Consider the following 144,179-nt stretch of genomic DNA (forward strand, 5'->3'; position numbering starts at 1 on the left):
CAGTATCGATTGTATTGTACTCTAGTCAAAGAAACTAATCCTTTGGCTGATGGCAAAGGGAAGTGGAATGGTCTGATTATTTTCCTTTGAAATTCAGAAGGCACACAGTCAAGTTTAAACTTAGCCAGCTAAAAATAAAATAATAGGAAAAGGTGTTGTCAGCTAACTCAACAAAAATAGAATGTTTTCATTACTTCAAAAATAATGAAAATATATTTGAGTAAAGAACACATCAGCACTCTGTTTCCAACACTATTTTGGAAACAGATCATAGAATGATAATGTAAGGAGAAAGGAAAATGTAAGAAACAAAGACTGAACAATGATTTCGAATCACTCAGCATGAGGAGCATGAACCTCAGAAACTCACTCCCTACTTTGTGAATATGTATTGTTAACCACGGAAACGTTTACCAGAGACTGTTTGTCATTAAGGGTATCATCAAAAATTTAAAGTGTGTGCTTATGTATGGACTATACACATATATTAAAATATCATGTGTATATTTCAATATGTCTGCATAAAAATACAATGCATTCATCTTTGTGTATGTACAAACAGCTGTGTGTATGTATGCTTTAGATAGTTTCATCCCAATGAAATGAAACAGCATATGGAAAAAATTGCTAATTTATAAGATTTTAAAAACAATAGATTTTCAAAAAATCAGGTGTTCTAATATAAGGTAATACTTTGATTTATTCGATGGTGATATATTATAAAATATTTTATAAATAGCTTTCAATTATGACTACAGGGAGAATTGCTGCTAATAGTTTCCTTGGACTTTGTATGTGAAAGGAACTCTAAAGAACAACTGGAAAGAAAAATGCCTTGTATTTCCTGTTCTGTGGCTCAGTGCTATTGAACTTTAACACGCTTCTTTGGAAAATAATGAGATTATTCTTTTCATCGTTCAATATAATGGAAATTACATGATATCAAAATTAAGGCTAATGATTCATTAACACTTTGAATAAATTGTCAATTTACCTGAATTTCAATGCCAATTTTTAAAAGATGATAATTCATAGCTTTTAAAAATCAAATTTATTGAAAAATATCGTTCTTGAGTTTTCACAGCTGCGAAGCATCTATTGTGATCAGAACTAAATATTCGACAATTAAACAGAACATTTATTCAATTACTTGACAATTAAGACCAGTGCGACATTTCTTTTCATGTGATTTATTTTTCAGAATAGAAGTATGTTGATGACTGGAAAAAATTGGCAAATAAGCAGACCGGATGGGAGTGATGTTGCAAACTGCAATCCTAGTTTCGAAGGAGATGAAGGCAAGTGACATGAATTGGAGACCCCGCTAGACAACTTCATAAAATCTTGACTCAAAAATAAAAGTACAAGTTAGGTTCAGTAGCAAGTATTCTCTTAGCCTATTCAACGTACTGTATTGATCTCTGGTCCATCAGGAAGCTTCCCAAACAACCATTGGAAGGTAACATTCATGGCTTCAAATATTATTAGGAAGTTAACAAGTTTAGTTAGAATTCTACATTGAAGTAAACTCATTGATCTCTTAATTTTCTTGTGGATATACTTGAAAGTATTTTCAAAAAGCATTGTGAATTACTCATTTAAATTGCTATGCATCATTCATTAAAGAAAGAGATTTATTAATAGCTTGGCCCTTAGCAAGACACTTGATGATATGCATACAGTGTGCTTCTTCTGTTTGAGGGATTAAGGATCCTACACAGGATATTAATGTGGTAATATAGGCTTTAGGTCTCTAACAACATCCCTGTCACACAGCTGAAACAACTACCATGCCTCAGCAGCCTAGCTATATTTTAGTCTCTTGAAGGACTGTTCAGCCTCGTGTATTTACACTTGAAGTCCTTCTGCTTAATGCTTCATGTGATTTACCTTCTCATCTTCCAGGCTTGCGCCACTCACTACTGACAATGTGTCTACATTCACCTGATTTACTTTCTTAAAATGTTATTTGGGAAAGATTATTTTTTTACTACAAACCAAATATATTAATAGTAGAATGCTATTTTTAAACTCCTTTGCCATTTGAACAAATATGCTTCCCTTTTATGAAGATTAAAAATTAAACAAAATCTCTACTGGGCATTTTTCTGGGACAGCTTTTTCTTTCACACACAAAATAAACAACACATGTGAATAGACTTTACTTTTATCTGTTTTTAACAGTGACTGGAAAATTGTTACATTGAAAATTGAATAAAGTTAAGTAAGCTTCATTCAGGATTAAGGGATTAGAAATGAAAATTACAAATGTATCTCACTGGCTAAGAATAGGGTTAATACTTTCATGCAAGTATCAGAGAAGTTGGCATACTTTAAAAATGAGAGTAAAATTTTCTCTATCCACATTTTTTTGCAAGATGACTATTAATTTTGATGTATCATATGGAGCTATTATCTCTGGATAGTAGCTACTCTGAGATTGGATCTTAGGTAAAGTTGAGGTGCAAGTCTGGAGAAGTTGTTCAATAGTTATGAGCACCTGTTGTTCTTTCAAAGATGTGAGTTTAGTTTCCAGTACTCAGGAGAGGTATATCACAAATGTTTATGACTCTAGCTCAGGGGTTATGGAATATGTGAATACATAAAAACACACGTCCAAAAATAACAATAAGTCATTTGTAAAAAAATATCAGGAAAAAAGAAATACATACAGATGAAATGCTTTTTCTAAAACAAGAACTGGAATATTAAGAAAGATTCAGAGGAAATTTTTTTTATTGAATGGGTCAAGATGTGGAAAAGGTAACCATTTTAGTTAGGGTTTATATTCTTGAAATTAAACACAATGATCAAAAAGCAAGTTCGGGAGGAAGAGGTTTCTGATTATTTATTTACTTTTATTGAGCGATACATTTTTCACTGTTCCCCTACCCTTTTACCCTCTCCCATGACTCCCACATTCCCAATTCACTCAGGTGAACTTGTTTTTTTCTCCTTTCTATATAGATTCATGTATGTTTCTCTTAGGGTCCCCTTTGTTGTCTACATTGTCTGGGGTTGTGGACTGTAGGTTGGATTTTCTTTGCTTTATGTCTAGAAGCCACTTATGAGTCAGGGCATATTATATTTTCTGTCTGTGTCTGAGTTATAGCCCTCAATATGTTTTTTTCTAGAACCATCCACTTGCCTGCAAATTTTAAGGTGTCATTAGTTTTTACCACTGTGTAGTACTCCATTGTGCAAATGTACCACATTTTCTCTATCCATTCTCTGGTTAAGGGGCACCTAGGTTGTTTTCAGGTTCTGGCTATTACTAATAATGCTGCTATGAACATAGTTGAGCACATGTCCTTGAGGAAGAATTTTATTTGTCTTACACTTTCATGTAACTTTTCAACATTGACAGAATAGGAATTCAAACAGGGTAGAAATCTGGAGGCAGGAGCTGTAGCAGAGGTCATGGAGAAGTGTTGCTTACTGGTTTGTTCCTAATGGCTTGCTCAGTGTGCTTTCTTATAGAACGAGGACCACCAGCCCAGGGATGGTCACATATGCAAGGGGTTGGACCTTCCCCAATCAATTCCTTATGTGTACTCTCAGGAAACATGTCCCAGAAGATTTTCCCTCAGTGATGCTGGTATTCACTTAATTACTATTAATTTCTCAGCTTCAGCCAAGCAGCATCAAGTATCCCAGAAAAGCAAAGGGTTCAATTAGTAATTCTGTTATCTGTCTTGTTGCTTACAACTGATTCTTCAGCTCTAGCTAACAAGAACCACAGAATCTTAATTTGTCAAAATGACATATGGCCTTAATGAGTCTTTAAACTTCCTTATGGAGCATGTGCCACCACCACCCGGCTGGTCATGATGCCTTTAATCCCAGCACTCAGGAGGCAGAGGCAGGCAGATCTCCGTGAGTTCAAGATCAGCCTGTCTACAAGAGCTAGTTCCAGGACATAAACCAAAAACTACTACAAAGAAACCCTGTCTCAAAAATAAATAAAAAAAAAAAAGAAAACCTTTCTTATGAAACTCCTATGGACCTATGGAATAACTCTCAAAGTGTTGAATACTCAATGGCTTTTCTTGTATGAAATTCCAAGGTCCTTCTATAACCCCTCCCCCCAATGCATGGACAAGTCTGTTACATCAATATCCCCACTCCTTTTACCAACTTGTTTTTGTGGGAGATTTTATTGCTGCAATGAAACGCCATAACCAAAAAGCAAGTTCTAAGGAAAGGGTTTATTTGACTTACATTTCTACATACATAGCTATACGTAGCTCATCACTGAAGGTTTTCAGGATAGTAGCATGATAGGGCACGAACCTGGAGGCTGAGGTTGATACAGAGGCCATGGGGTGCTGCTTACAAGTTTGTTCCTAATGGCTTTCTCAGCCTGCTTTCTCACAGAGCCCAGTGATGGCTCTACCCACAATGGGTAGGGCCCTCCCCCATCAATCACTAATTAAGAAAATGTTTTACAGGCTTGCCTACCGCCTTATCTTGTGGAAGCATTTTCTTTTTTATTTTAAGCTTGTATTGATTCCTTGTGGCTTTCACATCATGCCCTCACTTCTGCTTCTGCCATTGAAACCTCCTCCTCCAAAACAAAACAAAATTCAAAAGTAACAACAACAACAAAACCAAAAGCAAAACAGCCAACAAAAATCTCAGCATGGAAGCTGTTGTGGTCCAGTAGTCAAAAAGTATACATCTTAGTCCATACATCTTTACTTACAAGTGTTTACTGCAATGATTCATCGGTCTGTTTCAAGACCTCTGCCCTCTGCTACTCTGCGCATACTGGGCCCTGTGGTCCTCTTTTAAGGAGATAATGTAGCTTTGGATCTGCAGGTCTGGCCCCTTCACATACGCCAGCACTTCACTGGTGAGGAGGATGTTGAGGTTGGTTAACTTAAAGCCTTGATTCTGCTCACCCATTGCAGCAGACAGCAAGAAGCATGGACAATACCCCCGATCTCATGCCCTTGGATCCAATTCACCCTTACTCACACCATCGGGACCAGCTCTACTGGTTCACCCAGGTGAGGTGCTGGGCTCACTCTTCTAATTGCTGCATGATCAGCTCCTTCGTTTCTCATGCCCCTGAGGCTGGTTCTCTGGCCTGGGCAGACAGAAAGGGGTGTGGTGATAAGAACATATTTCCTTCACCCATGTCACCAACTCATATGAAGGAGAGGGCAGAGGCTACTTTTCTGCTCTAATGTCTTCTCTTCAAAAATAGATTAACCACAACAGAAGTTATATGTTTAATGTTAGAATATTTTAAATGCTAGTGATATATTGTTAGAAGTCAAATTCAATGTGCCTATGAGGTTTAATATCAGTCACATTGTTAGAGAATTATGACAATTATACTACATATGATTTTTTCTATATCCTTTTGTATACACAATTTTCCTCCTTTATCCAAAAATATTTTCAGGAAGGGAAGGTCCATTACTTAACCAATAGTGGACATATTACTACTCTGATAAATATGAACAAGTAGAAATGCTGAAGATTTGCCTTCCGATACTCAAATAATTTGTAGCAAAATGTACCCCTTATACAAACCTTAACACAGCTGAAAATACTTTCTTAGTGAGAAGATAAAAAAATACCCATCAGGGCATGTTACTCCTTCACAAAGCATATCCATACTCAAACTCAAATTTACTGTTCTTTTAAAGTTGACAAATTACTGTTAGTAGATACTGTCAAGTTGAAAGAAGAGCCTCTCATCATTCTCTTGGTGTAAGAAACATCTCTTCATTGAGGAGTGAGTGTCATTATTACTCAACCTGATACAAGAGTTAATGGAGGGCTTTCCTGACCAACAGTACTCAATCTGTTGCATTCATTGAACCCAAGATAAGTTGACACAACCTTGGTTACACAAATATATGAAACATGTCTGCAAAAATATATTTTCCAATGACATGTCTTTCTTTTGGGGTGCCCTGTAGCGCCTTGCTAGAAGGAGTTTTGCCTTGTCTTATTGTGCCTTGTTTTCTCCTGTTTGGTTGTCATCTGCTAGAAGCCTATTTTTTAGAAAGAGAAAATGAATAGGGAGTGGATTAGGTATGTGGGAGGTGGTGGCCAGAGCTGGGAGGAGTGGAGGGAAGGGAAACTGTAATCAGGCTGTATTATATGAGAGAAGAATCTATTCTCAATAAAAATATTCTAAAATAATTCTTTGGTAAACAAGTTTCAAAATATAATAATGATGGGATCAAAATTGCATACTAATGAAATAGATATGCTTCCTTCCTCTTATATTAGGGATTAAATTATGGTTAAATTTTGATGCTTCAGGAGGTAGAACATTTTCAGTGTTTAACAGAATTTATCAATATCTTGATTTCATAACTGTCTAAAAAGATAGATACATAGTACATAATGGCATTCTGTTGTTGATAGAAGTTTCTGTCCTGCCTGATCCTGCAGCCATTCAGTCCCAAAGAAATACAGAGATGGTCTACATTAATTATAAACTGTTTGGCCTATTAGCTCAGGATTCTTATTAACTCTTACATCCTACATTAACTCATAATTCTTATCTGTATTAGCCATGTGTCTTGGTACCTTTTATTAGTGAGACAGTTTCATCTTGCTTCCTCTGTAGCTGGATTACAACTGCGGACTGAGTCTTTCCTCTTCCCAGAATTCTCCTGTTCTGCTTTCCCCACTTATACTTCCTGCCTGTTTGCCCTGCTTATACTTCCTGCCTGGCTACTGGCCAATCAGCATTTTATTAAAGCAACACAACTGACAAAACTTTACAGGATACAAGACGATTGTCCAACAGCATTATGCTTAATGCCATTTCAGAAATTCTTAGAAATCTTGAATTAATTTCAAGCAAACAATTAGTGAATGACTTTTATGAAACTTAAGTCAGCAACTTAAACTACAATTTGTAAAATTCACACAGTATAACACAACATACATCAAAAGCATAATAATTTGATAATTGCATGCTAATGAATGATGGTAAGAAAGTATTATTCTTTATTTTCCTTAATTATACCATTATCTTTCTATAAGATCAGAGAGGTTTGTATATATAATAAAAACCCTGCAATTCATAACATACATGGGTTTTAGTTCTGAACTCAAGACAATTTTGGCAAGCCTCACTGGCATTGTGTTAACTGAACTGGGCACAAAGGGAAATGTGTCCATGTTGCATGTTTAAAACAAAGGATGGCGAGTTGCCTCAATATCCAGACCCTAAGCCCCAGAGTATGTCACATGGCTTTCCCCCTGCCAATTAGGCTCTGTCCCAAACAAAAATAACAGGAATGACAATCACTGGTCATGAATATTTCTTAATATCAATGAATTTAATTCACAAGCACAGCACACACACACACAACACACAAACATGGCCAACAGAATGAATACAACAACAGGATTCATCTTTCTACTGCATACACAAAACACATCTCAAATTCAAAGACAGATACTACCACAAAGAAAAAAGTGAAAAGAGGATTTCCAATCAAATGGACCTAAAAAGCAAGCTCATAAAGCTATGTTAATATCTAACAAAATAGACTTCAAACTAAAGTTAATCAAAAGAGATAGAGAAGGACATTTCATATTCATCAAAGGAAAAATCTATCAAGATGAAATATCAGTTCTGAATATCTATGCCCAAATACAAGGGTACCCAAATTTGTAAAAGAATATTACTAAAGCTTAGTCACACACCAAATCCCACATATTAATAGTGGGAAACTTCAACACCCCACTCTCACCAGTGGACAGGTCTTCCAGACAGAAATTGAAACGGAAATAAGGGAACAGTTGTTATGACTCGAGTGAACCTAACAGATATCTACAGAACATTCTACCCAAACACAGAAGAATATACCTTCTTCTCAGCACTTCATGTAACTGTCTCTAAAATTGATCACATACTTGTTCACAAAGCAAATCTCAACACATACAAAAAAATTTGGCATAGCTCCCTGGATTATTGGGTGGATTATCAGATCAACATAGCATAAAGTTGGAGTCCAACTATAATATAAACTACAGAAAACCTACAAAGTCATGGAAACTAAACAACGCTCAACTGAGTTACTAATGAGTCAAGGAAGAAATAAAGAAAGACATTAAGGGCTGGAGATATAGCTCAGTGGTTAAGAGCATTGCCTGCTCTTAACCAAAGGTCCTGAGTTCAATTCCCAGCAACCACATGGTGGCTCACAACCATCTGTAATGAGGTCTGGTGCCCTCTTCTGGCCTGCAGACATATGCACAGACAGAATATCGTATACATAATAAATATAATAATAATAATAAAAAAAGAAAGACATTAATAATTTCCTAGAATTCTATGAAAATGAAAGCACAACATATCCAAACTTTGGGACACTATGAAAACAGTGCTTGAGGGAAGTTCATAGCACTAACTGTTGCATAAAGAACAAGGAGAAATCTCATATGAGGGATGTACAGCACATGTAAAAATACTAGAACAGAAAGAAGTAAACACATTCAAGAGAAGAAGATGACAAGGATTCAACTGAGACCCAAAGTCAATAAAATAGTAAGAAACAAATCAATACAAAGAAACAATGAAACAAAGAGTGGGTTCTTTCAGAAAATCCACAAAATAGACAAAACCTTTTCCAAATTTACTAAAAGGCAGAGAAAGAATATCCAAAGTAACAAAACCAGGGGAAAAAAGAGGGACGTAGCAACAGACACTAAGAAAATCCAGATAATCATTGAAGGTCATACTTCAAAAACCTGTACTCTACAAAGTTGGAAAATCTAAAAGAAATGTACAGATTTTTTGATAGGTACCACATACCAAAATCAAATGAAGACCAGATAAATAATTTAAATAGACTTATAACCTACAAGGAAATAGAAGCAATCATTAAAAGACTCTTGAAGACAAAAAGCACAGGGTCAGATGATTTCAGCATAGAATTGCACCAGGCTTTCAAAGAAAAATTAATACCAATACTCCTCATGTTCCTCCATACAACAGAGTCAGAAGGAAAGTTGAAATTTTTTTAATGAAGCTACAGTTACCATGATACCAAAACCACACAAAGACTCAACAAAGAGCGAAAATTACAGACCAATTTCCTCATGAAATTTGGTTAAAAATACTCAATAATATACTGGCAAACTGAATTTAAGAACATATCAAAAAGATGATCCACCATGATCAAGTAGGCTTCAACCCAGAGATATAGGTATTTCAACATAGGAAAATCTGTCAACGTAACCCACCACATAAATGAACTGAAAAAAAAATGCATGGTTAAATCATTAAATGCTGCACAGCCTTTGCCAAAACACAACATCCCTTCTTGATAGAAAGCTTGCAGAGATAATGGATGCCAGGAGCATACCTAAACATAATAAAAATCAAATTACAGCAAGACGACAGCTAAAATCAAATTAAAGGAAGAGAAAGTAAAAGCAAGTCCACTAAAACTGGGAACAAAACAAGGCTGTTCACTCTCTCCACATCTGTTCAATATAGATAGTACTCAAAGTTCTACTAGGAAAATTCTACAACTTGATAAAACCCTTCATCCTGTCCCTTACTATTTGGCAGTCATTAGGGAATCAATTCCTCATTCTGGGTTGCCTTACCAATTCTTAATGTGAGGGAGCTTAGTCCTACATCAATTTGATATGCCATGCTTCTTTCTGACACCCCTTGGAGAGGCTATCCCTTTCTGAACAGAAACAGAGAAGTGGATGGGGTTGATGGAGGGGTGGAAATGAGTGGAGAGGAGAAACGAGAAACTAAAGTCTGAATGTAAAATAAATGAATAAATTTAATTAGGGAAAGAAAATTATGACTTGATTGACATACGACAATGAAATAGGATAAGAGATTCCAGAAAAAAAGTCAGATTCAGTGTTAAAGCCCTCAAGAAGTCCCAGAAAAGACCACCAGTCATGTATGCAATCATTAAGAGCATTTTATGAATAAAAAATATGCCAACAATTTGGGGTGACACATGTTGACAGGTGGAGATGCTTGCAGGCCCCCTTTTAAACTGGGTTAGGGGAATCCCAGGGAGGAAAGATTAGTCAGGGAGCTGATTGGTGGGGGAAGACTAGTCTGGAGACTTTTTGGTGTGTGGCTCTATGTTAAATGTGTTTTAAATGTTAAATTTATTTTTGCTTACTTAACATTCACAAGTTGTTTTAGTTGTCTCCCAATATTTGCAACCTTAACATTGAGTAAAACACCTCCATATGGGATGGTATGTGAGTAGTAGAGGAGCTGCATGAATAGAATATTATTTACATGAGTGTGTGAGTGTCTTTGTATATTTATATAAAAGGGACTCATTTTAACTTATGTAATAGCTACTAGATAGAACTACAGTGTTTGATGGTTGGAATGGGAAAAAAATGTGGTATCTGTCTACTCCATGAAAAAGGTTGACTCAACACTCACAATCCAGTGCTGAAAACGTAGAAGACTCTTAGAAAATTCATAGCATTTGAGTCCATATTTGAAACCAAAGACACTGGTATCTGGTAATAACAGAAGACTACACTATCAACACTAGATACACTGTGCTCAGACCTGGTACCTGAGGCACCTATTGGGATGACCTGCACATGTTCATGATGGTTTTTCTCCTCTCATACACATACCCAGGTATACGTCTCCAGGTGATTCAACACCATCTATCACACAACAAAAGCTGAACTTGTTGCAACTTCATGTTATACTTCATACACAAGTGGTATTTTGGTTGTGTTACAATTTTTTTCTGAATTCTTTTGGCTATTTCTTGTTAGTACATCATAAGCAATTTAAAAACAACATTGATGAGGAGTCAGAATTCCTAACAAGAATATGATGTGACTTCTGCTAGGTAGACAAGAACAAGTATCTGTTCACACCAGATAGATCACTGATAGTAGACCAAAGAAATCATTGCAACCAAGCCTGCCTTAGTGAATAAATGAGTTGATGAGAGTGACTTAAAAAAGCAGAGGAAAGGAGTTGCCCATAGACACATGCTACACCTTAAAATGCAACCAGACTCCCCTCTAACAATAGCTGTTGTTTATATTACTTTGCAGAAGAGTATGTTGGGACGCTGTAAATCTCATGAGCTAGATGAATCTTTTAAGTTTTATTTTCTTGTATTAGACTACTTCCTCTACCTTCTAAGAAAGAATGCTTCAATTAAGAGGAAATAGCTCCACAAAGGCTTTCTTATTTGTATGTTCCTTGTAAAGAATTCTTTATAGTTTCTTTAACTTTTTCCTGAAATTTAAATACATATAGGAAAAATTTACATACCGTAATAGTAGATTTTGCTAAGAAGTATATTCAGAATCTAGGTCCATAAATTGAATTGTTTTCAGCCCAGTCTCTCATCTACCTTCACATAATATTCATTAAAGAATTATTTTATCCTCGTTTCTAAGGCTGTGTATTAGTGTATTATTCAGTCTGCTTTGAACAAGATATAAACAGAAGTTTAGAGTGAATTCCTTATTTTGCCAGATTATATTATCTCAACATATAATTTCTGCCATTAAATATCTGTTAATGGGCACTTGTATATATTCAGTCTCATTGTTCATTAAACTGTGTATAATATATCATGATGGGCCTATAGCTACAAATCATTGTCTAGTAAATAGTTAAGGCTTTTCTTTTCTATAGGTATATCATATTTGTACATTTGTCTCATATGTATGCATCTCTGTGTGTGTCTACTACAAATAGAAACTCTGAACACATCTTATTTATCATTATTATTAGTGATCATGATTTGCCCTGTGCATTTATGGAGATCAGAGGAAAAATTTGGCCACAGTTTCTCCCATGTAGACGTCTGTGCCCTCTTTCTATCAAGTGGATCCATAAATCAAATTCAGGTGTTGATCGCTAGACAAGCAGCCTTGCTAGCTAACCATCCCTTGGGCCCATATGTAGTTAATTATTTTAAATGAGTATCTAAATTTAATTTCTTTAAAAATTTTGATTCCATAGATAAATCCCAAATTATGCTTACCTTATTTTGAGGGAAGAAAAATAGCTGGTTTTTTGTCCATATAAATGTAACAAAAATATTACTAACTAGTACATATTAGCTCCATTTTACGCTTTGGAAAGCAATTTGTCTACAGTTAGAACTCAGAGCAAACCAAAAAGAAACAATATGCTCAATAAGATTCACTTCGTAGAATCTAGGAAACAGTAATGGGCAAACACGTGATCTTCATTGTGCAGAAGGAAGATTCCACATGTATATGTACAAGATAGGTAGATAGATAGATAGATAGATAGATAGATAGATAGATAGATGATAGATAGATAGATAGATAGATAGATAGATAGATAGATAGATAGATAGATAGATAGATAGATAGGTAGGTAGGTAGGTAGGTAGATAGATAGATAGATAGATAGATAGATAGATAGATAGATAGATAGATAGACAGACAGACAGACACATAACCTGGACTAACAAAGAATGTGCTGTTCTGTTTGCACAGAACATAGCACTTTGTCTCACAGCAATGTTTTTCCACTATCAAAATGTCCTGGCATCCTGTACCTGGGAGTCTTGGGAGTTTCCCTTTTAGGGTGGTCGCAGGGAAAGTTATCCAACTGTGACAAAATGCCTGGGGAAAAGAATTAAGATTATTTTTGGCTGAGGATTTCAAGAAGGTCAGTCTAGGTTTGCTTGGTTCTGCTGTTTCTGCTTTGTAGCGAGGAACAGCATCTTGGAGGGTAAAGGAGGGTTGGGTGGGGCAAAGCCATTCTCATGGCAATAGATAGCAGAAAGTGCAAAAAGGGAAAGGCCAAGATGTGGTTCTGAAGAGTATCTTTCCCATGACCTACATCATTCTGAGTTTGACCTCATCATTAAAAAAAAAAAAAACAAAAACAAAAAATCTTTTTTGATGGTACTGGAGATTAGACCCAGGACCGCATACTGAGAGGCAGGGGCTCTGTCACTAAGCCATATGCCCAGCCTTCATTCCAATCCCCACATCAGGATCTCTCACCTGTCTTTCATACTACCAGCTGGTGTCGAAGTCCACAACACTTAAGATTTCAACGACCTTTAAGATATAAATCATAACGCAAAAGACTCTTCCACCTGTTCATCACAGAACAAGTAGCTGTGGTTCTGGCAGTGTGAATTTAAGGTTCTCAACTATATCTCTCATCTCAAAACTACATGGGCCACTTCCTGCTCTTTGACAGATTCCTCTGTACTTAAATATTCAAAGGTGGAATTTTTTTCTTTCTTGCTGTACCGTGGCCAAGAGTTTTTACATAAGAATTAAACACAGTGTAAATTACTTAATAAAATTCTGGAAAAGAATAATTTTTTAAGAAAGGAAATACTGAGAAATCTTCAAGCAAGTGTGATGCATGGACTGTACATAGCACCGGTAGATAGATGTCTGGATATGTTGAGCTAGCAGACACTCATTACATATCCTCCTTATTGTAAAGAACAATTGATCTAATGTCGGTATACTCACCTTATTTTCATCTTGTATCTGATGATCTGCCTCCCTATTTTGGGGAGCAGTGAGACCCAAGATCCTGAATTTCTTGTAATCCCCTGATCTGAGTGCCTACAGCTGCTCTGAGCACGAGACCTTCAGGAGTTCCTGATGGCAGGAGAGTGGTTTCTGGTGGGTTTGGCTGGGGCGTGGCTATCTCTATATAATCTGCCCCTGAACACAATAAAGAGGGCATTCGTGGGGAATTCAAGGATGACCCGTGTTGCTGTCTCTCTGTCTGTGTGTGTCTGTGTATCTTAACCTCCAGCACCCTTGCCCGAAGCTCGCGAACTTGGTTCTAGCGCACAGAGCGCAGACCGGGGCCGCGATGCGCGGAACCTATGACTTCAAGACTTCTCCATTCCCCTTTATGACTCCAAGAAGAACACAGAGTACAGGGTACAGCTGATATCCCTAACAAAGGAATGTGAGTTCACTTTAGAAGTGCTTCAAAGTGACTTTCCTAAGTTTGGGCTTAAACAGGGAAAGGAAATTATTATTTTTCCATCCGACATAAGGAAAGAAGTTTGAAATTTTGGTAAAAGGTAAAGAGGATGATAATGCAGTCCTAGTTCTTCACAATTAAGAGAAAGCTGCCCAAAGCTGGAGTGATGAGATGTGAGGTCTCGAGAGCAGGATTTTCCCATTCAGTACTAAAGCATAGCCTCCTTGGTAACGTGGTGTACATCAACACACAGTCGGTCTCACTAGTACTGCCCCTCTGACATTTGAAAATTGATCCCCAGAACAAGTCCACCTTATCTGGGGGTGGCTCTTACTCAGATTCATTACAACTACAAGAAAAGTGGCCTAGCTAAACAATGAATAGAGCTTATCTAAAAGACTAAAAAAGAAGACGTTAGTCATCAGGAAAAATTTTACTGCATTGTTTAAGCCTTACACATATTTACATATTTTTTAGTTTTGTTTTTTTCATTTGTTCAATCCTCTACTTTTGTAATCATGATTGAGGAGGATTTGGTACATACTGGACATGTGTTCTGCCAAACAGCAGACCCAGCCCTAAAATACTGTTTTCAAAATGACTTCACAGAGGTATGACTTTTTACCTTTCCAAATGTCATATGTATCAGGGCCAAATGAGAATCTTTTATCTTTTTAACTCAACTGATATTGAGCCAATTAAAGTTTCTACTCTTCACTAAAACAAAAATAATTTGTAAAATTATTTTCAGAATGTACTGCTTAAAATTAAATTTATCTCTGTGGCTAACTTAAACAATTGTGCTTATAAAACCCCACTCTGTTAAAGTATGGAAAACTGCCAAAGAGGAAAAAATATTATATATTGAAAATGTAGATCACATGAGGAAAAAAATACCCCACAAATATTTGATGTTTTGTTCCTTTAAAACATCAAAATTAAAAATCTAGTGAACTTCAAAATTTATGTTTTAGGCTTACAAATTTTCTCCATAGGATTTGTTGGCTATTCAAAAAACACACATCATTTCATTACAGATAATTAAGCCAGACTATGAACACACAATTACAAAGACTGGGAAAGCTGTCTAGATATCCGTTCTGCTCCAAAGTCAATTTGTCTCTGCTTTTACAGCATGCCAGGAAAAAATTGCATTACTTCTAGGATTAATGTAAAACATCAACCTGAATTGAGCAGCTTCATTCTCAAATCCCTTCAACTTATATTAATCTAAAGCATTCAGAACACTGGCATGGTGCTAAAACTCCTGGGATGAAAAATAAATGAAATCTATATAATTCCTGATATTGAGAACAGACTAAACTCTGAGAAAAAATTCCTACTTTTTCAGATAAGCATTGAAAAGAACTCTCAAAATGCCATCACTTTGACTGGTTCCGTCTAACCTTTATTTGAAGTACAATTTGTACATATGATAGAATTTGTACATAGAACAGCAAAATAAATTCTTATGGACATTTTTATTCATCTATGTTATTCTGTTATATTAATTTTAATTCATTGGGATATTGCTTTCATATCCGAACATTGACAAACAATGTATAATGAAGCCTTCATCCAATCCCTTTCATAAGATCCTCCAACTCACTTCATCTCTATTTTAACAGAGATTGCCAATTCAATTGTGATTGAGCTTCATTATTATTCTATAATATATTCTTAATATAATCCCCATTAGTAAAAATAAAAAAACTATCCATCTTTCTCCCATACTTAGGAATACATCTCAAACAAATGTAACAACACAATTCTTCACAGACCATGAAATAACAATGCTCAACTTCATATGGAAAAACAAAAACCCCAAGATAGACAAAAAAAAATCCTGTCTAATGAAGGAACTTTTGTAGGCATCACCATCCCTGACATTAAGCTCTATTAAAACAGCTTGGTATTGGCTTAAAAACAAATAGGTTGAACAATGGAATCAAATTGAAGACCCAGATATTAAACCTATAGACACCTGATTTTTGACCAAGAAACTAAAATCATACAATGGAAAAAAAGAAAGAATATTTAACAAATGGTTCTGGCATGACTGTATGTAAACATGTAGAAGAATGAAAATAGATCCATATCTATTCCTATGTACAAAATTCAAGTCTAAATGGATTTAAGACTCCAATATAAATTCAACCATACTGAACCTGACAAAAGAGGAAATTGGGCACATGAGACCACTTCCTAAATATATCACCAGTAACACAGATACTGAGAGCAACAATAAATGAATGGGACCTGCTAAAACTGAGAAGCTTCTGTAAAGCAAAGGACATAGTCAATAAAATAAAAAGGCAGCATACTTAATGGGAAAAGTATAGTGGACTGATCTCTAAAATATATAAAGAACTCAAGACAGTAGACAATAAAATTCCAAATAACCCAATTAAAAACTGGGGTACAAAATTAAACAGAATTCTCAACAGAAGAATTTCAAATGGATGAAAGACACTTAAGGAAATGTTCAACATCCTTAGCCATGAGGGAAATGCAAATCAAACAAGTCTGAGATACCATCTTACAAAAGTCAGAATGGCTAAAATCAAAAACACCAATGATAAGTTATGCTGGAGAAGATGTGAAGTAAGGGAAACACTCCTCCGTTGCTGGTGGGAATGCAAACTTGTACAACCATTTTTGGAAGTCACTATGGCAGTTTCTTAGAAAAATGGGACTCATTGTTAATATTCTAATTCCTTTTACTCTTCTATTGGACCTTGGGAGCTCATTCCAGTGCTCCATTGTGGGTTTCTGCCTCTATTTCCATCTGTTATTGGACAAAGGTTCTATGGTGATATTTAAGATAACCATCAGTCTGACTACAAAGGAAGGCCAGTTTGGACATCCCCTCCACTATTGCTTAGGGTCTTAGCTGAGGTCATCCTTATGGATTCCCGAAAAATTTTCTAGAGCCAGGTTCCTTGCTAATCCCATAATAGCTCCCTCATTCAAGATATCTCTTTCTGTTTTCTGTTGAATTCTGATCCACTGTTATTTGAATTGGGAAGACATATAACAATCATATATATATATATATATATACTGAAATTTAAAACATTATATTATCTATGAACTATATTACTATATGCTTTAAATATTAATCTGGCAAAACATATTCAGCAGGTTTCCTTGAAAAAAGTAAGAGAAAACAAAACCGTTGGTTGGCAGAGGCTGCTTATTTGTTTCCCAGCTACACAGACCCAAAACAATCACACAGAAACTACGTTAATTAGAATAGTATGGTCCAATAGCTTAAGCATGTTTCTTGCTAGGTCTTATATCTTAAATCAAACCATCTCTACTAATCTGTGTATCAAGGCTGTGACTTGCCAGGTAACATTCTGGCATCTGTCTCTTTCAGCAGCCTCACGGTATCTCTTTGACTCCACCTTCTTTCTTCCAGCATTCAGGTTTAGTTTCCCCAGCCAAGATTTATTCTACCCTGCCACAGGCCAAAGTGGCTTCTTTATTTATTAACCAATAAAAGTAACACATATACAGAAGAACTTCCCACACCAACTTTTTTCCATTTTCCAGTATATATATGTGTGTGTGTGTGTGTGTGTGTGTGTGTGTGTGTGTGTGTGTGTGTATCCATAGAGATGTTTTGTCTCAATCCACTTTCAATTAAGACTCAGTAATGAATACAATTTATCAGTGTTCTACAGGATTCTTACTGGCCTTTCTTGCATGCAAATTGATTACTAATAATCTGTTTTCAGACAGGGAGTTATTTTTCACACTATCTCTGAAGGAAAATAGATATCCTTTATGTGATTTTTTAACTTTGATGTTTTACCTGCATGATTCAGTAAGATTCCTATTTAATTATGAATATATAAGTATATGGTATATAAGTATAATTTATGTGTGAGATTATATCATATATGAGTACATATTCAGACTCATTGTATGCACTATGTATAATACTAACAGACTATAAATTAAATATAATTCATAAAATAAAAACAGACATATAAATTAATCCTGCATGTCTTAGAAATATTTTTCTTTCTTTGTAAATCATTAGAATTAATATACACAGGTATCAAGTAAAATTAAGTTTATACCTTTGTTCATAATACTTTATATAACTAAATTACTAAAAACATTTTTTAGAACATTAAAATGAATGAAAGCTGTTTTCTTTGCATATGGAGGTAAAGGGTATTTACTTTTATGATTTTTTTCTTCAGTATGCAGCTCTTCTTTTAATTGAAATAAATTCTCTTCTCATGCAATGTATGCTGATTGTAGTTTCCCCTCCTTCTACCACTCCCAGTTCCCCCTCACCTCCTCTTCCCTCTGGATTCACTCCCTTTTGTACCTCATTAGAAAAGGCTCCTAAGAGATAGCAAAAAACATGACAAAATAAAACATAAGATGAAGCAATATCTATCATATCAAAAGTTGGACAAGGACAACCCAACAGGAGGAAAATGGCCCAAGAAGAGTCACAAGAGACCCAATATCACAGTCAAGAGACCCACAAAAGCTCTAAGATAATAGCTATAATGTATGCAGAACAATTGGTGCAGATTTGTGAAGGTCCTGTGTTTGCTACTTCAGCCTCTGTGAGCTCATATATCTTGCTTAGTTGATTCAGAGGACCTTGTTTCCTCATGTCCTCCATCGCCTATGGCACTTATACTTTTTTCATTCCCTTCTTCTTAAGGATTAGCTGGGTTCTTGTATTCTGTTAATGTAGTTCCTCTTGAAATTTCTTAATTTTTTCATTTCCAGAATTCTGTCAGTTTGGGGTTTCTTTATTTTATTTCCAATTTAAAGTCCTGAACAGTTTTATTTTTGTGTTTTCCAGGATTTCTTGTAGCGATTTATTAATTTCTTCTTTAAGGACCTCTATCATATTTATAAAGGCTTTTTTGAGATCTTTTTCTTGTGCTTCATCATATTGGAATATTCCGGGCCTGTTGTTGTATGATACCTGTGATTTCCTGGAGACGTGTTGACTTAGCTGTTTTTCGTTATGTTTTTATGCTGGTTTCTTGGCACTTTAGTTTTGGATGGTTTTCAGAATAGGTGTTGATTTCTGGATATTTTTTTCTTATTGTTGGATGAGTACTTTGTTCCTTCATTTCTCTTTCTGCTATTTCCTTGGCCCATTCAGCTGGTGTGTTCCCAGGGAGGCTTGCTGGTGTTGCAGGTTGGGATACTGGAATGAGTAAGGGAAAGAAAGGTTGGAGAAGGTGTTTGTGATCTTTTGGGGATGGGATCAGAGGGGAAAGGGAGAGTACAGCAGGTTTTCTGCTACAGAGGTATTGATGAAACTTGGGGTACTGGATCTCATGAGTAAGAAAGGTGTGGGTCTCCTTCAGCCTTCTTGTTGCCCTTGGAAAATCAGTCCTGGTGTTAGCAGGGGGTGCCGGCTGGAGCTGGAGTCTGCGACAAAGCAACAAGTAGTGGGATAAACATTAGAAGAAGACGATTGTGACATCAACAGAAGATGGGAACAGGGGTATAGAGAAAGCTGGCATCAGTGTTCAGCTACAAGCTGTGGATGAGACTGGAGGATTGGGTCTAGGGCAACAGAGAGAGGGAGAGAAGAAGGTCTGTGAGCAGCCTACTTGATTTTCTGGTCAGTAGACAGGGTGCTTTCTAGAGTTGGGGGCTAGGAGCAGTGAGAGTTTGGGAGGTATAGTAAGAGAGGATGGTTTGTGGGATCCCCTGGAGAACTTGGCAGAGAAAAAGGAAGGCTAAAGCTGCTTTCTGCTGCAGTGCTAGGAACAAAAGTAGGGGAACCTTAATTTTATTTTTAATGGAGCTTTACAAAATAGTGTAAAGAAATCATTGTTACTGACTGTCATCAATTTACAAGTAATTTCTTTACTAATTGTCAATTAATAAGATGGAATTTTAAGGTATACTGTTCATTTTTACATAAGCATAATGTCACAAGTGTGTTACCAAGTTCCTTCACCACAAAATGCAGTTATTTGTTTTCTTTAAACAATCTAAACTGTATTGTTGATAGTTGAAAAAATTAGAAATATCAGTATGAATAATTCAGGTTCTTGAACATATGGGTATTGGTTAATCTAAAGATGTTGAGGAGAGAGCAGGCCCTTTGTTCCATCCCACCTGAGTAGCTTACACCGGAAATAATCACACAAAAACTATATTCATTTAAACACTGCCTGGCCCATCATCTCTAGCCTTATTGGCTAACTCTCACATATTAGTTTAACCCATTTCCATTAATGTGTATCACCACTTGACTGTGACATTTTGGCATGAGTCTAACCAGCATCCGTCTCGGGCAGGAGAATCATAGTGTCTGCCTGACTAAGCTCTTCTTCCCAGAATTCAGTTCTATTTCCCTGCCTCCTAAGCTGCTGCCCTATCAAAAGGCCAAGGCAGTTTCTTTATTCAGCCAATGAAAGCAACACAAATACAGAAAGACCTCCTACACCATAAAGATATGGTGCTCATAGAAATGTGTTCCGATGTTTTATTAAGTGGAAACCATAATATTTAAAGGTTATCTGTATTTTTTCCTGAAGAAAAGGAACACCACTATGTACTTAAATTTGACTTTTAAGATACTTTCATATCATTAAGAGTGTAGTCAGTTTCCATTCTCTTTTGTCACTTGCAATTAAACTGTTAAACCATTCAGAAACATTCAGCAGCCTCCCTACTTATCTTTGTTATCATTGTGAGAAATGATTTCAAATAGAAAATAAACTAGAAATCACTGGAATCATTAATCTTTAGATCTTATTGTGTTAAAATTACCTTGTATTATTACATATACATATGTAATTTCAGAGTATGGTGATGAGCACCAAAAATATGCTGTCAACTACCTATTAAGTAATAGTATAGAAAGAGATCTACCCAGTCCTCCAGCAGTATTTTAAGTGCTTGGTACACTGTCAATTTCTGAGTCGGTGTGATAGTTTCATATTTGTTTCTGTGATATATCCTGACAAAAAGCAACTTAGAGAAGGAAATAGTTTATTAATCTTACAATTGCAGGTTATACTTCATGGTTTAGGGGAAGTCAAACACATACACTCAAGTGGTAGTCATATGAAATCATAGTCAAGAGCAGAAGCAAATGGATCTAGGCTGCTTGCTTGCTTCTCCTATCTAGTTTTCTTGTATCTTGTATAATTGAGGATCCCTGCTAGGGGTTGGTGCTGCCCACAGGGGCTAGATCCTTTAACAGACAATCCCATGGAAATGCTCACAGACAATTTGGTCTCGAAAACTGCTCAACTGCTACTCTTTTTCCAGGTGATTTTAGGTTAAGGCAAGTTGACATTTTAAATTAACCGTAACAGTGGGTGACACACGATTTGAATTCAAATGTTTGGAATTTAAATCCATGTCATCATTCAAACTATTTCTCATAAACTCAATGCTGTTCACCATTTGCACTGACCCAATGTCTGTATTTTATTAAGTGATGCTTCAAAGAGATTATGTCTTTTTTGATAACAACAGAAAAAAAAAACAAAACACTAAAGCAGTGTTTACAAATCTCAGAAAACAGAGAGAACTGATGACCCTTGTGATGATTCTACTCATCTTCTTTAAAATTCTTCTAGGCATATTTAATACATTGTAGAAAAATAAGAGTTAACATCATCTATTTGTAGTATGTCAAATTCAGTATGAGTTGCATATGTCCTAATCCATGAATTATGTCAACGAATAAATAAGTCAATGAGGGGAATTCAGTATTAAGCATAAATTATTAAAAGTAAAGGAAGAAATAAGAAAAATGGAAAAAAGAAATGAAGGAAAGAAGAAAGAGAGCGAGAGAGAGAGAGAAGAAAGTCAGAGCACAGTTATTTACTTTTAGTTGTATGTTTGTGTATGTATGCTTGGTGTGTATGTGTGTGTGTTCATCTGTGAATTAGTAGATACATAAGCCCATGTGAGCAAGCACAAGGAGGCCTGAAGTTGACCTTGAGTACCTTGTTTGTTTCTTTGTTTATAAGACAGGGTCTCTACATAGCCCTGGTCATCCTGGAATTCAGTATGTAGACCAGGCTAGTCTCAAACTCACAGAAATATACCTGCCTATAACTCAGAGAGCTGGTATTAAAAGTGTGTGCCAACACTCCTGGCTTGGTGCCCTTTTTGATAGTTCTTCACTCTACTTTTTGCAGTATAGTGTGTTACTAAATTCAGGACCTGCCAATCTAGGTAGGCTAGCTAGCTAGTTTACCCCAGGGATTCACTGTATGTACCTTCCAAGCACTGGAATTACTAGTGGCTACCACACAAACTTAGTTTTGGATGTGGATTATGGATATCAAAACGCTGATCCTCACTTACAGAGCAAGCACTTTACTCACTGAGCCAACATCCCAGACCCACAACTTATTTTATAAAGTTAGCATAACTTAGAGAAAAAGAACATAAAATTGATGTTTAGGAAGTAGGAAGATATTGGAAGAACAGGGCTAGGGAAAATGATCAAAATACATTGTATGAATTTTTCAATAAAAAAAAATAACTACAATAAAGACCTTACCCCAACCAAATACAACTCTATATCCTGTGTCTGATGTGTATCAACTTTACTGCTTTCTTGCATTTTGGCTGTCATTTTGTCACATGAGTTTAAGCCACATCCTCACAGCCCAATTTTCTATTTCTGAGAAGTAAGTGGAATCAACATTTCCCAAAATATGTCCTCCATAATTCTCATTTAGGGATGCTAATTTTGTACAAAAACATTTCTTTGGTCAGTGGTTTAGAATATGATGCTAAAATACTGTTAAACAAGACTGTTTTATTGAAAGACTCTCAAGAGACTGTTAACAAGATAAAGAATTTTAAACCTTTCAGAAACTGATAACAACACACAATGTCCTTTTGAAAATAAAATTTCCTATGTTTTCCTTTTCACTGACTCCCAACTAGTTAGTGAAAGCGATGCTTTGGTAACATACACTGTGGGGTTTAAACCAGGAAAAGTCTTACTTTCATTCTTGCCCCATGTATTGTATTATTGACTCTTTCTGAGGAGGAATAAAGAAATATTTGTTCACTATACATAGGGCACTGAAGACTGTTCCAAGAGGCTATTCCACTCTAGTATAGTTTAGTAAACCAATGCATTTATTGGTGTTACTTACAAGAACATGGATGATTCCAAGACTGTGCATCTTGGAAGTGTCCACCACAGCAGGTCAACAAGGAGGCTGTACCCCTGAAGCTTCCTGCCCAGTTAGCAGCCAGACACTTCAGAGAGTTCCCTCCCTAGCAATTGCTTGGCGATTTCCTAACCTTTAGAAGTAACCTTGTGAATCTTGCCACTTTCTGAGCTTTTTGATCCTTGCGAGATTCACGAACATCCTGACACATGAGCTTCTCTTTCCTTTCCTGGCAAGATTATTTCTATTCATTTAAAAAAATTAGCTATTAAAATCTTATATTTTGAAAAAATAAAGATAACCAATACAGAAGAACTTGATATCATTATGTATGTATTAATGTCTTAAATTAAATTTAACCACTAAACTCTTCTCATCATTCTTGTTGGTTGTATCATTAGTTATGAATAAATCACACAGTCATAGTGTAGAGATTTATGCTTCTGAACCAATTTCTCTTTAAAATTCACAAACTGTTTTGGTCCATTCCAGTAAAGTATTACCTAGGGAAGTACTCCATCCCATCTTCTATACACTGAGAGAATGACAACAAGCACACACAGGTTATAAGGTCACTTCCAAGCTCTATCATTCACTAGTTTTATCCTTAAGCGATAAGTTTACATATATCAGCTTGTCTTGTGTTGGTGTGTGAATGAGATCCCTTTCATGTAAGTGATGTGACAAAGGGCACACTGTATTTCAGATGGACAACTCAGACAACTCTGAGAGCATTGGCTTTCTCAATAACCTCATAATTATTTGTAGTTTGTTTTAACGACCATCCTGGCATTCTTTGCCTGGTTTGTGCTATACTGTTGAGTCACACAAAAACACATGGTAGAGATTTTGGGTTTTATCATATTTTAACAAAATGACATCATTTATAACACATATCAGAAGTATATCTAAATGCAAGTAATCTTCATCAGATAATAACTATAAACACTGTATTGGGTCACTAAGTGGTTTGCAAGGTTTTTTTTAGAGTATTCTCTCCTGGGCAAGGAACCTAGTTGAATTCAGGGTAGAGTGCTATCACAGAACATAAAACAATTCTCTACCTGGGCAATAGAGATATTTTTGTAAAACATCATCCCATAATAAATTCTATATATGATTAAATTTAGATGTGAGAACTGATCTGGGTCTCTGAATTAACCATGAAACTTTAGGAAAGATGTATGGTTTTCAAGTGGTACAGGTAGTGATCCAGAAATCTTGGCATCATATTACATCATTTATTTCCTATTTGTTCAGCTAGTTTTGAAAAATGGTTCTAATTCCTTATATGCACTAATTTGTTAGTGCTTGTCTGAAACATTCAAATTTTCAAAATTTTGTCATTCATCCCAGAAAAAAAGACATTTCAGATTGTTGTGTTTTAAAAATGACAGTTTCAGAGCAAACTGACAATTTTGTTTCCCTAAAATACTACTTGAATTATCATCATTTCCATCCATACATATTTTGAAGATTAATAGGTGGTAGGTTTTGCAAGATGCCAAAAATGGGAAAACTCCTTAGTCTAGATAGGATGCATAACTATTGCAATCTATTGCCTCCTCGGTTTTCTGTTAATTGCCATTGGTTTCTAAGTATTTTTCATTTAAAATGGTTACCCTTTTTCTTTCATGTCAAGTGTAAGTGGTTAGTATTGCTCCATTCTGAATATTCTAGAATTTATGGCATATTGTTTAAAACTTTTTGTTGCTGTTCTTGGTAACCAGTGTAGATGAATTTTTTTCAGTCATTTATAAGGATTATAATTTTATGAGAAGGCATGCCCTTTATATATAAAAAAACGATTCCTTATGTATAACTAATTCCAAAGACTAATTATGAGATCTACATAACTGAGAGCAGTCAGAATAATTATAGAATATTAAAATTTAGCAGAACATACTCTTAAAGTTAGTTTCATGGAATCTGTTCTTAATAAGTTAAGGGTTTGTGGCAAGCTTTGACTTTACACAGACACACTGAATTCTTTTACTTTCCCATTATTGGGGGAAAAAAGAATGCATGAAAGTATTTCAGATACTATTTGAAAAAAAAAACATTTTCTTTCTGTGTATGTGTATTTTGCCTGCATGAATGTATGTGCCCTGTGTGATTACTTTTGACTAGGAATGTGAGAGGTGGGAATGTGATCCATGAGACTTTGAATTCTGGAAAGTTGTAAACCTCCATGTATCTAGTGTGAATGGATTCCCATTAACTTATAATAGCAATAAGTAATGTAACTTGCTAAGCCATCTCTCCAGCCCAATCCTTTTAAAATACTCTGGGCATGCCTCTACTGGCCCTGGGAACTTGCTTCCTTATGGAAGAGAACTGTGTGGAAGGGATTTGGTGGAATGTTTGTTTCATTGTTACCATGTGGGATTTCTATTAAGTTGCTGAAATGTGTTGCTTGCCATCTCTGGCCTATCAGATTGGATAGGTATTTCTACCCTCATAACACTCTCCTCTACAATGGAAGTCAGGCGCCATTGTCCTTGAAATGTAGAAGAGATTTTGTTATACTAGGTTTCTTGCTTTGCTTCACAGGCATCATTTTGGTACTAAAAGGATAACAGTTATGAACGGATTACACCCTTCTTAGGCAGGAGAATCCTGCCTGGGATAACAGTCTCTGTAGTTACAAATTCTTCAATAATCTGTCAGAAACGGGCTGTGCTGTGTAGCTCTGCTCATTTCTATATCTCATTTTGGATTGATGTACACGCACTTTTATATCCTTCAGTTCGATATAACATTTGGCCTTTCATGTTCTCAGTTTAAGCTCCAGGGAATTCAAAGATATTTCAAAGTGTAATTATGCCAATCTGCATATAAAAGGCTATATGTCCTACAGAGGGTTTTATGAAAAAGCAAATGCTTTCAAAGAAGAAAATTAGAAGTAATTCCCACAACTGAAAGTCGCCAAAGTTAATGCATATTTCATTTGACGAGAACACTTTATATTTTTAAGCCAATATATTAATCCAGAAAATGGTGGGGATTGTGTGTGTGTGTGTGTGTGTGTGTTGTGTGTGAGTGACGTGATGAGGAATAAAGTAGAAGTGGAAATTGAAGAGCAAAGCAAAGAAATAGCAAGTGCACGCTATATATGTTGTTTGGAAAAATAGCCACATGGCACCAGAAAAGTCAATACTTATATTACTGTAACAGACAATGAGTTTCTCAATTATCTATTGTATTAGCTATCTATTGTTGCTAAACAAGACTCCCAGGAAGAAAGCAGTGTAAACCTCCCGTATTTATCTCACAGTTTGTGTGGTTTGGAATTAGTGCGGCTCAGTTAGTGCTGGGCTGAACTCTCTCGGGAGATTTTCGGTCACGCTGTCTGCTGGGGAGCAGTCTTATCTGAGTGCTGAAGTTGAGAATCGACTTCTGAGATCAGTCATGTGGTTGTTTGCTTGCCTCCATCTTTCGTCAACTGAGCCTCTCCACGCAGCTGCATCCACAGCATTTCTGCAAACAGCACAAGAGACAGCAAACAGTATATATACAAGAGCCTCTCAAAGGGGAAACCAAAGAAGCTGTTCTATCTTGATGTCACAGGGATGTCTCTTGCCTCCTCCCACTGTGATTTCTCAAAGCTGGCTTGTTATAGCCCACCTCCCTTCAAGAGATAGGTTTGAATAACAGAGGCTGTCTCCCTTCATGTTTCTGTTCTTGCAAAGTCATTGTTTAGCCTTTTTTTAAATAAAAAAATGCAAACGACCTTTTAAGAAGGAAATCCTAGAATGATTTTAAACTGAACAAACATATTTTTTTTAAAACAAACTCTTTAAGTATATTTTTTCAAGCATATTGCTCTTCAAATTTAACTTTTTGATTTCAGAATGCTTCTATCACTTAAAATGATGAAAAAGCGGTATGACTTTTAAAGTGTTTCTTTTTATCTTTTAAGGGAGAATTAGCATTTAAGAAACCTCAGAACACAACTGTGTGATTCTAAAGCTAACAAAGTACTTAGCAGAGAAGTTGAGCAGCATATGGTTATCCTAGTCCCAAACAGTAAACTGTGTCTGCATGTGCCAATTCTTAATTACCAGCTCATTAACACGCAGGTGTCAATTGCTGGTGGCAAAGGCAATACCCACATGGCCTAGTTTCTGTCGTGCACAGTGTAATTAAATTGACCTCCAGTGCTGAAGCTTGCTAGATTCCTATTACTATTTAGACACTAATCTCTGGTCCTAATCAAATTAGAACAATATGGCAAATAAATCAATATAAAAAGGAAAATATGTCATTTTGTGCTATTTTTAAAATGAAATTTCATATGGAAATATACCTTAAAAAGAATTGTCTAAATAAGCACTGATGCTAGATATAACAAGCAACAAATAACAATGTGCATTGCACATACTGAATGTTGATTAGATCAATCTACATTTGATAAGAGTACAGTTGTTGCAAAACAAAGAGAAAATAATTATTTGTAGATGTGACCTTCAGGTAAATGAGTTGTGTGTGCTATGGTTTTCATTGTTGATACGTAATGAAAAATGCATTGTTTAGTTTTACATTTTCATGATTGATTCAAATGTTATTCCATCTCAAACATCAACATTTCGCAATAAAGCCATACCAAACGTAAATGCTATACCAACAGGTATTTTACAACTAAGGTTTCAAAGCTATGATGGGTAGGATTATCTTCTGATGGTCTTACATGGGTACCACAAGGGTTTGCTCACTATGTAGTAATTTGTTTTCAAGCTCTGGTTAAAGAAAACAGGAGAAGTAAATTTTTAGACTAACCTTTCTTCCTCTTAAAATTTTCCTAATGGAAAAAATTTAAAAACAAAAGCACAAGGAACAATAAAAGAAATGTAGAACGGCACCTATTATATTTGGGGGATTTTAATCACAGTTAGGTGTGCTCGCTGACATAACAATATTGGCATGACTTAATTCTTATAACAGGGTAGGAAGATAATATAAGATTTGTTCCTGAGAAAATCTCAGAGGCTCAGAAACTAATGGAGAAAATTAGCTGAGGGTTGAGAGTGAAACTGAACCAAAAGCAGGATAAAAAAAAAATGCCATCAGAAGTCATTAGACCTCCCATATGCCCTCATCTACCAGCACAGGTAGGCGATCAAGTGTTCACTATATTTGGAAGAAGAGCTTATCCTTTTGGAGGGTAACAGAAGCAGTGCCTAGATTGGAAGACAGCAGGCAGATGTCTGATCATCATACTAGAAGTCTGGATATTCAGTCTCCCAGGTTTCCTTCCCAATTAACTTTCAGAGCCCCAGTCCTAGGGTTATGCCTCAAAGCAAAAGATCTGAAAAAAATTTCTCTTGAACATTGAACTTACTTAAGGAAAATATACCTAAACACAGTAATGTGAACTTTTTAATTAAACTATTCTGCTAAAGGACTTGACAAAAGATTTAGAAAATAAGCATGCAATAAAAAGAACCAATGTTGTCAAACACAAAACAGACTTTAAAAACAGGTAAAAACAAACAACCAAACAACAGAAGTTAGTAGAGAAAGTTCAATGTCTAAGTAGTAAAGGGTCTGTGATAAAAGAAAGTAAGCAAATATGATGCAATAATAACTCAAGAAATTTTCAAAATCTTAAAGGGTTCCTTTGTAAGTTGAAAGAATTTATGAGGTGCCTTCAGCACAGATTAAAATAGATACACATTCAATTCCATGGTGTTATGAGCTTTTAGAACTTGATAATAGATTATTCCATGCATTTACAAAGGAGGTAGGGAACCTTCGGAAAGAGTTGTTTAATGAAAATATTCTACTTAGGAAGACAACATATTGACCCCTCTCAAACACTCTAAGAATGGAGCGTTGAGCAGGACAGGTAGCTCTGGATCTCAGAAAGCATGAGGATTGGTTGTTGAGGTCATCATAATGAGTCTGTCTTTATAGCATTGGATTCCAGCGGTTCTTCTGATTCTCAGAGCTTGTATTCTAGTTACCATTATCTGTCAACATGACACAGTCTAGAGAAGAGACTCTCAACTGAGGTATTACCTACATCAGATGGGACCATGAGCAGGTCTTTGGGAGATGGTCTTGATTGCCCATTATAGGAGGCACAATTCCTAAGCAGGCATTCCTGGGTTATAAAAGGAAGCTAGCTAAGCATTGGTGTGTGAGACCTCAAGTAGCATTTTCCCATATGTTTGGCTTTTGATTTTGTTTTTGTTCCTGCTCTGACTTCTCTCAACGTTGAACTGTGACCTGGAAGTGTAAACAAAACCAACCCTTTTCTCTTTATTTTGTTTTCGATCAGGGTAATTTGTTAGTAATAGAAATAAAACTAGGAAAGTAACAAAATTCCACATGCAAGGCCCTCCATAACCTATGTGTCTATAAATGTCAATCATATGAATGCATAAACCACTCTGAAGTAACATTACAGGCAAGGTGGTATGTGGAAAACGGTTATTCATCTTCTCAAACATCTTTTCCTAAGACATGACTGAGTTTGTGTGTGAGGGGTTACACCTGTGCACACACTGATGACTTAACCCTGTGGATTATGCATATTTACTCCGTGATTAACCTACATCCCTAGCCGTTCAGCCAGATATTCTAATACAGTTGTCTTCCTTGACTCAGACTCTTGCATCTCAAATAATTAGCCTATCATGCAGCTAGAATCTGGACTTGATTTCTATAAAAATAAGCATCTGGACTTCAATATAATGACAGTGAACAGTTTGGTTTTGGAGTCGGCCACAATTCTAAAATATCAGATAATGGATATCATTACAGAATTCTTCTCAATAACTTAAAAGATCGAGATATTATTGAGAGCGATATTGACATTTACTTCATTTCTCAAAATAGACAAAGTTGGTGTGTGTGTGTGTGTTAACAGTTGTGAGCAGATATACATGCACATTTGTGAATGTAGATGATATAAATCAACATGACTCCTTTTATATCACTTTTCAAATTGTTTTTGAGATAAAGTCTCTCACTGAATCTGTAACTTCTAGATTCAGCTAGATTAGCTGGCAAGTAAACCCTAGGGATTGTTCTAACATTTCTTTCTCAGTATTGGAGTTGCAGGTATGCACCAACTCTCCTTTCTTAGGGCTGGTGATCAAACATAGGTCTTCAAATTTGTGACACAAGCACCTATAGACTGAGACTGACGTAATAAAGGTGAGCTCTTGAGAAGAAAAAAAAAAATGAAATGAATGGAATTTGTGCCCTGGCACTGCTGAAGCATGCATGATCAGCTCGTATATGGTGATTCTATTGAGCTTGTCCATATTGGGTTTCATGGTCTAAATTGGTAAGAACGACTGACCAGGTCTCTTCCACAGGAGGGCAGCTGATCTCATTACAGTGATATTGGCTAAACTACTGGCACATATGTCTCTCAATTTTTGTTGTTTTCAATACCAAAGAACACCTACAAAATGCATGTTTTTAAAGAGCATGTCTCTACATGTTCTTCTTCCCCTTGGTCATGCACTTTTTTTTTTTTTTTTGACAGGGTTTCTCTGTGGTTTTGGAGCCTGTTCTGGAACTAGCTTTTGTAGACCAGGCTGGTCTCAAACTCACAGAGATCCGCCTGCCTCTGCCTCCCAAGTGCTGGAATTAAAGGCGTGCACCACCACCACCTGGCCAAAATGTGCAGCCCAGGCTGGCCTCGAACTCATGATCCTCCTGCCTCTAGAAATCTCAGTTTATTCTCAAGTTATAAACTCATGTCAAAGTTTCAAAGATCTTATTGTGGTGTTACAGTTAAGCTTCTTGATAACTGGCAAAGTCAAGAGGGCATCCAACAGTATTGTGTCATTGTTTACCTACTCTTGATATCTAGTGACCTAGCCAGAGAGTTTGGTATTTTGTTTGCTTTTGTTCGTGGTTTTGTTTTTTCTCTACTATTAGGTGGGGATATGCATAGTTGTTCCTTCTTGCTCCAGAATAGGAACCACTGTCTTCCTCATCTGAGTTTCAGGGGGACTGTTTTGCTGTGCTTCTGAATGCAACCACGGTGACACTTTGTATGGAGTTTTGTGTCCTCTTTTATGTTGTGAGGGTATATGACTGATATCATTTTACTTTCTTGTGTCTCTATCCAGCAGCAGGTATTGTGGTATCTACCTCCAAATTGCAAGGAAGCTCCTTAAATACAGGCTGTAAACAACTCAGAATAGCTTCAGGAAGTTCCTAAAACTGAAAGGTTCAAAGAGTCCCTCTTTCCCTATGATTGCATAAGCCCTAGAGACTGCTGAAAGTCATTCTCTGGTGAGCTGAGCTTCTTTAAATAAGCAGATACATCCCCACTTCCTCTATCCCCCATCCCTTCACACTCTCACTCTCCAGGCCCAGAAATGCCTGGAAGAAACAGAGACCAATGGAACTGACTGCACACTGACTATATTTTTTGAGTTGCCTGCAGTCTGTGCAGTACACTCCAGGTTTCCAACTTTCATGAGCTATTACCCATGCTGATATGTTCTTTGGTTCCTTTGGTGATTTAGATATTTTGGTAACTCCTCCCCATATTCCATAAATGACCCCAACCAAAAATATTCATTTACCAAGTTAGACGTGGTGTTGTGTAAGTACTGGTGTTGTAACGTATTTGCATGTTACCAAGTATAGTTGCTCTTGGTGTTTCAAGAAGGAGCAGAAGCAGAATGGAAAATTTGCTTGGTACAGGTTGAAAATTCAGTACAAAGAGAATGGGCTAGATTAAAAGTGAAATTTATAGTCATATGAGTTGATCAACATTCATCTCGTCTTTTTATCCGTAACATTAGGATGCGAAAAATGACAAGGCCCTGATCTGTGCTAAAATATTGTTGTTGGGAAGGACTCCCTTAAAAAGAAAACATAGAAATGGTATCAATATCTACTAAAGACATAGAAATGAGGTATAATGAGCATATATTGAGAACTATGAAAAATTGGTAACCTTAAAATTTTTAATGAAAGTATTACAACTGTTATCTTTTATATTTACTAACTTTTTTATATTAATTATATGTGATATTTGGTTTCCTCTGTGTTGTTTTCTGGCCAGGTATGCTTTCTTCTATCTTGATTTCTAGAGATTAAAAATATTTGAAATTGACATACTGTATATTCAAAGCCGTTCCCGAGCAAATATGATCCATGAAAAATGATAGCTGACACTAAAATTTAAATAATAACCACCAATTGTTACACAAAGCATTTTCAGAATTTAGGCTAACTATCATTTGCTCCCAGGACACCTATGAAATTATTTTATATTATTTTTATATTTTCTTTTTCTGGTCTTTCTAAGTTACTTCTTGAGTAGCTACTCAAGAAAAAGAGAAGATTAGAAATCATTTTTCAAACAAGATTATGTTCTTATAGACACATTTTCACTTCTTTCATGGTATCTCATTAAAAACAAGCCCATTTAACTTCAAGAAATCAAACCCTCATCTTCTGTTCTGTCCTGCCCATCATCAGGTAAATGATCATCTACCAGTGAGACACTGGAAGATACTGGGATCCTTAAATTTGTTTACATGCTTCCCCCTTTTCCCTATTTTCATTAGTCTGGTCTGAAAGAAAAGTAGGTTACAATGTTACACTAACTACAAAGTCACAATGACTTTATAATAGGCCAGTGTTTATATGTTATTAAAGCAAAATTCAATGGTGATTAGGTATTTTCAGTATTTGCTTCCCTTATTACTATCTCATGTGATAATACAACATACTCTTCTCTACAGAAGAGTTTTTGGAAATTGTTTCTTTAGGGGGCATGACAAAGTGAATCAGTGGGTACAGTACTTGCTGCACAGACATAAGGACCTCAGTGTGAGTCCTCGGGACCCACGAAGAAGTCAACACAACACATCAGGTCTTAATTGCAGCACTAGTAGGAGGAGGTAAACAAAGAAGGGAAGATCCTAGGAGCTGGTGGACGAGCTATGTTGACCTTAAACATCTACACATGTGCCTTCACACAGAAATATTCACACACACACCAAGATAACAAGAACGTATACTACACACAAATGCCCCAAAGTTGTTTCATACTATATATATATATATATATCCCTGTGTTTGACACCTAAAATTTAAAAACCTCTTAATGTCCCTGGAACGTTTGACACTACAACATTATTTTTTTCCTGAAACTCACTTCCATAGTAAGAGCAATACCTGGACTCAACAGCACAATTTTGAACGTTATCAAATGATTTTATCAAGTACAGAATGTTTCGTGTCTCTCCATGATCCAGTGTTTCATGTATTCTCTTCACTACAATTGCAAGCATATTGTAATTTAGAATCACTGAATGCCTTTGAAGTGAGTATTATCTGCCCTTTTTTTCATTGAGATGTTGGGAACTTGGCCATGAGCATCCGTCTTACTCGACAGTAGACCACACTTTCAACTCTGTACCCAGTTTTGTGAGTTTACAAACCCATGTCAAACAGACAATGAAAACAATGTGAGGACCTATGAAAATATCCTGATGAGATCATATTATATTACATTACATTTTAAAATACAATGTGTGTCTTCTCTGTCTTCTCTTTAAAAATGTTTTACTGATTTATACCATATCTTTTAATGATTTTTTTATTTGAACTAAAATCACCCAATCAATATCTATTTTCATTAACTTAACGTTTTTGATTCTCTCCTTCTCTTTCTCTGTCTTTCTGTCTCTGTCTTTGTATCTCTGTCTCATTCACTTTCTTTCTCCCATACACCTGCACACACACCACAACTTTTGGATTTAAACTGACTTGATATGTTGTAATGTCTGTTATCTACCTATGGCTCTTGTAAATCATTTTATAAATGATGGTAGTTTTCAAATAACATCAAAAGAAAACATCAGTATTGGAGTTATTTCATGGTGCTGAAGACCCTAAGCCAGCTTAGTGATAATGAAAGTTATTAAATATCTTGGTAACTTGATATTCTAAACACTAACTTTGTGCTTGCTAAAATCCTCCTCTATCACAAGCCCCCCCCCCCCCCCCACACACACACCAAAATACACATTTTAAGAGAAGCTGATTGCTGGAAAAATTTAAAATTTACTATTTATTGCATTATTAACTAAATTTTAAAAAAACAGAGGCAAGAAATATTTCACTGGTATGGAAAGGTGGCTCAGAGGTTAAGAATTCTTGCTATTTAAATTTGGTAAAAATGTAATGTAAAATGGTAAAATCGCAACTGCCTGTAACTACAGTTCCATGGGATCTGAGGCCCTCTTGTGACCTTCTCAGGCACCTGAAAATACGTGGCATACACTCACACTTGTGCATACACATGAATAAAATAAGAAGCAATCTGTAAAAATGAGAGAAATGCCACTCGTTTTGGAATGAAGCCCTCATTTTAGAATGAAGCTTATTTTCTGACTACTGTAATCCCCCAAGCATATACCTGTGTCTGTTTTCGTCCTGTCTTCCATGGTCAAAGAACAGTTACTTACAATAAGGGAAGGGAAAGGAAAAAAATGGGAGATTTCTGATAAGGTAGCTGCCATGTTAAGGTAGTGTCTTTGTCTCTAGAGATGCTAGTTGAAGAATTTTCCAATAATCATCAAAGGAAAATAAAGGGGCAAAATATCACATAGTTATCATCATTCACATGATGGTTTCACTTAAATTTCTACATGATATTTAAAAATCCTTTTAAAATGAAAATGCTCCTTTGGAAGCATCAATTTGATTACTGATGAATATGGACTGCACTCTTTTAAGTGAAAATATAAAAGAATTTACTAAATTAAAAAGAATAAGAGAATTTTAGAAATTATTTAAATATCAAAGGACAAAAACAAGAAATCCGCCTCTTATCAGGCTAAGGACTGTCCCCATGCAGAGGTCTGTAATTAGGACTATTGAACAGTCTAATTTAATTGAGCAGATATCAAAGACCGTGTTTAGTAATTTTAAAAGTGAATAAAAGACATGCAAAGATGATAATCATATGCAAGAAAGATCCAATAAATGTGCAGTGTTCCCAAGAAAAATCCAGAAATGCCATAGGCATCGCAGGAGTAGGCCTGATACACTCAGATGTCTACATGTTTCAGGTGTAGGAATAAATCATTATTTGAGAGTTGTTGAGAGAGCTGAAGAACCTGGCCCTCAAGTGGATGGTTGGTATGCGTTCTGCTGGTAAGTGGACAGGCAGAGCTGGTGAGCGGATACCCAAAGAATTCTAGACTCACCTTGAGGTTTTGAAATTATCCTTGCTTAACTACAACTCTATTAACTTCATTAAGCTAGGGTGTTTTCCATCGGCTAATTGCATCCTACGGTGTTTAAAATCAAACATAGTGATCAGATGTTTAAAATAATAATAATAAAGCATGGTAACAATAACAAGCTACCTACAGGTTAGCATTGTACTATGTATTTCTAATAAAGGAGCCTACTTAATTATGAGAAAAAAATCCTATCGTTAATAATACTTATCCAGAATGTACAAAGAGTGGAGATACTCTAAGATGTGAAACAACTTTTCAAAGTATCTCCTCTCACTTCCTACTGTATCAAACAGTTTAAATTTGAAAAGAGATCATATGGTTCAGTGTGTGGCAAACATCTGGGGAAATGATTCATAGCAAGAATGGTATCTCACACGATGCCTTGTTTTCACACACACACACACATCTGGAAAGTTTCAAAATGAACCATTGACTGCCTCACAATGAGTTATAATACTGTTCTAGTTATATTTTCTTGCTGTAATTAATTTTCTTTATATCTTATCATATTACTATTTATATGAAATTAATCTCAGGACACACTGTTTATTTTTATCAGAAAATTTTCATCATTTCATCATTCTACATGTTCTTGTAATTTGTTTGGTTCTTAAGCAAATTAGAATTTTCCTAAGAGAAAAATGTAATAATAGAAACGTAAGCATTGTGATGGCCAGAGCAAGGTCAGTAAATAATACATTTTACATATAAAATATATTTTGACTTAAACAGAAAATTAATCATGAATGTAGAGGTGAGAAGGGACATAGGCAAACCATAATTATTACTTATCATCTTTCATGGAGAATCATCATTCCAATTAAATCTTTCAATGGTACAAGAGTTGAAAGCAAAAATAACCAAAACAAAAAACAAAAACTCCTAACCCTATACTTGCTGGCTGATAAAATAAATCTTTGATATTTATTGCAGGTTTAACTAAAAAAATTCAATTACATAAATCATACTTGAGTTTAGGATGTACATTGATTTTAACCTTTAGCTCTTTGGGAGTTAAGTTTTTATAGTAAATTTACGTTAATCTAATATTATATAAAATGCACCTTTACTGTGATTCACACTTTTGTGTCTGAAAATGATACAGATATAATGTTTTTCTTGTGTTTCCATGAACTTTATGATGTAATGGGTTACTCAAATTTTAAATACAGTCTTTGTTTTATTGCTTGCAGACACCCATATTTATATACAATTTATATGTTAATCTTTGTGAACACAATAATATTTCAGAAGTTTTAAGTTAAAATAATCCAGTACTAATTAGAAAAAAAAATGTAGACTTAAATAACATTGGGGTTAATACTGAGATTCATGTTGAATTGAATGCCTACTCTCAGTGTGTAAATATGACAAAATTCTTCAAAGTCTAACATATGCTGTTTCAAGGGAGACACGATTTTGAGCAGATGTCCCTTAGACCTTTGATATTGAGTCTAAAATTACTAAGTCAGCATCAGTCGTTTTCAGATAGGGTTGCAGTTTTCCGCTGATGGTTTTATTCAAAGCTCCCAATGACGTCAGTGGAAGATCCATGCATGGAAAGATGGCGTGATATGTATCCTAGTTTTATTTATTTTGGATGTATACAGCAGTATAAAATAATATATTACATTTACACGCATTTTACTTATGTATGGTTATAGCATTCACAGTAACAACACTGCAGTTAAGACTGAAACTCATCTGTTATAATACCCTGTTTTCACTCACAGATAATTGTCTTGAATTCGTTCGTTGAGCTGAAGCTCCCTGCCATTCAGCTCAAGGACGTGCGGATGTTTAGGAAGTGAGAGTTCTGTACTCCATAAATTTTTAAGTTGCATGTGAAAATGTAATGTTTTCTGCATTCAGAATGCAGCATTTTCACATCCCTCAAAAACATCTGGAAAGAAAAACTTCAAACTAAGCATCTGACGAGCGTTCAAGAAATAATCTTTTTTTCTAATTTTACAAATACTTAAAAAACAGTGATTAGAAATACATGCATGCACACTAAAAGTATTAGAATCAAAGTCATATTATTGCCTGCTATACTCTGGCGGCACACAGCTACCAGCATTCTGACAGAATGCTAAAATCTAAAACCTAAGCCAAGTGTTAGCAGAAAAATTTTTCTACTGAACAGTTTCACAGATTACTGTATAAGGGTTTTGTCTGACTTCTCAGAGGGCTATTTCTTGAAGTACTAACAATATACAAAATAACTTTACTACTTCAGGATGTAAAAAATATTGAATTTAGCAATTTCCTGGTTTTTCTTGTTTAAAAAGGGAACATAAAAAGGATGCTAATGCAAAGCCTTTACCACTACAAAATTAGACTGGGAAAAAAATTAAGGACACAGAAAGATAAAGTATGAAAAAATATATGATTCCAGCAATTCATCGAGTATACCAATATTAAAGTATTGTGAGTTCTATGGGTATTTATTCCACACATAGATATATGAGGGAAAAACTAAACACAGTGACAAAAACAATGTCAGTATCTTTCAATACCATAAAGACCATATTTATCTTGGCAAATATTCATCACATTCAGTTTGATGAACTGAACGCCATACACAACTTCACAAGATTCTACAGTAATATCAGTGCCTACTTGTGACAGCTTGTGTCAAAAACTGTAAGGGATATGTTTCTTCCCCCAAGGAAAAGTAAATGGACTTCAATATTTCAAAGCATCTGAGGACAAGTTATAGCAAAACTAAGAAACAAAAGAGAATGGATAATGAAAATATTTATAGCTCCTACGTAATTTCTAACACACAATATTCGATAAAGGCATTGCATTTCATGTTTTCCTAAAATGAAATATATATTATCTAAAAAGGGTGACACGTGTATTTAACTAACATTGCTATATCTCTGAATTAATTATGATGCAATATTTATATACTTGAATTGAGGTGATTTTACAACATTATGCTCACAGATTAAAATTATAATCCTACATGTGGATGAAATATTCCTAAAAAATTGTCATTTGACATACCATTGAAACCATACGACACTCTTTCCACAGGAAAATTATTGTTTTACTGCTCTATAACTAAGGAGACTAAAGAGTAAGGTCCATTTTGTAATTGGAAGTGTCTTATGGATGGAACACTGTCTAATAATATTATTTCCCTTGAACATGTGCACAATAATGTCAGAGTCAATGTTAAAATGATCAGACTAAATGGAAAAGCTAGCTAACTCTCCTTCGTGGGTTTGGAGCTGCTTCTAGGATTTCATTACTTTCTTGTTTCACTGTCATTGAAACATAATATTTTAGACAATTTTCTGTTATTATGTCCCCATTGTAGCTTCTGATTTATTCTGCATGTAATGATAGATAAATGATACAAGCATTTAATATTGAATGCTTAAATAATTTGGTTCTTAAAATTATGTATGTTTTGGTAGAATGATGACACAATTTAAAGAGTACAATGCATGTTACTCTAGAGAGTTGTTCTAATATATAAAAATAGCTAACAATGACTATATGTCAGAAAAGGATGTTTGAGAAATATTGAATATGATATAAAAGAGTTTAAAAAACATTTTAATTCAAATGAATTAGTACAACCATTATATGTGAAGTGAGCATAAAATGATGTATGTGGATCTTAACTCATGATTGCAAATTGAAGCAAAAATGGTTTTAATTAATGCTAAGTGATTCATCGAGAAAGTGATTCTCTTGATTTAAAAGCAATTAGAAAAACTAAACTTTCCCTCGGTTAAATTATATATAACATTTTCTTACTGATATAGTCTATCATGTAGCATGCCTTGCTTTTGAGTAAAGACTGCTATTGCACCCAGTGAGTGTGTCTGCTTTTGTATCACACATGAACAACTGGTTTCCTTTTTAAATGGTCCCCAGAGAGAGGAATATGTTTACATTATGTTGCTATGAGCTAATTGGCATTGTTACAAATTATCATGTATTTTGACATCATCAAAAGAATGATACTGGATGTCACTCTAAACAAATATCTGAAAGGCCGATGACGGCATGAATGTATTTTAATGATAAATCTTAATTAAAAGTTAATTTTAAATCATATAAAATTAGATGGAACTCATTTGTTAATTGATTTTAGTCTATTCCTTATCATTGTGCAACTCAAATTACCAGTGAGTATAGAACCATATGGAAACAAAACTTAACATTTTAAAATGTGCCTATAATTTGGGCTGAGGAAATATCTTGATATCCTTCTTGCGTCTTTTTAGAAGGTACTTAAATACCTTCCATGGTTTACTTAGATGAGTCTCTCACACTCTGATTCTTCTCCCTCCCCTGTTTCAATAAACAACAGACAACAGCAGAAAAAATATGTGAACTAAAGGAAAATACATCTTTCTGAATTTAATAATTAACCTTGTTGACATGAAGGTAAAAGACAAAATTAACTTTTCAAGGCTGGCCAACAAAGAATATTCTTGTTAATAAAACACTGACTACATTTAAGCTTTAAATTGTCACACATAATATTGAAACAGCAATGTGTCATGTTTCTATCTCCAAATTTATTTAACTTTTTTAAATTTAGAGAGTTTTTTTATATTTTATTGTTAATACGTACCAGCTCTGATATTTATATTTATATACCTCTATATATCCATATATAGAGTTATAGATTTTTATTCATGTTTACTTAAGAGTCACAAAACTATGTAAAACTATGTAAAATAAAATTCTATGTGAATTATATGATGAGAACGTCTTAAAATAGTAATCTTCAGTTACATATTTTACACCACAAAATGTACAGACACCCAGATTTTTCCTAACAACAAATACAAGAGAATTTATAGTTTGTTTATAAAAGCCTTAAATTATGCTAAATCGAAAGCCATGGAAATAGAATCAGAATCATGTAGACTGCGTGATGTTTGGAAACTACATCTTCTGTGCTCGCCTGACAGTGTTAACAGCTACATCTTTGGCATTGAAAAGTCACAATGAGTTCTTGACAAAATTTTGCAACTGAAAACTTCACTTTCTTTTAAAGAAAGAAAAATGCAGGGCTGAGTAAGGTATGAAAATTAGGACAAACTACTGATATTTTTTTCTCACAGCTAATCTTAGGGACCCTGAATTACCTTTTATTTTATCTTATGGTGAGGGCTGTATGAACTCATTTAAAAACCAACTAATTTGTACCACATCTTAGGAAAATTATATAATATAATATATATTTTATATTTATTTAGAAGCTTTGAAATAGTACAGTAAACACTTTGCAACACGGTGTATAAACTACAGAATGTCTTTGATATTTTGTGGGTCTTTAGAATACAACATTTTTAATACCCCACAGATGAAAAGAACATAGTCACATCTCTCTTGTAAAGTTGGGATAGTTTGGGGGAACACGTGGTCACACAAAAATAATATAAAACAGTCAAGTTTAAAACAGTGATATTGCATCTGTAATGCACAAATCTCTTTATCTTGATGACTGGCTTCTCATGGTGATATAAACATCTAAAGGGCTCAGTGACATTTGGAGAGAGAAGGATAGATAGTGCTGTAAACAGGCACACACTGATCGGAGAGGCAACGCCGGTTGCCTATGGAGTTTCTACAGTCTGCACATTTCAACTCATTTCTCAGGCCTGCTGAGAGCAATTAGGTCCTACACGTGGCCACGATGACTCCGCTGGAAAGCTAACACTCAGCTACACACAACTAACGGGATGGCCAAGATAATGAAGTTGAAAAGTTGATGCTTTTGTTGGTCGACTCTGTGCAAATCATACTGCTTCGGGTAAAGCTGCAGAATTGACTAGCATATCCTTTTCCGTGCTGTGAAAAAGAAAGAAAAATACTCTAAGAAAAGGTGGTTGATGTTTGGAGTTCAGAACTGCACAATACCGCATATGAAATCATACAAGAGGAAACTCGGGGTTAACCCCGTGCTTGACCCAGGACGTGCCAACCGCTGCCACAGCATTCAGTTGCTTGGCATGGTGAAATTTACAGTTTTGACATTTTAGAAATCCACTGTGGACGGGAGCTACATGTTTAACAGAGAAATCACAAATTTTACAAAGATTTAGTTTTGATTATCTGTGGAACAATTCCTGCTTCACTGTTTGTGTATATATAATCAGAGGTTAGAAAAAATAAAATAAGTGTATAAACATTATGTTGCTAGAACTAATCATTTAAAAAAAACTATGAATAATTTTATGAATAGATTTACTTTGATGAACTTTAAAATTATGCATATTTTAATCCAAAAGTGTAGGAAAATATTTATGGTGTTCAAAACTTCAAAGATGACTCATAAGCTGTAGTTTTATTTTGTCTTATTTTTAACACTACATAAAAGCTCTCTGGATATAATTATCTAAAATCCTTTCGTGGTATATGATTTTGAATCTACTTTGTCCTTAATAAGAGTCAGTTTTTCTCATAAGAATGCTAATAGAAAAGTGAGGTAACATATATTATCTCATATTTCAAGTCCTGTAAAATATGGGTTAAAAAGAACAGTACCAAGATTTAGTTGTAAAGATTTATGTATTTTACTTAGTAGTAATGTTAAAAGATATTTATTCTCCTTCCTAAGTAACTGTCAGATACTTGACCTTGAAAGAAAATGAACAGAAATTATGTATGTATATATATACATATATATGCATGTATCATTAGAAACTAAGGATTATATTTATAATGTAATGGAATTATTTTAGTCTGTTGAAACTCTTTTCTTTTAAACATAGTTTGCTATGTCTATCACTTTAGTTCTTCTCTGATATTTCTACTTTCAAGAAGATGGTCTATTTTCCAGTTCCTTTGCCCTGATTCTTATGCACAGCCTTCCACAAAAACTTAGTTTCTGATCAGTAAAGCCGTTTGCACCTTGTCAACAGTCAACACACATGCCAGCTGGAACTGTAAATACCAGACGCTCCTGTGGACAGAAATTAGATCTAAAGTGAAGAGAAAAGTACATACTGCACAGTGACAAATCTGTAAGTTGCCAAAAACTTTTCTTTTTTAATATGAGGATACAGTGATTTCCTATATCTCATGATACAATGTAGGGCCTGTAACACTGGACCACAACGTGGTTATTATTACATGGGTGGTCATGTCATAAAGAGTGTTCCGCAAGCAAATAGAAATAAATGGCTCTTTACATCTGATAAATTTCAATCCCATTTTCTAGTTTTCTTGATGTAAAAATCCTATTTTGTGATACATGGGAATGTAAGTTATTATAATATGGCTTCTTTATAACAATCAGAACTGAAAATTGTTTAGCAGCTTAGACTTGTACAGCTGAGAAATTCAGTCCTCACAGTGAATTTGAGAAAATCACTACAGTGATAAGAAATCACTGTTTCCCCCCGGACATATTATCCAGAACTCTGACAAAAACTTTTACTTTTCCACCTATACCAGAAAAATATTCAGACTTCAGAACTGTTATTAAATTTCTCAGAATAAGATAGAATGATTCCCACTGCAGTTCTTTCTCTCTTTCTCTCTCTCTCCCTGCCTCCTTCCCTCCATCCTACCCTTGCAAGAATTTTTATTCCTGAAGTTTAAAGACAAAAGGAACTCAATAACTCAGTGGTACTGTTAATCTCAATATTCAAAAGAATCATTTTAAGAAAAAAATTAGTGCAGAAGTGAGAGCATTCAGTTCTCACATTAATACATATCTATATAATAGATATCTCTTTGATTAGTATGATATCATTTATTATTAAGATAAAATATCACTGGTAAGAAAGTGAAATAGATAATCTATGTTCAAAATATGAGATAAATACATTGTGCATATGGTCCACAGTTATAGATAGGATTAGCAAACACAATTTTGAAACTGTAAATAATAAACTAAGCTTTATAGATAGGTTTGGATAGTGTCTTTGAGTTGTTAACACATTCTTTATAATTGAAATCATCTCTGTTTCAGCTGTTCTCTGTATATTTTCCTTTTTATTATTTTTAACTTCTCTTACACACTCGTTGATTGAAATATCCAAATCTTCAAAGGACGATCATATTGGGGAAGGTCAAGAAGAAATTCTGTTGATGGTTTTTGAAGATATAGCCACATTCAGTTCATTTAGGAGATGAGCTTAACCTTGAATGATCATCGTTTAAGGACAATTGCATTGGTGAAGTGCTAATAAGATGGTATTTTAAGAAAATCAATGGCATTCCATATCCAGTGCTAGTGACAATGGCCATACCGGTGGTGAAAGTGTTACAACTATCTTTGTGGGTGAAATTTTAGGGTAGTAAAAAATCATCATATACGTTAATGTCCTTAGCTTTCTGGTGTCTTTTGTAAGTACACAAAGTGATCAAAACTTCCTTGGAGAATTTCTGCTCTAGCTTTTCACTTCTCAGAAGCATTTAAAAAATTATCCATCAATATGTGCATTGAATCAGTTGCCTGACATTGGATAAACGCATTCCTTGCACTGTGATCAAAGGTATTAAGGAACTGCTGGTGCTTCTTTTATAAGCTTTAGCTGCATTTTTATTTTTCTTAGTGACTCATAGAAATGGTAAATTTTTCACACTTATCTTGACATCTAAAGTAGAGATGAAAAAGCATTCCAGAGAATATATATTCAAGTATCTACTGTTACGATTTAGCAAGTAGTTTTTAATGAGATGTACATGAGTTTGTATTTTTCTTTATGTTCTATAGCCCTATTTCCTTTTGTGGTTTGCAAACCCTAATTTTAAATTATGGAAAAATTAAAGAATTTAGATTAATTAAGGTTTAATTTATTAAACCGATTAAGAAATGCTTTAAGAAGAACGACGTCACATGCATGCTATTATGTAATTGTAAAACTATCATGACCAATAGAGTACTTGGGCTGTATAGTTGCCCAAGAGAAAATAAGAATGTTTTATATGAAAGCGATGGTTTATAAGTCAAATGCTCACATTTCAACATTTGTATAGCTAAAAACACAAATGAATCTTATGCCTTATCACAATACAAACTAAAGTACCTTTAAGAAACAAATTATACTATCATAGTTGTGAAGCAGTCTAATCTTTCTGTAGCTAAAAGAGAAAAGGCAACCTTGAAATATCTCCAATGAGTGAGACCCCATTGCACTAAAAATTTTCTAGAAGCTGAGATCAGTTGCCTACTCAGAGCTCACTGAAATGTTTAATGAGCCTCACAGTCAGGACACTTTTCACACATGAAGGGAATCTAGCCTGTGAGAGTCTGAGCCCATTACCCCCTGTGGGAGTCTCAAACACCTGCCCTCTGTTCTCTCTGTAAAAGCATATCATAAACTTAAAGACAGTTTAAAGGTAATTTTCCATTAGAGATTTGAACAGTTGAATAATCAGATCCTTTAACTTTCTTGTCTTATTTTTTGAACTACTTATGAGGAATCTCTTTTATAATTTTTCTAAAGACGTCTTTCCCTGTGTTTAACCCTATGTCGGAAAATGAGGATCAGTGGCGTTCAGATACTAATGGAGGGTAACTACCTAATTTCTCTTGTGAATTCCCATCTACACACATTCGTATTTTACATTTTACATATTTGTATTGCGATTACCACATAGTAGAATACAAATCAATAAGTTGCATGTGTGTGTATCTGTGTGTGACAACTAAATGGGTTTAAGGTCTATTTTTTTAAAAACAGGCTTTTCTTAATATAATGTATTATTTTTGTAACCATTGGTAACATTTCTAGTGAGAATGAAGTTGAGCTTACATTTCATTTGTAATGTCAATTTGATCCCCTTTCAAGGTATGCTTTGTCCGTTTATCAAGTCCTATGACCTTTATTGTAGCCTGACAGCAATAAATGACCATGCAGTATATGGAAAACAGGTGTTTCTTTTAATTAATATCACATATATTTAAAGTCTCCATATTTTGGAAAGAAAATTCTTTGAAATGAACCCCTGAAGAATTCCTCTAGAATGTGATTGTAAGAAATATGCGGAGAATTCAAGTGTTCAGCTTAAGTTGACTATTTTATGTGCATACCACTTAAAGCATCGTTTGCACTCAATATTTGTTAAATTAACATACAAATCCATGGATACTTTGAAAGATATGCAAACTAAACTATAGTTCCATGAAGCAGAAGTATACAATAATGAAAGTGTATAAAGGATCATTTCTGAGAGAAGAAAACCCATGCTAGCCTCTGTTCCTTCCAAACTCTACCTAGAACAAGCCTACACTGCCAAGGTGCTCTCAGGTCTGCCATCATAAATACTATATATAATTTAAAGAAGGGATTAAATGGAGCCTGGGCCTCATTTACTCACCTAACAGGATATGATCAGAAGAGGAATTTCTCTTACGATCAATAAGATAGCTTCCAATTCAGGTCATCTCAGTGGACACAAGGGTAGTCCACCTGCAGAGAGCTTTGTGTTCCAAACTTCATTTTTACATGGAATTCATGATAACTCTTTAAGAACCATATGATTTCATGTCTTTCAAAACCAAGATTAATTCAGTCTCACATGGTACAAAAATAAAGCAGTGTTTAAAAATTGGGTAACTTCATTTACCTCTAGGTCTAATTCATTATCTATGAATTGCTTTCCTAAGTAAGGTAAGGATCAACAACAATTGAAGTATCACCTTGGAAAATTATGCGATGAAAATAATTAGATTAGTAAATTCAAAATTCATTACATTACTACCGAGCATATTTTTGAAAAAGGCAGTCAATACACAACACCATAATCTGTGTGTTTATTGATGGCTACTTAATGTACTTGATGATTTTGATCCCCCTAATATAATTTGATTGAAACCATAGTAAAGAGTTAGTAAACTAATAACATTTGGGCGAGCTCAGAGCATATTTGAGATTATAGAAATTCTGGAAGCTGAACACAAGAGAATACACTAGAAATATCACTAAATAGAACAAGTTAAACACTAGTATTTAATATTCCTAAACAGGGTTGCCAGATAACCCACAGGGAACCCAGTAAGATATCCTGCACAGTATTTAGGTGTCACATATTTATCTGGCTTATTCAAGTCTAGCAATCTATATTTCAGGGCATCTGCTTAATTATGACCTAGATATCATTAGTAACCATAAAAGCTAGAAACTAACTTTGTACAGCTAGTTTATTTGAGAAACTTTCTACATGACTAGAGAAAACAATTTTGAGGTAGCATGTAACAAAAACAGGAAAAAAATGAATTCAATTATCCAGAATTGAAGTTCATATTCAATAACTGGTAATTATCACAAATGAATATATGTATAAAATTTTGTCACAGAAATTATTTTGTGTAATATTAAAATAATATATTATTGTTAATAAATAATTATTGTTTAATCTTTCCCCTGAATTTTTGAATGATTTGTGGTTTTGTGACGTAGTTAATAAATGTTCTCTCTTTTGCATAAGAAACATCGTTTTTTCACTTTTTCTAAAATCTATATCAAAATACAAACGTTGAGTTATAGTTATATCTTATATTCAGCAAGATATATTCTTATGTTCCTTTGATTCAATATTTTAAATAATAAAATACTTGAAAACTATATACTGGGAATCAAACAGCTTTAAAAGTTTTAAGATGTTAATTGCTGGAATAATGTTCTATCATGATTATTAAATATTAAAGTTAATTTTAGTTATAATCTAAGTAGATATCATGTTTAGACCTTAAGTCATCATTTTAGTTCTATAACCTTAAAGTATACATTCTGTTCAAGTTTATTTTAATATGTGAAAATACTACATTTACAGAAAATTAAAAAGTTGTACTATGTACTTAGTGTCAGTGAAAGCCAAAAATATCAAATATAAGTTCAAAATTTAAATAATTAAACATTCTTACTTCTGTAAATAGATGCTGGTTAAATGTATTGATACTGTATATTTGCATATAAAATATCTTTATTTTTAACAAATTTGGCAGGGGTAAAATTCAACAATCTTCTTATAAATTGGGGTTTTTAAATTATTAGACAATATAAACAACCAACCAAGAACATCCATTCGTTGCTTTTTGTCGTAAAACTCAAAAAAAAAAAAAAAAGGAGAAGGAGAAGGGAAAGGGGAAGAAAGGGGAAGAAGAGGAAGAGGAAGAGGAAGAACAAGAACAAGAAGAACAAGAAGAAGAAGAAGAACAAGAACAAGAACAAGAAAGAGATGTGAACCAGGATGTGATAAGATTCCTCACATAAGGTGGAAGAGATCAAACAGTTAGCAAAATGTTTGAGACATTAGCAAGAAAATCCAAATTTGATTCCTGACATTCTTATGAAAACGTAGAACACAGCGGCACACACAAAGACAGGCAAATCTGAAACTTATTGACCATCCAGTCTAGTCAAACACATGGAATCGAGGTCCACTGAGAGTTTCTCTCAATAAAAGAAACCAACAAATGCAATGTATAGCAAGAGAGGAAGACATCTGATCTCAACATCACTGTATCCACATGTGCACACCACTGCAACAATGTAACACATACACACACACACACCCATGCACGCACGTGCACAACTCTGGACTTTGAAAGATGATTTTATTAGAATTTAAGATCCCCAAGAGAAAGTAATTTGCCTCAACCAATTTCTCTGTAGTGACCATCTACCTCTGTTTTTAACCCCCAATTCCTTGTGCCTCCATTTTACTCACATTTGAGTTTGGTTCATACTTCTTAATAGTAATGTGTGCATGAAATATCCTGGTGACAATCAAAAAATAAGGATATTGAGAAATTAGCATTTAAATGAGGGGAAGCAGGTGTAAGGAGGCAAAGAACTGTCTCAGAAAAAAAGAAATCTATGAGCAAGTACAAGTAGGGCCAGAATAAATATATGAAATTTTGGATAACTGGAAGACTATGAAATACAAGCAAAAATTTCAGAAGCAGAAATTTTGCAGTATTTTGTTGTTTTTACCTTTTTGCTTGTTTAGCACTGGGATGCCACTATAATTATTTAGCCATGTCAGAGAAGTTGTCTAAACAATTTCTTCAAAGAGTGAAACTTTCTCCTTTGAGGATACTTCACTGTTGAATTGCAGATCAATTCTACAACCCTTGTGGCTGTCTGCTTGCTTAAAATAAAACTCTAGACATGGGTACATGGAATCTTTTTTAAAACATCTATAGACTATTGGGCAAATAGATCTTACAGATTGTTTAAAGACAATATTCTTGTGCATCAGAATCTGCAAGGCATTATGGGAAAAAGGTATATGTCTGTCTGGAAAGGTTATAGTTCACATAAAATGTAAGTTGTGTCTTGCTTCGTGGGCAGGAAAGAGCCCTAACCTTGCATAGTAGGGAGAATACATACATATATATATATATATATATATATATATATATATATGTATGTATATACTTGTATATATATGGAGGCACTAATCGCGCATAGTATAATACAATGGATGAGAAAACAAGATCTTCAGTGTAATGGTGTATCAAGATGATGAGGATCATTAATAAGCATAAAGCAGAAACTATCATGCCTTAACTATAAAAAGACTAAACGCTGGTGACATATGAATAGAATTGTCATTATAACATATCATCTCCTTAAAGTGTTTCATGAAGACCTTAGAACAAAACATTAGAAAAAAATGGTTAAATTAGAGGAAAAATTACAATGCTTCTCCTTGATTCCAGTGAGTTAGACAGAAATGTCTAGGCTTGAAGAAAACAGAAAGGGGTCCACCGCTGTCTCAGATTCCAGCAGAGGACTAGGATTATAGTTAACATATTTGGAAATAGCTTGCCTTCCATTACTCTGATTTTCAAAAAGCAATAAAATATCCTACAGGGAAAAGGTCTGTGCAGCTGTCTTGAGGCCAGTTCACCTCTAAGGACAATTGCAGAAGTTGGGGTTGGAGGTGGGGTGAGGTGAGATTTCAAAAGACGGATTCTGCCCGGCTGTCTATGTATCACATACCGGAGATAATGTCAGTTGCAAAGAAAAGTTAGGAATCCACAGAAGACGACTGGATATGTTTTACCTAAAATTTTTAACTAAGGAAAAAGAAAAAGGCAGATGATAATCACAAACTAATATCAAATTTACTTTATAACTGAGATCAAATCTTCTTTTCTCATAGAATATTGCTTCTGGGCTTATTCTTTTACAGGGAGACACAAGTCAGTCTTGTTATGCAAAGTCTGACTCTGTAATTCACAGGGTTATTGGCATTGTAAAGACTATGTTCTCTAAAGCATTTCATCCGAATAGGCCAGGAGATTGTCAGTAACCTCTGATCAAGTATCTCTTATGTGAAAATAACCACATATCATAGTGTACTAGTATTTATGTACATTCTATTCTCTCATATTGACACAGAGGGAGCAAAAAAAAAGCAATAACAAAAAAGCCCTTGGATATAATTTGTCCCTTTCAGTAACATACTTTCCCTATGTGCCCCTAAGAAGTTATCTTGTTCCTTTCCTCCTTCCTTCCTTTTCCCTCCATCTCTCCAACCTTGGCAGTACTCGGGTGGAAATTCGTGCTTTATGCCTGCTAGTCAGTTATTGTCCCATTGTCCTTCCACCTCTCTTTTCAGTTTTCTAATCAAAATTGACCTCATAAGTAAATTATATATTATTGCTGTTTATCATGAAACCATCATCCTCAGCCATGCATTTTCAGGACCAGAGAAACGATCGATGCGGGGGGGGGGGGGACTATTTCCTACATTTGCTACATTGAGCCAGTCTCTCCGTTTTCTATGTAAAGTTTCATTAGCACTTCCTTCATTTTCATTTCCCACTGGAGCCTTTGTTTTTCAGTCCTTAAAAGTCACAACACACAGCCACGTCAGTCAGAATCCGAGCAGGAAAATAAAGCACACTGCCTGTAGCAAAGCCCTCAGAACTGTGTTCTTTCATATGCCTAGGATTCAAATGTGAATTGCTTAAAAACATTTGGACTACAGATGAATGGTCCCCAAGAAAAAGCAACGTTCTCCTTCGGCTTCTAGAAAGCAACTGGAAATTTACTACAAGAAGTGATTCTTATTTAATATTTTTTAATGTAGGGACAGTAAGAATATCTATGTATGATGATATCTTTACATTAATTTGCATTAAATGAAATGCATAAAAATATACTAAAATCATAACAGACCCTTAGTTGCTGCTCCCTCTTTCTGCTGGTATTATTTGAAAGAGCTTTAATTTAACCAAAATATAGCCTTCTGGAATCTAGCCAAAACAAATTTATACTGTGCATCTAAATTTAGGTTATAGATTCATCATACTAAAACTTTTACTTTAAAATATCTTATTTTTTTCAAGCATTTGCTCTTCAGTTTCATATTTTGCTCACACAATTCCCACCAGCATTCCTCTGCTCCATCAGAAATTTTAAATGGATGGTACACAGTTACTGAACTGCATAAGACAATTATTTGCATTGTAATATAAGAATCATTCTGGAAGATCACCAAATATGTCTTATTCTGATAAAGTAACCACATTTTCTTGTGTTGATACGATGAGAACGTTAAAGTAACGTTCAAAATCCATGAACTTCATTCATGAAGAGGGAAAATGCTTAAATGCATTTAGTGCATTGACAGAACTCACAAGCTAAATAAGTACAAAAAAGGCAAACATGTCTTAACATTTTTCACTTTTTATATCATTTAAAACAGCATTATTAAATTCAGGAAGTAGATAATTACAAAAAAAATAAAATTTGGTTTTGAACAGGAGATGTAAGATGATGTAAGAAGATTCTGGAGGAGAAATTGGGCATGGGCATGAATCTTAGTATTTTGGTCTTTTGTTTATTCTGTGTTCAGGAAAAATAGTGATATCCATGTAGAGAGACAGAAAGATTGAAAGGTAGATGACAGATTAGATAGATAGACAGACAGACAGATAGATAGATAAAGGTTTATTTCTCTGGGGTGTTAGAATTATTTGTGAAATAAATTCACATATATCTGTAAAACTGAGGTTAGAGTGTAGAAGACAAAACCCACAGAGAATCATAAAGTAGTGAAAATATTCACACAAAGTCAAATGAAAATCCATTGCATAGTAAAATCTACACAGTGCTGTGGGGTATTTCAAATAGGCTTTTACCAACATTTGATAATTCGGTTTGATTTAGAAAGACTATGGAGCAAAATTCTGATACCACGTTGATTGAAAAAAATCAGGTGTAATCAATAATTTAGTGAAGGGATAGGTATAAGAATACCCTTTGGCTTTTATGCGTTCAGTCCCTGACCTAAGTACACACACACACATTTCTCCTACATCTCACAAAAATGTGTGAGTTTCTATTCTGAGAGCGGTGTGTGTTCTCTGAAGTTTCGGAGCACCTGTGTCTCTCACTTGGAAGTACTGATACTATTAGGTGTAACAATATCCTGTCAATAGCCATAACTTACACTAATGGTCAAACACAACTGTCAAAATATAGCGCAGATAAATCATATTAGACATGGATTTGTTTAATTCTTTCCTTTAATTTTTTTGGCTGGAAAGAATATAAATCCTTTACTTTCTACAATCAGTAAACCTAACATGTTACACTCTCTACGAAAGAAAAATTCTCATTTCAAAATGAGGATTCTGTGTCACTGTTTGTTTTACATAATCAAGTGTCTTCCCTCAGTATAAATACACAAGCTGAGTAAAATAGAAAGACAATGAAAATTTCAAAAGTTGTAGACTCTGCGCCATAACTAACATCATCATAAAATGAATGAAGATTAATCTCTGCTGCATATTAGACATTTGGTTCTGTAAGATCTTAATGGATAAAGGGGTAAAATGGGAATACTGTACTTTTAACACATGTGCTCTGCGAAAGAATACATTAAATGCAGATACAAAATAGTGATTTATTGTGGAGAGAACACGTGGTCTCTGATTTTTCTCTCAGAGTGAAAGAGGGCATAATTAGCTCTATTTAAGCTCTGAATTTCAATTTTTTCCGTACTCAGACTGATGTCATTGTTTCCATTTTAACTGAATATATGATATATGGTTTCCTTGACACGTAATGAGTGCTTCCTTAGACCAGGCACTGTGCTTTAATATGTTAAATAATTTAATTTCCACAATGAGCTCCTAAGGCATGTTTTATAGATAGGAAAGGGTTACAGCAAGACAAAAAAGTTTTGTAGATAACATAGTTACTGGCTAGGTCAGCCTTAATTTGTCTTTCTGTATAATAGATCTTCAACTTGCCATGACACCTCTGACACAAGGAAATGCATTAAGAACACCCTTGAGAAACCACCCTAGGCTGTGAGAACAAATATCATAAAAATGAATTCTGCGAGGAGAATATGAAAAGTCACACATTCTAATACAGTGTCAAGTTATAACATAAGCATGAGGGATAAAATTGACGAAAACTGGTCAAAGTAGCCACTCGGCAAGTGGCAAGACTATACAGTATTTCTCGGGTTTTATAAGTTTTCAGATTGACTGCTTAAAGCACTATTAGCTGTAAGGTTTATTTTTAATAGGAAGGATGGGTGTTTGCATGAGACATGTGGAGAACAGATGTGAGGACCACACCATACTTCTTCACTGTCTAGAATGACTGAACAAGGGGCAGGTGGTCTCTCTGACCACCCTGACATATTGGGTAGGAATAGCTCATCTTCCTGAAAAAGGAATGAGTTCAGCTACGCTGGATAGTGAGTTATAAAACACACCTGTGTCCACTTCTAATTTCAGCCAGATTTTTGATTCCATTTTTAGCTTTCATCTAGAGAGTCCTCCAGAATATTATAGTTTATTTACTGAGCATATTAGTTGAATTTTAAATGAAGTTTTTGATCTTTCTATTTGCGCATATATCTGTGGTCGGTTTTGAGATGTAATTCTTCTGAATCCCAGAAAGGCTAGAGGACATTGATGTGGTTTTATACCAACCAAAATAAAGTACAAAACCTCTAAGATATTTCAGCATTCAAACTACATTTTTTAAAAAACCACGCCATGGTGTTCTCGACAATAATTTGCAAAGAACACCTTGAAGCACTAGCCAGTGCTCTTGCTCTGTCTCTGTCTCCCTCTGTCCTCCTGCGTTTTATTGTATTTTTTTTATAATTTTACACAATCAAGAGGTTCTCTAATAATATATAATTATAATAAATAATAGTATTAGTGATAGTCCTTTGAAATTAGAAAGTAAATGTAATATTTTCACATTAGCTTAAATAAAATTTAAAGTTAAGGTTAAAGGAATGTGTTTTTTTAATCTATCTGGATTTTCATTTAAAGAAATTATAATATTCCATATTATATACTTTCAGTAATAATTATCAAAATAAAATTTTGATATTATTGAAATAAAAATTGAAATGCTCAAAGATCACATTTATAACCTCTTACACAATTTTAATTGTGAGAGGAAAAAATTAAATTATTCAAAGTCAGGCTATTTTCTACAAATAATTCAGCAAGGTAATCCTGAATTTAGAAAATCCTTAGTAAATTCATTAATACCATCACCCAATTCCTTAGCTTAATTCAAGTCACAAAGAATTGGAGTTTATTTTAACCAATCAACAAAACATTTCATTTTGTCTGCTATTGAGCTACCTTTTTGCTAATATGAAATTACGAAAACATATTGTAATTATGTAGTGTCACACAATCAAAATGCTCATATTCAATTCTAAAATTATTTACTGTAGCCTGAATTTCACAAGCTTTAGCCCACAGGTTGCATTGAAGAGCAGTGACCCCTTGTAAAAACCTTTGAACTCGGTGGCTTCATTACATCATTATTTTCTTGCAAAGTGGGCACTCTCTATTGTTAAATCCAGTCTTCATGTTCACTAATATTAACTCTTATTTGATGATTTTTGTCTTTCATTGCATACTTTTAAGACACATGGTTGACTCAAGTTTCTGCATTCCAAGGTTAAAGCAACCATTTAATCTATGCTCTAAAATATAAAACTCAGATATAATGACTATATGTGGCATTACTCATCAGCTCACTTTCCACATAGTAAGAAAAGCATGACCACTAGGAGACTTGAGACAAGCACGTGTGTAATGCGATCATGACAATTAACAAAACGCTCTCTTTCTAGTTAATCGCGGACTATTTTACAGATCATTAAGGCTGATCTTCTTTTCTTAAAATTCAGTGGAGGATAACATAGCATCAAACATAGAAAATTCTCCATATTAAGAAAAATAAATTAACTCAATAATGAGATACCCCAACATAGTATATGTTAAATTTCTATTCACTTGCTAGCAACTTATATACTATGACACGTTAAGTGGTCTGGGGAACTTTTTAATCTATGCAATCCACTTATTCAATGCATGCATAGAATAGTTGGTGCATGTATGCTTGTTTGAATTCTAGGCAACTCCAAAAAGGTTTTCTTTAAATTATAGTGATTTTGCTTCTTTTTCTTGATGTCTTATTTTCTATCATAAATCTGCCTATGAGGTAGAAGACTGAAATCTCAAGAAACTCAATTTCTTTTTCTTTTCTTTAAAATTCTAAAGAAAGAAAGTCTAAGAAGTCAACTACAGTGACACAGAAAAACAAGGGAAATGAAATGCAGTTTTCTCAAAGCTTCTCCTTTGGAAAGCTGAACCTTTTTCTTCCTTGCTGGACTCAGCTAGAGAGTAACAGTTTGTGAGAAAAAGCAATATCAAGGGCCTAGAAAGTGAAATTCTGTCAAATCACAGATGGCATCTGCATATGTCTGGAGTTTGTAGGCTTAGCGTGTGAGCTGTTTCTCCCTCCCTCGGGAGCAAACACCAGTGTGCTGGCCAGGGCATTTCCACCAGTTCTACTTTAACGTTTCAAGAGGCTAAATGCTTTCTTTTCTTCTCTATCCTCTTGAAGACGGAGGAACTGATTACTGTCTTCTATCTGTAGATTTAGGATGTCCTTGCTCCTCTTTTCTTCTCAATCTGCCCCTCATCAATTTTTTTTTAAAAAAATACTGTTTAGATGTGTTGATTTTTATCATGTTCATCTACTAATTGTAAATTTCCATTAAACATTATCAAAAATTGTGATAATTCTCCACTGGGGTTTCAAAGAGATATAAAGTTCTAGCATCTCGATTTTACATTTTTTTTATTATAATCTGGCATTTAAGTTGACAAGCTCAACTGTCTGTTTCCATAAAATCTATTAAATCAACAGCATATTATATTTAGTCAATCAAAAAGACACAAAGATAAGACGGAAGCATTTCTGACAGACTAAACACAAAGATGGCTACAATATGCTATATATTTTTAAAAAAATCTGCTCCCTAAATTGTTCTTTTCTATATGCATTAGTAGATAATACAGCTTGCTGATGATTTTCCAATACTTTCAGAACAATAACTTGCTAAAAAATTTTAGTAGAATTTTACATCATTTCATTTATTCCAATAATAGAAGCTCTAAATTACAAATAGAATAATCATTAGTACGGATGGAAATAATTCTAAACAAGGTGTGGCAATGACTTGGAGGGCCTTGGAATACTTCCAGTGTTTTGGAACCTGGACATAATGCAGAGAGATGTTTGGGACACTGATTACATAGAAGAAGAGTCCTCATCTTGAGAAAATTTAAATTAGGTATTTATATGAATTTTCAGGGTTTTTATGTACAGAACACGTCACTAAAAATCTTAAAATGTTTCCTATCTTTAAAACCAAATTACTTGTAAGTATAAATAATGTTTATGTGACTAATGGAAATTTGACCAACAATAGTAATGAACAAATATTTTCAAGGTTAGAGTATATAAAGCATCTATAAATGTATATTTATAGAATTAAGCAGTACCAAATATTCAGTTGAAATATATTTCTTAATCTTGTTTTTGAATTAAAAGAAAACTATCTCTTTTGAAACTCATGGTTAAATATGAATTAAATAAGATGACTTATACATGTATTTTTAAATGTTTGAATGAAAATAAAGTTATATTGGATTTTGGGTGAAACAAATTCAGTCAAAACTTGAGGCAACAATATTCAGTATAAAATTTCTCTATCATTTCAGATGACTGAACATATATTAATTTAACAATAGGAGTCAATTACTATTATATAATCTATTTCATAACCATTGGTCTTCCAAGAAAGACTGAAGTAAACAAATAGGTAAATACTTATGTTCATTTTAAACACAAAAATCTGATGCATAATTTATATAAACTTACATGTAATCAATCTCAAAATTCCACCAATATAGTGGTTAAGATTGCCTTACCATTTTCTATACAAATTTTCTAGGCTTCAGATGTACAGCAGCTGACAGATTATCATACTAACTCTCAGATGTATGGACTGTCTCCCCAAACCTTCCTGTGAAGCACTTTAAAGTTCTAAGTCAACCAAGTCTATTTCATCAAGACGCCTCTGCCATATTTACTCAGTTTGCTAATGTCACAGTTGATTCATGGCCTTGTGATATGTTGCACTTCAAAAAGCAACCTACTGCATCCTTAATTAGAGAGGAGAGAGGAATCAGGGTGCTATGACCATTTATTCCTACACCAAAATTTAAAATAGAAACTGTATCTGTAATTGATCTCACTCATTATACATTACTTATTTACATTGATGTTTTTGCACGTAACCAACCTTAAAACCTATTTGAATATCATGTTTATAGGTTGATTTTTTTTACAAGTAAGGATTTATTTGGTTTTTGAGTTAGAGGCCAACTTGAGCTATACTTCTAGACCCTGTGTAAAAACAAGTAAACAAAACATTTTCATAGATTCTATCTTAGCAGCTGTCCCGATGACACAGGCCCATGATTCCAACATGAGATTGCTGAGTTGGGATGACCATGAGTTAGACACCTGCCTCAGCTATATAGTAATATCTCATCAATATTGTTTTGTACAATATAGTAGTATCTAATTTTCATTGCAAACATAGCCATTGGCATATACATAAAACTTAAAAATTATTACTGATAAACTGAAGTCAACTTTTCAGTGTGTAAAAGCATGAAATAATCAAGTACTCAACATAAGACTTGGGACAGTATAGTGTATGATTGAGGGAAATATCAATATTTAAAGGAGAAAATGCTATGCTAACTACATTTTTTCTAGCAGTGAAAATTAACATGCTTGTTGCAATACTTAGCACCGAAAAGAGCAATGCAATTTGCCTACAGTGTCATAGTTAATTTGCTGTTACTCTTGAGCTTTATGCACTGTTGCTTTAAAAAGAAAAAGGCTAATCTTAAACATCGAATGGATAAACTAAAATTGATTGCATCACCTTGTTTACTAACAAGTAACTTGTCCTATCAGTGGCAGAAGACGAGAGGGGAGCTGATCAAATGAATTCCATTGTCAAGCATGACCACAGCTCTACCTGTGATAATTTTTGGAAACAACTAAAAACTAAATTCAAGCCAGGCGATGGTGGCACACACCTTTAATCCCAGTACTTGGGAGGCAGAGGCAGGCGGATCTCTGAGAGTTCGAGGCCAGCCTGGTCTACAAGAGCTAGTTCCGGGACGGGCACCAAAGCTACAGAGAAATCCTGTCTCGAAAAACCAAAAAAAAAAAAAAAGCAAACTAAATTCAATAAAGTACAATACTGCTGTTGAGGGGATGTTGGTGTACAGTACTTCCAGGTGAGGGTATAAATATGGGTGTACCCATGTAACCTAATGATAAAGATAGAATATAGAAACGTATTGATAATTCCTTGTTGATCTCAATTACTTAAAGCTATAATTGATCATTTTGACTGGCACTCCATTGTAGAGACACCGAAACTTAATCACAATTACAGTCTGCAAAATCTCTTCAAGTATTTTAAGGGGGTGTCTCTGAAAAAAAAAAGCATACAGTAAGAAGAACATTGCTATGTAACACATGGTATCTGTGTTAAATATCAAGTTATGGGTTGACTCTAGACTCAGAGCTAAAACTCCAATTATAAATACAAGCTTTTCTGGTCCACAAGTTGTTTCTATCCATGTCCTTTAAAAATTAATAGCGTGCTGAGATTTGATGCTTTCAGACCTCTAGATTCTCTCCACGTGGAATGATCTAGATTATTCTTTGCAGTAACTAGGACGACCTAGGGAGCCTCAAACTTCAAGTACTTTTTATTCTCTATATAGCGCCAGCAAAGATGAGACTGGCTTTAGCTTTTATTCCTCAGTATTTGTGTATGTAGTATTTTTATAATACTAGAGGCTTTACCCATTATGTAGTTTTGCAAATTTTAGGCAGCTTTCCACCCTGAGCACCATACCCCACCCTCTTTTAATTTATTTTTTGAGACAGTGTCTCTCTAACTCCCCCAGGCAGTATTTGAGCCCTCTCTAGAGACCATATTGGCAACTGAACCTCCTGCCTCAGAATACCGAATAGTAAATTATTGTTCTATCTACTGGGCCTAGTTTTATAATTTTTTAGTCTTAAACAACCAATAACAACAGTCTTACACTATTTTCAAGCTACATTATCTAAATAATTTTAACTCCACACAAAGAAGGAGTTTATGAGACACACTCAGCCAAGAAGAGTCTAGGACACTGAGTATTGAATATTGTTTAATGATAATTATAGGCAAATCAATTTGCATATTCCAGGATTATCTACAAGATATTTATAACTTAAATTATTCATATGTTGATTCAGAAATCCTCAGTAAGATGAAGCAGGAAAAATAATTCCATATGTAGGCGTTCCTTTTCATTGAATAATTCTACTTAGGTTTTAATTGATTATCTTCTTTTGTTAGAATCTTATGATGGACAAATGCTTAAATGGGTTTACTTCCAATGTGCAAAACAAGAAAGAGGGTGGAAATGATCTGTAATATAAAATGAGGTATACAAAAATGTTAATATGCTAAAAATGAAAGTGTGCAGGATATAAATTTTCCTTGGTTACACATAGTCTCACAGCAAATGGAATATTATGTAAAATAACAGCTAACTTTATCTGTTCCCTTCTCTTCACATGCATTCTTGAATAACATTTTAACTAATCCTGTATATTTGCTCAAAGACATAATTATAAATGACTTCAGTAAATAGTATTCATACAGGAGTTAAACAAAGAGATGGCTAAATCTAGAAGAAGGCATGTACTTACTAGCTTCATAGAAAAGTGAAAGATGAAGAATCACATGTAAGATACTCAAAAACAAGAAGTTGGAGGAACACTTCACAGACAAGGTACGAAGTGGTTGTAATTAAAACGCTAAGGTCAAGAGTCATGAATCACAATTTCAGTTGCTTAAAATTTAATATGTTACAAGAACAAATCAAAATAAGTTTAAATTTTGAAAATGTTGAAAGATAAGAACAAATCAAAAGAAATTTAAGTTCTAAAAAAGATGAATGGTAAATCATAATTTAAACACCATTATCTCAAATAAGTTCAAATTTTACTGTCCTCTAAAATCCCTACATATGTTATCTAAATACAGGACTAAACTAACATTTTAAGTTGTGAAAGCAGATGTTTGCTTTAAAAGTGCAGAAATCATGCTTATGCCAAGATATGTGAACGAATGAATGATGATAGTATTATGTAAACCCACATACTTAATAAATATCCGCTCTTCACTGTTCATAAGTGATTTAAAATATACTATGCATTGCTCGGTAGGTCTGGAAGTGTCAAGAGAGTAATTGTGTCGGGAGAAAAAATATAGGACAGCAGCAAATTTTAGCAACATTTGCAAATGCTTGGAAACACATTATTTTTAATAATGATCACACAAGTTTCTTCTCAGCATATGATGGCTTGGGTAAATCATTTATAAGATTATCAAACTCAGGTCAATTGATTTGACAGCCATATTTAAATGGCACTTTAAAAATTACAGGGTTATGAATAAGGCAAGAACAGTGACTAAAGGAACTGTAAGAGTTCTTTAGCAAAGGGAGTAGGGCTTTCTTGGATGGAGATTAGTTTGCCATCAGTCAGTGTGAAGATGTGCAGTGATAAGAGGTTAGCTATGGAGACACACAACGCCAAGGTAAGAAACCCCAGCACTGGCAGATGAGCACACACAGGAAATGAAACACTGGGTATCACTGTTGCCTCTCTGAAGAGTTTTCATAACTTCTAACCCTATTAGTTAAGATACACCAGAAGAAAGAACTTAAAGAGCAGCGTACCAACCAGTTGTCTCATATCCCTAGGGCTATAGGGAGGACCCAGGCAGCTGCTGTCTTCAGTTAAGCGCAATGATGATGGAAACTGGGAATACATGAAAGGCTTACACATATAGGAACTAACGGGATTAGGTGAACAGCAGATTCTAACAGTAGAAAAAAAAAAAACAGGGCTGAGCTGTGCTACTGATTATTTGTTATCATTAATTTCCTGGAGAAGTAAGTAAGCTATTTGTTTACAGGAGATTTCTTCATAATCCTGGAGTCACAGAAGTTAATAGAAAAACAGCTCCACTGGAGTGAGAACTGGGATTTGTCAAAAATGGATGAAGTGAAAATCTAAGTAAATTGGGTTCATGGATCTGGGAGTGAGGAAAGAAGAACAAGAGATCAACCACAAAGCTCTCAGAAATATTTGATTAATAAGTAACCGAGCTTGGAGGAAAACTGAGCATTCAAAGAAATTACTTTGCTAAAAAAAAAATCATAATAATCACAAAATCATTTACTGATGGCTGTAACTATATGACAGAATTTTTTTTAAAATGCTTAAATAAAAATACTGTAGATTTAACAAATCTGCTATACTATGGTGTTACTGCAATGGACATATCCCAAAAATACCACCGCACGGAGTTATATAAATATTCTAGCAATGAGTGTCAGTAAGAAAGTCATTTTGTCTTGAATTCTGTATATGCTCTCAACACACTATTGAGTTCAGCAAATTATGAAAACTCACAGAAGGCACCCTGAGATAATGAAGACATTGGGAGAGATGTTACTAAACAAAGCATGTTCCTCACTTCCCATCAGCTCGAGGCTGGAAGTGCTCAGAAGCCGATGCCCAAAAAAGAGCTGTTAACCAACTTTGGATTCACTAAGAAGAGATCTAGGTAGACTATCAGCAACAATTTAGGTGCAATGTTTTAAATTTTTTATCTTTTCATTGTGTTCTATGTGAGCAGCAAAATTTTGAAAGAATGCACAAGCTGATAGAAAGCAGTGGGACAAGTGATCTTTTCCTGCACAAGCATTAGTCTAGATGCTTCTAACATGAAGGCCCGATGGACTACGACATGTTTCAGCAAGTGGTTCCCTCTAAACTGATGAGTCTAGAAAACTCCCTGGGCTTAAGAAGTTTTCAGGAACGTTACATCAGCGATGTTTAATTACTTCATTTAATATGTTGAACGTGTCAAAAAATTCCATATCACAAATACAGGATGAATGATTACTACACACTGGAGAGAAAGAGGACATAAATGAACATATCTTAAAGAAAAAAAATAAAATCATCAGAAAATGTTCTTTGTGTATCCTCACACTTTATTTTTTCTGCACTGCTTCTGCTTTCTAGTTTAGACCACACTGATTTACTGCCAAAAACATTTTAACATTAACATATAATCAGGAGTGACTCCAAATTTATCTCAGTATTGTTTTGTTTATTCAGGTTTTGGACAATTATATAAGTAACACATTTTCTAATCAACTGCCTTTCCTCAAGCTATTTTTTGAGGGAGGGAGGGAGGGAGAGAGAGAGAGAGAGAGAGAGAGAAAGAGAGAGAGAGAAAGAGAGAGAGAAAGGGGGAGGGAGAAAGAGAGAGTGTGCATGTGCAAGCATGAATGGGTATGATCTGTGGGGTGCAGGTCTTGGTACTTGTGTAGGCCAATGCAATTTGTCATTGTGTCTCCCTCAATCCCTTCTCTACCTTCTCTTATGAGACAGTGTCTCTCACTGAACCTGAAACACACCAATTCCCCTAGATTAGCTGGCCACACAGGGGCATAGCTGTACCAGCCTTACCACTACCAGGGTTACTTCCATGCCTGCATTTGATTAGAGTTCTGACAACCTGGACTCTGGCTGTCCTGCTTACAAGGCAAGCACTTTATACGTTGATCCATCTCCTCATCGCTGTGGTTAAATTATTTCTGTTTCTTATCTTCTGAGACTAGCCAGATTGTTTCAAGTAATGCATCGTGTCATTTCAAGGATGAAATTGCTTTAAATAAAATGCCTATAATAAAAACACACACCCTAAGAATCCTATGACAAAAATGCAATGTCATTGCTAATCTCCAGAGAATGTCTTTTTCCCATTTTAAATTGGCTTCTAAATTGCTGAAAGCAATTATTAACTTCAGTTAAAAGTTAAATTTGTGTTTTAGGATTTCTATTAATCCAATAAAATGTAAGGTGAAGCTAAACTAAAGTGAAAAGGTTCAGGTAAATCGAGGTAATCTATCTGTTTCCAACATACACAGTTTTGCTGTGAGCATGAAATCCTCAGCTCTGTAATATAAGTAGGAAAACACAGGTCGGGCAGTGTTTATGACTACGCAAGTATTGATAGATGGTATCAACATGATATCACTTGTTGTAAGTTCCAGTTGAGTAAACAGATAATGTTGAACCGTTTGGACGTTTTTCTATGTGTTAATAAAAAATATGTGACTCGTTTAGATTGCCATGTCATTTTCATTGTATGCAAACACCTCGTATCTTTTTCTTTAGTATAGCTTAAAAAACACTATCAGAGGTATAGTACTCAGAAGGGATCAGCATAGACAAGGATCTAATTTGTATTTTTTAATCTCATTTGCCCTTTGTTCATCATTATTATATAAATTACAGTGGTTACCTCAGTAGGCATTTTTTGGAAACTTTAAAAAATTACTAAATATATAGCTACTTTCCTAAACAACAAATGTATATTACACTATTATAAAACTAAATGCATAGTTAACAAAAGTAAAACAGCAATATCAATAATTATTTAAACATTCTGTAAGCAAGTAATTGGAGTGAATTTTTAGGGTTTTTAATCGTATGATGGATGAGGTTTTTAATTTAGAATATGAGAATGTTTCCATTCCTGATGATAAATGAGGTATAAAAACCTCTCAGCCTATGACGGAGAATGGTCAGGAACAACCGGAGTGTATAGTGTGTACTATTGGACTAACATTAAAATTGACTATGTCTCTTAAGTCTCTATCAAGATATAACTTTAAGGGTGATTGTCTGAATCTAACATGACATAAGTCACTAAAATATTGTTATTTTTGAAAAGGAGAAACTCAGACATGCTCAAAATTCCAGGGTAAATTAAGTACATGATAAATAAAAACGGCCTTTTTTTCCTATTTATTCTCTACTTAGGTCTCACTTCATTCCAAACATTGAGTATTTGGAACAATATTAGTTGGAAAAAATCTATAGTGAAAAATATAGAGTATAATTTGAGACTAATTTGCTTCAACAGACATGTTTAATAAATATAGGACCAAATCTGACTTTACAAGGTACAATAATAGATTTTTTATTTGATTATGCTAACACAAATACGTATGAAATAAATGGCTCCTGGATTTAAGCTTCTAAATGAGAATATTAGATTCGTACAAAATAGAAAATTTTGCAATTAAATATGATTACTATGATCATTATTAAAATCAAAAATCAGTTAAGAAAATTCTTTTTTTAGTTATAGCAAGTTCCAGGTTTAAATAGAACATTGCCAAACATTGTACTCACAAAATTATAAAAAAGAGACTTGCTTTTCCATTTTCTGTGGATTGTCTTAATCTGACAATATGTCCTTAAAGGAAATATTAGTATTCATTAAAAGTATACACTTTTAATTCCTTAGAATCACATATCTTTTAATTTTCCCTTTTAAAATTGCTAATAATGGTTTTCTCTAAAACATATTCTTAAAGTTACAAAAAACAAGGTGGCATTATTCATATTATTTTGGAAACATTTTATTTTTAAGAACAGTTTCAAATCTATAACTCATTTTAAGAAGACCTCATCATGGTCCGATTTATAAAATTTGACTTTTGCTTTCTTTGAAAAAGCGAGAATGTATGACTATGTCTAATTTTGGATCTTGGACTCCCAATAATTTTTGTATTTATGTTGTATATAAATAAAATTAAGGCTAATCAATTATCAGTGTTTCAAAAAAGGCATAATTAACAAACTTTGTGATACTAAAGTGGTGTATCCTCTGGAGTTACAGTCTTTCCTTGAAATTTAAGAACCTGAACACAATCTTTCACTTTAAAAAAGATCACTATTATCATCACTATTTATGAATCTGATGAGGACCTCAGTGGAACACTTGCCTGCTCTTATTGTCAAACATTAGAAACCATGGCATCAATAGATATATTATGTGATTTTTGCATTACACACTCTTAATATATACATATATATGTTATATATTATGCATACTCAGTTTGTTTTATTTTCTTTAAGTTTTTAAAATCTTTCTTATTTTACCAGCTTCAACAGAAATAATACATCTCCAATATTTCTCAATCTTTATTCAGTTTTATGATCCAATGAATATTTTCTTGATACTTGAAGATGAAAAAATATATCAAATGCAATAGAATTTTCAATACCAGGTAGATTTCTATTTTAGATTGAGTTGCCATGGATTTTTTTTTACCTCAATCGAGTATTACTTATGTGGTTTAGCCGGAATTGAATTATAAATAGTATTTATCCTTTAGCAGAAAGGAGACGATGTTATGGAGCAGATATTAAATGGAATAGTTGCATTACTGAGGTCTTCAAAGGAAAGCTATCATAGAAACCCCAAGCATTTTCACTGTCATATGACTGTATAGGATAATCCACAATACATTTCTATATTGAACTAAGGGTCATAATGTCTGTTGTCTCAACGCTACAAGATTACTGGTCACTCTGTCACACAGTATCTCCAACTCTGATTACGGACCTGAGTCCTCACCAGCAAACCTCCTAATCTCTAGTGAAAGCTCAGTATGAAGTCTACACACCAACACTATGCTCTAAATTTGTTCTAATACGTTTAACTTCATTGTGATAAACCACAGTTAGCTGATGATACCAGCCAATATCATCAGGAAACAGGAGACGAGGCCAGGAGTCATAACTCAGGGATAGAGTGCTTGTCTGATATACACAAGTCTCTGAGTTCAATACCCAGAATGCCTTACATCCCCCCCTCCCCGCGAAAGGACCCTGACTTTGATTGGACCTTCAAATTACACAGAAATCAAGTAAACAAGGGTTCACGCTCTAGGGAAATATAGAACATCTGAAAATATTTTTTCATAAAAACCAAGCCTGTGTCTTTTAAATATAGCCCTAACATCAGAGCCCACCTTCTTGCTAACTGTATCAGTTTTCCATCCTCAAGTACTGCTTAAAACTAAAAACAATTTTCATCATCGTTTCTAAGAACTCACACTCTTTTCAGCAATAAGAATGTGGCCCTTTACTTCTTAAGAGGAGCTACTTTGATGTAAACTTTCGTGTGATACTTACTCAAATATGGTGGTTTGTAAGGCGCTCGTGTACTAGACAGCAATCCATCCAGTTCCTTCCTCTCCAGGGTGCCATGCAGGGCCTTCTCTTTGCCGAAGGTGGAGAAGGACCGCTCTGCTCCAGGCTGGGCTTCGGGAGGTTCAAAGACCTCGGTATCTGGAACTGAGTCCATGCCGGGGACATGCAGGTTGCTGCGGTAATCTGCAGCCTGACGTCCATCCGAAGGGACAAATGAAGGCATCCAGCATCGGTCGGAGTGGCCCAGCGCTTTACATTCCTCGGTGCAGTTAGAGAAGAGATCCATACCTGGAAGAAGAGAAAACCGTAGAGAGAAAAGGGGAAGAGACAAGAAACTCCAGATGTAGTCACCGTGGGCAAGCCATACGGTGGGGAAAAGTCTAGACGTAATGTAGTGATAGGTAGAAACATTTTACTAAGTAAATTTTCTCTTAATCTGATGGAAACAAAAAAATTAATATCATTTCCCCTGTCATTTAAAACAGGATAAATGATCGGCAAACGTAAAAGGTCTGACTCTATGGCAAAAAAAGTTGCAGAGACAATTTTTAAACTCTGAATCCTGGTGAAAGAAAAAAACAATGCTGCCAACTTTTTAAAAGTTGAGGAAAAGAGTGAACAGACAAAGCGTATTTGAAAACTCTCTCATGGACTGAAAATAGAGAGAAACCCAAGCTACCTGGGCTTCTCAATCTACATCCTCTAACAAAGCATCATCTGATGTTCTTACAAACACAGAAAGGGTATGCCAAGCTCTGACCACAGTTAGACAACAGACTTTAGATTTTAAATGGAAAGAAAAATTCAGCAGTAACTCAGCCCAAATTCACAAATGGCCAATGGCCCGAATTCTGTCCTTTTTGTATAGCAAATAGTAAGGTTCTTACTTTCTTGGGAAATGAGTTCCTAGAGGTATCTGTCATTGGAACTCGGGCAGTCCATATGCCTATACACTGCTTATATTTACCCCCTTGCACAAACCAAAAACAAATGACTATAATTAGGGCAGTCACAGTAACCAAAAGGACTGGAAAACTGCTACAGATAATATTGACATATTCCTTAGTGCTCATCTGTACTGTAAATGTTTGTCCCAGTCAACACAAACTTACATGTACCCAGATTGAAAATGATACTACAAATTTTATCACATTCATTAAACTAACAAGACTATTAAATGTTACCTGGTTGAGACCAAGAAAGTCCATCTAGTTTTTAATCATGTACAAGAATTTGTGGGTATTGTATATGCACATATATGTATATGTGTAATGTGTGTGTATGTCTCTCCAGATGTGTGCAGATGTGCAAGTAACTATTTGTATATGCACATCATTTCTCAGCTGTTACCCACTGTCTTTTGTTTGTTGTCTTTTGAGATGGAGTCTGTCACTGATCTGGACTTTGCCAAGTAAGCTGTGCCATCTGGTCAGTGAGCACCGAGGTTCTGTCTGTCTACACTTCCCCAGCAGTGGGATGGCAAGTGCATGCTTCCAGACCCAAACCAGCTATGTGTACTTGGGTACTTTATCTTTAGTCTCCAGGCTTCAAAGGCAAGCGCTTGGCTGACTCATTTATCTCAATAGTCCAAGAATTTTTGATACCTATGGTATTTATCTATTTTTTTGTTTATTGAGCTATATATTTTTCTCTGCTCCTCTCCCTCCTTGGCCTCTCCCCTTCTAGCCTCTCCCATGAATTATTATAGGTTGGCCTCAAGCAGGTTGTGAGAATTGAACTCAGGGCCTCTGGAGGAGCAGCCAGTGCTCTTGATTTCTGAGTCATACCTCCAGCCCCATTGTTTGTATCATTTGTTCTAATTTTTGAAACAGGGATTTGCTATACAGCCCAAGCTGATCTAGAAATAGTTAAGTAGCCTAGGGTAGCTTGAAATTCTTAATTTTCATGCCTTAGACACCCAAATACAGTCAACTGTCACCATGCCCACTCAACCTGATACTCACTTGGTATAGAGCACAACACAGCAAAGAATGTAAAGAAAGATATCACGCCAATGCTTTTCCAAACATGCTAGTACATTTACTGAATGTTTTAAATACTAGTGAATCTAGTGTTTCAAATTTATATCTATTTTCTTGTGTGTGTGTGTGTGTGTGTGTATGTGTGTGTGTGTACACATACTATATGGCACATGTGGGGGGGGGGTCAGGTCAGGTCGCAACTTGCATGGGTGGTTTCTCTCCTTCCACTATGTGGTTATTAGGAATGAAATTCAGTCCATCGGGTTAAGTTTCAAGGACCTTTCCCCATTGAACCATATGGTAAGCACAATTTTGATTAATTTCAAATAACCAAAGCATAATTAATTTATATCATAAAGTCTTTTAAATATATGAAAAGATGAATTTTAAAACTAACATAGAATATTTATTTAATGAGTACACTTGACTCTTAATTGCCCAAATATCTAGAAGTCTCCATTTCTCAAAGGCAAATGTAATGCTTTAACTGATGTTCTATTACACACTGATTTAAATGAAAATGTTTATAGAAAAAAACATTTCAAAATAATAAAACTTGTAGAATTTCTGCAACTTTTTGAGCTAATGGGCATTAACTATAAAAAAAAGTTACCTTTTGAGGAAACGACGCCAAGGTAATTACTGTCTGTTAATCCCACTAAATAGCGACTTCATTTTAAACAAACCTACGCATGATGCTAAGCCATCCTTCGCTGTAACATTCTATGGATAACTGCCATGGACGAGCCTGAAGGTGAATTACTAGGGAGTAATCTCCAGAGAGATTAAATACTGAAACCAGAACTACAAAATGTGACTGGAAACAGAATGGAAATCCTAGAGATGTTTCACTACAATCTAGACACATCTGCGAGAAGACAGGCGCGCTAAAAGAGAAAGAGAACATTCCTGATGAGCATGTATTCATACGGTATACAGGCAACATCCCTGGCATGAGACTTGTATTTGTATCCAATGGTGGTTAACTTTTATCTGTTTTATTTAGTGATGGGAGAAAGAAGGCTCCTGTATATCATATAAATCACATTTAAGAAAAAAATGATTATGCATAATTATTTTAAAAATAAATCTGAGATACTAAATTTGAAGAATTATGGATCTTAAGTCCAAATTATTAGTGTAGAATTGTTATATTCCATCATGAAAAGCTAAATACTAATGAAAGGTTTCCCAGTTTGTAATTTTTTCTTCATATGATTGATGCATATCATTTTAAATGGGGGAAATTACGATCAAACATATGAAAATCCAGCCATTCACAACTTTTAAGTATTTATGTACAAGTATTTATCATAATTCAGATTACTGTGATCTCATTAATAAACCAATATGCCAGAGTTAAGATAGCTCTTGATGTTATAAATTATTTTATATTTAGTTATATATTTAATTGTATGTATTTTTCATCTTGCAAACTGGCAATTTTTCCTATAACTCCTAATTAATTTTTTCTATATAATAATGCTATGAATAAGAAGTATTCGTAGCCTGTTGCTAACAAAAATTAAAGATCGTTGAAAGTTTGGTACAAAACAGTCTCATTTGACAACAGAGAAATTTGGTAAGCAATGTTTTAAAAAGGTTATGAAGCTATAGAGTGAGACCTTCTTGGCAATATTATATATCATTGTATATAACTGGAATAGAAGGTGAAGTGTCTGGAAAAGGGCCTGAGTATTTCCCCAGTTTTATCAATAAAACAAGTGGATATATTTCTTATGATGAAAAATCAGTTACAGAAATGAAAATGAAAACCACAGCATAATCAATAAACTTCAAATAAGAAACAGAGAAATTAATAGAAAATAGACTTTTTTTCATTTGTCATTTAGAGAAATAGTTGGAGAATTAAATGAATGTATCCCATTAAGCATCCTCACGCAGGGGAGCAGCGAGATGACTAACAATGTTCTTTTATCATTCATCATTAGTCACATTGACTGTGTAACTTTAATTACCAAATACATAGAAGAGTCTTTAACTCTTTGTGAAAACATGACCACGTACCAGACAAGATGACAATTCCATTACCTGTGATGCAACTCAGAGCATCCACCTTGTTCTCACTACTTCTTACGGCTCCAATTGAAGGTTCAAGATTTAATAAGTTCAACATAATATTCTCTTTTTGAATGCATTTATGATTAAGCTTATGTCATGTATGGAGTTGTGAAAAACATAGGACAATTTTTTAAAATATTTTATGACATCTACAAAGTGTCTTAAGATATGTAATTTTACTTGCAGTTCTTATTTCCAGTCATTTCTTGCTGGTCCTCAGGAATAAGTTATTCTGCAATTATGACAGCCGATATAAGAAACTGACTGTATTACAAAGATAGACTCAGATAAATTTAATATACATGAATCTATATTTTAGAAAATAGCTGTTGACAGTTCTGTTGAGAAATGCTATTATGAAGAAAATTAGAAGTGTATCCAAATTGTGTTATTATTCTGATAATAATATAAGACAATTCTTCTTTCTAATCAAACCTTCAGAGTGTGTGTTAAAAACAAATTTAAAGCAAACAAACTAATTTTTGAGAACATTTCTAGCCACCCTTCAAAGTATCCAAAAGTACTTCATATTAACAACACTTATGAGGTAGATGTAATTTTTAAGACTATTTCAGGGTGAGATAGCTATCATCACTCATTAACATATAAAACACACATCAAAATCCTATCCCTTCCTATCAGCTCTCAAACAACTTGTAGTGTTCTCCATTATTTCTCAATATGTTCTCTTCTCCATTTTCTCAGTTGTAAGCATCCTCAGTTTATCAGATTGTAGCTCATAGCTCACCAGAAGCCAAAGCAAGCTTTAGCAAACAGCTGGAGTGAATCCCCTGTATTTATCAGTCAAGGCTTTTGTTATCACTACCTGAAATCTTAGTAGCATTAAGAAAATGATATTCATAGTTCGCAAAAAATAAGAATTCTCTTGCAAAAGTTGTAGCTATTCAATGGTTTAATGTAATACATGACATATATTTTTTACTTACTATCTTGAAAAAAACGACAATTCTAGTTATTTTATTTTTAAATTTATATCCAACAGTTTACCATGCATGATGAATAAATGTCTTAAATGCCTTTAACAAAATATTGTAAGGCAAATCTGGCAAGTTTTAGTTGTTGTAAGTAATGACATTATCTGAAATTCTCCCTTTTAGCATACCTCTTGAAAGGGAAAGGCAATAAAATAAATTCACAACCTGTCATATTTTCTTAGCATAGACATTTAATGAAGACCTGTTTCTTACAACTAAGTACATCTATGTAAATATACTTCAGTGAGTTTTAAAATCATAAAGCTAGGATGCTATATCCTTATCCTAAGATAGAAAAATAAATCTTTTAAAATACTGACTTACTAAAGAAGCTTGAAAATATGCTTTATTAAATTAGTTTTCGGTTCTTGGACTGTAGTTAATCAGTTTTCCCTTTGTGATGGCTTATTCAAGCTTTTACCACATCTCCCTGGACCCCTGCCATATCTAGCGGATACATCAATATTGTAGTGGGAAAAAAAAGCAGAAAGCACCTTGACAAGGCTATAAAAAGCAAACCGATATGGAGCAGTGGTCAAACCCAGGAATTTTGTGCACGGAGCCAGGTGCAGTGGCCAACTGAGAAAGCTTATGTGACTCTCTGCAGCTGTCTTCTTGTCGGCAGCCTTTCTGTGAAGAAGGCGTGAGGCTGCTGTAAGCTTAGAGAGCACAAGAGCAGGAAGGAGAAAAATAAAGAACAAGACAGGAAACAACTCGAGAAAGAATAGATAGATGTACTGTGCAAAAAATAAGAATAAAGTAAGGTTAACCTAGAAAAATTGAGGAAGTAAAGCAAAAGATGAGCAATCTGAGCAGGTGAAACAGTAAGCTACATTGTGCACTGGCAAGAGGCACAATCTAAAAGAGAGAATTCAGAGATTTTAATTTTTCCACACTTGCTCTGATCTTATTGCATTTTCTCCTAACAAGTTTAGTGAGATTTGCTTAATTACCTCATTTTGCACATTTAAAAGTTCAACCTAAGTTGTCTTTAACCAAAAAAAATAAATCAATTTTTTTGGGGAGCAAACTTCACTTTTGAAATATTCTTGCTACCTGCTGAAAGGTTCATTACACAAAACAGCAGTATGAACTGAAAAACGTCACTTAGTAAAAGGCATTTTAATTTTATGCATTCAGATTTTAACACTAAAAACACTCAGAATCCTTCTTACTACGAAATGAAGCCTATGACAACTGATCAATTACACACTAAGGTGCAATTACTTCTCCCTGTAAGTGCTTTCTTACAACTGCAAAACAGCAATTATTGTGCCCAGTATATTGCGTCTACCCTGGGACCACTGAGCTGCAGAAGTGGAGTGGTAATTCTATAACCCTTTTACACATTTAACAACTTAGCTATGGGGGCAAAAAGTTCAGCACTTTGATAAAAACTAGAAACTGCTTTGCCTATTTAAACTGTATTGCAAAACACATTTTTTTTTTCTTTTCCTCCTTTTGCATTTTAATGGTCCTTAAAAGGATCTGGAATTCCAAGTTCTTTGGAAGAATCATTAACAAAATGGCAACACTGTTTGTGTGAAATAAAATAGCTTCCAGGAAGACATGGTAACAGGAATATTTAACAAATTTAGTCTTCCTTGAGAAGGTTTCTCCACTCCTCTCACTTTGCATTGGTTATTAGGTTCATTGTGTACCTCAAAGTGACTAGACTAAAATGCTCACAGAGACTGGGTAGCTACTTAAAGAAAAAGAAAGAAAAATACAAAAGGGAGTGGGTGGGTAAGAAAAAAAAATGCATGCAAAGTAACATGTAGCAGAATTCTCTTTCTTGTGTCAAACGTTTTATTGTAAAAAGACTGGGGTTAAATTGGAAACTCGGGGAAAATAGAAATGAATAGTTCTAAATGTACAGTTTTTAAATGATAACAATAAATCATATACCACGTATAGGGCAAAAATGAAAGGGACTTTGTACTCACATATAAACTGCTGGCAAGGTCTGGTTTGTTGTCAGAATCCCAGACACTAAATAGATGCTCTGTTCACTTAGCGTGAAGGCCCGCAAGGGGCAGGGACCTCCGGGGATTCTTGGCAGTTCTCAAGTCTCATTAGGTCTGCATATTAATGACTTGCAGCAATATAAAGAGACCCTTGAGCAGTCTTTTTTTCCTTTTCCTCCTGCCTGGGTTTCCCAAGACTAAGCAGCCATAGACAGAGCCCACATTAGCCAACCGAGTGTCTTGTAGCAGCCACTGCTGCCAGGTCCTGCGGGGTGTGCATTGCCCTTTGACACACTGCCTCAGCCCCATTCCCAGGGATACCGAGTGTTTTAAGGAATGAGTACTCTCTAGGACTAATATTACCTTGAAAACAAGGAACTCCATCACTTTATAGCATAAACCGAGGTCAAGGATCAAGAGAGCTAAGTGTCACCGAGAGGTAGCTCAGTGATGGATATTTTTCAGATGTTTCAAGAAGTTCCCGGGCTTTCCACTTCCCCATGTGCCAAATAAACACAGAATTAGGAAGAAAGAGAACAGAAAATATCTTTCATGGGTGAAATTCAAATGGAAGTAGAGGAAGGCAAACAATTTTAGGAAATTGCGTTTGTGTCAAAGTAGACACTTTAGTTCCTATGAGTTCTTTTAGTATTAATAATTGCTATTAGACTATCTTGCACATCCTTAAAGGTCAAACTCATATAGAGAATCAAGAAGTAAAATTCAATTTAAAAGTTACATTATATTAAGCTCCCACCTGTGGCCTTTAGTTACCACAAAGGTTAACCTACCTAGACAAATGCTGGAGTTCAAAATTTAATACTTGTCAAAATACAAAGAGATTGAAGATGCTTCAACATTTCTAATTACCAAATGTCTATTACTAATGTTCTGAATCTCAGGGACTCAGGGTTGTAAACTAGATTTTCAACCTATTTGTGACTCTTAAATATCATCATTTCTCAGGGGATATTTGGTATGTAAAATGTATTTCTCTGGAAGGCATGGGGTTTGAATTCTAGTGCCCAGCCATGTATTTATTTTCTCTTGCCCTTTTGGCATTCAATGAGCTAACTTGTCTCAGTTCCCTCCTTCATAAATAAGCCTAATTATACCCTAACTGTTTGAAGACAAGGAACTAGACAAGGGAGAGATATGTGGATACCTCCATGTGACTGAAATCCATTAAAGGACATTGCAGAAAGCAGGAATTCTTCATAGTCATAAGGAATTCCAACCCTCAACACTCCAAAGTGAAGTTACACGCTCCACAATTTTCTTCTGAGCATACAATGACCAAGAGAAGACAGACCATTAGCTAAGCTATTATCTCTTGGAAATCTATTTAAATAAACAGCTACACAATGGGCATTCAGATCAGATTCCTGTTTGGTCACACTTACCAGCTGACTGGCCACGATTGGTGACGTCATGATCACTGTCTCCCTGTTCACTGTCTCCATGGCCACTGTCTTTAGAGCTTACTATGTCAGCTTCCTGGAATGCAGAACTAGGAACACAAAAAGGAGAATGTTAGAATTAAAAAAAAAAAGAAGAAGAAGAAGAAATGTAAAGAAACACAGAAAACATTCTTCTGCCACCACATGGTCACAGATGTGTGCTGCAGACTCTTGAAATTCTTTTTTTTTTTTTTTTTATGTACCTCTAGTTCCACATGAACCTCATTTTTTTCCACTTAAAATCTTGGAGCCTTCACAGTCAACTGGGACATCCAACATGTGACGTTTGGACGTTATTCTATGACTGGAGCTAAGTACATGCCTATGACACATTCATAATATATATGTGGAAATGTCATGGAAATTGGTAAATATTTTATAGTTTTCTATAAACAAAAAACATTTTATAGCCCACAGTATACAGATAAATAAATTATATACAGTGTTTATGCTTTGCTCTAGCTTAAAGCATTTATGCATTGTGTCTTTTAATATGAAACAACACACCTACTTCTTACTTTTACTAGGTAGGAAATTGTTCACACACCAAGCTGAGGCTTTCAAAGAGTTCATACCTGTTAACTCGGCGAGGTCTGTCAACTAGATAGCTGAGCTCTGCTCGCTGGTGTTTATTCTAGGAAAGAAAATAAATAAATAAAGAGCAGTAAAATTCAGGGGGGTGTGATGGTCATTTTGCTTTTGAGAATGAGAACTATATTGGGTTTAAGCACTGGTATATATTTTAATGAATGTGCAGGCCTTCAGTAGAGCACAGCCTGGTGATTGCTGAGTAGGAGCAGGAGAAATGTGTAGAGACATTTGAATCTAGATTTTTTTTTTAAATTCAGGTGTAAAGGCTTCAAAAAAGAAAACTCGCTGGCCCACAGTGAATGCATCTTACTATAAAGGAAGAAAGCAAACAACCTCATAGCTAGGGTTAATATACTGTTGTGTCTACCGCAGAAGAACCCTAATTGAATTCTGTGTCTTGTCCTTCCAAAGGCTACAGAGTGTTTAAGTGCATACTGATGGACACAAGAAAAACAGCACGCTCAATAATCAAAAGTTTGGATAATTTCTCGAATTATTTTGTTGTTTATTTTGAAGAGGTACTTAGGATACAAATGAGCTGTACAAATATTCGTGAAAGTCAACGAGTTATATCTGAGACTCAAAATAAGGAGATGCCAAGAAAGACTGTCATAATCCTGCCCCCACTTTCCCCTCATGAAGCCCCCTGCAAGCCTCACACAGCCCACACACCTCAGTTCAACTTTGCTTTACATGGTTCTCCCCACTCCCCACCCTCAACTTAGCCACTATGTCTCTACCTTTTAAAAAGGAATTGGAATTGACAAGCCAAATTCTTTGATGAAGAAAGCCAACAGTGAGCATTTCCTCAAGAACACAGTGGCAAGGAGGTAATTATTGCTGAAACCATATATTTAAGACAATTGTTCAAGCTTTCAGTTGGTTTACTCTTACAGGGTTTGGTGCCAAAGGAACTTCATTCAAATTCACACTGTGTGGGCATTCGGCTTCAAGAGCTTGTATTAAAGCTGTCCAGAGCAGAACTGAAGGTTTTTTTCCCCCCACAGAGAAGTAACTGGTCACTAACACATGCAATCCAATTTAGGTAATCATATAAAGTTAAACAATCTATAGTTCACTTGTACAAGCGACTGAAAGCAGCGATAAACAAACCAAAATTGAACCAACTTTATTAATGCCTGGGACAGATGCAAAGAGAAAAAGACTTTTGTCAGTGATAGAAAGCCCCTCCCCCACCCTACTTTTTCTCTTCAAGCTTTTTCTTCTTATGTCACCCAGGTTTCAAAGAAGGCAGGAACCTAAATAGGCGAGAAGGAGGAGGAAGCTAAGAGGTGTCAAAGAAGCAAAGGGGGAGGGAATGAAAATAAAAGCAAAGGGGTGGAGCTCAGTCAGGAACAACACGGAAGTTAGGTTACACTTCACGAGGTGAGAAAAGGTGACCCCCATATCCTCGCCTTCCCACAGCCATACAAACCAGCTAACACCCTAAAAATACACAGTGCACAAGAAGAGATACAGGGCCGGGCTAGAGGAGGCTTTCTGATGGAGGAGATGAGAGATGGTGGTTCTTTCGCTTCAGCCTTACCTCGTTGGACAAAATGCTTCCGTTGGAAATGATGTCTGGTTGTTGGTCGCTGTACCCGGTGACGATGGCTCCGCAGGGGTTGTGCTCAGCATCTGTACTCCGGGAAGGGCTGCAGGGCTTCAGGAACATCAGGTCGGTTTTGGCAGACTCCGGGGTGAGGCAGACCTGATAGCAATAGTTCTGGTTGTGGTGATGGGAACCGAAGCTCCCGGACTCCTCCACCGGCACCTGGGCCGGGTTGCTGGGAACATTGGCGCTCTGCACCAACATGATATCTGACTTGCTGAGTTTCTTCTTGCGCGCCCTGGCTTGGCGGCCGCAGCAGGTGGAACCCCCACTGCCACAGCAGCAGCAGCAGAGGCAGCAATCACTCGCTAGACAGGTGTAGATGTTGAGTTTTTTCTCCTTTTGACAGCGCACAGCCAACACGATCATGGCCAGCAGGAAAATGAAGGACACTGAGCCCAGGGCTATGATGAGGATCAGTGTGAGGTCCAGTGAAGTTTCCCCGCCACCAGAGCGGCTGGTGCGCTGGTGCTCCCCGGGCCCTCCGCCTCCGCCCCCACCCCCGCCCTGGGGCTCCACGGCTCCGTCCACCAGCTGAACAACCAGGGTGGCTGTGGAGGACAGGGGTGGTTGCCCATGGTCGCGCACCTCAATCACCAGCTCGTAAGGCCGCTGGGGGTCGCGCTTGACTGGGACCCTGCGCGCAGTGCGGAGCTCTCCGGTGCGCCAGTCCAGGCGGAATAGGTTCATTTCATTGCCCCGCACAATGCTATAGGTGAGCCTAGCGTTCTCGCCGTCGTCTGCATCCACTGCGGCCACGCGAGTAAGCAGGTAACCCGGCTCAGCAGAGCGGGGCAGCACCTCGCGGGCTGGAGTCCCGTTGCGCCCCGGGAGGGGTGCCACGATGGCGGGGGCGTTGTCGTTCTGATCTACAATCAGGATGTTGACTGTGGCGTTGCCTGCCAGCGCCTGGGGGCTGCCGGCGTCCCGGGCTTCCACTTGAAAGCTGAAGTCCTTGATCTGTTCGTAGTCGAAAGATCTCAGGGCGTATAAGTAGCCGTTGTCTGAGTTGATGGACACATAGGTGAAGACGCTCATGCCCTGGATCTGGCACTCGAGGATAGAATAGGTTAATTTGGCATTGGCCCCTTCGTCGCGGTCCGTGGCGCTCACCGCGTAAATGTAGGCACCCGGCACGTTGTTTTCTGTCACATACACGTCGTAGACCGGCTGGCTGAAGCGCGGAGCATTATCGTTCACATCCGACACTTGAACCTGTATCGACTTACTGGTGGAGAGTGCAGGTTCGCCCCGGTCGCGGGCCACGACTGTCAGGGTGTAGGAGTCCCCAGCCTCTCGGTCCAATGGGGCTTCGGTGACGATAGTGTAGTAATTCTTGAAGGAAGACTTGAGGCGGAACGGCACGTCTCCCAGCAGCTCGCACTGCACCTGCCCATTCTCCTCTGAGTCCCGATCGGTCACGCTGAATAGAGCCACTACTGTGCCAGGAGCCGCACCCTCGCTCACCGCCTCTTTCACCGTGCTGAAGCTGATCTCTGGTGCGTTGTCGTTGGCATCCAGCACTCTGACCAGCACCTTGCAGTGTGCAGGCACAGCGTTGGGACCCAAGTCCTTGGCTTGGACATACACCTGGTACACTGGGCTCTCTTCATAGTCCAGCTCGCCGCTCACCTCTAGCCGGCCGGTGCGAGGCGACAGTCCGAAGAGCTCTCGAGCCCTGGGAGAAATGTGACTGCTAAATGAGTACACGACCTCGCCATTCTGGCCTTCATCAGGGTCGGTGGCATTGAGCTGGATCACTAGGGTGCCAGGGGGTGAATTCTCTGGTAGGGAAACAGTGTAGACGGGTTGGTCGAATGCGGGCACATTGTCGTTGGAGTCGAGCACTCGGATGGTGAGCAAGGCCGTGCCAGTGCGCTGCTGTTGGGGGGGCAGGCCGACTCCCCCACCGCCTCCCCCTCCTTCTCCTCCTCCTCCCCCTCCTCCCCCGTCCACCGCGGTCAGCACGTAGCGGTGCACCGCTTGCTGTTCTCGGTCCAGTGGCTTCTCCAGCACCAGCTCGGCGAATCGGTTGCCATCTCCCTGGGTCTGCACGTCTAGCGAGAAGTAACTATTCGGGGTTATCTCATAGTCTCGCAATGAGTTGGTCCCCACGTCTGGGTCGAAGGCGCTCTCCAAGGGAAAGCGGGTGCCTGGCGTGGCGCTCTCTGAGATCTCCACTGTCAGGTCCGGCTCCGGGAAGGAGGGAGGGTTGTCATTGATGTCCAGCACTTCGATCTCCACTCGGAACAGCTCCAGCGGATTCTCCAGGAAGACCTCCAGGTGCAGGACACAAGAGGGACTCTGCTTGCAGATCTGCTCGCGGTCGATCTTTTCGTTTACGTACAGAACCCCGGTCTCCAGATTGAGGTCCAAGTAAGGGGTCCGTGAGTTGGCCACAGTCTGAAACCTGCGAGCTGAAAGTTTTGTAATGTCCAAGCCCAGATCTTCAGCGATATTCCCCACGAAAGTGCCATGTTCCTGCTCCTCCTGCACTGTGTAATGAAGCTGGGAAAAGACTCCGTCCACCATCCAGAGCAAGGCAAAGAATAACAGCACAATCATCTCCAAAAGGAAAGGAAGCCGCTCCCCCGTAGCCAGTCAGCCACCCGATTACTTCCCTAACCACCAAAAAATAATAATCTCAAACATATAAATTAAATAGTATGCTACGGGGGGGGGGGCTTTTGTGGCTGTCTTAAAATTGTTATTCCTTTCACTACATGTTAGAGCTTCCCCAAATCCAGCCTCATTCTTCAGTCTTAACGCAGGAAGGGTGACAGATGTCCCCTCTGCTCAGATGTAATCTTCCCACTGACCAATTAATAAAATAACGAGAATGCAATAGTCAGCCTCCTTTATTCCGACAGTCTTGGCGCAACGCGGCGCTGGCAAATCCCAAAGAGGAAATTTCGATATTTCAAGACTGTCCTAGGTCTGTCTTCTTTCTGATAGGAGGAGAACGTGGAGGAGGAAGAAGATGAGGAGGAAGATGAAGAGGAAGAGAAGGAAGAGGAGATGCTGCCGGCACCGCTGAGCATGCCTCTTGATGTCAATGGCTTGCAAACGCGAGCGGACTTAAAGACAGCGAGAGAATTTTGTGCCGGAGAAACACCGAGCCGTTCTGCAGCATAAAACTTTCATTCTCTTCCTTTCTCCGGATGGACGATCTTCTTGACATTTCCTCCCCTCCTCGGCTCTATTTGCAAGTCTTGACTTTCATAGTCTTGTCTGTGTCCTCAATCCAACCGTCTCTTGCTTTACTGTAAACACAGCGAGCTGTTTCTTTTCTGCTGTTTCCTTCCCGAGCCTTTCCCCTCTAAACTGCCTCTTTTCCTTTCAGTCCATCCTGCCTCCTGCTCCAGCCTTAAAGCCTGTGTTCGCGGCTGGCAGTTTCTGAGCTCCGAGCGCTCCGCTTCTCTGTTTTTGCGCAGCGCCCTCATTCTGCCAACCAATCGCAGAGGAGCACCACCCACTGAGCGACTACTCATTGGCAAGAGTGGCCGTCAAGTAGACACGTCACGCGGCAGCCAGGAGGGGCGGGGCAGAACTCTCGCCTTGGCTGCCCGAGTGAGTGTGAGTGTGAGAGCGAGAACAGCCCGCAGGTCCCGAGGCGCTTGCTGGGGACTCTGCCGCGGAAAGTTCCCAGTCCCCAGCCGCAGGTAATGGGCAGGGAATAAGAGAGGTTCCCCTGTTTGCATCAGCAAATACGAAAACATGATAGCAACAGTCGCGGTAGCCTCTCCAAGGAGCGGGGTTTCCAGTGACGCTAACATTCCTTTTCCTTTAAGGTGTTTTCCCTGCTGCTGGTCGTGGAAAGAAATCAACAAGAAGGGGGGAAAGTTGCCTTGGGGCCATAGTCATCAGGGTTTGCCTAATGAAGGGACTCTGGCTGAGAGGCGCGCGGACAATTTAAATGCGGACATAAAATGGCATGTGTCAATCAGAGCAGGAGGCTCGGTAGGGGGTGTGTGGGGAGGGTAGAAGAGGCTGAAATGGGAGGGCGGAGGTGAATTCCCCCGTAAAGCGGAGGGATTCAAACCATGGGACGTGGGGTGACAGCTTCTGTAGACGGGTAGATGGTTGGACTTCTGCCCACCTAAAGTCTAACCACAAAATGCTTACCTAGTAGGTTAACTCGTTTGAGGACATTGTTTCGAACTGTGAAGACCCTAGTCAAGGACTGGGGGCTTGGTGGTAGTTTTTACATAGGAGCCCGCCATCGTCAGCCCCTGGTATATATAAAGCACCAGTTCCAGCACCACCCATTGCTGCGAGGCGCTTGCAATATCCCTGCGCCTCGCCTGGCCTCGCGCCAGGCAGCGGTGGCGAGCGCGGGCTTTTATTTTATTTGTCTGATTTTATTTTATTTTTTTAAAATTTCTCTTACAGTCGGCAATCCATCCCTATCTCCACTAGTAGAGGGGGTGGGGAGGGTCCATGTCCAGTCTGGGTACAGCTCTCTGGAGAATGACCGTGGGGTGGACGCTAGGGCGGGAGGGGCGGTGAGCCGCACGGTGCACACGAACAGGGGCATCGAGTGTGCACCGCTGCGGGAATCCACAGACATGTTTCACAATCCTGGTGCTGGCCTTGGTCCGTGGTGACCTCAAGCTCAGCTCGGTGCGATTCCCTGGGGAGCAGCCCCAGGATTCTGAGCGACACGCTTGACTAGCCGCGGGTGCCCACTCGCGAGGTGCATCCACACACCCAGTTCTCGTGAAGTTATAAGGCGGCGCAAACGAACTCTCGGTTGCTGGGTGCGCGACAGTGCATTTAATGCCCATTCTCCAAGGATAAATGTGGAAGTGTCCGTTTTAATACTAATCAACGGGCTTTCACACGGAATAGGTTGTTTATTTTCCCGGTCTGGCCCCTTAAGCCAAAAACTGGACCCTGGAGGCTTTCTGGTAATGAACGACCCAAGAGTAATGCCACTGGAACCTGAGGGAAGGTTTCTTGTCCACCCCCTAAGGTACTTTTACAGTGCCTTCGGGCAAGGAAATAGGAGGTGCGCGTCCCCACGCGTGACTGACACCGAGGCATGCTTGGAGCAGTCCTGAGAGTTCGTGTTTAACGGCCGGTTTCCCTAGTCCTAGCGGCTCTTGCTGAGAGATGGGTCTACCTTTAAGCGGGTAGCTGGAAAAGGAGCCACCAAACATGGCTAAGCCTTTTCCAGCTGCAGTGAATTGACCATCCGCCAAACCCAAGCTCAAACCGCTGCAGTTTAAAATGATTTTAGCGTCACATCTGCGGCGGAGAACGGAGCGGCAGAGCAGAAAAAGGACCTGTGGATCAATGAAAAGGGGCTCGTAGTGTATCCGAATATTAATACACTGTGGCCATCTGTGCTTCCCGCCCCTCCTCCCTCCTTCAGATCTACAGCGTTAAAATGTAATTTTTCTAGCTCCCCAAGCTGACTCATCAGAAACCTACAGCCCTGTAATAATAAGAAGATAAAATAAAACACGATGGCAAATGTTTTAATATGTTTATTGGTACTTGCGGAACACTTGTGTGTGTGCATGTTTACGTGTGAGAGGCGTGCTGCGGAATGACGGTGCAGAAGCAAATGTGCCCGGGGAGAGGGCTTACCTCTCAGGTAGGAGCTTGAAGTTTGAGCTGACTTAGGGCGTTTGCAGAAAGCCAGCGATCTTCCCGAGGTGGGGATGAGAACGTGGAGAGATGGCCAGATTTCCCTGTAAATAATCAGTGCATCCACTATAACACTTGAGCTGCTTTTTTTTTTCTTTTTCTTTTGGTGGCAGCTATGTGTCTGAATGGAGATCTTCTCCAGAAACGTGGGTTACAGGCGTCTCCTAGCGGCGAAAGCGGCATAATGCAAGCTAGATAATTGTGTTGGTGGAGCCCGCCCTAGGAAGGGCTTGCCTGTTGGGGGCTCTGCTGGATTTCGCAGGTCACAGAGGCTGGAGTCCAAGTCAGCAATGCAAAGCCAGGCTCCTCCACAGGTCTGGCCTTGCTGGCTTTTAGTCTCTGAGGCGCCAACACCTGGACCAAAGGGGTGACAATAGAATCTTCGTAGTCAAATAAAAACGATCCAGGCCCTCTGCTTTCCCTGAGAAAACTCAATCCAAGGAAGATTGCAAGAGCAGTTTGTTCGCATCCAACATGTGCAGGTGGGCATTGTAGAAAAGTCTTTAAAAGATAGCGATCCTGTGGTTTTGAACTCAAAACAGTACTTAAAATTGTCCTTTCGAAGCTGCCTTTTGAGCCTAACAGGTATGCTTTCTGTCTTAGTAGTAAGTAAGCAGATACCTCGCCCCTCTACCTCTCATAATCTTTCCCCCTACCCTAGTTTGTCTCAGTATTTAGTGAAGTCACAGCTATAGACACAGCAGTCGGGGAGAGGAGGTGGCTTCTTTGAAGTACGGAGCTGTTAAGTGTACTTTGTCCCTGAACTCTGCTTTACCGACATACTGTGGGAGAAGCAAATGTGTGCATGTAATCTTGCAATCTTCCCCTCTTGGCCTCTGCACCCAAGCAGCGCCTGCTCTCTGTGCCACAGCAAACTGCATGCCAGGACTAGACGGAGTGTTTAAATAATCATTTGGAAAGAGAATATAAAAATCTGTTTTCATGAAATTCTTGGTTTATTTATGAATGGGATAATGCATTACATATATAATTTCTGCCTAAAAGAGGGCACCAAGAGCGTAATAACTCAATAATAGGATTGCCTTTTTTCTCTTCTACCTCTTGCTGGAGAGGGCAGGAGAGACAGGTCTGTTAACTAGCTTTTAGATAAATGAGTGTTTGCTGTGATTTAATGTGACTCCAAAGCAATCGGTTTTAAAATTCTTTTATTACTTCAATGTGCTCAGAACTTTGAGGGAAAAATCTGAAGTTTTGTCATTTTGTAAGATTTGGAAGGAATAGTTTTAAATGCATCAATAAGGATGGTTTCAAATGCTAAGTAACACCAGGACTGAGCTGGATGCTTCCCTGCATGTGCCACTCCTAAGGCCAACCCAGAGGATAAATGCAAGGGCCTGGCACGGTTGCACATTGTAGAGATATCCAAGAAATAGGTTCTTATGCACTTGCTTTACACAACTTAAGGGGAGGGCCAAGCAAGTCTTCAGAGCTCAGCTCACAAACACAATACTACCTCCATTTTCTTGTAGCAAAGGATGGGTGTGTATCAGAGTTTTGGGAAAGATGTTTACTGTATTTTACTAGACTTATTTGAGTGACTAGTAACTGTGGAAGGCTTTGAATGCAACAGAAAACTAATCAGTTAGTCCTAATTCTTCAGACTAGGAATGCCAGATATTCCTCTAAGTTCTACTCTCCTGATAAAGCAGAAGTGTACGTCTATACTTTGTTTAACCTAGTAAATATTGGTTGGCTTCACACTGCAGCATCTTTCCATTCATCCAATAGGGCCAGTATTTTGTTAAACGCTAAACAGTGAATTAAAAGCACTGGATGGGCCGAAGCAGGCCTCTAATGTAAAATGACAAATGCACTTAAGCAATACATGAGCAAGAAAATGATTTATGGATTTTTACAATGGTCTGAGCAAATGAAAGCAACATGAATTATACATCCTAATGCTCCAGATATCATTTTCTAATAATACCTTTTCAGTTCAGATACTACACCCTCTTTACTATAAGAGAAATTGATCAGGGGTATTTTTAAATTAGGCAATAGCTTTTGATGGTGGTGCCAAATATATAGAGGTGTATAATTTCCCTTGGTTTGGGGATGGGGAGTAAGGAACACCAAACAAGCATTTTTTTTCAGGTCCTTACACATTGTTTTTAGAACAGCCTTTTTAACACGTATACTGTCCCACCATCTTCTCAAGGCAAGGCAACAGCTCTGACTTAGAATTGCCACCTGACCCTTTTCTGAAAAATCAGAATCACTCACCCCTTTCCCTCATTGTACTGAATATCAAAGAGTCTGATTTCTAAATGTCTCTTGGCCTCTCTGTGTTTTTTTTATCCTATATTTTTTATGCTAGAAAATTGTATTTGGAGACTCATGTAAATTAATGAAATGTTCATACAGCTTAGCCCCCCCCCGTGTGTGTGTGTGTGTGTGTGTGTGTGTGTGTCTTGGGGGAACTCTATGAAGAAAACACATTTCATGAAGTGCCTCAAATTCCCTTAAGAATCAGATAAACTTTTACATGGTACTAGCATTTTGAGAATGTTTAGTGACATCGGAGTTGTGATGAGAATTAGCTGCAGCACTTTCATTAAGCCGTTTGTAACTTTAGAGTGTGTCTTTCTTGGTGCTGTATATTGTCAGTGAAATAACCTCTGCTCTGCTGCATACTTAACCAAAGGCAACTGCTAATCACCCAGAGGCCTCTCAAGTCATATTACTAAGCATCATCTTTAATTATCCAGTATCATTAAAAAAAGAAGAAAGAAAGAAAGAAAACTAAAAAAAAAAAACACTGAATCCCAATTTCTGCCTTTGACAACCTTAATAACCACTCTTACTAACAGATTACTGAAATCAATGATGTGATTAGGATTGTAAATAAGAGCTACAAGACATCAGATTTTAAAAGCCAGCTGCTCCTCTAACAGGGAGATGTGTAGATTTTACTGATGGGACCCAGAGGCAGAAAATGAAGCTTCAAACACTAGGGTCGATACAGAACAATTTCAAAAATTAATTGCGAGTCTTGATTAAGTTTATATGAGCAAGAGAGAAATTCAGAAAGAGCCCTCCTCTCTCCCCTCCCTAGTGGCATGACTTCTTATTTGACACAGACAGAAAGCCGGCGGAGTCCCAGCTTTTGCTAAGGAAATATAAATTGTTTTCTTAGCAGAAACCCCCTGGTCTTATCAATAGAAAATGAGATGGCTCGAATTGTGATTGAGGTTACAAGTCATACAACTCTGTCCTGAATCATTTGAAAATAATCTTAGAGACAGGGACCATGAAAGTAATACCCAAAGTGGCTTCAAAATTGCATTAATAATTATAATTGCACCAATAAATTACAGCACACAGTAAAGTGAACACTTCAATAAAGAGTATCACTCTGTTTTCACTGACTTGTTAGTGAAACCCGTAATACAAGGAGACTTGGTTTCTATGCTATCCTTTCTAAATGTTAAGAATGTAGTATATTCTTCCATGCTTTATTCTACTGCATTGTTGTATATATTTAGATGAATGTTACTAATGGTTTTAAACCATGTGCCAAGTTTTATTATGATATTTGCTCTTCCCAGACTCTGGAGCTATGTTCATCCCTACCTTTTAGACAGGGCCATAAAGAATGATCATATGTTAATCAGCACATGAGACTACAATTCAAGTCCAGAAGTCCAGGTCTTCTGATATTCACATCCAGAATCATCTTACTATCCCATGATATTTGAAGTTTATTGTTTTTTTTTTTTTTTTTGAGACATAGTCTCACTATGTTGTCCTGACTGGCCTGGAACTTACTAAGTAGAGGAGGCTAAACTCAGACTCCATCCATCTCTGCCTTCTTAGTGCTGGGATGAAAGGCATTTACCACGGTGGTATTTCCAAAGCCCCTTTGGATGGGTGAAGTTAATGGAGAAAATAAAGATGAGTGATTGGAGTTAGTTATGCATGCATTCATGTCTTGAACTGATGTCAGTTCTAATCCTACTCTAGTCAAAAACCAAATTTACTTGTGAGAAATTCAAGGAGAGGTTTTCTTTCTTTCTTTTTTTTTTTTTTGTCTTTTCTTTTAAATTATATCATTGAATCAAACGGAACGTATTTTCTCAAAGACAGGGATTATAAGCAGTTGCCTTCTTCTTGTGAGATTCGTCTGCTATGGGAATCAAAGATTTTAATAAAGAAACATGGAGTTGATTAAGCAAATGTGTCCAAAAGGAAGCCATCTATGGTTCATATGTTATTAGAAATTGACAGGCAGGTTGACCAAAGACCTTGGAAGTGTTTTTTGTTCTCTCAGTTCACCAGAGGTTAAAACAAAAGAAAAACAAGAGATTTGCCAGCTTTAAACAATGTCAGTACTATTGTTAATTTTATTTACATTTGAAAACTAGTCTTTAATTTAAAAATGAAAATGTATTTTGTTAGGAACATTCATACTTTATTTTACAGTAATCTCTTAAATTATGCTTTGAAAACTTTTACTCATAAAAATTTTAAAATTAAGTGTGTTTATTTGAAATTTCATGTTGTGTTCAGAAAAATAAAATGAAACCATTTTAAATCTAAAAAAAAAGAATAATCATGGTATGTGGCATTTGTAGTCATTTTCTTTGTACAAGCTAACAAGGATAAAGAGTCACATTTCCTTTAGAAGTATACTTAGTAATTCAGACTGTAAACAATGGTTCTTGACTCAGTAACTCCTCTCCTTGGTTCTGGTGCTCTCTCAATTGTGGCAGAAGATGATGTGGAGCATAGCAGGGACCAGAGCATCAGGAACTGAAACAACTTAGGCTCAGTCCCTTGCTTCCTCAAATACTTGAATTTTACCAAACTACTTAAATTATTTGAAGTCCTTTAAAAATATCTCTTTCCTTCCAAATTCTTATGACAATATGATGTGCTATTAAACTTGTTATGAGATTTAATCTAAAAATTAAACATGCAAATGACTTGTAAAGGTTCACAAGGAGACCCAAAATATGTTTTTAGTGCATAATAACATAGGTTCTGAATTGAGTAGCCAATTTACTGATATTTACTGAGAAAAATTGACATTAATTCCTCCAAATTTTATTTCTTTATGTAACAGAAACTATTTGCTAAACAGGCACAAAAACTCTTTTGCACTGTACACATTTTACAGGAAATTATAATTTGATTTTGAAGACTACAAGCAAATAAATAGATAAGGTCTATACTGATTAAATATAAGCTTCAAATCATGAAAATCAGAAGGCTTTTCTAACATCTTATTGCCATGTTTCATATTTATATTGCTTTCATATGGAAAAAATAAAATTCTCCTTAAGTTTAAATTTATACAATGAAGCTGATTAAGTATATATTAAAACATTTGTTTTGAAAGGAAGGTAGTTAAATGATGAATAAAATATTTTATTAACCCCATATTTGTTGACATTTTAGTATCACAGTACTATACTGTTGTTTAACATTCACTTATTTTTATTCTAGTTCCTTTGCTGACTGGTACTTAAAATTCTTAAAATTAAAAACATATTGGTCAAAAAAAAAAAAAAAGGATGTGATAAAATGCAAGTTCGGAAGAATGCCTCTTTCTCTTCTTCGAAATCCTGATGAGTTTGGCTTTCTTTTTTGGCACTGCCTTACTATTTTCTTGATGCTACCGAATATATTAGCATTCCACTTTACTGCATCTTACAACTAGGGAAGCGAAGACTCAAAATATGCACTGAAGCTAATGTCATGAAAATTCTTAGTACTGAAAGGAAATTAATGTTAGTCATGGATCTATGTCTCAAGGACTCCACAATCAGCATGATAAATCATATATATGAGTAAAAGAGTCGGGGAACATTAAAAATGAGAAAAAATAAAACATAATGACTATCAACACTGTATGTGGAACAAAGATCGAAAACAATAAACCAATCAGATATTTCTCGAGGAGAGCATCTTGTGTGGTCTCAAAGGAAGCTGTAACACACAATGGTGTAAACAGATAAACAAAATCAGATTAGTGCCATTCGTACCATAGGAAGGAAAGGTGGAGATGGCAGCAAGATTTTCTGGAGAGAGCCTCACAGTGAGCTCTTCACATGAGCCAATGCCCTGACTTGCACCAGTCCCTTACATCTATGATGTCAGCCACCCTCAATTGTGCCTCTTTGGGTTGATCCCTTTCCCAGTCCAGCTCTCCATCTCATCAAATATAATATCAAGGATGATAGGTGAGATTCTTATTCAGAACAACACAGCTTGTTGTTCTTGGTGTACTGTGTTTTAAAAGCTAAGATTCCGACAAAATCTGAGGTTACTTCCTGGCCATGAGTGTATCTGGGATGTTTGGCTACTTTTCCTAATTTAGTAGCAAAGTGACAATTGCTGATTTTCCAAAAGCAAATTATTTTCCTCTTCTGTCATAATATACAGAGAATCATCTAATTTAACAAGACACACAGGTATTAAGCAGGACAATATGAGAGAGAGAGAGAGAAGTATTGTTTAGAAACACAGACACCCAGTAGCATTCACTTGGATGAAGATTTAATGAAGTATTGGCTACCTAACATTTTAACATCTACTATTTTTTATATTAAAAGATAGTTCTGCATATTATAATCGATTCCACAAGCTGTGCTTTTACTAATAATGTATATCTGAGAGGAAGTTTTATAAGTTAGTAAGTTCAAATAAAACTTCTGAAGCTTTGGGGCTGGAGAGATGGCTCAGCAGTTAAGAGCATTGCCTACTCTTCCAAAGGTCCTGAGTTCAATTCCCAGCAGCCACATGGTGGCTCACAACCATCTGCAATGAGGCCTGGTGCCCTCTTCTGGCCTTCAGGCATACACACAGAAAGAATATTGTATACATAATAAATAAATATTAAAAAAACAAAAAAAAAAAACTTCTGAAGCTTTAAAAGAAAAGCCACTATACAAGTGTGTTGAAAACAAGTTATCCCTTTCCTGTTAAAAGATTTATTTATTGTATGTCTCTTTACTACATGCTTGCAGTGCCCATACAGGCCAGAAGAGGGTGTTGGATCCCCTGGAACTGGAGTTATAGATGATTGTACCATAATAATTTTTCAACACAGGGCAGTGATATCTTAAAATCAAAGTTAATTGCTTAGTCTATTCAAAGCAACGTCTGGAACTTCAAGGCGACGTGCAGAGACCATGGTCTAGCTTCAGTGTTCTTCATTTCGCTGATGGAGACAATTTCAGTTTGAAAGAGCATAAGTGCACACACACACACACACACACACACAATAGAGTCCTGATGGTATAATAAACAGAACAGTGACAACATCTTTATTTGGTGACCACCAGAGCTCTATAGTTGATCATTTAGATATTATGAAACTTGGATTTTTTTAAAAAATATCATGTGCATTAGTGTTTTCTCTGCATGTATGCCAGTATGAGAGTGTTGTTTCCTCTGAACAGCTACAGACAATTCGGAGCCACTGTGTAGGTGCTGGGAATTGAACCCAGGACATCTAGAAAAACAGTCAGTATTATTACCTGCTGAGACATGAAGCTTGGCGATTCTCATCTCTATAGTTAAGATATGATTTTTAATACTATCAAGATAGAAGGTAATCATGAAAGCTCATGGGAGAATAGTTTGGGTAATAAGAATAATGCAAATGTTTAAATGAAAAATAACTGCAAATATTAAAATGGTTTTAGAAAAGAAACTTCATAGTTAAGTTACATCCTTATAAAGTATTACTGGATCTGTGATGCATAATAGATTACACAAATTCAGACATTTCCACTTTTCCACATTTGTTTATGTTAGGAGAGAACTTCAGAATATTGCAGGAAGAATGGCTTAGATTTTATTTTGTAGAACATGAACGAATGAATTCCAGATGGGTTTGACCACCATTTAAAATATTTAACTATGGAACAGGTGAATGTTTATAGTATTAAACATTATAAAATCTCAGGCATGTTTCTTAAATCTGGATTTAACCTTGTGTCTTTCATAGCTACTCTGGAAAACAGGAAGCGAGCTCAACCCAACCCAAGCCCAAACCACCAAGATATGTGAAATTCATACAGCAGAAATAATGAGATTTTCTGATAAGAGATATGGAATGAAAGATAGATCTGCCTGGCAATCATTTCTAGATCATCCTTCTCACTGGACACTGCCGACCTTGGAGACTGTGGGAAATGCAGAAAAGGGTACTGAGGTCTTGCAATTTTGGAAGTCTCCCTTGAAAGTAAGTCACTTTACCTCCATACAGAAGAGTGTATGGGAAACTGTTAGTCTTCTGAAAGTTTTCAATATAATTTCTCTTCTTTTTTTTGCTGACTACCTTTGTTATAAGATAATTCCTTGCACATATGTTATTGGGTGCTGGGGTCCCAGAAAGGCTAGAGTTAAATTGATGTAAGCCTAAACAGTAAGTATAGGCTGAGACTCCACGGCGAGAAGCTCTGATAAATAGAGGTTGATGTTTCTGATGTGCCTGAATGGTTTTGACTAAGTTGTCTGTTGTCTGGAAATCTCAAGAACTGAATTTTCCTGGGGATCTGTTTCTTACTCTTTATTTGATTAAATACATGTTTATCTATGATTAAGACACATGCGATTATGTTCATTTCATTAGTGCCAGGGATGAAAAACTGGTTTATGCCAGAACACATGGTCTGATTACTTAAGGAACTTCATTGATCTTTATCATCATTAGCATTATCAATAACATGTTGAGAATCAGAAATATTTTACAGAATCAAGCTATGTTAATATAGGAATACTAGAGTTAGAAATTGAATTCTTTTTTACTATAAAAGAGAAAGAAAAGGAAAGAAATGCCCTTCATTTTCCCTCAAAGTTTATGGTTTGAGTTTAACTGATCATAAGCACACTGTTCTCTAGGCATTTGTCAGAAGCAGAGTACAGTAAGGTTAATCCAAACTTTCTCAAAGGTATCAGGCTTCAAGATAATAAATCAGTAGGTATTGTATTATTATAAATAATCAGCCAAGTATAAATTTTTGTGATCAAAGCAAGGGAGTTTTAAGGATTGTAAGTTCTTGTTTTATTCTTAGTTGACTGTAAGAACACTTTCATTTATATCTTTGTTCTCAAATTAAATCCATGAATGTGAAGGCAAATTTGACATGTCAAACGAGGAATGTAATAAGTCTTAAAATGTTTTAGCTTAATATGTATTAATTAAATGCACAAGAAATAGTAAAACTATGGCATTTAACATCTACTTCCTATTATTGTGGTGGTATCTTGAATGACTGCTGGTCATCCTGTCTCTTCGGTGTTTTGTTAAGTCAGGTGTATTAGTGAAACTGCTATAGTTCAGTGAGTTATAGGTGGCAGTAAACACAGCGAAACTACATGTGTTATAGCACAAGGACATCCTGTTTTCCATTGGTTAACTTTTTTGTTTATTTCTCTTAGATTTGGATTTTTACCCAGGACTTCATATATATAAGCTAAGAATATACTCTTTGATCAACAACCTCAGCCTTGGTTGGCAGCTAGATATTTAATATTATTGTAGATCTTGACTTTTAACATTAGCATATCAAAAAAGAAAGAAAAAAGAAAAGAGAAAAAGAAAGGAAAAGAAAGAGAGGTTGATCACACAAAATTTATGTGTGTTATTGAGGTATATTTTAAATATCAGGGTATTTTCTGAAAGAAGCATTTTTAGGAACCTTTACTAAATACTTTTGAAAGTCATTATACATATATCAGCAAAAGCATATTCATCTGTCAGCAGAGCCAATACTAGAGAATTTAAAGCAATTATCCATCATCAGTGACAGGTCTCTTTCCTGTCTGGTCACTGTCTGTTCAAATGTTACAATCAAGTGTGATTTGGTTGGTCATTTATAATAGCAAAATCCCTACTGATTTTTTATCTTGAAGTCTGATACCTCTTAAAGAAGAAAAAAACAAAGGTAGGCACACACTTTCTGCTCTCTGTCCCTCAGTACACATGCTGATAATTTTGTGGTAATAAAGTTATACAATGTAAAGAAACAGAATAAACATTAAGATGACAACTGAAAGCTACTGGCTAGCATCCCAAGAGATTAAGGTGAGCAAGTGGAAGAGTGCATGGTACCTCTTTCCTTCCAAATCGCAGAACATAGAGAAAGGTCTCATGAAAGCAAATGAGAGCAGACTGAGAGAAAACATAGCAGGATTGGGTAAGATTCAAATACATGTGTTGTGTTGTATGCTCTGCTCCTGACTTTTTCTCCCTATTTTGAACAATTTGAAATGTCTTGCTCCCTTATCCTTTACACAGTGGTCCCGCCACCTAATTCCAGCTCTTTGTGCACACAAAAGAAAGAGGGAACTTTCCTCACAGGGTTGCATACTATCATCTGTGAGAAGTAAACAGTATTTTTGTTTTAATTGTGTTTTATTGAATGGGTTTTTTTTAATTTGTTTTGTGATTTGTCTTTTCTGCAATTTGCTTTTCCATTTCAGCACATTCAATGAATTCAATTTTTAGCTCATTTTCAGTTTATGATTTTCAAATAGATATGTTTGCTTTTTTATTTGTATATTTACATGTGTGCATGTAGTGTGTTAGCCAAAGGAGTACTTTGACTGTACTATTTTGTTGGTATCCACATTATTCCTCCTGGAGCTCACTGATGCCCTAGACTGGCAAGCCAGCAGGCTCATAGGTGAATTGTATTTCTACACTTGTACGTGGGTGCTAGGCATTTGAATTGAGTTCCTAATGTTTGCACAGCAGGTACTCCTACCCACTGCGATATCCTCTCAGCTCTACATTTATTTTTAAATTAAATTTATTTTAGTTGATGCCTGAGATCGTAAAAATTTAAGTATTTATAGACTATCAAGTGAAGATGTGAGTTTTCATACTTTTGTGCAATCTTTAGTGTCTATGTTGGACTGAACACATCTAGGTACTGAAGAAATTGTCCTTTTTATAGCAACCTCTTTCCTTCTTCTGGATTTTTGAGATATGCAGTACATTGTTGGAATTATGCCCTGTGCATGCTGCCTTTCATGTTGTCTCATTTGCTTACTACTTGGGCAAATCCCTAAACCTTACTAATTCTATGAAATCGACATACTGTAAAGATATCCAAACAGGAATTCTTTCTTCAGTTATCCTTCACTTATTTTCCCAGCCATTAGAGACTCAAACCTTGGGTTTTTCATAAACACTTTAAGAAACTGGTCTATTGTTAAATTTTATGTTATAATTCTGCAGCACATAGAGGTCTTGAATACGCTTCAGTGTTTAGATTTGAAAACAGATGTTGTCCTTGAGGACAGCAATCCCCAGAACAATAACCACTAACCCCTGCACCTATGCTCAATAGTCTACAATGCTGATTAGAACTTTGTTAGGTGTGAAAAGTTGAAATGTTGCCGATTCCAGCCCTAGAGACATTAGACTATCTTTAGTCCCCTAATAGCATGCACTGAACACTTCTGTTCTACCACACTTCTCATTATCATCTGAATCCTTTTGGCGGCAGACAATGAACAGAAAAGGTAAGTATGTCATCAGCTGGTATCTGAAACCTCTGGCAAAGATTTTCCTGCTTTGCTGTGACCCACCTACCTGCTATTCCCCTGAACATACTTGAAAAGTACCTTTACATATAACTTTCTTTTGTTTAGTTAAGTATAAAATTGTTTCCACATTGGATAATGTTATTTGAGATATTCAAAGCCATTTTCTTCACACCACTCCTTTTAACTCAAGAAGAAATCATTATTTCATATAGGTAAGAACTGTGTTTATTTCTACAGCTTTTAGAGACATCAACCAACTTCATATACACTGAGTCAAGTTCATTTTCAATGTAAAGTAAAACCATGAAGATTAGATAAAATAGGAGATCATTTTAACAAAAATTGTGGTGGGAAGAGAGATGCACAAAGTCTTGGAGAAACTGAAATAGGGACGATCAAATTATACTGCATGAAACTTTATAAAGACATATATCCATATAATATCGAATATATAACTTTGCCATATCTGATTTTCTGCAAATGGTAATATGATGACTGGCTTCCAGGATGCAACCCCACATATGCCTCTATTGAAGGCCAACCTCAAGAAAAATGCTTCTTACCAGGGTGGGGGCTTGGGAATAGAAAAATTATATAAAGATGCACAAAGATAATAAGTCAGAAAACATAAGACAGTATCAGGAGGATATTTCAGGTATTACTCAGGCCACCTGCGTTTATTTTCCACAGCTTTTACACCCAGTGAAAACTGGGGGAGATGACAAAAGACCTCATTAACATTATACAACAAGGTTAACTCCCACCGTCAACTTTGAGACTTCCCGTCATTACCATTCTGTTGCCTAGGTGACTAGGTGTCCCAAGCCATATACACTGAGTCACTACCTTGAATATAGCCCTTCCCCAGGTGACCTCATAGTTAGCAGGGAAGGAGCAGAAGCACATCTGCATATCCTGACCACCTGCTGTCTGGATGGCACCAAGCTTCTCTTAATTTCAAAATGGGCCCCCTGGCCCACTTCCTGAGTTAGAAATTACAGTTATGTCTATTAGTCTCCAAAAACTCTCTGACCATCATGACAATAGGGGGAAAATGGGCCTGCATTTCTTGGCCTCCACATGCCTCACAAACTATCACCTATCTATTTTTTAAATTATTATTAATGTGTAGGTAATATGTGTGTGCATGGTTTGTGTGTTTAAGTGTGTATGCATTGTGTGTGTGTGTTTGTGTGTGGATGGTATGTTTGTGATTTGTGTCTTTGCATGGTGTGTGTGTGTTTGTGTGCATAGTGTGTGTGCATCATGTCTGTATACATGGTGTGTCTGTGTTTGTGTGTGCATGATTTGGTGTGTGTACCTGGTGTATGTCTCTGTGTACATAGTGTATGTATGTGCATTGTGTGTTTGTGTGCTTGTTGAATGTGTATGGTGTGTGTGATTAATATTTGTGTGTTTGTACAGGTACGTGTGTGTTTGCTTGGCATGTGTTTGCATGGTGTGTGCATCGTGTGTGGGGGCATGATGTGTGTATGGTGTGTGTGTTTGTGTGTGTGTGTGTGTGCAGCAAAATGCTCACATGCCATGTACTGTGAATGTGGAAGTGAAGTCATAGGGTTGACATTGATTGTGTTCTTCCATGCAATCTTGGAAATGAACTCAGGTTATCATTCTTGAGTAGCAAACACTTTCACCCATATAGTCTTCTTGTTGGCTCCAGTCATTTTGAAAAAGGAATGTTTTATTACTCATTGAGATACAGTACAATGAGTGAATGAAATTTAATCCTTCAAAATCTTTGAAGAATCATGTTTAAATTATTCTCATATCCATTTACACTTTCTATCTAAATTATCGTATACATATTTACTTGTAAGTGTTATGCTTCTATCTTAATCACATAAAGTTGGAAGTATGTGTCTTATTTTCTGTAGAAAGACTGTAAAAATTATATTAAATTTCATATAATAGTTTTTTTTTGGGGGGGAATGAGAGTAATTAAGAACACAGTGTTACCTGTTTAATTAACCTATTTGTATCCTCGGAAGAACCCTTGGTTGTGTGGAGTGTGAGGGAACTTGCCTGAAGCTAATCTAATCAGAGCTTTTTTCTGATTCATTTGCATTTCTCTTTGGTCGAGTATTTTTTTAACTCCAAAGTAGCTTATCAAAAAATTCTATTCTATATGCTTATGCATAATTAGCATTTTTGAAGCTGTTAAATTCATATTCAAGTCTGGGTTCATATCAATCACCTTTTGTTACCAAATGAAAACAAATGCACATATTTTCCAATAACAAAGGGTTCTGTATGAAAGCATCTCTCATTAAGTATGAGGATGTAAAATGTTGACACCCCTGAAGAGCTTAGAGTGAAGGCTTGCTGTAGGAACTCCTTCAGCCAGTAGCCTTCAAGATACCAGCCCACTTGGGCGTGGCCTCTTATACTAGAAATGGCGACATAATGCACACTTGCTCTCTCTCCTGGCTTCTGGATTTGGTTCCTCTTCCCCGTTCCTGCAGAAGACTGTGATCTGTGAGTCTACCCCTAAATAAATAACCCTTTATTATACGCATTTCTGAGCTAGTGTGGGATTATTTTATGACTTCCATCTTCAATGACTACCAGTAGATCACACTTTCCAATCTATGTGGGACAAAGCTGGCTTCAAATGAACCTCAAAGAAGCAACTGGTATTTACCGGTATGAGTGCTACCTGCTTTAGCTAAGTAGTTTTCTGAAAAGCAAATCTCTATTTAGAAACCAGTGAGGAAAAAACATCTTCCTTTTAATTACTTTTTAAAAATTGTTTTTTTAAAAAAGGAAACAAACTATCCTTTTTCATTTTACATACAATTCCCAGTTATGACACCCTCCCCTCCTCCCATTTTCTCTAAAATCCCCCCATCCCAGCTTCCATCCTCTCCTCAGACAAGGTAAGGCACACTGCTTTGAGGAAGGTCCAAGGCCCTTCTACTACATCTAGGCTGAGCTAGCTTTCCATCAAAAGAGAATGGGTTCCAAAAAGTTAGTACAAGAAGTAGGGATAAATCCTGGTGCCAATGACAGTGGCCCCCACAGTCTGTCCTAGCCATACAACTTTCATCCACATTCAGAGGTTCTAGTTTGGTCCTATGCTGATTCCTTCCCTGTCTGACTGGAGTTGGTGAATTCCCATTATCTCAGGTAAACTGTTTCAGTGGGTGTCTCCATCATGATCTTGACCTCTTTGCTCATATTCTCACTCCTCCCACTCTTCAACTGAACATTGGGAGCTCAGCCCAGTGCTCTGCTGTAGGTCTCTGCCTCTGTTTCCATCAGTTACTCGATGAAGGTTCTATGGTGACATTTAAGAGAGTTGTCAATCTGACCACAAGGCAAGGCCAGTTCAGTTACTATTGCCTAGGGTCTTAGCTGGGGTCATTCTTGTGGATTCCTGGGAATTTCTCGCACTAGGTTGTTGACTGGAATTTCTGGCCCACCATGTCCCACAGTCATTCAAACCCAAGAAATACACAGAGGTCTATATTAATTATAAACTGATTGGCCTTTTACCTCAGCCTTCTTATTAACTCATAAAATATATTAACCCATTATTCTTGTCTGTGTTAGCCACGTGGCTTGGTATCTTTTTTGGCGAGGCAGTCACATCTTGCTTGCTGTGTCTGGGTTCCTTTGTGGCTGGGTGATGACTGCAGACATAAATTTTCCTGTTTCCTTCATTTTCGTCACACCTCTACTTGCTGCCTGGTCGCCATTGCCCCACCTATACCTCCTGCCTGGCTACTGGCCAATCAGAATTTTAAAAAAATAATAATACAAGTGGCCGGATAAAAGACCATTGTCCCATAGTACTCCCGCCCCATTTTTTTAAAACAAGAATTCTGAATCTAAAATTCTTTGTTTAGCTTTTCTCCTGACCATTAGTATCTTTCAGCCATTTGATATTCTTCTGTTGAGAATTCTCTGTTTAGATCTGTTCCCCATTATTCATTGGGTTATTTAGAATTTTGATGTCTAATTTATTGAGTTCTTTATATATTTTGGAGATCAATCCTCTGTCTGATGTGGGGTTGGTGAAGATCTTTTCCCATTCTGTAGGCTGCCTTTTTGTCTTATTGACTGTGTCCTTTGCTTTACAGAAGCTTCTCGGTTTCAGGAGATCCCATTCATTTATTGTTGCCCTGATGTGCTGTCTGTGCTGATGGTGATGTATTTGGGATGTAGTCTCCTGTGCCCGTGCATTGAAGACCATTTCCCACTTTCTCTCCTATCAGGTTCAGTGCGGTCAGATTTATAGTGAGGTTCTTAATCCATTTAGACTTGAGTTTTGATCATGGGGATAGATATGGATCTGTTTGCATTCTTCTACATGTTGACATCCAGTTATGCCAGCATCATTTGTTGTAGATGCTTTCTTTTCCATTGTATAATTTTAGCTTCTTTTTAAAAGTCAGGAGTTCATAGATGTGTGGATTAATATCTGGGTCTTTGATTTGATTTCATTGTTCAACGTGTCTCTTTTTATGTCACTACAAAGCTGTTTTCATTACTGTAGCTTTTAATTACTTTTTTTAAAAAATGAATCTTTCTCCTTTGAATCCTCTGAACAAGACTGCACATTTAGGGAGAGCAAAGCAGAGGGGCTCACCAGCCATGTTGTGAAATCAGATGTTGACCTGTCCTTTGGTGGAAGAAAACTAATCAACAGTAGCAACCATTGCTATTGCAGTCTGGTCTCTCCTAGTCACATCATGTTAAGACTCAGAGATAGAAATAACTTAAAGAATTATTGTATATGAAGCAGAAAATTATTCATTAGTTAGATTTCCCAAAGTCCACTTTGAATTTGTACATCTCTCTAGCCTGGAATGTCATACTGGAGTGCGACTCATTTGACTCCTGTGTTCCAGTTGCCTTCCCTTAAGAGTTTTACATTTCTGTAAACCTTGCCCTATCAATAATGCTGAAGTGCCTTAACAAATATTAACTGCTTATCTGCCTCAGCATACTCACTACCTTTTACTCTCCAATAAATTTACTTCCCCCTCCCACAGTCCAGAGTCACCTAAGTTGCTTTCCTTCTCATCTTTCATCCAAATTCCTTGAAGGAATAATTGCTATATCCTTTTGGTTTCTCACCTGCATACCTTGGTCATCCCCAAATTCTAATTAAAACTAAGGACTGTAAGACACCCGTTCTGTTTCATTTGTACTCATGCTTTAGAACACAATTGTGTGTCAGTGACTTAACTTCTAGCTGAAGTATGTATTCTATTTCCATTTTCATATTTTTTATCTAAGAACAGACAGTTGATTTTTAGTTTTGCATGTTGCCACAAAGAAGAAAGACGGCATTTCCAGGGCTCATTTGTCACTTGATGAGATACGGCTAAAAATCCCTGCCAAAGAGCGGTAAACAGATTATATTAGAGGTTGGTGAATTCTCTTTAAAAGTTAAGGTCTGTGATACTTTCTTCCTCATTTTCCTGTTGAGCACAGTTATAGTGGCACATTTTACCTAACAGATTTGGGACCTTGTTGAAGGAATAGCACATCCCATGGTGGCAAACAGGACATATGGACGGACCCTGAATGATGTGACAGAGCTTATATGAGCCTACATCACTTGCCTACCAGTTTCCGTCATTAGCATGAAATAGATTTCTGTCTTGTTCAAACACTCCGAGGGTATTTCTGTTCAGCATAGCTAAGCTAATCTCATTGCTTACATAGATTTGGCCCAGATATCCCTTACAAATTCTAGTCTTGTATTACAAGCTGCGATTTAATTCTAAAAATGAACCTACAGCTTATCTTGTTAGAAACCATATTCAGCCCTGTCTTCCCTAAACTTCTCCTTCCCACATTCCATGTATCAAATAATAATACCAATATAGACTGACTTTTGCTTTTTAAAAAATAAAAATAGGTTCTTCTCTCATACAGTTTTCTCTCCCTCCACTTTTCCTCATCCTCCTGCATCACCTCCCCTAGGTCAGCTCCCCCGCTGTATCCATTCAGAAAGGAGCAGGCCTCTAAGGAACAACAGTAAAACATGGCAAAAAAGATATGACAAGGCAAGTCAACCATCCTCATTTCGAGGCTGGTCAAGGCAGTCTACTAGGAGAAAAGAGTCTCTAGAGCGGACAAAAGAATAAACGATTCACCTGATGTCACTACGGCTGCATTATTGTACACTGCTTCCTTCTCATTGGCAGTGTAGTAAAGTCAGTAGCACTACTACTAAATAATTTTAACTCACCTTCTGCTTACATATCTCCATTTCAGTAATATGTTCTCACATTTAAAGACTACATAGGTTTAATTTTACACAAGAATTTCTTACTGACTTCCAGACATTTAAGTGGGGTATGTTGCTTATTGGGAATAATATCAATATTTTCAAATGATTAGTAATGCCTAAAACTCAGACAATAACTATAGTAAGTAGCTAGATACACAATACAATACTAATGCACTCTTACGCAATTGCATAGGACACAGACCAATATTCGCTACACTGGGTGATGTGACTACGTAGGCTAAGGTATTTAATTAGATGTAGGTAATTTCAGTCTCAGATTTATCTCAATGAGTAAAAACTCAGATTTGACACCAAAGCTACAGAGAAACCCTGTCTCGAAAAACCAAAAAAAAAAAAAAAACTCAGATTTGAAATCCATTCCCATGAGCAGTATTTAGATTCCTACAGCCCCAGGTCTTGTTTTTATGCAGGTTGTGGTTTATGAGGGAAGAACTGAGTCCTAATTTTCTCTAATTATGCTAATAGCAAACAAACTACTAAACAATTGGACTCAAGATCTATCTTAGTAAATGACAGTTTCTTCTGTAGACATCTGCCTTCACTGAACTTTACAGCAATTGCTTCCTGGTTCTTAAAAATCTTACTATTCCACTCGGGAGGCAGAGGCAGGCGGATCTCTGTGAATTCGAGACCAGCCTGGTCTACAAAAGCTAGTTCCAGAACAGTCTCCAAAACACAGAGAAACCCTGTCTCGAAAAACAAACAAAACAAAACAAAAAATCTTACTATTCATATAGACAGCACAGTCTTGCACAATTTGAATTTTATATACACAAAAAATATTACATTAAATTTTATTTGGGTTATCGTTCCTTTGTAACTAACATTGTAAGAATCACGTGTATCATCAAGAGTAGTTCTGGATAATCAATTATGTTCTCAAATTAGGTATACACTTTACTTTGATTGTGTCTTCCTATTAGATTCAGTTAAAGGCTAACACACACAGATTCCATAATGATTTTATGTGTCTGCCTCGCCATAACTGTGCACTTTTGTGTGAGGTATAATCTTGCTAGACAGTAACAAATAGTTTTTGAGGTATAGGCTTAATACTCATCTCATTAGCAACACCTGAGAATTCCCACTGCTCTCCTAGGCTTCCAGCCCTGCTCTCAGCTGAAACTGCAGTTTTCTGCTGATCTCATAGGTGTGCCTTCGCACACCATGGCTATTTTCATTTAAGCCTTACTGATTATCAGTTAAATTTGTGATCTTTCTTTTCCTCCTTGTCCTTTCATTGTCTATCCCTTTTTGTTTCATTAATTTCCTCTTTTTCTTGCCTTTAACCCATTCTGCTCCCCTCTCCTCCCTTTACCATCCTTCTACCCCATGCATGTCATTAGCTTCCTTTTTAAATTTTTTTCCTTTTTCTTCTGTTTGCCCTTCTAGAGACAAGGCCTCTTAACTTTTAATCCCATTTTTCTCCTAAAGAACCCTTGAGCAATATATTTTTCATACTTTTATTTTATTTATCCTTTTCTATACTTCCAGCTTGACTAAATATTTTCAGTTTCAAATTTATTGTTTCTTTTGCTGTTTATCTGATTAGGGATCTGTTCTTGATTGCATATATGGAGAACATCTCTCCCTTAGCGATTGTTTTCTTTCTCTTTTTAAAGATTGAGTTATTTAATGTTATGTTTATGGGTGTCTTGTCTGCATGCATGTCTGTGGACCACATGGTAAGTAATGCTAGGGAGGTTCTTGGATTTTGGGGACTTGAGTTAAATATAGTTGTGAGCCACTAGGTGATGCTGGATATTAGACCCTGGTCCTCTGTAAGAACAAGTGCTCTTAACCACTGAGCCTTCTCTCCAGCGATAATCTTTGCTCATTTTTGTAGTGTAGTGATATTTATTTATATGTATGTATGTATGTATGTATTTATTTATTTTAAGACAGGGTTTCTCTGTGTAACAGCCCTAGCTGTCCTGGAACTAGCTGTTGTAGGCCAGCCTGCTTACTTCTGCCTCCCAAGTGCTGAAATTAAAGGCCTGTGCCACCACTGTCCGGCTTTTATTTGTATTTTAATAAATAAAGTTTGACTGGGAATTACAGTACAAAATTAAGCCACTAGAGGTCAGGAAGTGATGGTACACACCTTTAATCCCAGGACTCAGGAGACGGAGGCACGTGGATCTCTGTTATTTCAAGGTTACCTTGGGCTACACAAGATTGACCAAGAAAGAGATCCAGGTGGTAGTGGTTCACACTTTTAATCCTGCTGTTTGGGAGTCACACACTTTTCATCCCAACATTAGGGAGGTAGAGACAGGAGCAATATGACTGAATGAGAAGACATATAAAGGGGAAGAGACAGGAATTCACTCACGTGTGAAGTCTGAGGTTTGGTGGAGACAGAGTAGAGTTTAGGCAATCTGAGGATTGCTCCTTGGTTCTGAGCATTGGAAGAGATAAAATTCTCTCTATTGGCTTCCTGCTCTGTCTCTCTGATCTTATATCTGATCCTATATCTGTCTCTGGGCTTTTATTGTTCATGCTACATCTCAAACCTCTATTTGTTTTAAAGCATTAATCTTGTTTTCTCGTCATGCTTAGTGCTTCTGGCACTTTTTTCCCTACTGAAGTTTTTTGTTTGTTTGTTTGTTTTTTGTATTCTTTTTATTGTCCATCAGTTACAAGCTTAAACTCCATTGATTGCCATAATCTTTTGGAAAAACAATGTGGTTTGTGATCAAGTCTTCTTCGTTAGGAACAACTGTTACTTTAGAGTAGGCCCCAGCATTCTTATCTGTGCCTTCTAGATGAGTCTGGACGTATTGCTTTTCTTATTTCAATTTCCAGAGTTGGTCTGTGTTGGGGTCCTGTCCTGCCAAGCAAATATTGATACATTAGCTTAGTTTTCAAGCTGATATTGTATAAAAAGACCTTGAAATAAAGGATCTCCAAAGCAGATTTCATTGATGGTCACAGTGCATCAAGGAACTCCAGTATCTTATTTCAAGAAACATTTATTATTTATTAAATACTTTACAAATAATATTTAGAAAGTTATCTGGTGGAAACTTGTGTATCCATTTAGCTGTGACAATTTTATTAAAGACGATTGTGACTTCAAGACTTTAAGTAACATATCCAAAGCAAGCTGGAAGTAGGAACCATGATATAAACTCAAGTCTTATTCCATCCCACTTTGCTTTGATGTATCTCTTTAAATGCAATTTCAAGTTTTACCCTGACAGATTTACTTATTTCAAATGATATCATCACTTTAAAAATAAATGAAAGAGCCCTGCTCTAAATTAAGGCGCATCTGGATTTCTCACTGTGAACATTTCTTTTCTCATCCAGATTCAAATAGAATTATTTACCTTTTTAAAACTTTCAAAGTCATCCTTCTTGTCTTATGTATTAATTGAATATATTTTATTTTCACCCCTTTGAGGACTTTGTGGGTGCAGTACAGAGAGTGTTTTGAGGGCAGCTGAGACCAGACTTAAGTTGTGGTTTGTATTTTAAATGTCCTCTTAATGACATGTATTGAAACACTGTCTAACAATGGATGTGATACCAGGAAGAAGCTGAATCTTTGGACATAGAAAACTCATGGGAGATGTTGTATCCTGGAAGGGGACTGGAGGGCATAAGTTCCTCCATTGCTCTCCTGTTCCCCATTCTTTGTGAGATGGGCAACGTTGCTCCACAGTTAGACTCCACCATGATGCTCTACTTCAACATAGGCTCAAAGTGGTCAAAACAGTGGACCATGAACGTACTCAGTTGAAACTGTGAATCAAAATGGAGCTTTCCTCTCTTTATGTGAGTCACCTCAGGCATTTGTCATAGGGACAGCAAGTGAAAGGCTCGGATTTCATTCCTTCCTTGCTTGTTTATTAACAATGATATCCTATGGGTGGACTGAAGAAAACACTTGCATGAATAAAGATTAAATTAAGGAATTTCACTTACCATTTGTCTTCCATGCTATTTACTAGGATTGCCTTTTCTGAAAATTTATTGGTTTTATATTTATGTCTGGTTAATGCGGTTTGAAAGCACACAAATTTCATTACTTCCAAACACTGCAGATCAATTTACATGCTAGCAATGTGCAACTTATCGCCTTCTCTCTTAGAAGCTAATCTTTCAAAGCAGACTCAGTGTGCCAGATGCCTTTATTAGCCGTAGACTAGTGAGAGAATACATAGGAATCGCTGAGGTTTTGCACTGAGTGGTAAAAACAAACAAATCAAAGCAACAAACAAAAACAAAAAGTGGGCCGGGCGATGGTGGCGCACGCCTTTAATCCCAGCACTCGGGAGGCAGAGGCAGGCGGATCTCTGTGAGTTCGAGACCAGCCTGGTCTACAAGAGCTAGTTCCAGGTGGGCTTTCTCAAAGAAGACATACAGTTTGCGATAAAAAATGTTTAATCCAATTTAAATCCAATATCTATATTAATGCAATATCTTAGATAAATATGCATAAAGTCTGAGATTTTATAATCTCCATTTTCCTTTACACACAGGTTTATAAGGAGTGATGGCACACATGTGTAACGCCAGGATTCTGGAAGCAGAGACAGACAGATCTCTGTGAGTTAAAGTTCAGCCTGCAGTAGAAATCCAGTCTCACGCTAGCTGGTGTAGCATGAATAAGAAAAACCCAGAGACAGATATTGGGGTTCATCCTGAAAGATCAGAGAAGCAAAGCAGACAACCACTAGAGAGTTCTTACCTCTACAAAATCTTCAGACTGAAAAGAGAGCAAGTTCCTGTCACATCCCGCCTTGTATTTCTTTCTAGTGCTGGGATTAAAGGCATGCACCACCACTGCCAGGCCTCAATGTTAACTAGTGGTTGGTTGCTGGAATTGAAGGTGTGTGCCGCCACTGCCTGGCCTGTATGGCTGAACAGTGTGGCTAGCTTTGTACCCTGATCTTCAGACGAGCTTTATCAAAACACAAATAAAATATCACTATAAGCCAGGGGCAGGGCCACACAGTGAGACCCTGTCTCACATAAACCAAAACAAACTAGCAGAAACACTCAAAATAGAGGCCTACAGGAGAGAGAGAGAGAGAGAGAGAGAGAGAGAGAGAGAGAGAGAGAGAGAGAGAACCACATGTTCCCTCTCAGTCATAGTATTGTAGAACCCTACCTACATAATATCTACATGTATTATGTAAACAAATGTAAGTAGGGTTATGATGTGTCATTTAGGAAGCTTACTAGGAAAGGTCATATTATTTATGAGGAAGGAAGGGCAGTATGGGAAAGGACAGATGACTCATAAAAGAGGCTACAAAATTGTTTTTGTTGTTGCTTTTCTGGTTTTAACTCTGTCATAGGTTTTTTTTTTTTCCTTTGATTGTGGTTGATAAGTGCATAAAGTGCAACATAGCAAAAGTGTAAAACCGTAAACAAAGCTCCATACCTTCCGAAAAGCCATTCTAACAATGTCAAAATTCACTGAGATTCATAAAGTCTGGGAACAGCCCAGTGTTTGTTTGGGAACCTTAATCTGTCTGTGCCAAGGTTTCATTTATGAGTTACTTACAATAAAGAGATTCTACCACAGAGGATAATTTTTAAAAATCAATCTTTAAATATTTATTTGCAAATTATACTTTATATCATAATGAATATAATAGTATTTTTTGTTTTTCAAAATGAGACAACTTGACTGATTGATATAAACCATTAAGTAATAAGTCATCTTACACATGTGCCTCTCCCTATGATTGCTTTTATTATAATTATTTCACATTTATGGAATTAGTCATTCCTATATTTGAAATCATAGACCATATGTACTTCCATAAAATAATTTCTTAATTTATAGAGATACAAATGCAAATAAATCCATATCATTCTACTGGATGGTGGAAAGTTCTTTGAAATAATGTTTTCCATGCTGGCTTTTGGAGCTAGATAAATCACTGCATTCCTGAACCACCAACAGCTGTGCATACCTCCATTGTGCCTGCACAAACAAGTCAGTAAACTAACCATAGATGAGAAAGAGGTTTACCGAGCCTTGCAAACCCCTGTCTGGATTAGTTAAGAGCAATTGAGGGCTGTTGGAAGAGCAGAAGTCTTTGACTTTAGTGATGTAGCCATTGGTGAGGTTTTCATGTTACAGTGTATAGCTTCACACTCAAGCCCAAGTAGATCAGTTACTTTTCTCTTGTTGAGATAAAATACTTTGACAAAAATCAACTTACTGTGGAGGAGTCTGTTTGGGGTTGTTGCAGAGGTTAAGAGTCCTCCAAGGTGGGGAGGCATAACAGCAAGCCACATCATTTGGGAGGAACAGAAAGATGAGGGAGGGACTCCCATCTTGAGCCTTAAGGATGAAGCAGAAAAATGCTAATTCATCAGCGAACACTTACTCTCACTGATATACTTCATCTAGCAAGAATGCACCAAGTCATCCTCCTCAAACAGTGCCACCAACTGGTATTCAGTGTCCTATGGAGGATACTTACAAGAGTGCCCTTGTTCAAATCCAGTGGGTTAGAAGGCAAAAATAAAAATAAAGCAAATGAAAAAGACTTAAAGTGTGATGGGCACAAGGTGGAAGAAAGGAATGATTATAACTAGAATTCCTTATAGACATAAAAAATTCCCAAAGAAGACATTCATTTTAAAAATTATGCCTTTCAATTTGGCTTGAGTCTCCTTGGTGCCATCTCATTTTCTAATCCTTAGCAGATTTCCATACAGAGTTTAACTGCTTAAAGTATAGACACTTACACAAAGCCCAGGCTGTACAAGTTCTCTTTTGAGATCTATAACTGCACGTTTGGCTTTAATGTTCTTATTATAGAGCCTAAGTATGGTATATATTTCTTCTTTCTTTAAAGCATGCCTGGGAAAAAAAAGCTGGTCTGCCAATTAATTTTATTTGCTTCTAAATTCTAGCTGACCCATTCTATGACTTTGTTGCATTAAGACTTGAATAGTTCAGGGTGGGCATCAACTTTCTTTGTTGGTTAAATGTTAAATCAGTCTTTGGCTTTTTTATATCTGACAGTTATTTTCCTTTCTCATCTTTAAAGGCGGAAGTTCATGAGCTTTCTATTCGGTGGTGTAGCTAGGGGTTTATTCATGCCTAGACTCATTGAAACCTGCCAACCACATAAAAACAGTTGCCAGTGTCAGAGAACTGTCTCCTGTGTTGTAACAAATAGGGGCTCTCTGTTTGTAAGTGAACTCAGAATACAAATACATTCCCTCCCGTATATGTTTGATTGTCCAGGTGGCTTTCTACATGACTGAGAATGAACATATTTATTTTATAAAATTTTGAAAATTCTGTTAAATTTGTTTCTTAATGTCCTCTCCTTACTCTCTTTCCCATCACCCGGCCCAACATTGCCTGAACTCAGGTCCTTGGTTTATTGCATTCAGGTTTCTGCAAGTTTTTGGCTTCTCCTTATTTACAATTTCTCTCTTGTTCAACTTATTATAATATTGACTTTCAATATCATTTTTCATGTTATCACATTTTTCTACTATGAAATTCCCTACTAGTTCTAGAGTAATTTTCACATTCCTTTTGGACAGTTTGTGGCAACAATCAATTACCAAATACAAGATATTTCAATGAAAATACACATTTAGGGCATGCTACCAAAATTTCATAGCCACAAAAGCCACACATTCCTCACTGACTACCCAATTGGACACTGCCAGTATAGAAATTTCTGTCATTGTAGAAGAACTTGTAAGACAGCAATGCCCTACAATGTTAGATCACTCTTTCTAAAGGTGGAACAGCAACTAATTACTCATCTTTGCTTTCCTTCTCCAAAGCATAATCTTACCTCAAATTAGTCCCCTCAGTAACTCAACAAAAAAAGTATATTTACACCTTACCTGTAGGCAGTGATTGCTCATTCATTTTTCGGCTGCCCAGACCCGAATAATAACACAGAAACTGTATTAATTACAATACCGTTTGGCCAATAGCTTAGGCATATTGCTAGCTAGTCTTTTATTCAGTCATCATAATGATTTAAAAATAGAACCTATAAAAAAAAGAAAAGGAAAGAAAAAACAAAAAGTTGCTGTCGCTATAGAGTCCATGTCAATGGTGATGGAAAACTTACAAATGCTTGAAACGATGCATTAAATATGTGGCGGCCAGGAGCTCTTAGGAGAGTGAAGCAAGGTAATGCAGAGAATGATGGAGTGGGTAGTTAAAGGAAGAGAGGAGAAATGACCACTATGATGGGTGCTTCAACAGAGCTGTATGTGAAATGAGGAATGAGTCACACAGTGAAGAGAAAGCCATTCACTCCAGGGCCTTAAAGCTCTGGCACTCTCAGGTTTATGGGAACATCATTAATAAAGGTCATAACATCTTGAGGCATTAGCTCTTCCACTGCTCTAGAGACTGTTGAATTCATTCCAGAATGCACTTGGAAGTCCAGACTATGAGAGAAGAGGTCATCATAGAAATTACCTACTCCACATTTTACTTTGAAAGACAAGGAACATAAAATGGATGCTATTTGACTTGCTTTAAATAATGATGTAAAATAATGGGAAAACAGTGGTTGAACTTTGGTTTCTAAATGTTACTGTCTTTTGCAGAGATTTCTCAGATCCAGATGTAGAGGACCTTTTATGATTTTTTAAAATGAAATTTAATATTTCCTTCTTCTGGGATTCTTGAACTGTTGCTGTTGGTGTTTTCAGTACTCTCCTTCCATTCAGGGATCACCCTTCAAAGATTCTCACATGTGGGTATATTTACAGTTTCACTTTGTCTTCCAAATATTGTACATTTTTAACTTAAATAGTATTACACACAGTATGTGTGCTTGTCACAGCAGACAACGACAAATACTCCTGTGTGTGGTCTTAAATGGCATAAAGTCATGCACTTTCCCCATACTTGTTCCGTCAAAGAAATATTTAGAGATTTCTGTAATAACAAATGATAACCTAATATATTTTTGAAAAATGTAGTAAGACTTAAACTCAGTGTTTTCAACAGCACCTCATCCTAATGCTCTTTTTAGGGTGCAAGTGCATGGTACATTATACAAGAATTATAGTTTAATGGTAAAACTGTTTTGCAGTTACTGTATTATCAACAGTAAACTCAGAAGGTGCACCATTGTTTAATAGTTTTGAAAACATAATTGGAACACTTCAACTTCAATCATTCCAAATGTATTTAAAATTATATGCTGTGTCATATAATTTTCGACAATTTCTCTTATTGTTATAAGGTAACAGAACTTCCTTTATTCATCCTGTCAATAAGATAGAGACACTCTAACCCCCATTTCACGTGAATATCAAACTACATTTCTTTTCGAACTAACAAGCTGATTTCCACGGCCCCCAAGACAAATTGTATTTTCAAATATGCTTTTGTATCCCTTTTGAGTATGAATCTCATTTCTATGCTTTGTACCTAAGCTATTTTAATTAGCTTAATATTCATGACTAAATTGTAGTAAATATTTAGAAAATTGCCTGTAAAGTATTTATTATAGGTGAAGATACAGTAAAATATATTGCTCACTAGTTAGTAGAAATAATGCATGAAAGTAAATGATAACACACACACCTAGTAAAACAAGTTTTCATTAAAGAAAACAAATAGCACTTCTCTTCTTAGTGAAAGTGATCAAGGATACTCTTACCCACCGTGGATGGCATCTACTGCTCTCAGCCTGGTGACATGCCTCCTGCCAAGTATGAGTGACCATTCAATCCCTCAAAGAGAGAAAAATGCTAAATTTGGTTAGAGATGTGTGCCAAGGATAAAGTGCTTGTCTGGCATGTGGGAGGTCTGGATTCAGTCTTATTAGCACAGAGGGTACGACAACATACACGAAAGAGGAAAAAGGAGATGTACTCAAGACAGAGTCTACTAACAGAATGTCAAAATGAACGGTGAATTTTAGAGCAACCTTTCTTATCATGAATTTTATGAGCAAGAATGGGATTATGTTATGAGACAAAAATCGTGTGAACTGGAGTATTTTTTCTTTAAAATAATGGTATTTTTTACTTACAAAAGAAAAATAAGTGTTTTAATCTATGTCAGAATTTGCTTTTTCAGATACTTGTGTGAAATAAAGGAGAAAAGAGAAAATGAAGGAGTGTACAAAGAAATTTAAATAAAACTATAGGACAAAGAAGAAAACAGACAAACACAGCTCCTGGTTGTGTTGAAGAGCAAAGGGTGAAACGCCTCAACACTGCATGTCTATGCTCCGTACAAGGAGCAAAGCTTGCCTTCCTCTGATTGGTGGAACTCCTGGCTCCTAAGCCTTTTGAACAGTATCTAAATTCAAATTAAATCCAATTCTATGCTATTATATAATCTTTTCCTCTCTGAATATGGATCCAGGATGTATTTATTTTTCTTAAATATCAAAGAAATAATATGGGCTATGTAATTGTCAAAATACCACATAAATGTAGGTATTTCTTTTTCAGTAATCAGAAGCAGAATGTATGCTCCTGTTCAATTTTTTTTAAAGAAAATTTGATAGGAGAAACCAGAGAAAGAGAGAGAGCAGAGAACCCCCAGAGACGTTTGATATTTTTCTTATCTGACAAAAGCACATAGCTTTTAATATTTTTCTTTCCATATTTATTTTGTGTAAGATCTTACTGAAACAGGACAAGGAAAAAAGTCTACTTTAAGAATCTTTTTTTCTTTCCAGTTGAAAGAAAGGTTCGAAGTGTCTGGAAGGTTATTTCCAGAGTAACTTTTGTTTTATTTTTAAATAGCCATTTCTTTGAAATTCAAAAACAACAAAACCTGTCCATATGCCACTACAGTTCCCAGTGGAGGGATAGGTGCCCTTTTTCAGAGGCAGAGAGAGAATTTCAAATATGGAGATTCCATAGTCAAGGCTATGAGCCTTGCCTCCAATGTTGCAAATCAGAGACAAAAGTGAGTCAGAAGGGACCTATGACTACTGACACCTGCGTAGCTCTGCTTCTGAATCTGCCAGTACCAAGATTTTTAAATAATATCTAAGAATTTCTTTGAATTTAGAGTTTGCTTATAGAAATTTTCTTCCATTAAAAAAGTCCACAGAACATAACCCTAAATAACAGTTTAATTTGATCTTTTTAAACTTTGTGAGAGAATTTGTGGTTTGAATTGTCTCACATGTTAATAGATGGCTGAATATGAATTCAGGAACACTGTTGCCTGAGAATGTAGGTTTTTCTCTCCTTTTTGATGCTTTATGTTAGTTCATTGTACGATGATAATCACAATTATTTATTATCTTGACTCCCATAAGATGGTAGCTGAAAGACCACACTATATTCTTCTGCCCGTAGCTTTTTTGAATACTCTCACAGATACTTCTTTATTGTAGACACGTGGAAGCCGAATTTGGGATCAACTACATACATCCAAAGACTTTCAAAGATCCGTGCACAGCATGCAAAAGCTATGACATCACACACACAGAGAACTATCTAGTACTTCCAGCCCTTCCTTTTGTAAATAACAGCTGCAGCCTGTCACTGTGATACTCTTTTGGAGGTCCTTGTTTGCCAGTAAGCTTGAATGATGTTGTGTTCTAGGACACTTGGATTCTGTCTTTTATTAAGTGCCAATTCAAGTCTGTTTCCTTTTCTTTTTCTGTCTGTGTTTTGTGTGTGTGTGCGCCCTGATTCCTTTCCCTTATCCCATGTTGTCATTATCTTTCTTCTATATCCTGTGACAACTTTTTCTTTCTTTGTATTACTGTTAATGATTAAAGAACAAGAGTCATTTACCTTAAAATGATGTTTTTAATATTATATTTAGATTCATTTCTTTTTCTAAAGGTATTAACATATTCATCTAGCTAAGTGTGGTAATCCATACCTAGTATTAAACTCGGAGTTTTAGTGGCTTAAACAGGGTTATTGGAAGTTTAAGTCTAGCCCAGGTTACATAATGATTGGACCAGGACAATGTTTTTGTATGTTATTGTCATCTGGCTTATTCACATAAGTATTTTTACTAGGCAAGTCTAAAATCTTCCAATGTGACTTTTAACATAGTGTGATTATTACAAAAACATTCATTTTTTCCATGTACCTACACTATGCTTTCCTACTTACTTTTTATAAATTCTTGAGAAATTTTATACTTATAATTATTTCTGTATGAAGCTTTTTTATGTTTTTCATTTACAATATTCACATATGTATGGGTCTTAGGTTTTGGGGGCATTATTGAAACCTTATAATATATTCTAAGATCTATGTGTTTCTTAGGGTTTCAAATTGATTTGAAGAAATACCATGAACACAGCAACTCTTGTAAACGAAAAACATTTAATTGAGATATTACATTTTCAGAGGTTTAGTCCATTATCAGCATAGTGACATACAGGCAGACACAGTGCTGGAGAAGTAATTACGGGCAACAGGAAATAGATTCAGACACTGGGTATGGCTTGTACAAATATAAGACCTCAAAGCCTACCTCCACAATGACACACTTCATCCATCAAGGCCACACCTATTTCACCAAGGCCACACCTCCTAATAGTAACTCTGCCTTTGGGGGTTATTTTCCTTCAAACCATCACATTCCATTCCCTGGCCTTCAACGGGTGGTAGCCATATCATAATACAAAAATGCATTCAGTCCAACTTAAAAGGTACCCATAGTCTACAACAGTCTCAAACCTATTTAAAAGTCTAAACTTGAAAGACTTTTCTAAAATTCATGCAATCTCTTAACTGAAATCCCTGGCAAAAATCAAAGTAAACAAACAAACAACAAAACAGGTCACATACTTTCAGCATATGATGGCATAAGATGTGAATTACTGTTCCAAAATGTAATAGCAAAGAAATACTGGACCAAAGGAATACTGAAAACCAGTTGGGCAATCTCCAAAATTTGCATCTCCATATCTGATGTCAAAATGCTCTTCCAGATGTCCAGCACCTTTCAGCTTTGTTGACTAAAACATACTTCTTTCTCTTGAACTGGTTCCACTCCCTGTTAACAATTTTGCTTGTTAACTTAGATCTTTATCTTAATCATTAAGTTAAATCTTCACCTGCTTTCTCTTTTTCATGGTTTCCTACACTGCCTAAGCTTAGCTCTCTTGGAATTTTCTCAGTAGACCAATAGACCAGGTTGGCCTGAAAATCAGAGATATTTCAATTACATCTTCACCAGGCTTCTGTTTTTAAATGATTTCCTTTACTACCTAAACTTGGTTATTCTAAAACTTGCTCTATAGACTAAGCTGGTCACAAACACATATTACCAGGCTCTGCCTTTTGGGATTAAAGATATGTACCAGTACACCTTTCTCTAAGCTTCTATTTAATTGCTTTTCACAACTTGAAATCATAACTGGATGGGACCTTGTCTTGAGGTCACTATTACCTTTATTCCATTCATAATTTGTTCATCTCCTCTAATAAAGAATTTAACTCCATTCCACTTCCTGGTGCTCCTTTTCTTCCCAAATTTTATATTTTATTGCTCATTTTTTTTCATTATAAATCTGTATAACAGTCACCAGTAATAATTACACAACAGAATTAATACTAGGCTGTTTTGAGATTTCCTCTGCCAGTGGAATTAATTTAAAACTCTTTACTTTGGCCTCAGGCAGGCTGTCCATAAAAGGGCAAAATGGAGCCACTTTCCTCATCAAAATATCACAAGAAAGATCTCTAGGCAACATACTAAATTCTTCTGCTCTGAATCATCTTGAGCCTGGCCCCTGACATTCAAATCTTTCTTAGCATCACTGTCTTCCATGATCCTAATGGTATGGCCCATTTAGCCACACTTAAAAGCATTCTATTTTTTTCTAATCCAAACTTCTAAAGTCCAAATTTCTCTAAGTAATAACATAGTCAGAATTTTCATGACAATATCCCAGTCCCTGGTTCCAACTTCTTTTTAGATAAGGTTTGTGTTGCTGAGAAGAGACACATGACTCTAACATGGCAACTCTTATAAAGGGAAACATTCAATTGTGGTGGCTTAAAATTTCAAGCATTTAGTCCATTATCAGCATGGCAGGGAGCATGGTGGTTGGGAGAACGGAGTCATCGAAAGAGATGTTGTCCTGGAACATTCTACATCTTCACCTAAAGGCAAAAGAAAGTAAACTGTCTCACTGGACAAAGCTTGATTATATATTAGACCTCAAAGGCCACCTCCATGGTGACAGTCTTTCTTCAACAAGGCCACACCTCTCCCCAAAAGGCCATATATCCCAATAGTGCCTCTCCCTTTTGGAACCTTTTTCTTTCAAACTACAACAATGTGTATGACTATTTTAAAGTTTTCACCATTTGATTTCCATATAAATATGTGGGCTAAATGGTCACATGCAACCCCTAATGCTAAGCGTTTGGTTTATAACCAAATGAAATCAGCTTATACATTAGAGGTAATTTTGGCTTTTTTTTTTTTTTTTTTTTTTTTTTTGGTTTTTCGAGACAGGGTTTCTCTGTAGCTTTGGTGCCTGTCCCGGAACTAGCTCTTGTAGACCAGGCTGACCTCGAACTCCCAGAGATCCGCCTGCCTCTGCCTCCCGAGTGCTGGGATTAAAGGCGTGCGCCACCACCGCCCGGCAATATTGGCTTTTATAGTTTGCATTAATTCTTATGTAGTTCTGTAATGTCACTAAATAAAGTTCTACAAATTTTGTCACAGTTTGTGACATACTAGTAGAAATATGACAGTATTTTTAATAACACTCAGAATGATTTTGGTGACTTTTTACAGATATGTTAAATTCAATTGATTTTTATCCTTCCTATATGTTATAACATTGTCAAAATTTTAGCAAATCAAATATTTTCAGTGCAAACTCCTAGATATTTTCTTTGACTCTATTTTTGTCTCATTTCTTAGATTCTGTCAAGTCCTGCTATACCACTGTGATGCTGCTGACCAACTCTATCATTGCTCTTTGGAAACCATTCTGGACACCTTTTTCTGATTCTTGGTCCCAGACAGAAAACTTTCATATTAGGTGTGATATTTATGGTACATCCCTAGAGATATTTTAATTTTTAGAAATTTCTCTAGCATCTTCTCCCATTTTTTTATAATTAATTTCAAATTTTGACAAATGTTTTGCCTATATCATTATTGCATCCTTATGATATTTCCTCATTTACATTTTTTTCCAATTTTTTCTTATTGAGACGGGGTTTCTCTATATATTCCTGGCTGTTCTGGAACTCACTCTGTACACCAGGCTTTCCTCAGACTTAAAGAGATCAACATGCCTCTGCCTCCTAAATTCTGGGAGTGAAGGCCTGTGCCACTACTGCCCAGTGTCACCTTCCAATCTTAAAATGAAAATACAAAGGCTGATTGGCCAATGTTAAAATGCTTTCCTTTCCTGCTACAAATCTAGTGTATTTCTGGATATTACCCTTTTTAAATTTTACATCCACAGATTTGCAAACTTCCTAAATATATGTTGTGTATCTTTGCTCATAGGTGAGATAAGGTAGTAACTTGACACTGATGTTTTTGGGGGGATGTTTTTGTCACATAGTCCTACAGGTTTCACGCTGTAAGGATTTTTTAAAATTTTATTTGGTTTCTGATTGCTATGACTCTAAGTTAAGTGAATGAGTTAATGGAATTTAGACTTTAAAAGTGTAGTAATCTTAGCTGGACTTTTTGGAACATGTTCCCTAGGCTGGATTACATTGCCCAGCCTTGATACAGGGGGAGGAGCTCAGTCCTACCTCACTTGAGCTCCTTTGTTCAAGTTCGTGGGAGGCCTGCTCCTTTCTGAATGGAGAAGGAGGAGGAGGAGTGACTGGGAAGTGGGGTATATGGGAGTCAGTGATGGGGGTGGCAGGAGGAGATGAGGAACAGGAAATTGGGAAACTGTGACCAGTATGTAAAATAAATGAAAAAAAAAGTGTATTAAGTATTTTGTGCTACACTGTAATTTTATAGGGATTTTAAAAATTCAGTGGTCTAGTATATTGATTAGTTTCATCAGTCTATTTTTTTTTTTTGATGTCTGTAGATTGCTTCCCTCTTGCTGGAAAGAAACTAAATCAAAATACCCCCCCCCCCAACCACCAGATGATCTTCTTGGTGCTAAAAGGTTGTCTTCAGATTCTTAACCGTTAAAGGAATTTGATATTGCCATAATTTAAGATAACGAAGGGCTTGTTTTCTTTTTGATGATTTGCCACGGAAATATGAACACTTACCAACTTGGCCAGCAATAAAAAAGGGGATTAGAGTTGAAAGTTAAGTAGAACTTCCAGGAAGTTAACATTATCTAATAATGAAAGACAATAGTAAGGTGTGCGAAGAGGAAAGAAAGCCAAGCAAGAGTGAGAGCTAAGGGAGACTTAGATGCTTACGATGAGAATTCATTTGAGTAAATTGCAACCCTCTGTTTTGCACACTGCTAGCTACCACAGTGACAAAGCTTGCTTGTCGTTCCTATTTTGGTTATAATTTATTGACATGCATGACTTGAGTTTGTAGGAATGATTTTTTTGTATTCAAATTTATTTGTTAATTTCCTAATCACTTGAGAATTAGAACACGGTACTTTGACGGAAATATGTTTGACCTCTACTTGGTAATTTTGGGAGAAACAAATGTATTGAGGAGAAACTGTTTCTCTCAATTGGATTAGATTTTACATGTGGTTATAGCAAAATGGCGACACATACAAGAAGTAAACTAGTATATATAAGTACATATATTATTTTTCAAAATCTTAGCTAGGCCTGTCAGGAAAACAAGAAGATATAAGATACTGCAAACATGAGAGCCCAGGTTTGAAGTGACACACACTTCTTTTGCATTCAAATACTGGAAATAATTTAGTTGTACACTACATTTAAATAGTTTACTGATTTCTCTGTTGTAAGGGAGTCTACAGTGTAGTTGAACTGTGTTATAAATGGCACTTCCATTATGGCAGGAAAGAAGGGAATTCATCTGTAGTCAATAGCTTACAGTCTCTGCTTCGCTGCCTGCCAATCACAGTTTAAAGTCAGTGTATGTAGCAGAAAAGGAAACATGTAATCACTCCTTAGAACAAATTTTGTAACATTTCTGTGTCATTCAAGGTTTGTGATATGATATATTTATGAAAAAAAAAGTGATTCACAGTTACAGAGAAAACTCCCACTACCTGTGTGCCTTAGAAAACCATAATATCATGTTGTATTGTATAATATAGTTGATATACCTAATTTGCTTTAAATTGAGTATATATTCCTGACTTTCATTCCAATACCTGTTTTTCATCTCCAGGGCGTCTCTATTCCTGAGATGACGCTACAAGGTTCTTTAATACTCAAAACTGTCATCTGTGTACCAAAGAATCCTTCACAAACATTAAAGGAACTGAGATCTTGTTAGGCTATTGTTGTAAACTTTTATGTTTTCTGATATTCAACTTTGGAAATACATTATTACTAAGTTCTTATACAGAGGGAAGTGTGTCACAGACTATAGATAAATACACAGCAGATAGGAAACATGCTGAAGTTAAAATAAGTTTATTTTAAAAAGGGAAACTCCATATTTTGTATGTTCCTTTGTATTTTATGAACAGTAGCTAAAGAAAAATTCTCCCTATGATATGTTATAAAATTCATTATAATTGAAAGTCTATCAAAATCACAATAATTGTCTTAGGAAAATGTTAGGTTAAATGGCAATAAATGCATCATATCCCTCTCTTTACTGATATTAAAAGATCTCATACCAATAGCACTCTTTTTGAAATGCCAATCACAGAACAAGTATTCTACAGATTTCGTCGTTTCGGGTCTTATATTTCAGTCTTGAATGCATTTGGGCTGACTTCATAACTTGTGAATACAGAGGTTAAGTTTGACTTTAATGCACATACAAGACTAATGTTGTCAACCTTCTTCCTTGAAAAGATGTTTGGTACAAGCCGGGCGATGGTGGCGCACGCCTTTAATCCCAGCACTCGGGAGGCAGAGGCAGGCGGATCTCTGTGAGTTCGAGACCAGCCTGGTCTACGGAGCTAGTTCCAGGACAGGCTCCAAAGCCACAGAGAAACCCTGTCTCAAAAAAAAAAAGATGTTTGGTACATCGCCTTGAACCAAGTAAGAGGTCAAATGTACTTGAAGCATCAGAATTGTAGAGACCAGAAAATGTCAGCTGTAGCTCTGGATGCTGGACATGAAGATTCAAGGTTTTTTGTTGTTGTTGTTATCTTTCTGGGATTAAATATTGTAAATATCTGATCTTTTCTTTCTGTGACCTCACTGCATTGCTCTCTTTAGGAAAGGAAATATATTCCTTCTGCCACTGTATGGAAGCTTGTTGTTTAATTTTGCAGAGTATCACAGGTAAGATATTGTCTTGAGTCTCAGAAGAGACTTTATACATTAAAATATGTTGAAACTGTTAAGATACGGGGATTTTTGCTTTAAGAGATGGTCATGAAACTATAGGGCTAGAGTCACAGTGTTAGGATTTGAAAGTGAAAAGTGAGCCCTGCTCCCCAGGTTTGAATAGTTGAAGTGTTGGAATACTTGATTTCCAGCAGGGATTTATTTTGGAAGACTGTAAATCTTTAGGAGATGAGGCCTAACTGGACAACATGTGCCTCTTACATATGGGACTTATGGTTTATAGTCTGTCTTTCCTATTATCACATCTCTGCTTCTTGGTCCACAGAGATGTAAACAAGCAGCCTCGTGTTCCTTTTTCCACTGCCAAGAACTGCTCCACTACCATGATTTCCCATTCATGATGAACACATTAAATCCTTCCTTCTTAAAATGCTTCTTAGAAGGTATTTGCTTACATCTGTGAGAAAAGTAAATAACCCTCCGACATAATAAAAACTGCCAGTAGTTATTAATATTCCCTAATTTAGTGATTTTCATAGTGACATTTTCAATTGACTGAACATTTATATGAATATTACAATGGTATCAAACATGTAAACATCATTTGTTTTTATATTGGATTTCCTCAAATTTTTGAGAACAGGTTAATTATGTTATTTTATTTATTTATTTACTTTTTTGCTCATTTTAATTTGACTGGAAAAATATACATTTTGGTACACTAAATACTAAATGTTTTCTTGCTTAAGTGAATATTTTATATCCTACCCTTCAAACTATTATTTACACATAAAGTACTACTTGCATGCATTTTAACTTTCATTTAATAAAATTACGAGCAGCAAGCCAAAATCAAACTAACCCCAAGTTTAAAAATGTAATACTATTTCAATAAACTGCTAAAGATGCTAGTCACTTCATTACTTTATAGTTTGAAAATAAGATTACTATTTATTCCATTTAAGCTCCAATTTTATTTTATATTTACATATATTTTATTAATATTCACTTTTTGAGAAAAGATTTCTAGTTCTGGCTGTCCTCCAGCTCAGTATGCAGGTAGACATGACTTTGAACTGATTATTCTACATGTGTCTCCTAAGTCGTAAAATTATAAGAGCATACCACATTCACTTTTGTATGGTCCTTCAATCAAACTCAGGGGTTTATGAAAGCTAGCCAAGCTTACTACCAGCTATATCTCCAGCCTCTTTATTTTAAGAGTAGTTCAACTTTCTATGAAGCCATTCTGAACTCTTGTGAGTTATGATTAGTAGCCGTTTTGTTTGTTCCTGGCTGTACTTTTTTATAGGGCTTATTTAAGGATTATAAAACACGGAGCCTGTACATTTAGACCACATTAGACTCCAGTATGAGTTCTCCCCCTCTAGTTCTTAATCTACTTTTTATTATTAAATCTTATTGAGACAATCCGTGAAGATGTTTCTGCTTATTGTCTTTGGCAGCTCTTACCTCGTAGAATCCAACAAAATAGAAATTAAAACAAACATCCTCAATATATTTTTATTGAAAGTTCAAATGAGTAAACTTGTAAAAACTAATACCAATTTTACAAGTGAAAATTAAGGTAACTTGCTGTTTTCCATTTTTACGAATGTCTTATAGTTTACTCAAGAGAAAGAGGATTTCCATATCTATTTAAGTATTCAGACTCTTGTGACATTATGTCTAAGGTAGTTGAATTTTATTATATTATCGTGATAGAAACACTAAAATAGGCAAATAAACCTTTATTAGTAATAGAAAAAACAGCAACAACTTAAACTTATAATCTTTCTTCAGAAAATATGAAACCCTCAGAAATATTTTGACAGTACTTTTTTTTTTTTTTTTTTTTTTTTTTTTGGTTTTTCGAGACAGGGTTTCTCTGTGGTTTTGGAGCCTGTCCTGGAACTAGCTCTTGTAGACCAGACTGGTCTCGAACTCCCAGAGATCCGCCTGCCTCTGCCTCCCGAGTGCTGGGATTAAAGGCGTGCGCCACCACCGCCCGGCTTGACAGTACTTTTGAGACCAGGGCAGTTGGATGTCATTGACCATATCCTTCAGTTTATTGCTGTTTACTTCTCAGCTCTGAATCTCAGAAAGCCAGATGTTTGTGAAGTTTTATATTTCTACACTTTACTGATGAACTGTTGATAAAACCAAGGCCAAATAATTATGCTAGTGTTACCTCCAACGCCACAAATGCTCCTCCTGCTGTAAGGGTTGCTTTCATTTATCTTTAGACATTTATTCCAATATCACCTCTTGTGTGGTGCTTTAGTCATTCCCTCATTTTCCCTTCGATATACTTCACATGTAATTTAGTTTTTTTTCACAATCAAGCAGATATTAATTACAACCTGCAAGCCAAGATGTCTACAAAACACTACTCAATTCTTGTAGTAAAAGTTATTTTTACTGTCAACTGTAGATACTCCAATTTAGAGGAAAATCCATCTTTGGCTTGTTAGGCATTTCTCCCTGTGTCTGATTTCTTTCCAGAATTTGGGAGAATTCTTGCTGTCTGAGGAATGAGACATGAATATCTAATGACTGCTCATATCTGATGATATCCATCATGATATCTCTAGTGTCTGCTCTGCTTGTTTGTCAGCTGCTCCCATACCATTGGAAGTGTTAGGTTCTCTGCTGGGGTGCTGATGTACCTGCCCACAGTCATTCTTAGAAGCCTTTGGCCATTCCCCTACATGACTTGGGTTTTGGAGCCCTGACTAGGTATGGAGAAGAATTGAATACAGGACAGACATACAGACAAGCAGTAAAGCTGGGATTATGTGGGGTTGGCACCCAGGCAAAACAAAACCTCACCATACTTACTACATAGAGTACAAGGGTAGGGGCCAGCAGTTCTGGGTGGAGGGTGTCTGTAGGTGAGCAATTTTAGGCTGTAAATATCCAGGAGGCAGAAGATGCTCATGCCATCTTTTGTACACTCCAATCATCATTCAGAGCATCCATACTGGAATTCTTGAAGAAAGCTTTCCCCTTACTCTTGAAGTTAAGTCTTTGGTGCTCCCTCTGGACTGAGACATTAGAGTCCTTGGCATGACCTCACCTTTGTCAACAATAGACATTCACTCAGTACTTCATGTACTCAGAGATTTCTCTGCTCCCTACAGAAATCCATTTCCCAGTCCAGTGTATATCTACTCATTCCCTCAATGCACTCATTCCCTCGATTCCAAATAACACAACCTTGATATAAGAAGGTTCTATGGTGACTCTCATATAGCAGAACCTCTATAAATGTTTCATTTAGTAAGGTAAGAACTATGATTAAAGTATTTTAAGTAGCATTACACTTACTGTATCTAAATTCTTTTTTTGAGAAAAGAATATAAGCTTTCCTGTTCTTTATTATTTGAATTATAGAACTCAAGGACTAAAGACCACAGATAAAATATTGATGTCCTTCTCTAAGGGCTTTAATATACCAAACAAGTTCTTAATAAACTGGAATGTTCGGTGAATATCAATACATGTTCTTTAGTAAGGCACTGAGAGGAATAATAACTATACTTCCAACCTAGAATTGTTCATAAAATGTATCATTTCCCAGTACTGAAAAAACAGTAACCCAATGTGCAGAATTATGCACACAAACGTATTTGAATCAACTGTAGTATCTTCAACAACTAATATAGTGCAATCGCATATAGACTAAGTCATGGGTGCTAGAGGTGGTTATTTTTGCTTTTATGCTTCTATTTTTAAGTATAGACATCATAAGACAAAACTAAATACAGTATCACTAAGAAAAATGGAAGGTTCTTCTTGTTTGAATATATCTTTCATTTATTGTCTCAATGAACTCTTCCTTATTCATTTTCTAGTCTCTGAAATTTAGAATTAAAGTTTCAGATTAAAAACAAGTTAAAATTTTTAATTACAAATTCATTTGCTTTTCTCTCCTTGAACTCATTATTGGGCATCGTTTCTAAGAACATTTACTTTCAGGTGCCAATAGCTCTAATTGTATTTGTACATGTGTTTAACTTGGGGATGTGTTGGAAATCTCCTTTCTCTGACCTTGATATAAATATGGTTTTCATTCTTAGGTGGCCAAAACAATGGAGATCCCCTGTATCTCCTCTACTTAGTACCAGTGCTTTTGATTATGAGATCTGTATGATGTTGAATGTTAGTTAAATTCTGAGACCTCGCTACTTCTGCGTGCATGCTTAGTTGGTGTCACTGGCTTCATCCTGGACTGTGTTGGGGTCCAGGTCAAGGTTGATAAGTAATTTAGAAGGTTTTTGTTCTTTACAGGGAAGTTTCTGTGATCCCGAATTTTCTACTCTGTTAATATTGTCAACTATCTGTCTTCTGAGATACTGAAATGCACGGGAGCCGTATTTACTATTATGCAAAGAAATACCACTCAATCAGTATGAGCGGAAAACATTCCACTGGTGACAGAATTTTCAACACATAAATATTATATTCAGAATATTTTAGTGAGCAGTGCTCATTAAAATATCTACCTATTTTATGTAATTTGGGCATTTTCCCCAATATACTTACATTCAACTATTGATTTAAACTTTGGTAGTATAAATATCTCAATGCTTTTAAAAAAAAAAACCTTAATTTATCTTCAAGTTTAGGATATCTTTATTTGTTTCCATTTAAAAATCTCTAGAGTTTCCCTAGTGATGTAAATTCCAAGAATAAAAACGTATGGTTTCCAACTTTATCAAGAAAGGAACTACTGAATGATTTGAATTAACCAGCAATCATCCTCTAAAATGAAATTATTAATGTAAGATATTCTTAGGCGTTATAATTAATATAATTACCTATCGTATAGTGGAAATGCTCCTATTCAAAAAAATTACATTGTGTCTTTTATTTTTCAGTGGATAGTTGAGAAAGCATGTCAGAAATCTTGTCATAATATTAACTGTTTATTGACTCTTCCACACAAAACTCATTAAAGTAGTGTGTTTAGCTAATTTGCATCAGTATGTAACCAGATTCAGGGCTTGTTTTAATTTAGATTCTGAATTGGATAAAATAAGTAATTAAATTCAGATCTAAGAGAGTCTGTAAGTTGCGTTATTGTGCTCGGAGGGACCAAGACATGAGGTTGTGTCTTTGTATATCAGATTGTTTAAAATAATTCTGACATTTTTAACAACGCTCAGACTTGTGCAAAAGAAATTCAAGATGTAGTTCTGAAATAAAGCTAATCTGTCTCAGTCTCTTTCTCCCTCTCTCATTCTTTCATTTATTATATTCTTTCAGAGCAACTTGGGTGTAGTCCATCACCTCTAGGTCCTTCTGTGGAGGATATCCATCAGCTGCATTATTTTGATTAAATATGTGGTTGGAGATATAAAGAAAAGAACAATGCTCACTTTTAACTTTATAGAGAAATTCAGATTTTGAGAGCTCTATTAAGACACGTCTAGTTTTTTTTCCCCCAAGAGAAGCAGATAATGTTAAAAATTATGTTGGTAATATAAATCTTAGGCCTATAGTATTTTAGTCTATAAAGACATAGACTATAGTTTTTTAAATATGAATGTACTTTTCTTCTTAGTGTCCTTCATTGATTAGCTGTGCATTTAAATATAATTTTGACTTAATGTCCTTATTGGCAGTGTTGCTGATTTCTCTGGGACCATTTAAATTTCATTAACATTTGTAGTGAGCACAAGTCCTGTCTTCACTTGCTTTTATTCAGGATACTTTCTAAGTAGTTCATTGATGAGTAGTGTCCTTGTTATTCATATTCAAGTTCTCTGAACACACACATTGGACAGGAAAAATTCAGTTACTAGATAGGATCTTTGGAATACTTAGCATACTTGTAATAATTCAAATGTTTAAATGATTCCCTTGAGTTTTTTGTTGTTGTTGTTGTTTATTTGTTTTGTTTTGGTTTTTTCGTTTTCCAAGATAGAGTTTCTCTGTGTTGCTTTAGAGCCTGTCCTGGAACTAGACCAGGCTGGCCGGAACTTACAGAGATCCACCTGCTTCTGCCTCGTGAGTGCTGGTATTAAAGTCATGCACCACCACCCAGCCCTATTCCCATGAGTTTTAAATTAAATTTCCAAACATGTGTTTAATAGAAGACATACTAGTCATTTCAGTATTAAAATTAATTATAAAGTAACTCAGAATATTGATTCAGAATCTCCCTAGAATTAAATATAGTACTCTTATCTTAGCCAGAGCAATAAGACAATTAAAAGGGTTCAAAGGAGTGCTAATTAGAAAGAAAGAAATCAAAGTCTCCTTGTTTGCAGTTTGTCTAGGGCTTCTAGAATTACAACAAAACACCATGACCAAAACATAAGTTGGGGAGGAAAGGGTTTACTTGGCTTACACTTCAGCATTGCTGTTTATCACTGAAGGGTGTCAGGACAGGAACTCAAGCAGGCCTGGAACCTGCAGGCAGGAGCTTCTGTAGAGGCCATGGAGGCCGCTTACTGGCTTGTTTTCCCTGGTTTGCTCAGTCTTCTTATAGAACTCAGGAGCAGAAGCTCAGGGATGGCACCACCCACAATGCACTGAACCTTCCCCCATTAATCACTAATATAGAGGAAATGCCTTACAGTTAGGTTTCATGAAACCATTTCCTCAACTACGGTTCCTTCCTCTCTGATGACTCTAGCTTGTGTCAAGTTGACACACAAAACCAGCCAGTACATGAAATGATACAGATTTTTATATAAAAGTCCCTAAAGACTCCATGTAAGAAAAAAGAAAACATGTAAAGCTGATGGAAACTTTCAGCAAAGTAGCAGAATTCAAAATTTACAAAGGAAATATGTACATTCCTAAATCAGGGAAACAATGTCTTTCATAATAGTCTCAGAAATATGTATATATATATATATATATAGAGAGAGAGAGAGAGAGAGAGATACACATATGTATCTATATACACACACATATATACACAACATATACACACGCACATATATATGAAGAGCTCTAACCAAGTCAATAAAAACTTCTATAATAAAAAATTTAAAACATTGAAGACAGAAATTGAAGGAGACATCAGAAGATCTGAAAACCTCCCATGATGATGGATGATGGGATTCATACAACAACAATGGCCAAAAGACCTAAATAAGGAAAAGACTTTCTTGACCTTAAGTGAATTTATATTTTTCAGTCAAATATGATTAAAAAGGCAGTAATTACAGCTGATACATTACTATATATGATTGAATATAATTTGTTATTGACTTTAAATTATGCATTTTTATAATAGAACTTATTGATTGCTGATTGGTTCACAATCCTGCCACATTAGCAAATGTAACCTTGTTATCATTTTAAAAACAATTAAAAAAACTCTGAATTAAACTTAATATCAATTGTATTTTCATTGCACTAAAAGTTCTGAAAAGTGTTTATATTGCCCCTTAAAAATGTATTACTCTCAGATAATAAAATACTGATTAGTAAGCAGTTCTTTAGATACTACAGTCATGTCCTGGTCACACACCAACAGTTTCACATTGTATTACCACTAAAGATATGGGGATATTTCATGCATTGAATTTGATGGAAATTTGTTATTAGCTATCTGTAAAGCCTACGCCAGAAGAGGAAGCTGAAAAACTGTAAGAGCCAGTGGGGAGAGAACACATCAGGAACAAGCTGTTCTAGATAGACTAGATCTGACTTACATATAAACTCACGGAGATATGGCAGCATGCATAGGCCCAGCACAGGTCTAAGCCAGCTTTGGTCCCAGTGCTGAGAGGAGAAGTGGACAGGAGCTCCCATCCATAACTCAGAAGCTAGGTCCAGTTGATAACTGCCCATAAAAGAAAAAAAAATGTTTTCTCCAAAGGAATCTCACTGAGTGTACAAATCAGACTTAAGGGCAGGCCCCAAGCCCAGTAGTAGATGACCAACACAAAAGAAACCCAATGGCATATTTGGTGGGATTTTTTTTTCTTAGAATGCTTTGTCTGGGCATTTAAAAAAAAAAAACAACTTAACATTCGTTGTTGCTGTTGTTCATTTGTTTTCAATGGGATTTTTGTGTTTGTGTTTCCCTGTTTGTTTTGTACCATTCTGATTTCTTTTAACGAGTCCTAGTCTGGATAAAAATGAGAAGCGTAGTTGAATGCGTAGTTGAATGCTTTTGACTGTGTAGGTGACATGTCTGGGTCTTCCAAGTTGCTGCCACTTTGACCTCCCAACTCTTTCTACCCCACATTGCTTCTGTAGGAGTCTCTTGTCATAGCAACAGGACAGAAACCTCTATTGGTATGGATGACTATACCCAATGGTTCCCGTTTAAAATTCTTTGTCTGAAAAAATGATACTCTTGGGAGGCAGTACACTTTAGGTGGTAGGAGTTAGTTGGGGATTTGATTTTTTTTTTTTTTTTTTTTTTTTTTTTTGGTGATGTGCTACTGACTGGGATTTTTGTGAAAGGCCGTTCCCTTTTATTTCATAGCTCATGAGCTGTTAAGTTTGATTCAAAACACACTCACCCCATCACTACCTAATATTGCACCCCTGTCTGACAGCACTGAGCCTACCTGGTCTTGGATGGACCTGGCCTGGCACAGTAGCTAAAGAAACCTTTCCTTATTAAATGTTAATTAGCTTCAGTAGTTTAGTTACAGGAAAGTAATAAAGGAATGGAGAGGTGGGGGAGGGGTTGCAAAGAGGAAACTCTGAAGGTCAGGGAGGTCTATGTAAACCAGTCTAGCAAGTTTTGTTTGTCCTTTGTTTGTTTTGTTTCCTTTGCTGAAGGTAGGACTGGTGGTTTGGCAGCACTCAGGGCTGTAAAGAATGAATGAACAGGTCAGATATCTAAGTGCTCAGATGAAGTGCTTAAAGAAAAGAGGGTGCTTAAACTGAATTTTTTTTTTATTCTTTTTTACTTAAAATTTCCAACTGCTCCCCGTTTCCCATTTCCCTCCCCCTCCTCCCACATATTGCCCCCTCCCCCCGCTCCCCTCCCCCTATCCCCACTCCACTTCTCCTCCCCCTAGTCCACTCCCCCTCCCTCTCAATACTGAGGAGCAGTCCAAATTCCCTGCTCTACATGAAGACCAAGGTCCTCCCACTTCTATCTAGGTCCAGGAAGGTGAGCATCCAAACAGGCTACACTCCCACAAAGCCAGTTCATGTATTAGGATCGAAACCTAGTGCCATTGTCCTTGGCTTCTCATCAGCCTTCATTGTCCGCCTTGTTCAGAGAGTCCAGTTTCAACCATGCTTATTCAGTCCCAGTCCAGCTGGCCTTGGAGAGCTCCCAATAGATCAGTTCCACTGTCACAGTGGGTGGGTGCACCCCTCGTGGTCCTGATTCCCTTGCTCATGTTCTCCCTCCTTCTGCTCCTCATTTGGACCTTAAGAGCTCAGAGGGTTGATCCAAATTGGGTCTCTGTCTCTCTCTCGATCCATCGCCAGATGAAAGTTCCTGTGCCATTCTCCTTGGCCTCTCGTCAGCTCTCATTGTCCACCACATTAAGAGAGTCCGGCTTTATCCCATGTTTTTTTCAGTAGCAGTCCAGCTGGCCTTGGTGAGCTCCCAATAGGTCGGCCCCCCTGCCTCAGTGGTTGGGTGCACCCCTCATGGTCCTGACTTCCTTGTTCATGTTCTCTCTCCTTCTGTTCCTCATTATAACCTTGGGAGCTCAGTCCGGTGCTCCAGTGTGGGTCTCTGTCTCTATCTCCATCCATCGCTAGATGAAGGTTCTATGGCGATATGCAAGATATTCATCAGTATGATTATAGGATAGGTTCATTTCAGGTTCCCTATCCTCAGGTGCCCCAATGAACTAACTGGGGACATTGCCCTGGGCTTCTGGTAGCCATTCCAGGTTCAAGTCTCTTGCCAACCCTTAGGTGGCTCCCTTAACTAAGGTATGAGTTTCCCTGCTCCCCCATCCAACCTTCCTTTACCCCCAATCACCCCGATTCCCCCAGTTCCCCTCATCCTCTCCTTCACACTTTTCTCTCCCCATCTCCCCTCATCCCCATCCCACCCCACCCCCCAAGATTCCCATTTTTTGCCCATCAATCTTGTCTATTTCCCATAGCTGGGAGGATATCTATATGTTTTTCCTTGGGTTTACCCTCTTGTTTAGCTTCTTTAGGATCACAAATTATAGACTCAGTGGCCCCTATCCATGGCTAGAAACCAATTATGAGTGAGTACATCCCATGATCTTCTTTTTGGGTCTGGGTTACCTCACTCAGGATCGTATTTTCTATTTCCATCCATTTGCATACAAAATTCGAGAAGTCATTGTTTTTTACTGCAGAGTAGTACTCTAATGTATATATATTCCACACTTTCTTCATCCATTCTTCTATTGAAGGGCATCTAGGTTGCTTCCAGGTTCTGGCTATTACAAATAATGCTGCTATGAACATAGTTGGACAAATGCTTTTGTCATATGCTAGGGCATCTCTTGGGTATATTCCCAAGAGTGCTATTGCTGGGTCCAGGGGTAGGTTGATCCCAATTTTTCTGAGAAACCGCCACACTGATTTCCAAAGTGGTTGCACAAGTTTGCAGTCCCACCAGCAATGGATGAGGGTACCCCTTTCTCCACAACCTCTCCAGCAAAGGCTATCCTTGGTGTTTTTGATTTTAGCCATTCTGACAGGTGTAAGATGATATCTCAAAGTTGTTTTGATTTGCATTTCTCTGATCGCTAAGGAGGTTGAGCATGACCTTAAGTATCTTTTGGCCATTTTAACTTCTTCTGATGAGAATTCTCTGTTCAGTTCAGTGCCCCATTTTTTAATTGGGTTAATTATCCTTTTAAAGTCTAGTTTCTTGAGTTCTTTATATATTTTGGAGATCAGACCTTTGTCTGTAGCGGGGTTGGTGAAGATCTTCTCCCAGTCAGTAGGCTGCCTTTTTGTCTTAATGACAGTGTCCTTTGCTTTACAGAAGCTTCTCAGTTTCAGGAGGTCCCATTTATTCAATGTTGCCCTTAATGTCTGTGCTGCTGGGGTTATACATAGGAAGCGATCTCCTGTGCCCATATGTTGTAGGGTACTTCCCATTTTCTCTTCTATCAGGTTCAGTGTGTTCAGATTGATATTGAGGTCTTTGATCCATTTGGACTTGAGTTTTGTGCATGGTGATAGATATGGGTCTATTTTCATTCTTCTACAGGTTGACATCCAATTGTGCCAGCACCATTTGTTGAAGATGCTTTCTTTCTTCCATTGTATACTTTTAGCTCCTTTATCGAAAATTAGTTGTTCATAGGTTTGTGGGTTAAAATCCGGGTCTTCTATACGATTCCATTGGTCGACTGCTCTGTTTTTATGCCAGTACCACGCTGTTTTCATTACTGTAGCTCTGTAATAGAGTTTGAAGTCAGGGATGGTAATGCCTCCAGAAGTTCCTTTATTATATAAGATTGTTTTGGCTATCCTGGGTTTTTTGTTTGTCCATATAAAGTTGATTATTGTCCTTTCAAGATCTGTGAAGAATTTTGATGGGATTTTAATGGGGATTGCATTGAATCTATAAATTGCCCTTGGTAGAATTGCCATTTTTACTATGTTGATCCTCCCAATCCAGGAGCAAGGGAGATCCTTCCATTTTCTGGTATCCTCTTCAATTTCTTTCTTCAATGCCTTAAAGTTCTTGTCAAATAGATCTTTCACTTCCTTGGTTAGAGTTACCCCAAGATAGTTTATGCTTTTTGTGGCTATCGTGAAAGGTGATGATTCTCTTATTTCCCCCTCTGCTTCCATATCCTTTGTGTATAAGAGGGCGACTGATTTTTTGGAGTTGATCTTGTATCCTGCCACATTACTAAAGGCGTTTATCAGCTGTAGGAGTTCTTTGGTGGAGTTTTTGGGGTCGCTCATGTACACTATCATATCATCTGCAAATAATGCAAGTTTAACTTCTTCCTTTCCAATTTGAATCCTCTTTATCCCCTTATGTTGTCTTATTGCTATTGCTAAAACTTCGAGAACTATATTGAAGAGGTATGGAGAGAGTGGACAGCCTTGGCGTGTTCCTGATTTTAGTGGGATGGCTTTAAGTTTCTCTCCATTTAATTTGATATTAGCTGTCGGCTTGCTGTATATAGCTTTAATTAAATTTAGGTATGACCCTTGTATCCCTAATCTCTCCAAGACTTTTATCATAAAGGGATGTTGAATTTTGTCAAATGCTTTTTCAGCGTCTAATGAAACGATCATATGTTTTTTTTCTTTCAGTTTATTTATATGATGGATTACATTGATAGATTTGCGTATGTTAAACCAGCCCTGCATCTCTGGTATGAAGCCTACTTGATCATAATGGATAATTTTTCTAATGTGTTCTTGGATTCGGTTTGCCAGAATTTTGTTGAGGATTTTTGCATCGATGTTCATGAGTGAGATTGGCCTGTAATTCTCTTTCTTGGTTGGGTCTTTGTGTGGTTTTGGTATCAGAGTTACTGTAGCTTCATAAAAGGAATTTGGCAATGACTCTTCTGTTTCTATATTGTGAAATACCTTTAAGAGTATAGGTATTAGGTCTTCTTGGAAGTTCTGGTAGAATTCCGCATTGAAACCATCTGGTCCTGGACTTTTTTTGGAAGGGAGGTTTTTGATAACTGCTTCTAATTCTTCACGACTAACAGGTCTATTTAGGTTGTTCACCTGGTCCTGGTTTAACTTTGGTATATGGTATTTATCTAAAAAAGTGTCCATTTCTTTTACATTTTCCAGATTTGTGGCATACAGGCTTTTGTAGTAAGATCTAATGATTCTCTGAATTTCCTCTGTGTCTGTGGTTATGTCTCCCTTTTCATTTCTGATCTTATTAATTTGCAAATTCTCTCTCTGTCGTTTGATTAGTTTGGATAGGGGTTTATCAATCTTGTTGATTTTCTCCAGGAACCAGCTTTTTGATTTATTGATTCTTTCAATTGTTTTCTGTGTCTCTATTTTGTTGATTTCAGCCCTCAGTTTGATTATTTCCAGTCTTCTACCCCTTCTAGGTGAGTCTGCTTCTTTTTTTTCTAGAGCTTTCAGGTGGGCTGTTAATTCTCCAATGTGTGCTTTCTCTGTTTTCTTTAAGTGGGCAGTTAGTGCTATGAACTTTCCTCTCAGGACTGCTTTCATAGTGTCCCATAGGTTTGAGTATGTTGTTTCTTTATTTTCATTGTCTTCAAGGAAGACTTTAATTTCTTTCTTTATTTCTTCCTTAATCCAGGTATGGTTCAGTAGTTGACTATTCAGTTTCCATGAGTTTGTAGGCTTTCTGGGGGTAGCATTGTTGCTGAATTCTAGCTTTAATCCATGGTGATCTGATAAGATACAGGTGGTTATTAATATTTTTTTGTAACTGTGAATGTTTGCTTTGTTACTGAGTATGTGGTCGATTTTTGAGAAGGTTCCATGAGCTGCAGAGAAGAAGGTATATTCTTTCCTGTTTGGGTGGAATATTCTATAGATGTCTGTTAAGTCCATTTGATTCATTACCTCCATTAATTCTCTTATTTCTCTGTTAGGTTTCTGTCTGATTGACCTGTTCATTGGTGAGAGAGGAGTATTAAAGTCTCCTACTATTAATGTGTGCGGTTTGATGGCTGCCTTGAGTTTTAACAATGTTTCTTTTACGTACGTGGGTGCTTTTATATTAGGGGCATAGATATTCAGGATTGAGATTTCATCCTGATGAATTGTTCCTGTTATGAGTAGAAAATGTCCCTCTCCATCTCTTCTGATTGATTTAAGTTTGAAGTCAACTTTGTTAGAAATTAGTATGGCCACACCTGCTTGTTTCCTAGGTCCATTTACTTGATAAGCCTTATCCCAGCCCTTTACTCTGAGTAGGTGCCTGTCTTTGTGGTTGAGGTGTGTTTCTTGTAAACAGCAGAATGTTGGATCCTGTTTTCGTATCCAATCTCTTAGTCTGTGCCTTTTTATAGGTGAGTTGAGTCCATTGACATTAAGTGATATTAATGACCAGTGGTTGTTAACTCCGGTCATTTTTTTTAGTAGTAGATTTTGTGTGTTTCCCTTCTTTGAGATGTGCTGGTAAAGGGTTTCTAGATGTCTGAGTTACTGTGGTCATTGTTGGACTCCTTGATTAGTGATTTTCCTTCTATTACTTTCTGTAAGGCTGGATTTGTGGCTACGTATTGTTTAAATTTGTTTTTATCCTGGAAAATTTTGTTTTCTCCATTTATAGTGAACGAAAGCTTGGCTGGGTATAGTAGTCTGGGCTTGCATCCATGGTCTCTTAGTTTCTGCAGTACATCTATCCAGGACCTTCTGGCTTTCATGGTTTCCATAGAGAAGTCAGGTGTAAGTCTGATAGGTTTACCTTTATAAGTAACTTGGCCTTTTTCCTTTGCTGCTCTTAGTATTCTTTCTTTATTCTGTATGCTTTGTGTTTTGATTATTATATGGTGAGAGGATGTTTTATTTTGATCCAGCCTATTCGGTGTTCTGTATGCTTCTTGAACCTTCATAGGTATATCTTTCTTTAGGTTGGGAAAGTTTTCTTCTATAATTTTATTAAATATATTTTCTGGACCGTTGAGCTGCGCTTCTTCTCCTTCTTCTATTCCTATTATTCTTAGGTTTGGTCTTTTTATTGTGTCCCATATTTCCTGAATGTTTTGTGATGAGAATTTGTTGGCCTTGCTGTTTTCTTTGATCAGCGTGTTTATTTTCTCTATGGTATCTTCAGAATCTGAGATTCTTTCTTCTATCTCTTGTATTCTGTTGGTTATGCTTGTTTCTGTAGTCTCTATTCGTTTACCTAGATTTTCCCTGTCCAGCTGGCCTTCTGTTTGTGTTTTCATCTTTGCCTCCATTTCAGTTTTTAAGTCTTGAACTGTTTCCATTATTTGTTTGATTGTTTTTCCTTGGTTTCCTAGGGTATCATTCACTGATTTACTCTATTCTTCAAACTTTCTGTTATACTTCTCATCCATTTCTATAAGGGCATTTTTTACATGCTGTTTAAGGGCGTCAATCACTTTCATAAAGTCAATTTTATCTACTTCTTCATGATTAAGGTGTTCATGTCCTCCTGTTGTGAGGTCGCTGGGTTCTGGTGGTTTCATATAGTTTTTCAGATTGTTGGGTGAATTCTTGCATTGGCGCCTGCCCATCTCTTTCTCCGAATGCTCCCCTATGGATCTTCTTTTACCGGATCAGGTCTCCTTGCCTACTGATGTACTTTCCCAGTGATGGCACCCTGCAGTGATAGCTCTCCTGGTGCTCCAGTGATGTCTCTCCTGGTACCAATATCAGATCTCCGTGCGCAAAGACGGCTCTCCTGGTACCCAGATTAGCTCTCCCACTGATGGCTCTCCTGGTGCCAAGATCAGATCTCCGTGCAGGTTGGGTAGTTCGTAAACAAAGGCCTTACCTTGCTTGATGCAGGTAGGCCAGTGAACCAAAGGAAGTCTCGCCTGCCTACTTGCCCTGAGGATTTGCCCCCAGCGCCAGACAGACTGAGCTGGATGGTGTTATGTGCCCAAAGAGGAAAGGGGGCAGAAGGAAGAAGGGTTCTGGATGCAAACTGGGTGGGACAAGAAGAGAGAGGCAGTATGCAGGGTGTAGAGCCCCTGCAGGGAGCCCAGGGAGTATAGGGTGGGGGATGAGGAACTTCAGAGTTCCCTGTCCAGGGCTGCTTCCGCTGCAGCCAGTCAGGTCACAAACTCACCCCGCTGCTGTCTCTCCTGGTGCCTAGATCAGATCTCCGTGCAGGTTGGGTAGTTTGTAAACAAAGGCCTTACCTTGCTTGATGCAGGCAGGCTGGAGAGACAAAGGAAGTCTCGTCTGCCTACTTGCCCTGAGGATTTGCCCCCAGCGCCAGACAGACTGAGCTGGATGGTGTTATGTGCCCAAAGAGGAAAGGGGGCAGAAAGAAGAAGGGTTCTGGATGCAAACTGGGTGGGACAAGAAGAGCGCTTAAACTGAATTTTACAAGGAAATTACATAGGAAAAGATTAAGGAATTTAAATTTGGTCAAGCAAAGCCTCTCCATGTCTTGAAAACTAAAAAAAAAAAAAAAGTAAATTTATTTATGTAAAGAGATAGAGAAAAGTGTGTTTGGCTTTTTAATTGTCATGATATGAATCAGTGAGAGTTATCTTTAAGGAAAGTGTTTGAAAGGTTCCTGGAAGATGACTTATTGTAAGGGTGTAAGTACTCAGGAACTGTTTTGAAGTGGGGTTTCTGTCTGAAAGCGAAGCCAGAGGGATTGTTTGCTTCTGAAGAGTCCCAGCAGTAACCATCGCTCTAAAGCATCATTTTCTCATTACCTCTCAGTTTGCTGATGTGGATTGGGCGTCTCTCTTCTTCGGATTCTTATCATCTAGGCGGTTTTTACCATGTCAGGAAATTTTGTTTGATCATTGAAAAATATTTGATCAAGTTCTGTGATATTTTACTGTCATTTTTCCTGTTTATTCTCACAATGAATCAGAATATAAAATCAGTGTTCATATCTGTTAAGATGCTCCCAATTAGTTCACCTTAGTTTAATAAATTAAAATGAACTGAACTAATGTTCCTTAAGCATGATACACACACACACACACACACACACACACACACACATATATATACTTATAATAGATATAATAAATGAAATGTCAACTCTAGGAACTACTAAGTAATTTCAGCATGTGTAAATGCACATATCTTTTCAGGTGTGCAATTTTTCCTAATACATTTTCTTTTTCTTCTTTCTATAAAGTGTTGAGAACAGGTTTACCTCATGCTTACAGAGACAAACTCATCAAGAATAAGAAATCTCTCATCTCCAGGGATAAGAACAAGGGTGTTGCACAATGTATTTTATGTACACATTGGTAAGAAGCAGTATCAGGGATTTTCAGAGCCCTAAATCAGAATGAGTGTGCTTCTCTATTAAACGAAGTGAGTCTGTGATAGAGGCTTGAGAGAGGCAGAGGCGACATATCCTGCTGGGATAGGAAGAGTCAATGCCGAGGAAATTAAGAGTTTGACTTCTGGCAACTGAAATTGGTGGTTTAGAATATGCAATTGGCCAAACATAAAGATAAAGATACTTATTGTTTGGATAACATAAATAGATACTAACTATCACTATCAATCCAGAGTTAATTTTCCCTTAAGGGCATAGAAAAGCCATTGAAAATAAGAAGTCAAATTGAGAGCTGGCTTGAGAACCCCATCAGGAAATTTGTAACACACAATTAAGTGGGGAAGGATCTATAAGGCTGTCTGGTATGAATGAGGGTGCTTGTCAGCAGCTGAAATCTAAGTTGAGAAATGAAGAACAAAATGAGGCATGTAATGAAATATGATTGAGACGCATCTATGACTTCTGTGATTGACGAGATTTTTCTTGGATGACACTACCTCAGCTTTATGATAAATAGGTTAATCAATAATTTTTATTAGGCAAAAAGTAGTGTCAATTCCACCATCATTTTCAAGTATAGCTAGCTATCTTTTTATATTTTAGCTTCATAAGAACATAAGTACATTAATTTGAACATTTCTGAAAGATAGGCAGAAGGTAAAGTATTTTGGTTAAGAAAATAATTTCTAAAAATTAGATCAAATTGTATTCATTTCAAGACTACGTTATTGTCCAAAACTATTGCTATTCCATAAATAGTATCCTTTAAAATGTATTTATTGATTTGGGGTTAGCTCTGATCTTATGCTTTTCATTGACCTTCGTTTACTATTGAATATTCCATGTTCACTAGTAGACAGACTAAAGCTGCGTGTAATATAAATACAGTGCAGTTTAGCAACTTTCTCAAGAGCCCCATTCATCAAGCCATTTCCTCAGCTCACTCTCTGAGGAAGAGTATAGCAGGCAAGGCTCAATTGCTACAACAACTCTGTGAAGGCATTTCTATAGAAATCGGGACTCAGCGACAAAGGGTGAATTGTGAGTTGTCAAAGGTCAGGGATGTGTTTTCCGACCTAGGACCAAAAGCAGTACCAGTCCAGAGTTACTATCTACTCAATCAAATCGGAGATCACCCCTCCACCCCCGACTCTGACCCTGCGGTTTCTACTTTTCTGTCTGCATAGCTAACAAGACCGGAAGTTAAGGGGTTCTAAGTAACAGAACATTTATTTCCACTTATGAATTTGTATATGTGCGGAGCGGTATTGACTACATGAAATTGCATTAAGCTTCTCCTTCATGTGGTACCCACAGCTGCTACAGGTGGGAGACCTTGTGACTAGATTGGGATACCTAAAGTGACTCTTTCAGGAAGACCACTAGTTGACGGCTGCCTTTTATTGACTGGAATAAACCACATGGCCAACCCCAGCGATTTGGACATCCTCCAGAGCATGGTCAAGCCCAGCAATTTGGACATCCTCCAGAGAGCATATATGCTTGATTGAAAACATTCTTATCAATATGAAGTCGAAATATCTTAGCACAAGACAACAGAAGCCTAGATCTCTAAAGACAGAGGTTTAATCATCACCCACTGAATAGAGGTACAGCATTGTATTCACTTACTGAAGAGAGACACAGCTGTGCTCAACCACTGGATGGAGGCACAGCTGTGTATTCACCCAATGGACAGAGACACAGCTGTGTATTCACCCACTGCACAGAGGCACAGCTGTGTATTCACCCACTGCACAGAGGCACAGCTGTGTATTCACCCACTGTACAGTGGCACAGCTGTGTATTCACCCACTGCACAGTGGCACAGCTGTGTACTCTCCCACTGTACAGTGGCACAGCTGTGTATTCACCACTGTACAGTGGCACAGCTGTGTATTCACCCACTGTACAGTGGCACAGCTGTGTATTCACTATGGCAATAAGAAGGAAGGTTATGGACCCAGCCTAGAATCAAGAGAAAGGGAAATACAGCACTGCTTTTTGGGACAGGGGGTCAAATGATTGCAGCCATTTTAACTTACTGTTTCACTAATGTATTTTGACAATAGGTCATATTGGTTTTAAAGAATTGGTCTTTATAGATATTAATATCTTGAATTTCTTCTAGATCTTTTTAGTGTCGATTAATTCTGAATTTTTATATACTTTAAAATACACAAATGTTAAAAGTATATAACGTTAAAAATATATAAAATATAGTGATACTCTGAGGTATTAGATAAAAAAGATAGTTTAATACATCATTTTATCATCATGGCCTTATTTTTAAGTATTATTTTCTTATGCTAGGATATTATTGATATAAAACCTTTTCTTTCTATAGTTTTATTCCTTATATTTTTTTAGTCTTTCAGCAGTTGAAATTTCATTCAACTTTCACTTAATGCCAAGGAAATGTACGTCTGATTCATTTTGTTAGGCAGGAGAAAAATATTGACCATACGTTCTTTAATTGTACATTTCTAAAATATATGTATATGATATGTAATGGCTGGGATTATGCACAAGTAATTATTCCATATATGTGAAAATAATACCAGTAGGGCTTCACTCTTTATATCTAAAACTTAATTTTTTTTTCTTTTGGTTTTTCGAGACAGGATTTCTCTGTGGTTTTGGAGCCTGTCCTGGAACTAGCTCTTGTAGACCAGACTGGTCTTGAACTCAGAGAGATCCGCCTGCCTCTGCCTCCCGAGTGCTGGGATTAAAGGCTTGCGCCACCACTGCCCGACAAAACTTATTTTCTTTTTTTTTTTTTTTTTTTGAGCCTGTACTGAAACTCACTCTGTAGACCAGGCTGTCCTCGAACTCACAGAGATTCACTTGTCTCTGCCTCTGAGATTAAAGGCCTCTGCCCCCACCACCCAGCCATGATATCCTCTTTAAAACAGTGAAAACATGCAAATATACAATGAGAATTTTATGCCATAATCAAATTATTTTAGGAAATCAATATTTCTTTATCACTCAACATTTAAGAAACATGTTCGAATATTTACATTAATTATCACAAGACAAAAAACATAGTCAAATTCAGTACCTATTCACTACAAAACCTTTTAGCAAAACTAAGATAAGGGTATTTCCACAGCTATATTAAGAATATTAAAAAGAAGTCTTAGAACTTTCATCCAATTTAGTAAGCAGCTATTTCCCCCACAACCAGAAAATAAAAAGTACATCAACCTTCACAGCTTCTACTCAACAGTATACAGGAAGGCTTAGCTAGAGCAACAAGACAATGAAATGGTAAGACAGACTGAAAACTCAACTCATAGAATTCCCCTTGGGCACAGATGGTTTTCTAAGTGGAAGCTCCCTACAATTCAGCAGCATAGGTTGTATGTTAAAGAGCAGGTAAATTTCTCTACTGACTTTTGTTTCTTTTCGGTCTGTGTTAGGATTGCTTTTTACTCCTTCTATTGCTTTGACGTTTCCTGAAGGTCTTCTTGAATAGATTTTGTTTCTTGCACCTGAGATAGATATAGCCCTGGCATATATAGATATGTGATTGTAGTCATAAAACAGGGGAGTGGGGATTATTTCACGCTCTTAGGGTTAATCTCAGTTTTCTGTTTATTCTGTTTTTCTTCCTTTAAGTGAGACACAAAACTTCGAAGACGCTGGTTGGAAATCCGTTTATGCCACAGCTCCGGTAAGTTCTTTCACTCTGAAATTTCGATTTTTGTAACAAAGCATGATTTTGTCTTGTATCTAAGTTAATTTCTGTGACCCAGAAACACATCTTCTCTGGTTTTCAACTGTGAGAATTTGAGAATGAGGGTGTTCTTGGGAATAACTCCTGTAAATATCTACGAAGTTCGCTAAGAATTTGTCTCACAGGACTGTCTGTCTCATGTTAGTCCACACACAGTCCCCAGCATTTTGATAAACTAGCATAAATTCTCACATCACTTTGGGGATTTAGTAGCCTGGCTCAGGTCAGCAGACTTGCCTGTGGATCTATAAATGGAGCAATTCCCATTTTCAGTGTTTTTTTTTTGTTGTTGTTGTTGTTGTTTTGTTTTATTTTTTATTTTTTTTTGTCCTCCAATCTCGATTACCTTTTTAATCTCTATCATGGATCTCTACACTATCTGTGTGAGAATACAATATTGTATAAAATGATCATTATTTTTTTCTCCTAAAGTTTACATAGAATTTTACAGTGAAGGTTTGTGGTTTAAAAAAATATAGTTGTTTTGAAAACAAATATTGACTATTTTCTCAGTTTATTTTCCCCCTTTTGATGTTTTCTGAGATTTATTCTTCCCCTCTAATGGTGTTTTCTGAGATCAGAAGAGGCTGACAACTTTCTAACACTTCAGATGTTAACATTGGATTCAGGAGATTAATGACGGAAAATTTTCCAGGCCTCCATGCAATAATTTTTTGGCATATTTTGAAAAAAAAGTTGACCCCTTTGACTTCAGATTCTATGTTTGCAGATTCCCTATGTAGTTCACAAATATTTAGAAAAAAAATGTATGTAGGCTGGGTGGGTGGCTCACACCTTTAATCGCAGTATTTGGGAGGCTGAGGCAGTAGGACTGTGACTTCAGCTTGGTCTACAGTGCAAGTTCCAGGACAGGCTCCAAAGCTACATAGAAAAATGTTGTCTCCTAAAACCAAGAAAAAAAAAAAAGAAAAAAAAAGGAGTCTATACTAAACATATGAGATTATGACATTGTTCCCTACCTACTGCAATGCAAAAGCTACTTCACTTTTACAAGTGGGAATGGTGGGATTTGATTCTTTTTATTCCTATATAATATTTTATTGTGTATATTATCACACATTTTCTTTACCGATTCTTATCTCAATGGACACCTCATTAATTCCATATTATGGAGCTATCATGTGGAAAAACAGAAAGGAGGAAAACTCAATCAAGAAAGGAGACAGCTTGAGAATGGATCCCAACAGTCACTGGATAAATGACAAGAATGGAATCAGTTCTCTCAGGAATATTTAATGATCTTGCAGTCCCAGTTTAACTTACAAGGGAGGTTACATTGACAAGGAGATCTTAGAGGTGTGGCACAGTAGCTGAGACTGTTGTTTGTAGACAGAATCGAATGCAACACTTTCTTAACTCTGATATCAAGCCATGTACCTGGAATGTTGACGAATAGTGTTGGTTATGTGTTTGACAAACCAGGTGGCAGTGGAATCACCGTGAAAACGGTAACTTTAAGTCACACTAGAAAAACCAAAACGAAAACCAAAAACAATAAAACCTTTCAAGTGCAGTTGGAAAGTGCTTGTTCACCTGAGAAAGCCTATGACAATATTCTCAAATTACCAATAGAAAAAATATGACACCAAGTCTCGTTAAAGTTAAATTATTAAAGTTTAACTTAATATCTTTCTTACATACTAAATTCTGGTTCACGCAATTTCTTTTGAGAAAAAGATCTACTAAAAATGGATAGTCTTTTAAATATACATGTATATATATATTGCAGAATACATGCTGTTCTATTAATTAGTGTACAAAGAATTGTTAAGTTTGATGATTATGTTCAATTAAATATAATGGATATAATTAATGTGTTGCTGTTTTAGGTTCTTGAGTTAATAGTGCCATTAACTGATGCTGTTTTTGTTGTGGTAGTGGTTATTGTCATAATAGAATACTAAACTTAAAATGAGAGAAAAGTTGAAAGCTTGACCAGTGTTTTTCTTACTTAAATCTGTGCATAAATGCATGTGTATATATGTGTATATACACATATCTATATGCATAAGTTATCATCTCCATTACACACTGTAATGTCAGCATGAATATTTTAGTTTTCTTTTTCATATTAACTTTTCTTCATAGTGTTAGGTGCTACAAACTACGTCTTTCTAAAAACCTATTTAAGAAAAGAGAAGTTTTAAATCCAAACATGGTTATTATATCTCCTTGGAAGAGGAGTTTCTCTATGTTTTTGATCACTTGAAGTAGGAAAGCATTCATTTTCTTCATAAGAAAAGATAAACAGAATTTATATTTGTCAAATATTTTAAGCCCAGTAATTTTTCTTTATTAAATGTAATGCCAAGGTACTCTTATGTAGCATTATTTCACTATTGCTGTTGATTACTATACTATACAAGATAACTTAATTGTAACCACCATGTTTTCTTACCTGCTTCTACCGGCAAAGTTAATGGATATTTAAATATTGAAAAAGGAAAATGGCTCTTATACTGTAAGCAGTGCTATTGAGAGCACAGATCCTCAATGTTATTCATAGTAAAAGGATCATAATTAAGTAATACATTTTAGCATGTATCAGAAAATTATCATTGCTTTTGAAAAATAGGAAATTTCCACTATTTTTGTGTATTCTCATATATTATATATATATAAACAAATGTAATTTCATATTTTTTTTACACTACTCACATAAGCTTGGGAACCTTTGGCTTTTGTTGAATAAGTTAAATAAAATTTCTACTTACACATTTTCAAACCATAGCGTGCATAAAATTCTTTAGAAAATATTTTATGCACAATTTTCATTAATAAACATAGTTTTACTTTATTAGGAATGAGTAGTTTTTATTGTTTGAGCTTTCTTTGTGGTATAAAGAGCAAAGTGAAACACAGCTATATTGTCTTTTTTGCTGTGGATACAGCAGCATTGCTTGTTATGAGCATCTCTATTGCAGTTGGCACAATGTAGCTAATTAATGAATGCATCTTTGTACATATCATCTTGTCCTGTGGATGTTTATTTTTTTTTCTTTGATTTTGCTTTTTTCGAGACAGGGTTTCTCTGTGTAACAGCCCTAGCTGCCCTAGAACTAGCTCTGTAGAGCAGACTGGCCTCGAACTCACAGAGATTTACCTGCCTTTGCTTCCCAAGTGCTGGGCTTAAAGGCGTGCCCCACCACCTCCTGGCATTCTGTGGATTTTTAATATACTCTCTCTGAATTTTTAAACAATATATCTTCATTAACTGGTGTGACCATGCTACACCACAGATATATTGACCAGACCTAAGCAGTGCATTCATTCTTTCTGCTTGTCATTAAGTATCTTTTGGCTGGCATCCTTTGATACTGTCCTCAGCTTCAGCTAATCAGCATTTTTCTAACTGATTTTGTGAACTTGATGCCTTATGACTCTTAGCTACTGCATATAATGGCAAAATTTTGCCATCTGACAAATGAGCATGTATTTCAGGCATGTTCCTTGAGTTCTCATGTATGAATCACATAAACCTTTGTGAAGGATGTTCTGTTTATTATTTTTGTTAATTAATAAAAGATTCAAGCTGAAAAAGAACAGTGATGTATACACTTGATGTTTATCAATGAACTTATAACTAATTTTGTTGTACACATGTGTCAGAGGTATGTGGCATGTGTGTACCCATGTGTGCGGAAGTGCATGTGTGGAGGGGCAGTGGAGATTATCAGGTGTCCTCTATTATGTTCTGCCTTATTCCTCTGAGGCAGAGTCTACGGCTGAACCTAGTGGTAGGCTGGTAGGCATCTAGTTAGCCCTCCTGAGGCTAGGAGAACTCTGTCTCCAACCCCCTCAATGCTGGGGTTACAGATGAGCACAGGACTGTGGTCGGATTTTACGTGGATGCTGAGATCCAATCTCCAGGCCTATGCTTGTACACCCAGCACTCTTAAACAGTTAGCTATCTCTGCAGACCCTACATGACTTAATTTGTATGACTTTTAATATAGTCAAAAGTCCTGAACACTTAAAAAAGAAAACATGGATGGTTTTGTGATCCAATTGGTTTTTATAAGAGTGAAAAAAGTTCAGCCAAATTGTTGTCTAACTCACACTTTTGATAACCTCAAGCAGGACTCTTGTTTCATGTGAAGAGGCCATGGCTATTGCCAACCTAATATTCTCTTACTACATTTTCATGATTCTTACAACATGCCTAGGATTTGATTTGTACTGATAGCAAGGCAGAGGAACCATGTGGAGAATTTCAAAATTTCTGTGGTTCAGGTTACTTAATGTAACATTTTTCAATTACAGTGACATAAAATGATCAGTTCCTTGAAACTTTTCACTTATAAAAACCCATTAAGGTTATCCTGTGTATATTTGCATATAAATAATTAAAATCATTTATACAACGGCTGTAGATTTGTAATAGGTCATGTGGTAGAATGTTTGTCTGGTACCCACAAGACCTGGGATTCAATTCCCAGCATGGTAAAAACCCAGTTTGGTAGAATGCTCTATAATCACAAAACTCAGGAGGTGAAGGTAGAAAGACCAGGAAGTCAAGGTCATCTTTATCTACATAACAAATCTTAAGCCAGCCTGAAATATATGAGATTTAGTCTTGAAAATAAATAACAAATAATTAAATACAATTATTATTTCTAAATCTCATAGTGAAGACAGTTCAGATTTTAAAGTTTCTGATTTCATTCTGAAGTTCTCAGTTTACTCAGTTTTCTATGTTTTCTTTTACCTCTTTTTCAATATTTTTATGTTGTTGAATATACGAATATCAGCTATATGCATTGTCCTCTTTTTATTTTAATTGGAATTATAATATTGTCTTTTTGTCCTTCATTAAATTTGTTGGTGTTGTGACAGTTTTGAATGAAACTAACCTTTGTCTTTTTAACCTCTTCACTGTTATCATTCATTTTCAAAATGAAATCTTTCCTAATTTACTTATTATTATTTTAAATTTCATTAAATAACATTCTCATGCTGTTTTAATTGTTTCAGTTATATTGCATCTATAAAAGTTAAAAAAAAAGATGTTACTTTTAATTTATTTTTTTTTATAAAAAAACAAAACAAAAAACCTACTAGATTCTGGTTTTTGGGCTATCTTTCTCTCTTTGCTATTCTGACTTGTATGTGTAACAAACCTTGGCTATATGCTGTGTCCAAGGATCTCCCCTGTTTCTGAATTCTTCAATGTTGGAGAAAATTAACTATGTCTAACACTAGGAAAGTGATAATATTAGGTGAAACATTTTTTAAATATGTGTATCCATCTGACAACTACCTG

General features: G+C 36.5%; 1 protein-coding gene across 3 annotated transcripts; it reads right to left on the bottom strand.

Annotated features, from left to right (window-relative positions):
- Positions 1-20,936: 20,936 nt before the first annotated feature.
- On the bottom strand, positions 20,937-79,893 carry Pcdh10 (protocadherin 10). Of its 3 annotated transcripts, none has more exons than XM_057757003.1 (5): positions 76,448-79,893; positions 74,886-74,944; positions 74,254-74,360; positions 65,807-66,112; positions 20,937-26,589 (listed from the first exon to the last, which is right to left on the bottom strand). In XM_057757003.1, exons 1-5 carry the CDS (start codon positions 79,076-79,078, stop codon positions 26,519-26,521), a joined length of 3,174 nt encoding a protein of 1,057 aa, XP_057612986.1. In that variant the 5' UTR covers positions 79,079-79,893; the 3' UTR covers positions 20,937-26,518. The 3 variants fall into 3 exon arrangements, with proteins under 3 accessions (XP_057612986.1, XP_057612988.1, XP_057612987.1); XM_057757005.1 differs by lacking the exon at positions 20,937-26,589 and adding an exon at positions 36,462-41,177; XM_057757004.1 differs by lacking the exon at positions 20,937-26,589 and adding an exon at positions 58,935-59,156.
- Positions 79,894-144,179: the final 64,286 nt, after the last annotated feature.

This window comes from Chionomys nivalis, chromosome 24, assembly GCF_950005125.1.
Source record: "Chionomys nivalis chromosome 24, mChiNiv1.1, whole genome shotgun sequence".
NCBI lineage: Eukaryota > Metazoa > Chordata > Mammalia > Rodentia > Cricetidae > Chionomys > Chionomys nivalis.

Excerpts from the sequence above, each read along its gene's own strand:
- Pcdh10 (XM_057757003.1), bottom strand. The coding sequence starts at position 79,078 with ATGATTGTGCTGTTATTCTTTGCCTTGCTCTGGATGGTGGACGGAGTC. Across the intron at positions 66,113-74,253 it reads CAATCGTGGCCAGTCAGCTG|GTATGGATCTCTTCTCTAAC; the intron begins GTAAGTGTGACC and ends CTCTTCTTCCAG. Across the intron at positions 26,590-65,806 it reads TTACAAACCACCATATTTGA|AAATGCTGTGGATGCAGCTG; the intron begins GTAAGTATCACA and ends TGCTGTTTGCAG.